The 144179-nt window shown below is 39.2% G+C and overlaps 6 protein-coding genes across 7 annotated transcripts; 5 read left to right on the forward strand and 1 right to left on the reverse strand.

Moving 5' to 3' along the window:
- Positions 1–2144: 2144 nt before the first annotated feature.
- On the forward strand, positions 2145–4322 carry LOC308395997 (uncharacterized protein; the record flags this gene model as incomplete). Its single annotated transcript, XM_080881057.1, has 5 exons — positions 2145–2216; positions 2499–2555; positions 3254–3295; positions 3513–3601; positions 3692–4322. The coding sequence occupies 5 exons, from the start codon at positions 2145–2147 to the stop codon at positions 4320–4322; spliced, it is 891 nt and encodes a 296-aa protein (XP_080737183.1).
- Positions 4323–14461: 10139 nt separating this feature from the next.
- Positions 14462–60250, forward strand: rbm20 (RNA binding motif protein 20). 2 transcript variants are annotated; one of them, XM_080879997.1, is made up of 14 exons: positions 14462–14983; positions 43377–44421; positions 44812–44876; positions 45203–45312; positions 46782–46882; positions 51618–51764; positions 52608–52739; positions 52823–52902; positions 52999–53695; positions 53776–53862; positions 53955–54543; positions 54869–54934; positions 57906–58027; positions 59449–60250. In XM_080879997.1, exons 1-14 carry the CDS (start codon positions 14862–14864, stop codon positions 59515–59517), a joined length of 3432 nt encoding a protein of 1143 aa, XP_080736123.1. In that variant the 5' UTR covers positions 14462–14861; the 3' UTR covers positions 59518–60250. The 2 variants fall into 2 exon arrangements, with proteins under 2 accessions (XP_080736123.1, XP_080736124.1); XM_080879998.1 differs by lacking the exon at positions 14462–14983 and adding an exon at positions 36886–37065.
- A 4040-nt stretch (positions 60251–64290) lies between these two features.
- On the forward strand, positions 64291–73608 carry pdcd4b (programmed cell death 4b). Its single transcript, XM_080879873.1, has 12 exons — positions 64291–64395; positions 64855–64960; positions 65221–65538; positions 67372–67466; positions 67637–67750; positions 67909–68130; positions 69258–69355; positions 71000–71114; positions 71899–72006; positions 72190–72300; positions 72393–72532; positions 72627–73608. Exons 2-12 carry the CDS (start codon positions 64918–64920, stop codon positions 72685–72687), a joined length of 1425 nt encoding a protein of 474 aa, XP_080735999.1. The 5' UTR covers positions 64291–64395; positions 64855–64917; the 3' UTR covers positions 72688–73608.
- bbip1 (BBSome interacting protein 1) lies at positions 73226–74921 on the reverse strand. Its single transcript, XM_080879874.1, has 3 exons — positions 74839–74921; positions 74430–74494; positions 73226–73872 (listed from the first exon to the last, which is right to left on the reverse strand). The coding sequence occupies exons 2-3, from the start codon at positions 74473–74475 to the stop codon at positions 73715–73717; spliced, it is 204 nt and encodes a 67-aa protein (XP_080736000.1). The 5' UTR covers positions 74476–74494; positions 74839–74921; the 3' UTR covers positions 73226–73714.
- Positions 74922–77350: 2429 nt separating this feature from the next.
- Positions 77351–93705, forward strand: shoc2 (SHOC2 leucine rich repeat scaffold protein). The gene is made up of 9 exons (XM_080879755.1): positions 77351–77426; positions 86565–87607; positions 88115–88252; positions 88354–88484; positions 88637–88825; positions 89578–89700; positions 90013–90150; positions 90592–90709; positions 91718–93705. Exons 2-9 carry the CDS (start codon positions 86941–86943, stop codon positions 91924–91926), a joined length of 1713 nt encoding a protein of 570 aa, XP_080735881.1. The 5' UTR covers positions 77351–77426; positions 86565–86940; the 3' UTR covers positions 91927–93705.
- Positions 93706–101460: 7755 nt separating this feature from the next.
- adra2a (adrenoceptor alpha 2A) lies at positions 101461–102747 on the forward strand (the record flags this gene model as incomplete). Its single annotated transcript, XM_080881113.1, has 1 exon — positions 101461–102747. One exon carries the CDS (start codon positions 101461–101463, stop codon positions 102745–102747), a length of 1287 nt encoding a protein of 428 aa, XP_080737239.1.
- Positions 102748–144179: the final 41432 nt, after the last annotated feature.

The following is a 144179-nucleotide window of genomic DNA, read 5'->3' on the forward strand; positions in this document are numbered from 1 at the left end:
TGTGTTTTAGTAGTATTAAAAATGTGATTTTGTACCTGATGGATACCTTGAAGCTACAGCTGTGTCATAAACCTTAGATTAGATCTTGGTCTAATAAATGTGATAAGCACTGTATACTGGCAATGTAAACTGATAGATTTGATCTTAAAACATCTTTGAAAAGCTACATTCATGAAAGAAGAGAGATGTATTTACAAAAAGAAAAGCCCGTGTATATTCTCACACCCGATTGTGTTCCGTCACAACACTTGTCTGTGTCTAATCCTTAATTTCAACACCAAATTAATCTAATTTGAGAAGGAAACCTAATCCACGGCCGCTGTAGATTCAGACACAGGGCACAGTAGACATGTGGTCAGCAACTGTAGCAACAAGGTCGGTGTCTGGCACACATTACACAGCCCTTACACCTGTGTTATATTTTCTTTTTGATAGCAATGATCCTGAATTACTTTGTGCCAGGGGAGCTCCCGCATGTCACCCATGCATGGCTGCCATTCCAGTGTAACATCACCTTGCTCTGGCAGCGCATTTAAAAGGTTGTGACCTCTTGAGATCAAGTCTTAGATCCCTCTTGTAATACTGCAGACCTCCAGAGCATCTCGGTCCACGGCGTTCGCCAGCACTCGCGTGGTATCTTACGTCAGAGTGCTTTCCCCTTTGAAAGCAGAGCACCAGGAGCTTTGTCCTCCACTTCATGACTCCACTTCTGTTGTTAGTCGTGATCTAAAACAGAAATATATTTCTGGCCTGAAGTTGGTGTGTGGGGGTGACTGCTAAGAGAAATCAAACAGGAATAAATTTTGACTTTCTCCAGCCATGACAGGTTTTCTGTATTTAAGAGCCAGTGCCTCTAAATCTAATTCACACTCTTGGCATAAACAATTGGAAAATAACAACCATTTATCCCACCTCATCCAGAACAGTTATTCCCTCTTAAATGTCCACAGCTGTAATAAAAACACCTGCTTATACCTCACCTCATTGTCAGCACAGCTCATCCGCCTGTCCCCCCTCACCCCGTGGATGCAGATGTGTCACATATTAACAACTCTGCATGCTCTCTGTCACCACGTCAGCTGACATACGTCAAAAAGCGTCACACGTACCTACCCACACTGACGTTCTCATTCCACCAATAGAAAAGCATGATCTGCTCTCCTCTCACACAGGTGTAAACAGCAAAGACAGCAAGTAAAATTCAAATCCATCCCATCCTCATTAAGCTTTACTTGGTTTATTTGCAGGATTCTCTCACGCCACTCTGGGTCAGGGACGAGAGCCTGCCCCAAGTGGAGGAGTTTAAGTATCTCGGGGAGTGGTTCATGAGTGATGGGAGAAGGGAGCGGGAGATCGACAGACGGATTGGTGCAGCGGCTGCAGTGATGCGGAGCCTGGTGAAGAGAGAGCTGAATGTAAAAGTAAAGCTCTCAATTTACCGGTCAGTCTACGCCCCCATCCTCACCTATGGTCACGAGCTGTGGGTAGTGACCAAAAGAACGAGATCGCGAATACAAGCGATGGAAATGGGTTTCCTCCAAAGGGCGGCCTCTCCCTTAGTGATAGGGTGAGAAGTTCGGCCATCCGGGAGGGGCTCAGAGTAGAGCCGCTGCTCCTCCACATTGAAAGGAGCCAGTTGAGGTGGTTCGATCGGGCATCTGACAAGGATGCCTCCTGGGCGCCTCCTGGGCGAGGTTTTCCAGGCATGTCCAACCGGGAGGAGGCCCCGGGGCAGACCCAGGACACGCTGGAGAGATTATATCTCTTGGCTGGCCTGGGAACGCCTTGGTGTTCCCCCGGATAAGCTGGCGGAGGTGGCTGGGGAGAGGGAGGTCTGGGCTTCTCTGCTTGGGCTGCTGCCCAAGAAAATGCTGCGGAAGAAAATGGATGGTTGGATTAATAAATGAGCCAGCATGAATAGCCAGATGCATGAATCTGCTGATGTCAACTTTATTCATATAAAATACTGACATGTTTATAAGCCAAAAACTTTGTGCAGCTTTGAATTTCATTTTTAATTAACAGATTAATCATCAGACCAGCACCACCTCTCGCCCGGCATCAAGCTTCTTCTCATAGTCAAACAATAAACACCATATCCTTTCAAGCCATCTGCTCACCCCTCTGCTCCCTGCTATCAAAATATGGAGTACAGTAATAGACAGATAATACCAGCTCCCATAATCAAGCTCCTTATCATAGAAAAGGCTGTCCGGGTATTTTTTCAGTCAAGTTAATTTGTTGTGTAACAGGTGCTTATTAACTGCAGTGGAGAGAGGAGGAGGAGGGAACCATGTGAAAAGATTGGCTCTGTCCTTGCACTTCATGGTGGTCCATCTGCCATGTAGGCCCAACACTCTGACTGCTTATTCCTCCCGGCCGCTCCAAAGTCATCCGTCTGTTTTAAGCGCCTGTCAGCTAATCAGTCAGTCTGTCATCTGTCTATTTGTCTCACTGTTTTTCCCATCACAGACATGTGATTGTGGTCTGTGTTAAAGGTCCTACATAAACATGTAACTGATCCAAAGCCTGACCTGAAGCCCCTGGACGTTGTGGTGAGAGATGAATTGCAGAAGGATTAGAGACTTTTGCTCTCCGAAGGAGAAAAGAAAACTAATTTATTAGATCCCAGTAAGCACAGTGAGTATATCCTGCTACAAATTGTAAAAATAAATCTGGCTTTGTGTACATTCACAAAATCCTAAGTTATGGAAGTCCTGGACCAACATTTGTAATGCGGTAACTCTGCAAATGGATTTTTTGGATGGATCTTGGGATAAAGTGCAGATAATATAGCTACCAGCTACAACACCTCATTTGGCACATTGAGTTAATTAAATATCTCTGAGTAAGTTTACAAGTTTAGAATAAATAAAACACAAATACTAGTGAAATCTCCTACATACCTTTCTAATATATGTATGTATTAGATAGGTATGTAAACATGCTATAATTCTAAGGAGCTACTATGCAAACCCAAATTTCCCAATTTTCCTAATGTTGTAAATGCAGCCACATCCAACTTTTTTTTATATTTTATTTTATAAATTTACTAAATGTACTGTTTCTTCTTTTTTTCAAAACATTTAATTTTTTTTATTTTATTAATATTTTTTTATGTTAGCTGATGATTTGAAATGGGTAGCTGACTTTCTTGATCTTAACCACGGGTAACTTATGCTGATTTTTGTTCTGCAATCAACTTGAACAGCTACTCAGCAAGCAGGGACGGATCTGATGGACTTTCACACAGGTGTGCGCATGCGCCTCTACCTGTTTCTCTGCAAACGAGAAGGTAAGGAGAAAAAGAGCTTATGTTCAGGCCCATATAGTCGTTTGAACAACTAACCTAACACTGTATCAGGCTTTAGTTTCATGCCTGTAACTTTGCGCATGTGTGCTACATGACTAATTAGCTACATGGCTAATGGTTAATGTATTGTTACAGGTGCAGCCACACCTCGAAAACCCCAAAGGTTTGTACTTATACTCTGGATAACTTTGCTTTTCAGGTGTGGGGAGGAGGGAGAAAGGGAGCTGTAGCTGTATTCATCAGTGGACCTGTACCGCCGGTCAGAGGAGGAGACGAGAGATTCAGCAGGTTGTTTACACTGAATAAATGGCTTATATCAGCATGTGCTGACCACTCAGTGCACTTTATCGACAACTTTAATATTTTTTGGGAATGCAGGCATCTGTTCAAAGCAAATGGATTTAATTTTAACAAGTCAGGGGTGAAACTGTTCACCTCCAACTTGTTTTATTCCATACGTCATCCATCCGTGCTTGGTGCCAAGGCTGAGATAAACGAGGAGTTATCTCATAAAGAGGAACAAACAGTACTCCAAGAACAGACAAAGCCCAGCAGAAACCTTGAGGAGGAGCTCCATTTGCCCCCACCCGGGAAGAGCCTCAGAAAGGAGAGACATCCATGGCATCTGAGGAAGAGCCTCAGAAAGGAGAGACATCTAAGGCAAGAAGAGGGGTCCCTATTTGCCTCCAACTCTCTCAACAACACCAACGACCAGGACAAGGGACCACGACCTTCCCCCCAAACCCCTGACAGACCATCACCCTCCTCCCCCTCCCTTTCTCCCTCCTCCCCACACCTGAAATTCACTGAGGAGATGATGGAGCGGGTCAATGCTGGGCTCAGATCTACCCCCCGTCCCAATCCCTTTTTGTCCCCCATAAACCCCCCACCAGAGCGGCCAAAGGTTCGCCATCGAGCCCCACCCTCAACAGAGCAATCGAAGTCACATTGCCCAGCCTCGCCCCCCTTAGTTCCTCTTCATGCCCTGTCTCCGCAGTCTGATGCGTGATGTGTGAAGGGTCCGGGCTGTGAGGATTATGGCAGTGATGACTTTTCCCAGGAGAAGCTGGGACCCTGTTTACTAGAAGGTTTTAAAATTTCTGTACTTTTAGGTGACAGGAGACATGTGGCCTGGTCAAAACACAGAGAGCTGCACTCTAAAAGATCTTTAAACATAGTAAACATACCTTGTGTGCCACAGACTGCTCCCAAACACGAGGGGACAAGTAATACCTCTAAAACACTTAAGTTGGCTTTATTAAACATTAGATCTCTAGCTGGGAAAACATTTTAATTAATGATTTAATCACTGAGCACAGCCTTGATTTTATGTTTTTAACTGAAACTTGGTTGGACCAAAGTAACAGTGGAGCTGTTCTCATCGAGACGACCCCTCCTAACTACAGTTTTATCAGTGAGGTCAGGGCGAGCAGGAGAGGAGGAGGGGTCGCTGTCTTATTTAATGAATCATTTCAATGTAAGCAGCTATCTCCTGGAAGTTTTCAGTCTTTTGAATATGTGGCTTTACAGCTGAAGGCCCCATCCAAAGTTGTGTTTCTTAATGTTTACAGGCCTCCCAAATACTGCACAGACTTTTTTAATGACCTTAGTGAACTGCTGTCTGTGATCTGTGTTGATTTTGACTGTGTAATTATTGCTGGGGATTTTAACATCCATGTGGACAACCCTCAGGACAAAGGGACTAAAGACCTGAGTAACATTCTGGGCAACTTTGGGCTGACTCAGCATGTAACAGAGGCCACACATAATAGAGGACACACTCTTGACCTACTGATCTCCAAAGGCCTGAGCATTTCAAAGGTTACTGTGTCTGATGTGGGCCTGTCTGATCATTACTGTGTTTTCTTTGAAAGTAAAATCTCAGCCCACACAAATATATCAACAACAGTGATCACAAAACGGTGTATAACTGAACACAGTAGTGCAATTTTTAACCAGGTCTTCCCATTAACACCTGACCTGCCCAGAGGGTCAGTCAATGAGCTCGTCAATAGCTTCAATGCTAACATGTTAAATGTAATGGACACTATTGCTCCCATTAAGGTGAAGGTTATCTCTGGAAGGAAAAAGTCTCCATGGAGAAACTCCACACTGGTGAAAAATGAAAAAAGAGAGTGTAGGAAAGCTGAGCGCAGATGGAGAAAAACAAACCTCCAGGTTCATTATGACATTTATAAAGAGAAACTTCACAATTATAATTTACAACTGAGGAATGCAAGGAGGTCCTACTTCTCTGACATCATCACTAAAAACAGCCATAATGCTCAGGTCTTATTTTCTACAGTTGACAGGCTAACAAACCCTCCTGTGTCAGTGGCAGCTGAACTTCATTCGACCATGGCCTGCAATGACTTTGCCAAATTCTTCACTGAAAAAATCCAAAAAATTAGACAAGCAATTGGTACATCAACAGCAGATCCAGGATATGTACTGTGTCCACCAAAAAACTGTTTAAACACCATGAAACAGTTTCAACCTATTAACAGCAAAGACCTGGAGGACATCTTAGGTCAACTGAACTCCTCCTCCTGCTGTTTAGATGTCCTGCCAACAAGTTTTTTCAAAAAGGTCTCAAAGACTTTAGAGTCAGACCTGTTACAGATCGTCAACTTTTCTTTAATATCAGGCGTGTTTCCAGAATCACTAAAAACTGCTGTAATCAAACCTATACTGAAAAAGGACAATCTTGACAAGACACAAATGAACAACTACAGGCCGATCTCAAATCTCCCGTTTTTAAGTAAGATCATTGAAAAAGCAGTTTCTCAACAGCTCAGTTACTTCTTAAAACAGAATAATTGCTACGATGCCTTCCAGTCAGGTTTTAGACAGAACCACAGCACTGAAACCGCTCTGACCAAAGTGTTTAATGACATATGTCTGAATACAGACAGTGGAAAAATGTCAGTCCTAGTTTTACTGGATCTCAGTGCAGCATTTGATACAGTTGACCACAACATATTACTCAAACGACTGGAGAACTGGACAGGTCTTTCAGGAACTGTACTAAACTGGTTCAAAACATACGTAGAAAACAGGAAATACTTTGTATCAATAGGTAACTTCACATCTGAGCAGACAAGTATCACATGTGGAGTTCCCCAAGGTTCCATCTTGGGACCCCTTCTGTTTAACATCTACATGCTCCCACTGGCACAGATTATAAACAACAACAAAATAAACTATCACAGCTATGCAGATGACACACAAATATATATCACAATGTCACCAGGAGACCGAGGCCCTGTACAGGCTCTTGGTAAATGCATTGAGGAAATCAATGACTGGTTGTGCCACAATTTTCTCCAGCTAAACAAAAACAAAACTGAGGTAATAGTCTTTGGCGCCAAAGAAAAACGATTACAGGTCACCAGAGAACTTCAATCTATACATCTAAAAACCACAAACCAGGCGAGAAATTTGGGTGTAGTGATGGATGCAGACCTAAACTTAGAGAAACACATTAAGACAATAACAAAGTCAGCTTACTATCACCTCAAGAATATTTCAAGGATAAAAGATCTGATGTCTCAACAGGACCTGGAAAAACTAGTCCATGCATTCATCTTTAGTAGGCTTGATTACTGTAACAGCATCTTTACAGGTCTACCTAAAAAATCAGTCAGACAACTACAGCTCATTCAGAACTCTGCTGCTCGAGTCCTCACTAAGACCAAAAAAGTGGACCACATCAGTCCAGCTCTGAGGTCCTTACACTGGCTGCCTGTCCGTCAGAGGATAGACTTTAAAGTTCTGATGCTGGCCTATAAAGCTCTGAATGGTTTAGGACCAAAATACATCAATGACCTCCTGACCCAGTATGAACCATCCAGATCCCTCAGGTCATCTGGATCCGGTCTTTTATCAGTTCCCAGAGTCAGAACCAGACACGGAGAAGCTGCATTCAGCTTTTATGCTCCTTATATCTGGAACAAACTCCCAGAAAGCCTCAGATCAGCTGAAACACTCAGTTTATTTAAATCCAGGTTGAAGACTCACCTGTTCTCAGCTGCATTTGAATAAAGCACCAAATCCACACTTTAAGCTTAAATTTCAAAACTTACATTAACTACTGATTTTATCTACTGTTCTGATTTTATCTGTTTTGATTTTATATACTGTTGTTTGTTTGTTTGTTAATTAGTTAGTTAGTTTATTTGCTTGTTTTAATCAATTTTAAATCATGCTTTTTATTTGTTCTTGTTTCTAATGTCTCTGTAAAGCACTTTGAATCACCTTGTTGTTGAATTGTGCTATACAAATAAACTTGCCTTGCCTTGCCTTGCCTTGCCTTTTGAACATTTTGGCCAAGATTATAATTAGACTGGCACTTGTTATATAAAGTCACAGGTTTGCCGTATAAGGTTGGTGGTGGGGTTAACAGGGTAACCTGGGATCTGCCCCTGATGTTAACTGAAGCGAATAAACAAAGCACACTGTTGGCAAAATGTGAAATCCTAAACGCGGGATAATATATCTCTCACTCAGCAATAACAAAAAAAAGAGAGATGGTTTTGTTAGTGACAAGGCAGCTTTAGATTTTTTAAGTCATCAGACAACAGCTGCCACTCACTCAAAGGATGGGATGTTGAGCCAGCAAAGGAATTTAAATGGTGACTGCTGCTACATGTCCAGCGGTGCCTCAAGTGGGTTGCACAAGGAAAATAACTGCATAACAGTATTAATTTTAAAAAGTCAAATCTGTTTAAGTACAAGTATATTCTAAACATTCAATGAATTATTAAATGATTATATTTATCAGTTTTTCAATATAATTTAATCATTTTCATCCAATTAAAATGAACATTGATACATTATTTGTAATTCCAAAGCCAGTGTGAGACATTGACCATCTGCCTAATCAGTAACTCTTCCACCTGTTGCCTTCATCAGTAAGAAAGCTGTAGTACTGATGTAATACTCTGGTTCAGATGAATTTAACAGTCTTCACAGCCTGCAACATAATGCATCCTGATGCAAAATATGGTAAAAAGAACAAAGCTTCTAGGAAACTAAAATCTTTGGCTTTTGAAGGGATTATGGTTGCAGAGCTGAAACTTAAAGAAAGTGCAGATCATAAGCTTGTGTTGATTTAGAAAAACTTGTACTGTTGGAGGAGGCAGGTGGTTCAGTGTGCAGTGCTATGTGGAGGAACACCTGTTAAATATTGTCTAATCAGCCTCCCCTATTTATGTAGTAGCAGAGTGGGAGCAGAGAGGAGAAGTGGTGAGTGAGGCTGGTGAGAGGACAGTGCGCAGAGCACTGTGAAAAATGCATAAAAGCACATTGCGCACTGCACAACCGTGTCTGCATCTGATGTTGACTCCCATGGCGGTTCTCACCAACTCGTTTCCGCATTACCAGGCAAAAGATAATAACTGCTAGTTAGGACCCTGAACCCAATTACCCTCAATTAGACTAAATCAGTTGTGGCTTTAAAAGTGCTTAAAAAAACCTAGATTGCATTAGGTAGTAACTAAGTTACTAGTTAGCAAAACCTGTTACACCTGACCAAATCACCAGCTTGAATAAAGTAATTCTTTTGACTTTTCTTTGACTTTTGAAGATTTTTCAGATTTCTTAGCATTTTGTCAAAATCTGCGTGAGTCTTTACTTCAGTTATGTTTGAATATACAAGTAATAATTATGGATACAAATACCGAGAGGTTTTTCCTGTCAGGGTTTTTCTTGGAGTGTGTTTATTTACATGGCACCAGTTGGCCTGGCAGGCAGTCAGACAGACCTTTACCCCTGCTGGCTTGCTGCTGGATGCCCACACTAAGACTCTGTGGAACCAAATTTCACCAAAGTGACCTATGATCCTACCCGAAGGTCAGGCGTGTAGCATGCTTCAGATGGATGAATGCTGTTTTAATAGATTGCTGTGATCAGCACAACTTTTCAGTCTTTAGCTTAACCTGAATTGCTGACAAATCAGGAGCGGTCTCTTGTAGTAATTTGAAAGATTCAGGTATTCATTTTTGCTAAATATTCAGCATTATTTTGCGTTTCCTTTCCCAGAGATCGCTTATAAATACAACATGGGGAACATTTTTCATGACTTTAATGTTATGGCCTGATCTATGCCTTTTCAGTTGTGGCTAGCTGCTTGTGCCTGCTATGAGGTTGACAGACTCCTGAAGGTCAAATTCTCATGATTCATTAAGTGTATGAAGAAATTTTGCATTTTGCTGATTAATATTCAGAATTACTACCGTTACTAATGATGCTCGTTCAGTTTATTAGTAAAGATGATGAAAGGTGTTATTCATATTTCTGGTGGTACGTGTGCGTATCCAAATCAATTTTCACTTGGACAGAATTTGGAAAAGTACACTTAGCACATAGGTGCAAGTTAAGTGCAGTTTTAGTCAGTTTGTATTTACTTTGTATTTGCTTGTACAATTACAATAAGCGGCACCATTTAATTAAGTCAAGGCTTGACACTTACTCACTGCCAGGCACTTTAGGGGCTCCTCAGGTCTATAAAATGTTCACAAACACTCTCTGGATCACAGCTGTTTAAAGCTTCTCAGGTTTAGACCTCAGACCCCATGCAGCTTCCACCAATGGTGTTAGTGTCATTCAGGTCTATAAAACATTAAGCTGTTTATAAACTTGCCTCTGCTTTTGGCTATTTAAAAGACATCTTTTTATGTCCCGTACATACCAGTAACACTGAGAGATAGTGATCGTGCTGTTGTGTGTCACAGTATAAATTTAGTTCAACAATAAAATAATGCAAGCGCCGTCCTGCCACGAACAAAGGAATTTACAAGCTGTTGTCAGTGATCGTTGCAGGCTCATTCCTTTTTTAAGCTCGTTTTATGAGGTCATATGTTCTTTGGGTCTCCGGCCAAATGTTGATGACTGATTATAACTTCTAGCCACAAGGGCACCAGCATCTAAACTGTGAGTTCATCCCTTTTTGAAGTCTTTTTAGATGAAAGTGCCTGTAGTCTCTTAACATTTTTGTGTGCATGTGTTTATGAATGACCTGGATTTGTAAGCTGAGCAGCTTCAGTGCTTAAAAAACTCTCCTGCTATACCTTTATGACCTTTAATTAGGCAGCAACTGTTCTTCACTTGGGAAAAATACAAAGCCTTCCGTGGCTGTGTGAGTTGGGGGGAAAAATTGGGGGGAAAACGTTAATCCGTTGAATCCCAGATAGTCACAAATAATTTAAAAAGATATCTTAAACAGCTTCAGTCCAAACCACGATTAGCACTAATGCCCTCTGTGTTTGTGTTTGCTATTTGTGCTAGCTGGGGTGCACACAGTCAAAGAGATCTGCTGAAATAGATACGTTCTTCTCATGCAACGGCTGTAAGCACATTGGACCTTCAGTGTGCATGTGTGTGTGCCACATGTGGCAGCGAATGAATTTGTGAGCGCTTACTTGTTGCATACTATAGCCGGCTCACATCTGAGTGCAGAGGTCTCGCTGTAATGAGGTCAAAGGTAGAGCAACAGAATGAATTTAATTAAGAGTCTAAGTCTACTTAATGGCTTCACACATGTCGTCTTAAATCCTCTGCAAAATAAGCATTCCCGTCTTTACGGGAATGCTCGGCTCCACAGAGACATTCTCAGCTGCACTGGGAGAATTTTCTGAAAACTGATCGCTTGGAAAGGGAGTTGCTTCTTACTTAGCACAGTATTACTTGGGTATTTCCCAAATGGTATGGATGCATATGGTTGTCTTTGTTTCACTACATTATTGTGTCACAAAACTTAATGGTGATATTGATACGGAGAAGTTGTGGTGCCATTACATTTTCCATCCAGGGAGATTTCTACAAAGGCTAAACCACATGCCTGTTCCATTTATCCCTGTAAAACTAGAGACGCTCTTAGTTTTCTCATGACTGCATGCATGATTAAATATACTGCTCTGGTTTCAAATCTGCACGTAGAAGTTTGGGGACACATGCTGAAAGGTTAACCTCAGAGTTGTCCCTCATGTCTTAAACTCTGGTGCCTCAAGTGTGTTGAGGCACCCAGTCATTTCTTTACATTTTGCTAGGAAAATGAGAAATAGGTGCAGTGATTTATTGAAATGTATAGATATACACTATAAAAAAAAAGTTTGCACAATTCTCACAAGCTTGAAAGTCAGTGTTTGGCCACTTTTATTCTTCAACACAGTCTGAACTCTCTTAGGCAAGAGTTCTTACTTCAGAAACAGTTCTCCAGGTTTCTTGAAGCTCTTCTTTGGATGTTGGCTGTCTTTTGTTTTTTCCGTTTTCTGTCAAAATGATCCAACACTGCTTCATTGACTAATCCATGACTGATAGTGTTCCACTGAGTGTTATTACTTCATGGACAGTGTTTTTGTGGACAAAGTCATATACTGAAAAATATCATTGCTGGTCAGATTACACGGTGGATTTAACTCTGACAGTACTTTTCCGTGTTCCTAATTCCATCAATTTTGACAAGATCCCCAAAGCCAGCGACTGAAATACGGCCCCAAACCATGACAGTGCCTCAGTCATCTTTCACAGATGGCTGTAGATACTCATCATTGTACCTCTCTGGTTTCATCACTCCATAAGACGTGCTGCCACTGATTTTCAGTTCGGTTCATGTGTTATTTTGCGTAGCTGGATATATTGTGACTATATATAATAGCTCTTTGTAAATCACATTGGTGTAGCATTGAGGATTATTTTGTAGATTCAACTAAAGAAACTGAAACAAATTGTATGTCTTTGTGACAGGCTGCTAGTAACAAAGCTAAATTGTCTGCTGTGTGTAGATAGACACTGGTTGATCCCTTGAGTTAGGTGCTTTTTTATGTTTGAATGACTGACAGGTCAGTAGGTCAAAGTGGTGTAACAGATATAAACACTTTAGTCTGAAAATGATCAGGTACAAGGACCGGACTGAAAATGATTGAAGACGGAAAAAGATTGTAATTATCTGAATATACAAAAACTGGGAACATGTAAAAAACATTTAATAAGTAACAAATGTGTCCAGAGACAGTTTGGCTTCCTTAACCGCTCTGACTGGTTGGTCATATATCGCTGTCCATTTGCCATTTTTACCCTGTAAGTGCTGTGACGTTGTGACTTGGACAGCACTTTGTCACTGATTAGGTCTTTGCGAGGCCTCTTGTTGTCACTCATTATCATCAAAAACCACTTTTCATCACTCGGCTTTCCAACCACAGCTGGCTACATTGAATATGACAGATCACTTTTCACTGTCGTCTCAGTTCACATGACGGTGCTAAAGTTAGCTCCTGTATTGGTGAATTGTGGGAAATGTGGTTTTATGCCACACATTTAGATGGATATATTCTGATTCCTTTCACCTCACATAGTCATTAAAACCAGAGTGCATTTTTGTATAAACAGTACACAGAGACTCAGATGGATAAAAGTGAAGTACTTTCACATGTAGGCGAAAAGTGATAAGCTATCAGCCGTATGTAGGTATTAGTTTTATAAACAGCATTCCCTAAACTGCTCCAGCTGCAGTTTAGTGGCTCTTTGGGTGTAAGTTAAAGTGCCCAACTTAATGTTTTAATGTGACTACATGTAAAACAAAGTCATAGCAATTAGCCTTTATTTTTTCTGTATTTCTAATATTGTTGTTCTGTTGTGTATAATTCTCTTGAGATAAAATTGCCTTGATGTATCACAACTGGAATAAATAAGAGAAAAAAGGAACAAAAATATGTTCATTAATCATTTTGTAATGAAAATAAAACTGGCTGTCAAGTCTTTGTTATTGTTTTGTTTTGTTTTTTGAAAGATTCAATACAGAATCAATACAGTTTAAATGTATTTCACCTCTCTTAACTGCCACGCTTATCATTGAGCCATCCAGGCACACACCATTATAGAAACCACTTCATGCTACAGTGGTATCTGCTTTCTCACAGCGCCAAAAATAAGTGTGGGGGATTGTTATGTAGAGTTGTCACATGCATATATACACTCACGCTTGCTTGCACACACGCAACGCATAGCGATAGTTTCCTGGCGGTTGTCGGCAAGGTGTGTCAGATATTTTCCAATTTTGCCATTCATCATTCAAGCAGTCAGTGCGAAGATGGAGAGAATGTGGCATCTCGTGGATGATTAGGAATTGCCTCCTGCTTTTCTGTGACTTGAATTTGATTGCTTGACTGTTTCTGTGCACTACAATTATTTACCATAAACGGCTGATCAGTCAGGAGCAGCTTCCTTGAACAACCACGAGTGTAGCGGGTCTGTTTACATTTTAGAGTAACAGCTTAGCCGCAAGCTCCAGCTCCTTATTTTTTTCCTCCAGTCTTCATTGTGTACAAGTAGATTTATTAGGGCAAATCCAGATGAGCTATGAAACTCTAATCCACTTGTAAAAGCATATTGTGAAAGTTTTTCAATTATTTTATAAATTTAGGTTTCAAGACTTTGCTGAAAATCTTTGTTTCGTGATCAATCAGATAAAATAGCAGCTATATCTAGATGATATGTTTGTCTATGGGGAGACATGGTTTAGGTTTCTTTAAACAAACATCATCTCTCAGATTCTCTGACTCGTTTCTTGGAAACTTTTTTCTAGGTTTGTCTTCATAACTTAAATCCCCCTGCAAAATTACACTTTCCTTTGCAATCTAAATAAATACCCAAAAATCCAACCGTGCAGCACGTACAAGACCCGGAGGATTGATGTGTTGTCACTCTGTATGAGCCTTTTCTTAATGGTGATTTATTATCAAGCACACCCTACTTTTTGGCTGACAGATGTGAAACCTCAGCCTGTCTGACCATTGCAAAATGTTAATAATCTGACACTGTGTTCCAGGCCTAGAGACTGGATCTCTCCAATGATTCAGCAGCTAAATTGATCCCGACACCTACTGAGTGACTGATGGCATTCCCAGAACCGCAGTGCATGCCTTCATCAGCCAGACTATGCAAGCGTGCGTGTGTCTGTGTTTCTGTGTCAGTGTAGAGGTGATAATCAGCGGTGGCTGGAGAGACCTTCTCGTCCCTGTTGTTGTACTGCATGGAGCTGTCCTGGGCAGGGACTCCCTTTTAGTCTATTTAACTCACACCCCCCTTATGCGGTCCCCTGAGCCCACCTCTTCTGTTATTCCCTCTTTAACTTCACTCAGTCATCCTCCTGTTTCTCTTTGAACAGGCGCTACACTGATTTCCCCATCTCTTGCCCCTGGAGAGAATACAGGAAGTGAAGGGAAGTCTTGGAAGTGTATGTAGCATAGTTTATAGGGAAAGACAGTTGGATAGCCAAGGGTAAAGGGGGCTTTGCTGCCTTTGCTGCTGTCGATCAGGAGTAGCTGAGCAGCAGAGACCCCGCTGAAGTGCTCAGCCCCCAGTCTCTTCCTGCCTGTTGGTATTTCTGTGGCCGTTCAGTGAAGAGAAAGAAAAAAAAAGACAAAGAAAAGCAGGCTGGAGAAAGTTGCCCTATCAAGATCTGGTGTCTTTGGTCTGAGGTGGTTACTTCTGAGGGGGGTGACTGGAAGGGTGTAAAGGCTGGGGGTGGTGCTAGGGAGTTTGTTTTGCCATGCAGAACGTTTGGGATCGGACAAGCAGCGTTGACAGTGACAAAACAGGTCATATAATAATGCTGGGAAAAGGACAAAGCAGTGGATACCCCCCTGAGACAACAAGCAACACCTTACAGAGGTAAGCGCAAAATCTGTAAACCGCAGAATCAGGATACAGTACAAACACATGCCAGGTGCTCACGTGGCTCTATGAAAAAAAGTCCACAGCACGTTTTTGCAGTGGTATCATGAATATCCTGAAAAAAAAGTTGTGATGTTGGAAAAATGTCTGCATCTGTCCTGTAAGGTCTTCTTGCATGAAATTGAATTTGATAACCTTAAATACGGCTATTTATAATGTGTCTTAGTGAATATTACTACAGTACTGAGGATTTTATACTCACCATATATATAAAAAAAAAACCAATATGCAACAATATAACAAAGTGCTTATTAAAATTTATTTAAAAAATATCTGCACTTTAAAGAGGCTCTAAGGTTCTTTTTTTGGAAAAAGCAATATAAAATTAAATAAAAGGGAAATTGTACAGTCAGCAGGTTTATCTGAATATACTGAGCTAACACATTTTCCCCTTTAAACATATCCAGGATTCATATTAAAAAGCAGAAATGCTGACTGAAAATAAACTATCGGCCTTGCTGTGATTTTTTTTTCCGCTGCTCATTCAAATCTGTGGTTGTCTTGTTCAAAATATTAGATGTGTTGAAAACAATCCCACTGTTTTTAACGTCACACGTTTGCTGCTGCTTCTTAAATTGGAATAAATTATATTTTGTAAACTACTTAACCTTTTAAAACCAAAACAATTAATTTAGGAAAATTTGCTGTTTTCAACATGTACTTTGTACCTAAGATCACTAAATTCAGTTGATAAACATATCCATTAAATTTAGAAAATTAGATGTAATTTGTAAGCCAAACAATGTGAAGTCACTGAAAGGTCTTATATTAAATTTGTCAGCAACACAGTATCACTGAGCTCAAGCTCTGCAACCCTACAATAAAACTGTAAAACGTATGTGATCATTTCTGTAACAAATCTTGATTATATTGATTATATTTTGTATTTATTGATGATTTTTCTTTGAATTACTGTACAGTGTGTGAGGAGACAACTGAGCAATTTGTCTTTAAATATTAATATGAATTGGTGGAAACGTTTATTGGGCAGAGAGTTTCTACTGAATGAATACATGAAAATTGTTGTGTGTGATAGTATCAGTAGCTACATTTTATTTGGTTAATTGCAAATCAGCAAAGTAAAAGAGTTCGATAGCACTTTAATGGACTTCCATTCTGCTGTTTATTTAAGATCGTCATTCAGTTAAGGATTTGTCGCCCTGCTTGCTGCCATCATCAAAACAAACAAAAACCCAACATGTAGTCAGACTGTGCAGCCTTAGAACGACTTTTTCTCGAGACTTATTAGTTACCTAAAAAGTATTGTTGGATAACCTGGAGAATCAAGAGCTGAGATAAATTATTAAAGGAAAAGTGTTTAAGGGAAATAAAGTCTAAATATTCCAAAACCAGAAACAAGCAACGGTAGGATTGTACAAATGTTCAAATTTAATAGATCATTATGCGCTTTCTTAAACATCGACCCGAGTGTTTTCAGTTACACTGTGACACGCTGAGGTCTTCTTGTCTTAAGTGCTATAAACATTTTCTTAATTCTCAAATATTCAGCCCAGGCATGGATATCATTCATTTAAACATGTCAGAAAAAATCTTTCAGATGTAATAATCTGAATTTTGTTAGTTATGAGGAATTTGTACATTTGTACATAAGGCAAACTTTTAGCTCAGATATTTTTTCAGACTAAAATAAAATACACGATTTTTTACTTTTAGCTCTGGAAATGTCTGAACATGTAAAATAATAATAATTTTTTATTTTTTTTTAATGGAGCAAATAGATTTTCCAGCGCTTAGTGAGTCTATGTGCAGGGTTTTCTCACTTGCAGTGACTGTTACGCATTCGAACTGCTGTGCAAACCTCTGCCAAACAAGAAAAGTTAGGGCTCAACAAAAACAAAAAAAATTCTGCCAGACTTTCTATGTTTCTGCATCACACGAATAAAGCTGTACAAAAAATAAACATGAAAAAAGCAACAATAGGAATGTACAATTATGTACTAAGATCATTATAATGCAGCAAATAAATATGTGCAGTAAGAAAAAGTATCTGCTCTTTGGGTAGTAGACTGTAACAAGATTGGTGAGACTTTTTGTTGTTGTTGTTGTTAAAAGCTGTCACCCCTTTAAGAAAAGAGCCATTTTAGCTGCTTTCTTAAACACCTACCAGGGTCTTTTCAGTTGTAATGTGACAGATTATCCCAGATATAAGACAGATATAAGGAATTAGTTCCATCAGGAAGCTTTTTCTTTTTCATATCACCACAGGCTACAATAAAATAAATGGATTTTCCAGAGCCTAACATGTCCACGTATGCAGTTTTCTGACTTGCCGTGAATGTATACGGACCACTGTGCAAACATCTGCACAATTAATAAGGAAACTGTAAAGTTGTAACATGTCGTTACAAAAACATTCAGCCAGAATTTAGGACAGGACCGAAGGATCCGGGTGACCAGACTGCATGTTTGTGGTGGTTTAGTGGTGAGTAGCCTGTGACGGATTGTCCTGTAACAGATCAGTTGAGCATGCTTGACATGCTTTGTCACACCATCTATGCATTAGCATTCATACCTTCCCTTATTTTGCCATTTCACTTTCCTCATCTTATGACTCTTTCCCACCTGCCACGGCTCTATATCACTGTGACAGCGCGTCACAGAGGGGAAAGTTCAGTGTCTGAGCGAATTTTACCTTGTACCACAGACCGTGCGGCTCCGCATCGGAAGTTGATATGTGAAAATGCAGCAGGAAAGGTAAAAGCCGGTGTTCTTCTATCGATGTGCTGATACTTTTCTTCAGTGCTGTGAAAGCCACATTTCAGAACAAAACAGAACAAAACTCAAAGGCATTACATGTTGTAATACGTTACGGTCTAAAACTCAGCTTTGTAAAGAACAACTTTGTCTTTAATGAAGTAGTGACTATATTGCATTTGATTTTTGGGTTAGTTGTAAAAGCATTTGCGTTTGGGAGTATCCATGGATTTATAAATAAAGCTATAATCATGTACTTATATTTATATAATATTTATTTGTTTGTTCACTGTAAATCAAAACAGCAATGATATAGTTTATTTTATGCTCCTCTTCTATTTAACGTTACATCGGTACATAGTTAAGCTCATCAGGACAGAGAATGTTCTGCATTGATAAACATGTACAATTATAATATTTATGTGTTTTGTTTTATTCGTCGACTGATCTGTGATCTTTTTTTGCCTGTCTAAATGTCTGTGTTCTCAAAACTTTTAATGTAATAAATAGCTTTCAGTGGAGGCAGTGTAAGTGTAAGAGGGGAGCCAATTGAGTTGAAGGACCATTTTGCCATGTGTAACCACGCTCGAGCCTTAGGGAAAGTATATAGCCACAGCTGTCGAAAGCAAAATATTGAAAATAACTATGTTGTGGTTCAGGGAAACAGAAGCATCCTCCAAAAATCCTCTGGAGATCTAGTTTTTGAAAATGAAGTTTCACAGATATTTACTCTTTCGGGCTGTCCCCCTCTGGTGACGTGTTGTTAACATCCTTTTTCTGTTGTTTAAATCTCATAGATTTTAAGCCATTAAACACAGATGTCTGAAAATTGACAACAATAGAAAACTATTGATGTGTTTTATCAAAGCAAATTCACATCCTTTAGTTTGCTGCCAAGTGTGTCATGTTTAAAAGCGCTCTTTGCACCGAGTCGTTAACTTGAAGTTTCAATCATCCCTGCAATCCCCTGCAAGGTCATTAACGGGAGCTAATTTAGACTTTCGCACACTTTAAATGGATCTGGCCAAATGGCCGTCTGGACAGAGAAGTGTTGAGTGATTGGTGTGGTCGCTTTGCAGATCTGTGATTGTGCGGGATCCCTTTGAAACCCGTGATGTTGGTTGGCACAAGGCTGAGCAAATAAAAAATACAGAGTAGTTAATTTTTTTTTTATGTTTTAAAATAACATTTGATACTAAAATACAGTCATCACTGTCCCCTCCAATAGATCTTGTCTCTCCTTAAGAAGACAGAAAAGTTGACAAAACAGATTAATTACGCTCGTCCTTCATTTTTTACCAGGAAGATTTGTCCTTTCTGTTGCTTACAGAAAATCTTAATTTCTAGTGTCACCTATTTGTGTCACGGGACCATCTACCTCCCCCACCAACACCTCAAGCATGTGTTCACTGCCTTGTTGACACGTGGCAGCAACTGTGGCTAATCCTGATGTTAAATGGTTGACAGTTGCACCGGAGAAAGTCTTCGTAGGTACAACGGCCGCGCTGGTGTCCACTTTCAGCCAAGTGTAGGTGCATCCTGTAATTGGATCATTAAATTAGGCTGAGGATGTTACCACAAAATGCACCATTAATATCAGCCCACGGCACAACAAAGAAGTTTCATTCTCTATAACTTTAACATAGCCTTTGTGACTTGTACATAAAGATCAGTGTCTCTAATGCAGAGTAATAAAGCATAACAGTAAAAACAAACACGTAACAGTTTATTTGGCTGGGCTTTACCTAATTTAAATGATTTTTAAGCTTGAGTACACCTTTTCTAAAGCTCTGCAATATTTCACTTAATTCGGCACACATTCTCTTACAGCACAAGCCATTGCCAAAACTATTAAATGCATATTCTTCAAGCTAACAGTCTGTGAAAAGGCCTTAGAAAAACATTGTTACAAGCAGGATTTGTGACATGCCACAATGGTGAAAGAAAGTTTAGGTGGTGGCAGACTCCAGCAGTATGCTGTAGCTTTAATGGCTGAACCAAACAGTAGATCCAAAGGCTAAATAAAAGACTCACAGAGCAAAAATCCAAAAATTCAGACAAGGAAGATTTACAGGAAATTTCGAAACAAGTCACAAGAAAATACTGGAAATTGCTGAGATAGTCTGACAGGAAACAGATGGCAGCATGGCTGTATAAAGAGTAATTAAGTCAAGGGAAACAGGTGTTGGGGGCAAACAGAAACCAAAGGAACACGTACAATAAACTGGTAGAAAGTTTCAAAATAAAACAGGAAATGATCATACGGAGTCTGTGCTGGTTGTGACAGTAAATTCATGTCTGTGGTTCTTCTCCTGCAGCACATGGGGTTATGTCCTGGTGGGAAAGGGTTTATAGGCGTTGAGTTGGTAGACTTAGCAAGGCTAACTATTTGGAACAATGGGAGTGGTCAGAGTTAAAGGGGTTTAAATGTCTTTACAAATGGTATCCACATTAAAAGACAGCAATGATAAAAGAGCATTGTCAAATATCTGCATCTGTATATATTTACCAATGAGATTTGCACGCAACTTAGACGGGCTTGAGAGGGATACACCACTTAATCCCGAAATCATCACAGTTTCAGTTTGGTTCTGGTGTCTCTATAAATGAAGCGGTAATATGACGCCGATGCTGTGATGGTCTTCTTAGCTGATGCAGAAAAAAATCACAGACGCAGCTCGAACAATATTAATAAAATGAGAGGCGGTAATTGTTTGTGACGTTTGATTGCAGTTGCTTGGATTCATCAGTAACACAGTATCAGCTGCACATTACTGAGAATCACACAGACTTTTGCTCTTTCAATGGATGGACTGTAATTCTAGCACCATGAGCACAAAACTGAGAAAGATTAGCAGGATTGCTCAGAGAGACAGTCATACTGTTAGGATGGTTACAGTTTGTTCAGCGTAGAGCTTAAAGTATCCAGTAGCTGTTTGAGATTTTTACTTTTTTTTTTTTAATTTGTGACTATTTCTTCTTGAAAATTATTTAGTTACAGTTACATAGCATAGCATGAACCTTTTGAGCAGTTGATCCTAGCTCTAATTACAAGAGGCAATCAGTTGTCTTTGGGATCAGCTCTTCATCACTACCTTTCCAGCTCTTAATGCTTAAATATATGAGCTGGCAGAGTTTAAAGGTCTCGATGTGAACACAATCTAAATTTAAAGGGTTGTTCATTTGAAACGGATGAAGTGTACTTCCCAGCGGGGGCTGCAACATTCTTTTTTTCGGATAAATTCTTCAACGTGTTTGTAAGATTTGCTCCGTGCATGTGAACAGTGACTGTTCACTATCCTAATATAAATAAGCCTTTGTCCATTTCCAAAAAACAAAAATGGGAAGATTATGTGAAAAGTTTAGTAAGGACACATTCTCGTCATGATCCACTGGCAGCTCATCAAACACTAAACTGGGCACTTTTTATTTAACGCTGACTATATGGCTTGTTTTCCATCTTTATGAGTCCTTGCATAATCACTGTTATTAAATAAACTATGCATTTTTTTATCAAACCATCTGCTGCTGGACTAGACATTCCTCCTTGTTATAACAAATTATGTTGGGACAACAGCTCTGCTGCTCTTCTGCAGATGTGGGGGTTGCATCATCAAAGTATTGAATACATTTTTTGTATCTTATGTCCGTGACAGTAATCAAATAACTTTAGTTTTTCATAATTTTGTATTTTGTTGTTCAGGTAGCGCGTAGGTAGTGTGCTGCATGTAAGCTTGGGTACGTGGGCACTTTGCTTGAATTGAACATAATTAAACCCCACATTGGATTCAATGAGTCATAAATGAGTCAGATACTGTTTTAAGGTTTTGTCAATACTGCTGCTGCTGTGCTATTTTCTTCTGACAAGGCTAACGCGAGTAGGAGGCCTCTGCTGCTTGTTGTCAATCAGTCGTTTAGTGGTATTTGTTCAAGATATAGTAAAGTGAGGGAAGAGGGAGGATTAAAGGCTAATGCCACAAGCATAGTTCATTTTTTGACGCTCTATGTAGTGTATAAAAACTCGACTGACAAATTTGCTGCTATCCAAAACCAGCAGTCAGAAAGTTTAATACCGAATGTGAAAGTTTTTCACAAAGTTAGACGATTTTACTATTAATGCTGAGCACAATATTGATTTGTTTTCAACTTTTCTCACATGTAGGGCCTTGACGGATAAAGAAGTCCCTGTCAAGTTAGCAGAGAGCTTTTCTGTTTGCAGAGGCATGCATGATTGGTGCTTACAGTAACCTGTTTTGCAGGTGGCAAAATTAATATTTTGGCTTTAGTAGTTAAAATGAACATTTACAGGATTTGTCAGCCAGTTATAGCACTGTTCAGAAAAGCCTTCACTGCAAAATATTCGAAATGTCTAAAATCTTGGGAATTAAAATGAATAAGTTTGTCTTTCTCAGCCTTTAAAGCTGTAGTTTAACCTGGGAGTAAACTATTTTTCGAACCAGGAAAGGTCTGAATAGACTGGCTCTTCTGATTGTCCTAATTAATATAAATAAATGTCACCCTGCAGTGCAGCTACTGTATGTCAGACTTCAGTGCAAGGTCACACATTGCACACACACAGTTAGAGGAAGCAGCTCAGTTCTGAATTGGGAGAATGTACTGAATGCATGTTGCCCTACAGGTTTAACAGAAGGAGAGTACGGGTGTTTAAGTGACACATAAACCCACACAGTATCACACAGCCACTCTGCTTTGCTCTGTTAGGCCGGCATCAACAGCTGAGGCCAGTGGAGATTGTAGCACGTGTGCTCACCCCAAAGGCATCTTCCTTTCATCCACATAGTGAGCAGGCCAGAATCCAGGAAATCAAATTCTCTGTATACTTGTCATGCACAGGCAATACCTGCAGATAAGAACTTTATTTGTTGATTTATCTTTGTTCTATATGAGGACAGTTTTTTTTAAACGTTATGTCACATGTGCACACCAAGATTATGTCACTATGTCGTCCGTGGGTTTGCCAAGACAATCTAATCCTTTGTGAAGTGTACTTTAAAGACATACATACATTTAATCTCCATTTCATATATTTTAAAGACATTTTATATCATATTTTGCTTGTTACAATCCCAGATATATCAATTTGTTTAGGTGTTGTTTATCTGTTTCGTTGTGTCTACGCACTTGGTGTGTGGGTGTATTTTTGTTATTTTATGTGTTAGCGTGCTTTTGCTTATGCTGTGTGACTATGTACTACTGTAGCTCATTATATACTTGTCATTATAGAGCAAAGTAATCTGGCACAACATATTACCAGCAATGGATTTGTTATTGCATGGTGCTAATGTCTGCTAATGCAGTCTCTTTGTATCGTGAAAAAGAGCACCGCTGAAAGATAAATAGGCGGCATTGGGCGTAGACTGTTCTGTTATGTTAAGGATTTAGCCTAACCTTGTGCTTACGATTTAAAATTAGTTGGTTATGTAAATTAAAAGAGCTAGTCTATTACTGGTTGTTGAATTTGGACTTGAATTCTGTCAGTATCTGGGTAGGGATAAGCAAGTGGCCCCCGTCCCATTACCCGGGGTTTGGCTATGTATAGGTCCTTAATAGCAGAAATACCACACTCAGCTTCTCTGCGTTAAAAGAAGGGCTGCTCAGTAGGGAACACCATGGCAAGCAGAAGGAAGGCAAAAGGTGATAAATACCTTTGTATAATTATTTATAATCACCATATAAATGAACTGCGTGTGAAATTGGATTCATTCATCTTGACCGTCACAGGCAGTGGAGCGGTGCCTGATTGTTTTTGCTGGCTTTTTTTTCCATCCAGGGACATGTTTACATGTCTGGCTGACCACAGAAAGTCCCCACAGAAAGTCAGGTGGTCTAGGCTTAAGTGGTTTTTAATGGTTAATATGATCCAAAGCGTACTAATAACTTTGTCAGGTTTTGGTTATGTATATAGTGAAGATGCTCTGTGTTTATAAGGTTATATGTCTCCCTAATTTCTAAACCAGTGATAGATATTTGGAAATAAATCTATTCAGTACTGATTTTAATGATTAATAGACAAAAACACTCAGTTGGTCTGCAGATATAGCAATATAACTGCTTTTTGAAGAAAGCCATCTGTTTGTGATTAGCTGGTATTCATGCTGGAGGTTTCTTCCTGCTAAAGGGGAGTTTTTCCTTCCCACTGTCGCCAAAGTGCTTGCTCACAGGGGGTCATATGATTGTTGGGTTTTACTCTGTATGTATTATTGAAGGGTCTACCTTACAATATAAAGCACCTTGAGGCGACTGTTTTTGTTATTTGGCGCTGTATACATAAAATTGAATTGAATTGAATTGAAGTTTAAAAACTGTAAAAGCTGATATGTTATCAAACCTCATTTGACCAAATTCAGGATTTTATATCAAAATTTAGCTTTTTCTTTTGTAACTAGTAGTTTGAACTAGTTCATGACCAACGTACTTTGGAAGCTACAGCTCAAAGTCTTTTCAGCATTTCTGACTATCACCATGTTTCCTTGAACTGTTGACATATTTTCTAATAGTGAAAAGCATTCAAACTAATGGAAGTCTGGAAACTATAACTCAGTTCAATTCAGTTTTATTTATATAGTGAAAAATCAGAAGTCACAAGGTCCTTTTTGCTGTAAGGTACAAAAAGGAGTGCAGTATTTCATTCATAGAGACATGTTTGGACATTAGACCTGTTTACCTGTCTTTATGTTTATATATCTGCCCTTGTTTGCTGAATTTCACACAGAAGTTTTGGTGTAGGCAATTTGTGGCTCTTTGTATTGCCTTTACATCTCCAACTGAACATTTTAGTGTATTCAGATAAAGTTCTCTGAACATTTTTGATTATTAATGTCACTACTAATCTAGTTCCGTTCTCAAAAGTCCAGAAAATACAAAACAAACTTGTACAAAAAAACTTTCTCATTACAATTCACTCTATCTTTGTATTTTACCATGTGTTTTACCAAATGACAGGACTTTCATCTGTAAGGCAGCTCAACACTGTTCACACTCTTTTGACTATATGTGGAAATGAGTGACAGCCTGAAGAAGCTTGATGATTTGTGGTGGAATTAAGATAGAGTTGGACATTTAATAGGGTTGGCTCATGTTGCTTTTTGACCCATTTCTATTTGTTTCACCCTCACGAGGGGCGCGAGAAAGTTGGGCTGAGGGAGTAGATGACAGAAGCTGTTCTCAGTGTGGCATGTTCAGACCCTGGGATATGTGGAGGACACCAGGTGGGCAATATATAAATTATCAGACATGCCAGGAGAGAGGACTCTTATAGTTAGAGCTAATATACAACTTTACAACTCAGCAATTGTAATTGTAGATACAGTCTGCACAAATGTTAATGGGGAAATGCCTGATATCCACTCTGGAGTTTGGCATAGCAGGTGAACAGAACAGCTGATAGAGTATATATGTTGAGAACAGGTTGCTGTGTCAAGAAAAATGATGAATGCTCTTGTGTGGAAATGGAGGCAAATGAAAGATATCTTACAATAAATACAGGACTTTGCTTATAACCCGTTTGGGAGAATAATGAAGTTTAGTGGAGTAGTTGTAAAATGGAGCCCTGATGATGATATAAGGATTAAATAAATTTAACTCATTTGGACAAAAGCCATATTCAAATTTAAATAATTAAACAGTGTTTGATAAACTCTCCATCACAGAATAGCTTACTGTTTGAGTTTGTGTGTGGCTGAACTGCAGCCAACAAACAGGCCTCCAATGTTTCTGTGAGAGAGTGAGTAAGCACACGTTATCTGTTTATTATTATCTGTTTAGTAACATCATTACATAAATATTGTGTAGTACTATTAGATTATCTATAATATTGTCACAATTTAATTTAATGGGTAGATCTTTTATTTCATTATGACATAATGTTCAGTAAACATTCAATTCTTTTCTGTTAAAGATGTCTATGAATGATTTAATAAAAACATAACTAACTAAAGAAAAGTGTCCCTAATCCTATAGTTGTAATCAGATCACTTTTAACACATAAACCTTTACATTAAACCCAACATCACAGCTAGTTTGGAGTAGTTCTGGAGTACTTAGTATTACATATACTCAGTACTTATATGTATAAATATTAAGCAGTGGAGTTCTACAAAAAAAGTATTTTTTTGACTTTATAAGAGGCCAGTAAAGACTATAAAGTTTCTGTGACCACTTTTAATATTTAAGCTCCTCACAACTTTATTAATTATTGTCTTTCATCTTAAAATTAAAGGCTACACATGTTTAATGGGTTAACTTGACAACATCAGCACTCTAATTTATCCTTTTTTCAATTATTTTTTATTTTCCTGGAGATTAAAGTCACTTTTTGCCTCCCTTAACTTTAAATAGTGAAATTTCAACAATAAATCAAGATGCCTGAGCTACATTTACGCATTAAAATAACCCCACTTAAGTCACTTGGTAATTTGTCTACATATTGGAATGGGAGTGTTTCCCATGAGACCACATTACTACTAGTGAGAACCACTTTATCTGCCATCTAGCCCCCTTTGTGTTATCTTTCATGTAAGCATCAGAAGCATGGCACTTTGCCAGACTCTCAGCACCAGACCAGTAAATAAATATTACTTAAACATTTTATACAATTTAAAAACTCAAAGAAGAAGTATATGTATACTATTATCCTAAATATAAAACCATCCAAGCTTTTGGACAAAATTGAAAAAATCTGAAAAATTGTTTCTACACTCTGTAAAATAACATCGGAAATAACATTATGTATGCTACCAAGAAATGCTGAAGTCTTTCAGGCCCTTACACCAAGCTTTGAAAAGTTTTTGTCTTGAAGTGAAGTGGAAATGATGGCACTGCTGAGGGGACAGTACAAGTAATGATGTGTTCACACCAAATGTGAAGAGAAGTTTTGCCTTAGTTTATTCCCATGAGTACAGCTGCATGACTTGAAGTTTTTGAAACAAGAAATAATCACCCCTAAAAGCCAACGAGGAGTACCACTGAAAGCTAGAACCAAGTGGGACGATCGTGGCTCAAGAGTCGACAGTTTGTCTTGTAATTGGAAGGTTGCCGGTTCGAGCCCCGGCTTGGTCAGTCTCGGTTGTTGTGTCCTTGGGCAAGACACTTCACCCGTTACCTACTGGTGGTGGTCAGAGGGCCCGGTAGCGCCAGCGTCCGGCAGCCTCTCCTCTGTCAGTGCCCCTCAGGGCAGCTGTGGCTACAATGTAGCTTGCCATCACCAGTGTGTGAATGGGTGGATGACTGAATGTAGTGTAAAGCGCTTTGGGGTCCTTAGGGACTAAGTAAAGCGCTATACAAATACAGGCCGTTTACCAAGTTGCAGTAACATATTTTCAGAAGTTACCATAACTTCCTGCAATTTTGCCCATATTACTCCAGGCACCATACTTGAGCTCAGTGTGTGATTGTGTATGAGGAAACTCCAATCCGATGGTTTTTCACATATTAACTATTTTAACTATCTTAACTACTTGCACTGGCCGGCACAGTTGAATAGTGTTTGCATGTAATCACACCACAAGACAAGGTACCTTCATGTTTGTTGTAAATGCACAATACATCTGCTAACTGTTAAGGATAAGTGTCTTGCTTAAGAGCATCCAAGTGGGGTAGTAAGCAACGGTATTTCTTTTATGTTACCACATACATTTTATACTGCAGGACTATATATCATCACATAAACTTTAAAATCTGTGTATATAAATTTATGAGGAGGAGAATGCCAGTTCAGAAGCATTATATGGTAAGCTTTAACAATGTGATGCAGAAGCATGAATGACCATCATCCAGATGACCTCTTTTTAGGGGAAGACTTTGCTTATTTAAGCAAGATAGTACCGTCATAACAAAAAAAAAAAACAAAACAAAACAAAACAAAAAAACAAAAAAAAACAAAAGCTTAGCTGTGGAATCGGTAAATCAGAATGCTAAACTGGCCTGAAGTTCATTTCTGACATGCATCAGCGCATTATGTTGCAAAAAATGCATGAGGCCCAAACTGTGGAGCAGATCCTTAATCAGTCACCCAAGAAAGGGAAAACATGTTGAAAACTACTGCAGCTGTGCTCCTCAGGTTCAAAATGCATACAGTGTGTTTGAACAAGGCTTAATCTTTCACCAGGATAAATGGCTCCTTTTCCAACTGTTGAAAATATGCTCCTGGCATCAAATTCAATATTAGGATAAATTTCCTCATCGTACATGTTTTTGCACTGTGTTCAGACAGATATAGAGTATACCATCCATACCACTCAATGCGAGGATTATGGCACGGCTGCTCCACATTTTTGGTAATTACCGACGTTTTTTATTCGTTTTTTATTCATTTTTTAATATTGCTGTCATGGTTTATCCACCAGTATTTGCATGCTTTCTCAAATGATATAAAAATGTGCATAAAAGTGGGAATTTAGCTCTGATTTTCAAGGGCTGTAGTTTAAATTATTTGCCTGTCATTAATTTTGCTCTTTTGTATTTTCAACAGAATCTTTTTTGGTATTGAGGTTTTACCTCTACTTTATAATTCTCTCTTAATTGTAAGAGTTTGATCAATTATAAAACTTCAGCCTTCTCTTCAAGTTAAGTCCTACTGATTGTCCCAAAGTGTGGAGCAGCAGGCATTCAGGACTCACAGTATTTTTGGTGTAGTGTTGAGTCACGGAGAGGTTTTGGGGCCTGGAATGAGTCACTGCCCTGTCTATCCGCACAGACCTTACATAACACTAAAACAGTCTTTTTTTTAAATACTCAACTTGGCAAACTAGGTCAGGTCATCGTCATTGTGTTGATGTAACATCTAACTTTTCTTCTTTTTTTTATCGGTGTGGGTAGCATTATTAAAAGGCTTTGAGCTCTTTAGCTTTAATAAGATGCTACTTTGTAGTTCATCTGTCGTTATAATATGTAGGTTAATGACAAATGAGTAGCTGAAAGCAAAAAGATCATCTTCATTTTGTCATTACACTTGACTCATCACTGCTATGTAACTCTTTGTACACATTCTTTTGTGCCATCATCTTATCACCTTTTTAGAAGCACATTTGTGTGTATGTAGATTGACTCACCCACACTAGGTTTAATTACAGCATAGATCTTTGATAACGCCTCTTCTTTACCCTCATCTGAAAGGTTGGCATAATGTTTTTGTATGTTTTCATTTCTTTAGCTTTGCTCTTGGTTTGAAACTTTGTTTGAGGGTGGTGTAAGATGGAGTCTTATTCCAGTCCACTCAACTCTGTGTAAGACCGATGGCTGTCATTGTGGGCGTTAGAGAAGACAGGGTATGATCGAGTGGTGATGGTGAGGTAGAATTGCAGCTTGGGTTTTTAATTTCTTTATCTTATTTCCTTTAAAATCAAAAATAATTAACCACATTCACAGTTTTAACACAGACAAAGTTTGTGGCTCTTCCTAGAAAATTTGCTAACTCCTTTTTGTGTAATGGCAACTTTGCTTTCAGGTGTTTACAATGTCCAACAATTACTCCACAGTGCTGTGTCCAAGGCAGAAACAATCATACGTCAGGCTGCTATTTCTGGCGTCTGCTATCATCCGCTCTCCATCCCCTATCACCGACTGACAGACAGGGATGATAAAGAGATGTCTGTGTGGATGTCTGGGATGGGGGAGGGAGGTGGCAGTGGTGGTGATGGGAGGTAAACAGTGGCTAAAGCACAGAACAGCCCCAAACAGGAAGAAATAATGAGATGGGGGTGTAGCTACATAGCAAGCAGGAGTTTGAGGAAGGGATTAGAAATCAAGCATGCTAATGGGCAGCCTAAAATATCCAGTGTCATAAGGGGGAGGTGACCTGGAAGATTTTTGCTTGTCACCACAAGGTCAGCATCCATGCCAAAGAGCTTCCTGCCAATTAACTTCCCAGCTAATCAATTGCACCACAGGGAGGTGGGAGAGGTGGTGGGTTGACATAATATTGGCACTTCTCCTTTTAATTTGTTCTCTCTGTTTTTCATTTGTCTGAGAAACACGGACTGTCAGCGCAGTGCACGAGGAAAAAAAAAAAAGTTACTCTGGTGTTTTTGTGTGTGGGTCTGGAACAGCTCAGACACAGCTGTCAGTGACTCATCAGTGTGAAGATAGCAGGGCAGTAACCTTCCTGACTCCCTGTGGTGTGTGTGGATTTGCCTGTTCCCCTTCGCAGGCGGTAAACTGAAGACAAAACTCCCTCAGTCCGCTGAGGCGTTGTGTTCTCAGTAAAAACCTCTCTGGTTTATATGTATCTTTGTGTGTGTATGTTACACATAATTTCTAACTGCAGTGTGCTGCAATGCAGGCATGCTTTTTCATGTATATTTCTATGAGGGTTCTCTTGAAATGATGGTAACATTTTTTTTAAGTTGAAAACACACAGAGAGAAAGCTCCTAGTAGGGCTTAACAGCATATGGTACATTTATTTAAAATTGACCTGCTGTTTTTGTATTTATCACATATTTATCCCTGGAATTGAGCTGCAGGTTGGTGGAGCCTCTTACGTAATCATGTGTCTGAGCCAAGCGGTTTCAGCTACTCTTGCTTTAAGGACGCCTTTTTTCAGTTTTCAGATTGACTGCCATTCGTAAACAAAAATGTTTTGTGAACTATATTCCGGGCACAACCATATTAAAGAGACGGGCTTTGATATTGTACCGATCCAAGAGCATTATTTGAAACTTTGGTAATGTGAAATATTACAGAAAATAAGGAAAAGCATTAAAAATTTAATTTGAAGTTTCTGAAAGTTATTGTATATTGTGGCAAAACAATGTTTGCACGAACCCAGTAGACATTTCATAGTAATTTTTTTCATTAGTCCTCCCAGAGCTGTTTCTACCAGACTAAGTTTACAGTAGTTTTTGTAGCCTCGTGGCATCTCAGATTGTTTTTGCATTGCAGTTATCGTACCGTATGGTGCTAACCACACACAGACTACCTCAATAACTGCTGCTGATCGAGGCGCATCATCAGCCTTATGCTATCAGATCGTTTTGCATTCAAAAATACAGAGATGCGACTTTCTGTACATGCAACTGTATATTGTGCAAATCTGTGAACATATTAAGTCAGTCTTTGTAATATGACTATAATTCTCTGCTCCATGACTAATGTGTCAGTTTGTAAACACAATTTTTTGTTATTCAATATATGTGTAGACATATGTGTGTGTGTGCGCATAGCAGTTTTTTCAGAATTTCACACTGAAGCTTGTCACAGATGCTGTGTGGATTTTTTTGTCTTTGACTTTGATTTAGTTTATGCAACTGAAAGGAAAGACGTGTCTCAGCGCTGTGTATTTGTAGCTATAAAATGATAAAGTACAAGATGAGTAGTCTTAGTTTATCGCTTGAGTTTTATTAGTATGTATTACTCCAATGACTAAGCTCTGCAGAGAAATCCCTCGATGGTCATTACTCCAGGGCATAGCCAACCCATTCTGTCCACTGGCTTTGAGGGGGATTTCTCACTTACACTGGGACGACTGTCTCTTCTTTCCCCTTCGGTTCGTTTGTCGTTTTAGGGTTTCTGCAGAGCAGCTGTTGGAAAAGGTGGTAAAATCGCTTGCTTTCCCTGTTTAGGCTAATTTCTACTAATGGTTCTTTGAGCAGCCTGAGATGCCAGCAGTTTCCTGAGATGAGATATATTGAGCCATATGGCAGCAATGGCCTCTCTATCACTGTCAGCTTTGTGTTATGTCCACCGCTGTTTTACTTTTAGGGTAAAACAGTATGACTGGCTGTTTTATCCTTCTGTCGTCTTCACTTTAACTCTCATTTTTATTGCTGTGCCATGTGGTTTGTGTCTTGACCGTATTTCAATATCACAATGAGACAACCGTGTTAAGCCAATTTTATTGGTAAAATAAAAGGTGACTGAACCATTACTCAACATGCAGTTTAGACTATATGAGCTACAAATAGCTAATAAATTACTATTAATAAAACATGAAATTCATAGCAGATTATCCCTCTTTTTGCATGAGACCAATATTTCCAGTGAAAGAGAGAAAACAAGAAAAATGTCTATGTGTGCAATCACTTTCAATGTCTTTTGTTGAATTCGACTCCCAACCCACCCATAGCAAGTGAAGCTATTGAATTACCTTGTATTTAAAATACTAGTAAATGCCCATACTGTTGGAAAAATGATATATTTAATCACACTGTGAGAAGTAAAAGTGGTAGTAGATGTTTAATTGCTTAAATTTTGGGCAGTTTTAGCCCATTTGTAGGTAGTTTGTAGGCATTTATCATTCAAATTGGACATAAATGAGATGCTAATGTAGTGATCTTAAAGTAGTGGGTGCTTTAAAAGCATTCATTTTAGCCAATTGCTATGTTCTTGTCAGGCAACACAATGAATTCATTTTATAGTACGTTTAATTCCACATTTATGGATGTAAATTATAGATGTTGTTGCTACCAAGTAAAAATGATACGAAGCTTTTATAATGTGTTATTGGTGCATGAGTGCTAAAACAGGTTTCTTTAGTCTGTTGCTAGGCAGTTGCAACAGTTTCTGATACAGATAAGAATCTTCAGGGATTGTAGCTCATCCTTTGTACCAAGTTTAGTTGTTGAACTCCTGATTGTGTATGAGGACTGTCGCAGACAGACAGAGATTTTGCATATTGCAATACGATCAATACTCGTAGCTCTCCCACCCATTTTATTTGTGGGCGATTGTGGCTCAAGAGTTGGGAGTTCGCCTTGTAATCGGAAGGTTGCCGGTTCGAGCCCCGGCTTGGACAGTCTCGGTCGTTGTGTCCTTGGGCAAGACACTTCACCCGTTGCCTACTGGTGGTGGTCAGAGGGCCCGGTGGCGCCAGTGTCCGGCAGCCTCGCCTCTGTCAGTGCGCCCCAGGGTGGCTGTGGCTACAATGTAGCTTGCTATCGCCAGTGTGTGAATGGGTGGATGACTGGATATGTAAAGCGCTTTGGGGTCCTTAGGGACTAGTAAAGCGCTATATAAATACAGGCCATTTATTTGATCTTTGTCCAGTTTTGTGCAGTCACCTTCCTGCAGGGAATCCTGTGCATGCTTCACTTGGTTTGCAGTGGTTTTACTGAATTACATTGCTGGTTGGACTATTTATCGGCTCTAAAGGAATTTATTGAATCATTAATGGTGCATTTCAGCTTAGTTTGAAAAGATGCAATTTTATAATGTAGGTCAGGAAACACTGTGGCTTGCATTAGTGCTACTCAGGGGTAGATGGAGTAATTTTAAAAGATGATGGGAGGTGAGAAAGGAGCTGCACTGCCATTGGCTGAGAGGTCAGAGACTGGGATGACACAGCTGGGTGCAATTGATATTTGTGAGGCTGGCAGAAGTGACAGATGGCAAAATGCAATGCTGGCTTTGGAAGGAGATGGAGGAGAGTGGGAGTGAGGTAAGACCGTGGAGAGAGGGTGAAAGGAAGGAAAGAGAGAAGGAATGAAGGAGGGGTTGTAGGAATCATCGCTACATCACGTTGCGCACCAATATAGCTCTGATGTTGCTGACCACAGTCAGGAACGACTAAACTTACGTGTTCCTTACTGTACCCCGCAGTTACACATCAACAGAAGTAATCAGTAAGCTTGTGGACATGTTAAGCTTTATTTTGATGTTTACACTGGGAATTTCACAAAGAAACATGAATGTGGTACGGCACAGCAGCTTCCAGTGAAAAGTAAATTTACTGTCTACACCCAGACAGCAGCTATAAATAACTATTTCAGAGCAGCAGAAAAAATGGCTGGTAAAGCTCAGCTGTCAAAGCCAACACACACCCCCATTCCTCATATTACTTCACCTCTGAGTCTTGTGACAGTTCCTGTGCTTGAATTCCCACATTACAAATATTTTACTAATCCAGTTTAGACAGGATTAACTCGCCAAGAAGAAAAAAAATACTATTTGGGCTGACTGTATTTCTTACATAGTATATATCTTTATTTTAATTAAGGGAAATGGATCATTTTTTGTCTAACTGGTGCTAGTTTATGGAGTTTAGACTTTCCCTATGAGGTTGCCTTCCTTCTTTTCGCCAGCAGCAGCTCTGACAGCCAGCTGGATCGCTGATGTCACTCTGTCCAAAGCTGACTCACCTGGCCCTCAGCACTCAGCACCCAGTTTGACACTCAGTGTTAGCAGATCCCAGGTAACCGAAGGGCTTTTCTTAGCTCTTGTCAGCACTGCTGAATCAAAACTAACCACAGAACATCCGATAGACTAGAAAAAATGGACAAGTGTTGATAAAGGTTTGGCATTACAATTCATGGGTTACTTGTCATAGGTTTTTTTTTGTAAATTTAGTGAATAGCGAGCACATTTTTTGTCATCAGTTGGCTAGTAAAAAATTTTTTGCATTCGCTTTAAGCAGGTGTCCCTTTAAAGTCCTTAAGTGGGCACCATGCCATGGGGGCTTTGACAACTAATTGCGGATTTCCTGCTAGGAAACATATTTTTTGGAGGGCTCTTAAAAGTCCACAGTTGGGAGACAGCTGTCAAGTAAGACTTTTGACCTGCATGTTTCTCCACGACTCCAGTATCCTACCAGCCTATGCTTGAAACAAGATCACCTTCAGCTACCGTGTGCATGTGAGAACTAACTCTCTTAACGTGTAGTTGCATATCTCCTGTTCACTTTTGGTGTAAGTCATTGATTTAAAGGTTTGTTTGTTGCTGATTATCCTGGGCGGGGTGCATGCGATTGAAGTTGCCCCACAAACTTTAGTTTACATTTTAATATGACTTCATAAAACCCTGTGACTGATCCCCTGCATAAATCTTACCATTTTACAAGCATCACCAGAGAAACATGGTATGGATCAAAGTGATGCCTTTGAGTGGATGTATCAGCTTTACGGGGGTTGCGATGGGCCAGACCCTATGTCTCTGTGGCCGAGATACCTCACCCGTCGCTAGAAACCTATAAATCAGGAACTACCGTCTGTGCCAAATGTGGATGAAAGCAAGCTGACCCCGCTTCCTAGCACATATCTCACCATGTGACCGTCTTTCGTTGCTTGATAGGCTGCAGCTATGTGTCTCATTTGTTGAAAAGTTAAATTAAGGTTCTGGAGTGTCAGTAACGATTTTTGCCCTATTAGGAAGAGCAGAGGTTACACGTGCTCCTCTTGATTAGTGTCTTGAGTCATGCATTCAGCAGTATCCACGTATACGCATCTCTCCACATTCTGTCTGCATGTCACATCTGTGCAAGGGATTGGAAAGCCTTTGTTTCCCATTCCAAGGCTACCATACCACCATCATGGCATTTCATTATGAGGCACACTTTCTAAATCGCTGCCTGCAAATGTAAACACTGTATGTCATATTCTAGGAACCTGGTAAGGACCTGTTAATTAAAATGAAAAGAGTGCCCTCATATGGCAAAATGATGAATCCTTATCAGACCACCTGGGGCTACATATGTTGATATGTGGCACCACCTAGTGGACAGCAGAAATAGTTTTTTGTAAGGAACCTACCTTGTAGGTCTTTTTACTAACAGTGTATGGACAAAAATAATGTCTCTTTTTAGTCAAAATGTTGTAAATTATTACATTTTATGGTAAAGATTGTGTGTAAGTGGAATTAGGCAAAAAAGATGACAACCCTGTCGGTTGGTACAGTCATCAGGAAATTAATACAAGTCAGTGAAGCAGTAGAGACATGATTTAATGTGGATCTAATCCTAAACTGCTAAAGAAATTTCTAATCAGTAAAACAAAAAAATAGAAGTGACAAAAAACATAATTAACGTTTTGATAATATGCAGAATAAACATTACTTTTGCATTTTAATGGAATTAAAATCGTCTGTGAATAGAGGAATAACATAAATACCATTCACAACCTTTTGTGTGATACTTCAGGCTTTTCCGTGTACTTTCAGCTACAGTTTTTAAAAAGTCTGATTTTCTAAGTTGTACCACACTTTAAGAAAACAGCATTACAAGACATTGCAGCTGCAAGTACTTACAGAAAACGTTCTGAAGCTAAATCAAAAACTAAAGGAGACAAAATAAAATCTATGTTTAGTATAATTATCAGTTTGCTTTCTTTCTTCACTAACACACAATTTGTTTTTGCATTAGTCTGCTGGATCCAGTCAGAAAATGCAGTTGATTTAAATGTGTTAGAAAACAGTACTTGAAAGATATTCTGCAACTTTATTTTGGTGAATTTTAATAATAATAATAATACGTTTACTACTACCGGTATTAAAAAAATAATTGTTTTTTTTTTCTTCTTGATAGTCATAAAGTATGGCAGTCAAACAAGCAGCTTGTTCTCTCCCTGCCATCTGGTTGTGACGCTAACAGATGGAGTGACTATAAATCTCTCAAACTGAAGGCTCCTTGGGAGTTGAATGCATGTATGCTTAAGTAAAGATTTTATTTGCAGCTGTAAAAAAAATGTACTGACAGCACTTTACATAAAACCCCAATAAAAAAAAAGTAGGCTTACATATATTATGTATGTATGTATTATATATGTATTTTAATGTATATGTTTTTTGTGGTTGCCGTGAGTTTCACGCATACTTCACTTGTTTTCCTGGTATCTTTTGGAGAAAGCAGAAATTAGAGACAAGTCTTTTCCAATGAGGTGTTTTTTAGGCAAAACTAATTTTTCGTATGTGCACATTATGCCTTGATCCTTCCCCATATTTCAAGAAGCTAATGTTTTTTATTGTTAAAATCACACCATATGCATACCCTTCAGATTGGAGGTATTTGAATATGCATCTTTTTTGATTTATCAAATGTTTTGTTTGGGGGTTTTTTGGGGTTTTTTACATCCGTGTTTTGCGTCGCAAAACTTCCTGATTGTGGGTTTGCTGGTGCGAAACACGTACGAGGTAGTTGGTTGGTAGTCTTGTGACAGCTTTTACTGTTTTTTGTGACTTTGAACCTGACACTTGACTCCACACCAAACTTTACAGCTGCTATTGTGGAGGCAACAGATTCAGGATTGCACTGCATTACCCAAATGCCTTCTCTGTAAATACTTTCTCCTCCTGTGTGCTGGTCTGCCCCGTCCTCACACACACATGCCAACCACTTGTGACTTTTCATCACACGCGTCTCTGCCTCTGCCTGTCCCGTTAACACAGGGAAGCAGCGTCACTCACGCTGGGGTAAAGACCTCTAGCAGTGATGTTATGTTAGTGTACATGTGCTAGCATTAGTCAACATGTTAGTGGACAAAGATGCCGTCTCAGCTGCTGGGCAAAGGTCAGATTATTAAGAAGCAGTGCAGAATTTAGCATCAGAGGTGTAACTCGGACCTTCACTGCCTAACTTTTCAAGGTTTGTGCATTTCTTCCAATACGTCAAGGTTTGCTTGTCAGTTTTGGCTCGTTGGGTGTATAGCATCAAGTGTTGTCAGCTGCACGGAAGCAGGATTTATAGCTAATCGTGAAGATGCAACTGTTTTGGACAATGTTGCATTTTGCTGGATGTTTTACTGGACTCAGCGGATGACTATTCTTGAACCAAACTGGACCTGAACCCTTCCTCTAATTTGTTACTTCCTCCGATGAGGCTTTGTAGACAGACCAGATCAACGCTCAAGTTTTTGACTATGATGCTGTCTTGCGAGTTTTGCAGAGAGAATGTGGTTGTTGTAGTTTGACATGTCCCCCAAACGACTGTGTTATTATTGTTTTTAAAATAGAACAGGAAGCAACTATCAGTCAAAGTTGCTTGGCAGCTGTTTTTGGCTGATTTTTATGAATCTGCTGCTTTACGTATGCTTCTCATAATACAGTATGCACGAATGAAGTTTTAACTGGACATTAGGATGTGGTCTTGTATTTGTATAATGCTTTGTTGAGCTGAATTTAAAAGGAATCAGCGCTCCAGGTGCAGAATAGAGCTTATCTGACTGCTCTCTGAATAAGGAAATAGATGGGTGTTTTCTCTTTTAACATTCATATGAATTTTTCACTGAAATAATTAGATATATTGGCATTTTATATTGGTTTATGTTATTAGAAACATCATATTTTCTGTTGTTAAGGAATGTATTTTCATTTGATTTTAAAATATGCTGATGACACTCAGCCTTTAACCTCTTTTTATTGTCCTTTTTTTTCTTTAGCAAAAAGGTCACTATGAGTCTTTATTATGTTTTTGTGACAGCTTATGGTTCCCTATCAGAAAAAAATGAATAAGTGAGCATGCATAGTTAGCAGCAAATTAACTTGTAAATGATGCCATATGAGAAAGTAGACATTCTTGTTTGATACCATCTGCCATCACTTTGCTCCGTAAGTTTATAAACAGCCGTAATTCTGATGTATATTCTCTCTAATTATGTATTTTTAAAATTAAACCTTGTGGGACGAAATAGAAACCTGTACATGTATTTATGTAGCTAAGAACACATGAAGCTATTCTGAAGACTGAGCTAATGCTGTCTGCTATGAATCTGTACTGCGACTCTGACTGTGAGAGGCTGTTTTCAGCGCGTCACTCAGAGCAGGGAACTGTAACAAATACACACCAAAAAACACACTGGCACACCACCTGAAACAAAATAAGAACACATCACGGCAGATGATTCAAATATATTCTATATTTGAATATTCAAATATAGAATAGAAAAGAATAGAATAGCCCTTTATTTTCAAAATAAAAATAAAACAAATTGTGGGACTGGGGGCGCTGTGCAGCTGCATACGTGCCGCCATCTTACATTTATATAATGTATAATATCAATATTATATTTGTATTTCATACACGTGTGATGTTTTTATATATGATTTGCAACTGTTTTCTCTTTTGGATACTATAGTACCAGAGTGTGTTAGGATTGAAAATTGCACAGGCATGTTTCAAATCTAAGCTCTCTAGTCCATTTGAAAAGTTCGATAAATTGGTTATTTTAAACAGAAATGCATGTTTTTGTTTGTTTTTCTGTTTTGAATGATTTGTCTTCAGATTAGATTTGTTTGTCACTTTATAACTTCCTATTTACGTTTCCTGTCCATTCCTGTAGTTATTAAATATTCTTGATATTCTTTTCCACTTTTCAATTAAATATAGAAAGTCACATTGAATGTTTATTCTATCTATCTATCTATCTATCTATCTATCTATCTATCTATCTATCTATCTATCTATCTATCTATCTATCTATCTATCTATCTATCTATCTATCTATCTATCTATCTATCTATCTATCTATCTATCTATCTATCTATCTATGAATGAGAAAGCTACAGAAACATATATGTAGACATACATAGTGTTAAACCCTTCCCTTCCACAACTGGTTGAGGTTATTTTGACACCTATATTCCCTATCGTCATAACAAGACTAGTTTGAAGTGTCTGGCACACTGTGCCAGGAGCCCAAGAGTCCATATTAGCCTATTAAGGACACTGTGTATCATGATGGCAGAGGGCAACTCTAGTATTTATAGCTTTGAGTCATAAGCTGGAATGGTGTAAGTGTATCTCTCCATCAGCATGCTTGTTCACTTAAGAAGAACTGGGAGCTGTGAATTGTCCAGGATGAGCAAAATATCATACGCACAGGTATTATAACTCCACAGACTGTACTGGATTACTTTGCTTTGTATATGTTGCAAATACATAAATTATTTATTAACAAAGTTCCAAAGAGCTTTACAGACAAAGAACAATAAAAACTGTTGACTAAATTAGGGTAATAAGCCAAAACACTGAGTATGACCAATTATTGGAAACAGAAAGTTCTGCTGATGAACTAACTCATTGTGATGTACCACTTTGGACACATAATAAGTTAAATGAATGCTTTATTATCAGATTTGATTGAACTAGTATTTTTTTTATGATTTGATGGTGTTATACATCAGCCATTACTCTTATACTGTAGAAAATATACAACCTTTAATACAATATTTCAATACAAAGTGTACTACAATATTCTCAAAGTCCAAAACAAACTCACGATGTTTCATTTGGAGAGGTGGGATTTTAGGACCACAGTATATACAGCAAGATGATTTATGGCTCACTTGAAGTGTGAGTGATGGATATGATATGACAAGTTTATGATGTGGCGATGTAGTCACAAGACCATATCACAACTGAAGAAGCCAACAGGATGACAGACATGAAGGTGATAATCCTCTGCAAGATTCTGTTTCTTAAATTAATATTTGAAAATGCCTTTTGACTTTTGTTTGTTTAGAACAACCAAAATCCATTTTATAATCTCTCACTTCTTAGGCACAGTACTACCTTTTATGAAAAAATTGCAAATAATCCAGATTCAAATGCTTCATAATTGCTGTGAACAAAGATTTATGGCTGTCGCTTATTTGTCTCTGACAGAGTATTTGCACAAATATTGAAGCAGTGGCCAGGCAGGCCGGTGTCAAGGGCTTAACATAGATAATGTGATGAATAGTCAAGTCGACTAAGTTTAGCTCTCGTGTAAGAGCATTCATCAGAAACTGAAAAGGCTGGCCAGTGAAACAGGGTCATGGCACCTGTGGGTTGTGTTGTTCTATTACAACAGTTTGTGTTGTGTTGTTGTGTCTGTAAATAAATAGCTCAGGTGCTAACTTTCCAACATCTTTGTCAAAATTAAATGGAATTTATGTTTTACATGGATGAATAATGTTAAATCAAATATTAATATGCAAATATTACGATTAAAAATCATACAGGACTTAATTTTCCTACAGCTCATTTCAGTGTTTGTGTTTTGTACTTGCGTTTGAACTCTGGCTATCCAAACTTTGATTTTTCTTGCTTTTCCCAGTGCTTTTTCTTTGCATTGTGATGCTATAATATCAGGAGGTGGAACATCATTTACATAAGTAATCAGCTGATTGAGGTCTACAAAGCCACACTGCAAGATCCCAAATCCTCAATGAGTTAAAGATAATACCCTGTGAATGCAAGGCTGCGGCCAAGATGGAGAGTAAGATCTAGAAAGTCTAATCTCTTTCTTCAGTTTATTTCTTATAGCAGACAAAATTGAGATGATAGCTGCACTGACTAAGACCCAGAGGGACATTGGGATTGTAGGATCACGTGCTTTACTGAGATAGTTTTGCAGGAAAATCTTCCAAACTCATACTCAGCAGTTTTCAGATCTAACAGGCACACAGAGGCAGACTGGCAAGAGGAAATGTGTGAGGATTGCAGTACTTGTGATGTAGGATTAACAGATGATGTTATTCTAGACATGTTAATGTGAACTGCTTGCTGCGAGGCTCCAATCGTGTGATTGGTTGAGGGAGTTCACATGTGTTGCTGCTGCTTACATCCCGTTTGGGGCAGATTGAGAATGTGAACGCATAAGTTGTATTCAAACGGACAATACCTAACTTCTTTAGGAGACACTCATGATACACACTGAGCTCGCTTCATATGCTGTGAGTAGGATATCACAGGTTGCTAATGGAGGTCTGCAGAGACCTTTTAAGGGTTTTTCTGTGTTCTGTGAGCATGAACATGAAATGAGCTCCCAGGTTAACTGCAAAATGGAGCAAACTGACTTATGTGGGGACAACACAATCAGTACCAAGACAGTGTGATTTTTAGACTTTATCAGCTCTTTATCACCTGTAAAAGCTGCTAAATATGAAGAATTGAGCCTTCAGAAATTGACAAAGAGACATGACAGGGAGATTTTCAGGAGATGTGCAGATGTGTCAGTACACGTGGCCATCGTCATGGGAATACCTCAGTGGATTGTCTTCTTACCTTTCTGTTTCATCCTTGCACCTTGGACTTAATTAAAGAATACATGACATTTCCTGTGCTGTCAACAATGGACTGGAGATGTGTTAGTATTGACCATACTGGATCAAATATATGCTGCTTTAGATGGATATAACATTGCTTTAATTATGCTAGTATATGTGCCATAGAGATGTAATAAACTTTCAAAAGGTTTCAAAATTAAATTGATGAACAGGTCTTAACAGGTTAAAACATAGTGTCTGTGTCCATATGCACACTGATTAGCCACAATGTTTATACTGTGTAGGTCCTGAAAAACAACTGTGACCCGTTGGGGTATGGAAATGAACCTGGCAGGAGACCTGATAGTTTTAGGTTGGGACCTTTGGGAATTATGTTTGATTTAAGACATTGTTTCAATGCATAAGCAGATGGGAATCTGCTTATCAGAAGCAAAATGCTGTGTAATTACATTGTTTGGTTTGCCATAATCCCAGCAGCAATGACAACAGGCTAATGGCAGTGCTAAACTCTCATTTTCTGGTTTATTGCTTGTGAGATTTTCCATGTGTGCAGATATTAGCTGTGGGGCACTTAAGTGTGTAAAAATTTAAAGCTGAAACTTTGAAACTTTAAATCAGCCAATATCAGCAAGAAAAGGAAAACTGTGAAGTATCTGATAAATCTTTCTTTGTAATACCAGCGATATATGGTATTAGTTAGTGTAATGAAAGCTAATCAGAAATTAGCTGCCGGTGGGCATTAAGCCAAGCACAATATCAGTGCTTATTAAGCTGTTGCAAAGGACTGTGCAAACTGTGCAAAATGTGTCATTATTTGGTATCAGTACACAACATTTGCAAATCAAATTTTTAAAAAAATGCTCTGTACACAAGACCCTGTGTGATGCAAACTGTAGAGAATTGGTTGTTACTTATATATAGGTGTGGGAAACAATATGTGTACACATATCAATCCAGGCTCAGGGGGTTGGGAAGCGCATCTGTAACCGGAAGGTCGCTGGTTCGATCCTCGTACTCTCTGCCCTGGTCGTTGTGTCCTTGGGCAAGACACTTCACCTACCGCCTACTGGTGTGGGCCAGAGAGGCCGATGGCGCGATATGGCAGCCTCGCTTCTGTCAGTCTGCCCCAGGGCAGCTGTGGCTACAACCGTAGCTTGCCTCCACCAGTGTGTGAATGTGAGAGTGAATGAATAGTGGCATTGTAAAGCGCTTTGGGTGCCTTGAAAAGCGCTATATAAATCCAATCCATTATTATTATTATTATTATTATTATTATTATTATTATTATTATCATTATATTGAGCCAGTATTGTTATCAGAGTAATACTAGCAAGATTGAATCGATGGTTTAGTGAAAGCTGTGTTTTATTTTGTGAACTAAATATTCTGGAAAGTAAAAAATGCTTTAGTGATATTTAAAATGTGTTCAGAATTTGCAAACTGGTGATGATTGATGTCATAAATCATGACACAGCTCTCTGCTCTACATAAGCTGCTTTTTAAGTTAAAAGTATATATATTGGTTTTTGGTATTAGCAAAACTCACTGTGTCTTTACTTGGTATTGGTACTGTGTCTTTACCAAACCTTGCAGTATTGCAAATCACTAGTAAATAATTATGAAGCTATAAAAGAAAATGGTCTGAAAATATCATACAAATCACAGTATTGGCCACATATTTTATTAGAAATGAAAAACATGTGTAATGTGTAATTGACACTTTACAGACAGTTGTAGACTAAATCCACCATTTTTAATGAAGAACAGAGCAAAGATCTGTTCTGTAGCCTATAAGTATCAGTTAAATTTGCCCAAATCTTCAGAAACAGGCTTAGAATCATAGGCAAGGTTAATAGATTAGATCTTTGAGGTTCCTGAAAAACATCTGTGATCTTTTGTACCCTGCAGCATCACTTCGGGACCTTTGGACGGTGTTGACAATAAGGGTCTCCAGTTGGGTGTCCAGCTCCCAGGCAGTTCGCAGACAGGTCCTCAGCAGCAAAACCAGCAGCTCCTCTTGACTCCAGCCAGCCTCCAACTCGCTCAGCTCCAGGCCCAGCTTACCCTCCATCGCCTGAAACTGGCTCAGGAAGGCAACACAGCTGCTGCGGCCACTGTTCTCAATCAGGTTCTCTCCAATATCAACATGTCTCAGCCCTTGTTTAATCAGTTACGGACTTCAACTATGGTTGGAAGTCAACAGAGTGCCTTCCCCACAGGAGTGCTAGGTTTCCCCTCTTCAAATTCAGCCTTGGGAGCCTTGGTCAGTGGGGGATTCAACCAAAATTCAGGCACTGTTAGGCTGAACCATCCTTGTGGAGGAGACGCGATGGGTCAACAGGGCAATGAGTATGGGAAAAAGTCTGGGTCGACTTACCCCTCTGACACAGACAGACGACTTCAGTACAACTTATCTGGAGGGACATCTGCAGCATCAGCCACTGCTGGTAACGGGCTGTCCACAGTTATCAATACTCAGGCAAATAACATGACCAATGTTGGTCTTCAGCGAGATTTCTATAGACAGGATATGCAAGTACAACAAGCTGGGTTTAGTGAGCAGAAAATGAACATTTTTAACTCAATGGGACATAAAGAGCAATGGCAAGGTCAAACCAACTTGTCTCACACCGGTATGGTGGATGTGGGTTCTAATCCTCCCCCTGCGTGGACACCAGCTGGACAGCCGGCTCGGCCTAGGACTGAACTATATAACCCAGAGGAGCCAACCCATGATACGAAGTTAAACTGCAATAGTGCAGCAGTTTCCTCTTTTGGTTCAAGTGGCATGCAGGCTTTAGGACTCTACCAGCACCTGCATGGAAAAGAGGAAGCTTTATCGTCAGGTACCAGGACACTTCAGCCTTATCAAGTCAATGATTACCATGCTGTTACACCCACTCAGCTGCCACACCAGTGTAGCATTTGTGACAAGAAGGTCTACAACCTAAAGGTGAGCAAATTGATGAGTGTAAATCTTAGCACGTGACCATTATATGAATCTATGCATTTGTATATTTGAAACAGGAACAGAACAAAGTTAGTTTTCTTGAACTAAAACACAAGTTTGTGCGTTGCTTGAAGGATTTTACAAAATTTAAACAAGTCCTGACTTTCTGAATGAGCATTAAGCAGATATTAAGAATAGCTAATATACAGTAGTTAAGTATTTTTGTTCGATGGCCTCTAAGTCCATGATGGTGTCTCTTTAATTGGTTTCAGCCATGAGGTTATACAAGGGGTAGCTAAGAGCCACTAAGGGAGGGCAAGTATTGGGCTTCCTGTGTCTAAGCTGTTTGAGTCTACATGTTCAGACAGTGTTTATGTGTGTACGTGTGTTTAGGACTGGGAACAGCACGTGAAGGGAAAGCTACACCTCCAGAATCGAATGTTGTATGCAAATGACAGGTGAGTCATTTACAACTCCAAAAATTCACTGCACACAGTCTAAATTAGACTATCATTGATGACTGAGGACGTTCAGTAAGCCTCTGTGTTGATGTGATTTGTTGTGGTTTTTGTTTTGCTGAGTTTCAGACTTTTTACACAGCTTTAAAACGATGTCGATCAATTCAGAGCAAACCTCTTTTAGCAGTTGGAAATATGTTAGTTTCCTTTTCCTTACTTCTTATGCAGCTGTCTTAATCTTTCTCTGAATATGAGCTCTGTCATAAGATATGAGCGAGCAAGGCAGGGGAGAGGCAGCTAAAATCAGCCGTCTCTGATTGTTGCAGTTCAGCGGTGGTATCAGCTGGAGCTACTCACTATGCTGTCAGCAGGCCTTCTGATGGAGGTCTGAACCCCGCAGGAACGAACCACATAGTCTGTTCTGCTGCGAGTCAAGGTAGGATAACCCACCACCAACACCACCAGCTGTGTATCTCCTTACATTAGCACAAAGTGTAAAACATCAGTCTTAACTCCTGCTGTAAGAGTGATATTTTACTCATCACTTGATTATGAGAAACGGGGTATTTTTAGGACATGAGGCAGCATGTTTTTATAGTTGAACACTTCTTATTTTAACACATTGAAGTGCTGCGTGCAGTTAGCGTGAAGTGTTTTGAAGTCCTAAAACAGTGCTGCACCGTGCCAAGTCATCTTTTTTTGTACATGCTGGAGGAGTAGCAGTAAACACAACAAAGCCGAAGACTTCTACGCGCTGCTTTTCTGACAAACTCTCTTGATCCTATTATATATGCTTCATGCATTCACTTATGTATAATTACTAACTACAAACTGCCAACAAGCCCATACAGCATTAATATATATTAATTACCTAACACAATTTTTACTGGATGAGTAATCTGTTAGAAGATCTCTGTCTCAGTATTGTATTCCCATTGCTTGGAAGGGTGGTGAAGAAATGTCTTTAAATAAAATGGAAACAATGTGTTTTGAGCTACCCAAGACTGGGTAGCTGTTTGAACTATGCTAGTACTGTGTGCCAATTTCCAATAGTTCTGAGGTCATTCCATCATAGTTACAGCTCCTATGGCACATTCAACCGATTTTAAATTTAGACAATCTTCTCTTTAGGGTTTAAATAAATCTGAAGCTAACATTTGGATATCTATTGTGGAGGCACTCTGCACTTAAGATTAAACCATCTGGTTTAAATAGTTTTGGAGCTAAAATCCAAGTGATTGGATGGTCCCTTATGAGCAAGTATTTACACAACAATGGGAAGGAAGAGCTCTCGTGTAGCAAAAAGAGGCCTCTGGCAGAACCAGGCTCAGGGAAGTTCAGCCATCTGCTGCAACTGGCTCAAGCATGAGGGGAAAGAGACAAGAAAACATAATCACCACGAGTTAGCTAGGACTAATGCCTGCACGATTCTCACATCGGCCAAAATGGCAGAAATCTGCTTAATCAGACACCATGTGAATGTTGTGGTGCAGAGAAAACTGCAGAATGAAGACTCCAATCTGACTCATCAAACATTTTCATTCTCAGCTGCATCTCCATCTGTAATATCTATAAAGCTACAGGGCTTGTGTGAAAATGGGTTATGCAAATGAAACTGCAACTACATCTGCATCACAGTGGAGCATCATTACTGTTTCCCAGATGTTTCTCAAGAGTGACGTGTTTAGCAAAGCCTTTTCTTCCAGCTAGGTGCTGGTTGGGGCAAAAAAAGACTTTGAACAAAGAGGAAATTAAGAAAAAGCAACAATAAAAAAATATATTAAACATTTTGAACAAAATATTTAACAGTTTGAAAATGTACTTTACTAAAGCAAAGTTCTTCCCTCGCACTGGGTTTACTGTTTCAGGACAGTTGTAAGTTCCCATATCAAATTGTTTCCACAGATGTATCCTCAGGAGCCAGTATGTCATACTTGCCAGCTACAGCCATGAAGACTTACACCACGCCAGACACAGGATTTGCCTCACACCAGCCAGAGTCAAAGGTCAGACAAATGTTTGGGTTTTTTGGATTGGATACATGGTTCTTTGTTAGAGCTTGCCCAGAGCACATAAATCAAATTTTAAGATAAGTTGGAAAAAATGCTAGTGACAAAGAAGCAGCTGAAATTCTTGATTTTTCACTCCCTATAAAAAAAAAAAAAATAATTCAAATTTGATTTTTTAAATTACATTTGAACATCCAACAGTATGTTCAAAGGGCTCTTATACCTTTGACATGATCTCTTCATTTAGTTTTTCTGAGCATTTATTCTGCTACACTTCTTTCATGTGACATTTAAACATCAAGAAAGAGTGAATAAGTAAGAATCAACACCAAATGTGTGCTGCTTATTGAATGGACTCAGTTCACCTTGTTGACAGACGCTCAGGCCCAACACCAAGTTTCATGTTAGCGCTCTTCCACTGAACTTTAATAGTTAGAAGACTACTTCCAAATCTATCAAGCGCATGAATTACGAAAGCCCTAGGTTTAAAAAAGAGCACAACAGCAATAAATACAAATACATACATAGGAACATTTATCCAGATTTATTCAAGAATACATTTATATTTTAAGAATAAGAGATTTTTTGTAATTGCTTGAACACTTTTTCTTTTACTTCTGTTTTCTGGTTATGCACCCTAATATGTAAAGACACTTAGATTTAACCTCCTGATGACACTGAAGGATTCAAACATAATTAATATTAGCAATGTAGAGGGTTACCAAATGGGTTGCAAAAGCAAAAACTAATCCTAACACTGATTTTAAAGTATTTCTAAGAGTATAGATGAAGGATAGTTGTCCTAACTGTGGTCCTGCAGTGAGTTTGCCTGAGTTAAAGAGCCTGTGTTTGACTGGGGTTAAAAAAACAGCAGCTGTTGATAGGCGTCCATCATGAAGACAGGTCTCTTGAAAAGCACAGTGCAGATGATGAGTGAAGAGAAAGGACACCAAAATTAGACCCAGCAAACGTTCGGGAAGCCTACACTTATGACTAGCATGCAGCTTTCAACAGTCTGCGGGCATCAACACACACCCAGTGCATGGATATGTATTAATATGGTTACACAAACACACTATACAGACTCGTGTGCTCTATACTTTATTTTAGCTTCAGTTTTTTATAATGCATAAAGCATGGCATTCAACTTGTTAGATTATATTTTCTCACTTTCTATAATTTCCCTTAAATTTTGAAGTTAAATTTGTAACTTTAAATTAAAGTTAATTTGTGACAAATTCAAAGTCAAATTCAAAGACAAGACAGGCCGATCCAGAGATGGATGCCTTAATGTTTAAACTAGATTCCTTCGCCGCTAAAGCCGCTGTTTGTTCTTTGTTGCCAGGGTAACTGTATAACAGAATGCTGAAGTAAGTGATGGAAAAAGCCGTGTGCGTCTTTGGTTGGTTTTTGACAAAGGATTTGATTTTATTAGCGTGGAAGTATTTATAGGGTGTGCTACATGAGCTAATGTTGGTTGCAATAAACACACACCTGTCCAAGCCTAACATGTGAGGTTTTATTGTTTTTAAAGCCCTGCGAGATCCCAGGGATCACACAAATGCACACACGCATACAAGTTTTGATATTCTGTGTTATTTTTAGTGTAACAGCAATTTAGTTGTTAGATATGCACAGAAAAAAATTAAAAAGTTACATAAATTGTTTTCATTAATTTCACTTAACTAAATAAAAAAAATTGTGGTTGCAGTTAACTGAAATAAAAAATAAAAACTACACTTTAGTAAGTGAATAAAAATTTTGAAAAGCGCTTTTCACAGGCAAGAGTCACAAAACCAAAATGCAAAAGTGCACCATTTTACCATATTAAGGCAAAAACTACAATAAAAACTAAGCATTTAGAAGTAACACAAATTAAGCTGATATGGTCGCTTTAAAAGCAAACGGGAATTAAACTGAAATGTGAGTAAAGTTTAATTAAAACTAAAAAATAAAAACTACAGTAACTCAGATACAAACCAGACTAAAAGGAAAAAAAATTACCAGTATAAAGATGAAAGCTATTTTCAGCTGCTCTATATTCAAAAGGGGATTTAGGTACCACCAAATGTTGGATCTGACACTTTTTCACCAAAGTCCCTCCAGACACAGCCCCATCCAAGGCTCAAACCAGGGATCTTTTGCTTGTGAGGGAATTTGTAAACCACTACACTGTGAAGATACCACAACATATAATAATGTGGGTTCATACATACATTAGAAGCATGCACAACTTTTGTTCTTCTGCACTGCAGTGTCAGCTGTCCAGCCTGACGTAACACAGTAGCTTCTTTCGACAGAACTCGAACAGAGATAAACACAGGATTACAGCTAACCGCTGCATGGAGCACAGACCTAAAGACCCTAGGGCCACACCCCCCAGGCAGCAGTGTTAAGTTTCAGACTGGTGAGAGACTGGTAAAGTGATCTGAGGAATCGGCTTGTGAGCACTCTGCGTAGGAACGTGGGGAGAAACTGTGAAACCAAACTGACCGTCTTGCAGCATGAACCCTGATTTGTAAAAAAAAGCAGACGTATCCTCAGAAGAGATTCCACTGCAATTTACTGAACACATTGCAAAGCTATATTTTTAGGACTGTTTCCTTTCGCTGAATTGTAAGAAACTGTAAGAAACTCGCAAGGGTTTAATTAAACAATTTCAGTCAGGGTTGATTGCCAGTTCAGTTAAAAGATTATTTGAAGTCCTTCCATTCCTGTTCTTTATGTATTTGTGCATTTTAATTGTTGATAATTAAGTTTTAGTGAACACTGAACATTACCAAAGGTCTTCTGTCATTTATTCAAATTATTTTTTTTAAATAAATAAACCACATTAAGGAGGTCCAGGCTGTGTGTAAAGTGTCTCCTTGTGAGTAGTCAACGACACGGCATAACTCTGCACTTCTGGTTTGCGGACCACGGAAACGGCTACTGTTCAAAGCCTGAGCCAACCTTGAAAGTGATCTTAATGCTGTGGTCAAACTGTCTGGCCTATCAGACACAGGCCTGACTTTTACAGGTCACACATTTGTGACTAAAGCAAGCAGCGACTGAGCCTCTTGTTCTCACTAATATCCCAGGGACATAAACAGCCTATTCCTGGATCTGTTTATTGAGCCCATCCTGAACTGACCTTTATGTGTTCTGGTGGTGGAACTGGCATGTGGCTGTTAATAGAATTATCATAATTGCATCTGAAGTTGTTAATGTCACTGTGCTGGCCAGAAACTATTAAGTTATAATATCTTTTTTTTTTTTTTTTTAATAGCATTATCAAATGTTTTTTTTGTTGTTGTCTAAAATATAGTCACATGGCACATGTTGTGTTTGGGCTGTTTGTGTATGCACAGAATATGCACCAAACTGACATGTAAATTTTAAAGGTTACTTTTTACGAAGACTTATATACACTCTAGATTCAAGCAAAGTAAAGTCTTTGTTATTGTTGGGCTTTTCTTGGACAAAATTAAAAATGCTCCGGGTCGAATCGAGACCCCGGTCTGGCTAACACATGGAACTGTCGGTCAGGTTTGTCAACCAGAGACACAGAAAGAAGAGGAGGGGTGCTGGAAAAGTTGCAGTTGCAGCACAATGGTTGCAGAATTAAGACTCTGTGATATAACAAGTTGAATTTATAACTGCTTTCTGCAGTGATGTCAAAGGAACATGACGGCATGTCACCAGCTACTCTGATGGTGAATATAGCGCTTCGTATTTGCAAGATGCAATACGCAGGATTCACTCTTCTCCGTCACAGTAAAGAAGGTGCATAAGAGTTGCAGGTATCTGTATTATCAATTACAATATATCTTATGTGGTTTTAATACTAAAGTTTTACGTGTTATAAAACTCTATTTGATGGGTTTATCAAACTCTAAGTATGTGAGAATTACTAAAGGAAGCACTTTAGCTTCCACTTGTCTTCCTTCTCCAGCTTTATACCGGAGAGAGCACGTTCTAGTGTTTTTCCATAACAAAAGAGGGTATTGTGCCTCTGTATTACCCCCTCTCAGGTCAGATTTAAAAAAGGAATTACAAGTGGGTGCTGAGCAGTGCAGGTCACAATACTTGACAGCCTGGAGAGATGTGTGTGTCTGGGCCTAGTAAACTGACATGTCTCTAATGCCAAAAAATAACAAAATGTAATTTTTACTGCTGGATGGCTCCCAAGGATCTATTAATAAATGCGCTAAGGTGGGTTGTATGAAGGAGGGAAATTTACACATTGTTTGTTTGTTAGTGTCTTAGCAGTCTTAGACTCATTTTACACAGTATGCATGATTTTCATATACTGCAGAGATTGACACAGAGTTTTGAAGATATGTTTTTTGTTATCAGCCAAAATTAGATGATAGGATCGATAACAATTCCTACGCCTAGCTTCACATAATTCCGGAAGGAAGGAAAAAAAACTTCTTGCTAAGATTTGTCAAAGGGGAAATTAAAGCTATGAAATGTCATGTGATATCTTTTATATTTACCTTTGAGACGCTGGGTAACTGAATTCCATGGCTGACACCTGTCTTCAGTGTCTGCATTCTGTATTTGGGAAGTCGTGTGCTCATTGTGGGACACACTAAAATTGACACATAAACACAGCTCTCTGTATCCTGGTCATGGTTACAAGTGCTGCAAATAGAATAAAGCTATTTTAAAGTTTGACGATCTAAATAAAGATCAGATAAAGTATTTAAAGTTGCTCAAAGATTGCATTTTTGTTTCATATTTGCAGCCATTTCCGATCAGAAACACCTCCGTCGGTCGAGTCGTCCACATATGCAACCTCCCTGAGGGCAGCTGCACAGAGACTGATGTCATCAACCTGGGAATACCCTTTGGCAAAGTTACCAATTACATTCTCATGCGATCTACACATCAGGTAAAACAAAATGATTATTTATCAGTGAATAGTAACTTGTTGTTCATGTTTATCAGAAACTGTTTAGGTCTCAATTACATGTCTATATAAAAAGAAAACTATACTTTTGGCCATTGCTCATTCAGATCAGTACATTCTTTGTTACATTAGTATAAAAAGGTAACTTCTGTGCTTAAAATGTGCACCATGCAGGACACATGGTTACAGTTTTCTTTATTTTAGCATTTATTGATTGATTGCAGCTGCTTGTCATACATACAGTTGACCGCTGGGGTTTTAATACCTGTGGCAGGGTGTTTAATTATACCCCGAACTTAACTTTAAAATATATGAAGCATCTTGCTATGTTTGCACAGATTTCTTTAGTGGTTACCGCCAGAAAAGTTGCGGATTGGATGATTACCTTTATATGGAGCACATGTGTAAAATTTCAATGATCTTTTTTTTTCTTTTTTATTATCTGCATCTTCTTTTCTGCCACGGCTGTTATATGATACCAAACACTTAGTCATAACTTACTGGCTGTTTAACTACCAGTACTTGACAGCTCACTTAGGCTCCAGGGTTTCGTTTAACAGACCTGCAGCATTCATATCACCCCTATCAAATTTAAAGCATTCACTCTAAAATCACTGTATTAGTTGCAAAGATTAAAGAAAATGTTTCAGTGAATTATTACGTTAATGAAATACGATACTGGAGGATGATGATGTTCAGCTTTTCTTCCATCTACTCTGTCATCTGAAACGTATATATGTTTGAGAAGATTAGCCCTGAAAAAAGAACCTCTCGTAACAGGGTTCATGTTTATTGCAACTTTCTAACATTGTATTCCTCCATCAGGCCTTTCTAGAAATGGCATATGTGGAGGCAGCTCATGCCATGGTTCAGTACTACCAACTTACTCCAGCTATGATTAACAACCAAAAACTTCTAATACGAATGTCTAAGAGGTACAAGGAGCTGCAACTCAAGGTAAAACTAAAGAGAAACATTTTCAAAAATCAGTTATACACTCTGTTGGGCATTTACTAAACCCATAAGTCTTTTTAATTTAGAAACCAGGTAAAGATGTTCAATCAATCATCCAGGATATTACCTCACAGCGGGAAAGGGATGAGATGCAACAACATGAACAGTAAGAAAACTCAAATGTTTGTTTTCATGCAGCAGGCTTCTTTGAGTTGCTAATGGGGAAAATGCAATCTCAAAAACGTGCATCTTCTCTTCCTAGCTTTGTACCAGAGCGAGCACGTTCTCGCAGCCCTATCAGCCACTCTCTAAGTCCTCATTCCCACAGCCCCAGTTTTACATCATGCAGCTCAGCCCACAGCCCCCAAGGGCCACCATGCAGGGGTCCGGAGAGAGGCTCAGACGGTATGGGCCCCCACCGGGGCTCATGGGAGTGGTCGTCACACTTAAGAAGGGGTGAGGATGAAAGGGAGAGGGATGATCCGTGGAGGAATGGGGGCAGCGTGGATGATGATCGACCTAATGGTGGACGGGCGCCTGACCGTCGAAAGACCTACCAAAAATCCTTAGATCATCTTAGTTTCAGATCTACAGATGAGCGAGGAGGTGGAGGAGAAGGGATGAGGGGCAGAGACTGGCACCCACGAGGAAGCCCTCAAGGCTCATCCTATAATTCGTACAGGAACATCGAAGAGGATTTCTACAAGGAACAAGTGTACAAATCAGACAAGCCGCTCAGACCTCCATACCAGCGACATGACACAAAGCCAAAGAGGAGGGATGGTGATGACTACCACTCTAGGTCCAGGCATTCAGAATTTGAGATGGCTGATCAGACACTTTGCAGAACACCTGAAAATAAGAGGCAGAGTTCACCAGGCAGGGGCAGGAGTAAGAAAACAAGCAGGAGGTACACGGCTGCGGAGAAAAAAGAGAAAGAAAATGCTACTGAAAATACTGTGAGTAACTTCTGTAAATGTACATTGTTTATTTACATCTGCCAAATATTTCTTGTAACTAAAGAGATTGAATTTTTCAGGACCGCGAGTCAAAAGAAAAATCAGTTTCACCTCAGCGAATCAGTAAGACAAAAGAAACTAATGAAGGTGGTAAAGACAGGGACGCTGTAAGTAAACATGATGTTTATGACACCTTATAAGCTCTGGTTCCAGCTGGAAGTAGGGTATTAAAAACAATTTTCTTGACCCGTTTTCTTAGGAGAAGGATCGGGAAAGTTGTGACGACACAGATGAAGAGTGTTGGTATCCTAAGAACATGGAGGAACTGGTCACTGTAGATGAAGTGGGAGGAGAAGATGATTCCATTATTGAGCCAGACCTTTCTGAGCTGGAAGAGTTTGCATCCTGCCCCAAAGACTCAGCAGGGGAGCCATCAGTAGAGGAGTCTATATTGCCGTCTTCCTCATCCTTGGAGGTGCAGCCAACATCTAATGAGAAATCTCCAGAGACTGAAAAGTCTTGTGGGGATGCTGGAGACCAGGCAGCAACAACTGTAACTGAGAAACAAGAGACTGTTACGACTTCAGCCAAACCAGAAGAACAGAAAACGAATCCAGTGACTTCTGAGTTACCAGTTGCTAACCTTAGTGAATTCCCCAGTGAGGAGTTTAAAGCTGCATTGAAGGAGACATGCTTTGAAGGTAGTGAAATAGCCAACAACGGGCCACCAGGAGAGACTATGGAAAATCACATCTGTGTATTAGAGGACAGCAAGACCCCAGAAGTAGGACAGGTCATGGAAGTAGTCAATAATGGAGTGCAACACCAGGATGATGTTCATAAAAAAGGTACTGCTTACAAGAGAACATTAATGTTCATTAAAAAAACAAACAAGTGTAGCTGTTAAGCTTATTTTGTTAAACTTATACAGTTTTGTTAATCATTTGTTGGACAAAAGCATCTAGCTAGTGTGAGACCTGTAAAATTATTCCTCTTTCTGTACCTCATTAGAATAAGTCACCAATATGGTTATAAATATAATTAGAGCTACGTGATGGGTAACCTGAGAAGATTTTTTCTACAAGTGTTTTATTTAGTTGTCTTAACCCAGATACAAAAAACAAAACAAGAAGTAAGTACGTTTCTTTCTCATAACTCATATGCCTTTCATAGACTTTGAGGCCCGCTCACCATCTCGTGAACAAGATAGAGCTGTCAGTGAACACGGCATTCCTTTGGGTAAGCATAACACAGTTTTGTTACCATGTTACTGTTACTGTTGAACTGATAAAATCACTGAAAGCGAGCGGTTCTCATTCTAAAGTTTTTCCAATAATTCGGAATAAAGTCCACAACCTAAAAAAGTCACCAGTAGAAGACTGGATGTCTGGGTAGATAACCCACTAAGTTACAGCAGTATCAAATGAAAAGTAACACCTTTTTTCTAATCTAGTCTAGACTTCTTACGTGTGACATTCTGATTAAATTAAAAAAAAAAAAAAATCTGCTGCTCAGATAAAACACACAACAGGGTATGGTCAGCTTCAAATGCATTTGCACTACTGGAAATACTTTAGGTTTAGGTGAGGGAGCCTGCACAGAGCACGCAGGAGAAAGGATTTTGTACTACTGAGCTGGCAATTTAAAAATTGTTTACCATCAGATTTCATTGCATTAGAAATTCACAAGCTCACACACACCTCCTCTGCTCCTAACGAGTTTGTTAATAATTAACAACCTCATTCTGATCAACTGCACAATTGTTTGTAAAAGATTTACATTTAATTTAACCTGGTTGTATGTTAGAGGCCAGTTAACACCCGTTGCTGTTAAAAAAATGTATATCCTGATGGTCAGAGAATAAGGTTTGAAACAGAAGTCTCAGCGTGCATCCTCATGCTTTTGTCTGCTCTCAGTTCTGAAAATTCTTTAGTCCATATATTTCAAAGCAGTGTGCTTAAAACCTGCTTATCACAGCTATATTTATTCATTATCGTGGACAAAAGCTGCGGGAGTCTTGAGCCCATAATCTTAGTCCCAAAGATAAAGTATTATCTTTTTCACCATTAGTAAGGGCACTGACAATCTGTTGCATTAGCACTCTAATTGCCTGGAACTGCTTGGCTACTTGCTGACCTATTTCTGTGAGCAGGTTGTGAAATGCACCCCTGAGGGATCAGTATTTATATCATCATTAGAGCTAGAATGACGCAGCCAAAGCACATGGCCAGTTTTCAGCCTGCGGTGCAGAGACTTACTGTACAAAAGCCCTGGAGTGGCACAACAACAACAGAGCTCAGTGCACAGTGCACACACACAAGCATTGTGCAGCTATTTCTGTTGCATGTGTGTCCAGAAAAAAACCGTGTGCATAAACACCAATGGAATACTGATAAGTCTTCTGATTGTTTCCATCTTGTTCGTTTTTTACCAGCCTGAAAGTGAAAATAGGTGTGTGTGGTGGATGTGTTTTCAATTCAGCTTGGCTCCTGTTAGTTTCCAGCTTTTAAATTTAGTTTTTTTTTTAGCCTTTTTCTTATTTGTAATAAATGTGGATCATTGTGGGACCCAGTCAGAAACAAATTTACAAAGGTTTCTGAGTCACTGAGTCAATATGTAACAAAGCCTCAAACAACCATTTAGAACATTCTTAATACATTTAGCTTTTAGTTATTTAAGAGCACATTATCATTGCGCTTATGTTTTATATATGTCCAGCAATCATTTTATTCCCGCTAACTAAAAGTGTTGTTGTTGTTTTTTTTAGTTGTTTTGGTTATAAATAATTCTTAAGAGCTTGAAAAGAAGGCGACTGGACTTCTTTTAAAGTCCAGAACTGAAGAAGCCTCATGGATGAGAGGTGAAACATCTTCAAAAAACTTAAAGGAGTCTAGTCACCTTCTCTGCAAGCTCTTAAGATTACAGATGACTGAGAACCTATACAGTTATGTTATACATAATTAATCCTGGTATTAAAAATAGGGCTTTGCCGTGTCTTTGAGTCTGAAATGAATGCAGTGGGCAGACTATAAGAACTCACTGCCAGCAGGGTATGATCGCTTTTATTGTTAGATAATATAATCCCATTCTTTCAATTGAATTTAACCGCACAAAATCAGATTGTGATTTTATTACATTACCCTTTGGAAATCTATCATCGAATGTCCAGTAGAGTTATATTGGACATTAAACAGCTGTTGCCTTGCCAGCTCCATTCAGTCTGCGTGATGTCTGATTGTGCCCATGTGCAAATAGCTCAGATAATTGCCCGATGGAGTCAGAACAAATGATTAGATGTCACGTGTCCTGCTCCATACACTTGATCCAGGTTCTCCCTCGGCTAAATCAAACAAATTGATTCCCCTGACATTGTTCATGACGGAAAACTACTTTAGTTTCTGGGTTTTGTTTATTATAAGACATTTTGCAATGAGAGTGTAAAGTTCCTTAATCCCACTGAATTCATAGTTGTTTACAACTGACATACAGAATATTCAAGCAACTGTTAAGGTCTCCACGTACCCCATCACTCCCAGTGTGCTTTATTCAGTGCTCATTGGTCCAACCATGTTTAATTTTTAACCAAGCCTCTGTTTACCTTCAGCTACAACCCATCTGGTGCCCTTAAATCTGTTACTATAACCTATGCAGACGGGGGGAAATAGAACAAATATTAGAAAGCAGAAAAAAACAAAACACGTCTGGACAAGATACATTTGGATTAAAAGACAATAAATTTTAAAACCTTGTGATGTTTGTTAGAATAAAGAATACTATGTATTTTCTATGGAGAAAAAGAAAAGAAAGGATGATGGAGACTATGAGTTGAAAGAAGTCAGTACAGGAAAAAAACATTTACAATTAAAGTTAGTTCAAAGTTAATTTGGTATCAGGGCACCCGGGGGAGAGAGAAGAAAATGTGTAATCTGAGACCAGCAGCATGATGGTTTCAGTCAGCCGCAAAACCCACGAGCCAGTCCCAGTAGAGTAGTTAATTTACGTTTGATAACTGACCTTCTATAATTGTTTTTTTTTTAATTATCTAGAAAAAATGTATGCAAATTTGTAGAATGACTCAAATTAGTGGGATGAGGCTTGACTGTGGTTCTGGATCAAAATCCTTCTAAAAAAGGTTTCATTATTAAATACCATGCGAGTCTCGTCTTTTGACAAGGATTAAATTGTAATTCTTGTTTTCGCTCTCTCATAGGAGTGGAGTTTGTTGTGCCAAGAACCGGCTTCTACTGTAAACTCTGCGGACTTTTCTACACCAGTGAGGAAACTGCAAAGACCACTCACTGCCGCAGCACCGTCCATTACAGGAACCTACAGGTACAAACTGCGAGACGGCACACACCTCCATTCTTTTATCCAGTCTTTGAGAAATTAATTATATGAACACATCAAGCCTTTATGGCGGGAGATAGTGTATCTGACATAAACCCGTGTGTGCTGGCATTCCCGCATGCCCATATAAAGTCGATCTGTGTGACACACACTCCTTACTGAGGGATTCATTAGGCCACATCAACTGTGGCCTTAACGAAAGATTACACCAGCTGTTTTCAGCCTAGAGAGTGATCTCTTTGTTCTACAGTCAGCACGTGCATATTATATTAATTTGCCTTGCTTTTGTCACATGAGGATAAAACTTATTTTTCTTTTCTTTTTTTATTAAGTAGGATTCTGTTCTCCAAACAGGATTGCAATGATAAAAATGACTTATCTTTATATTTTAATTCAGCACTAACCCCACTGCAGAGGCTGTGTTACCTATCAATGCATGGAGCAAATGATTCATTCAGACTCCATTGCTCTCAGAAAGATGTTCTTCACAAAATTTCGTTTGGAAGACATAACAGATATTAAATGATCAGATAGCACAAAGACACTTTTGGCAATAAATAACTCTTTTGTCTCTTTTGTTTTCTTTTGTTATTGTTTACTGAGAGAAAATTTGCTAATTCGAGTTCCTGAAATGTGAGGATTTACTTTTCTAATGGGCGTTTGTGGCTTGACAAATCGTTGAACCCATTTTCTAAGTCTTTCTAAGTTTCTAAGTTCATTTCATAACAGCTCAAATTTAAATGACAAAAAAAAGTTTTTAACAAAATCAATGGATCGTAATCGTAAATTGAAATCGAACATAAATATACAGCTTGCTGTCACGTCCTAACGCGCACATATACGCACGAACATAGGCATCGCATGTAAACTTGCGACTGTATTAGGTTTCCCGTTATTGGCCAGTCAGCACCGACCCATCTTACATTTCCCTCGTCCTTTGCAGCACAGCTGAAGCGAGGTCGGGGAGCGTGTTTCCTTCACATTTGATGCATTACATTCCAAGGAGGAAAAAAACAGTTTTAAACAGTTGTGCTGTCTGTCAAAGCTCTGTGTGTTTAGCAGTTTGTTTTGTTTGATTTTGTTTTGATTCTTGTTTTACTCTTCTCATCTCGAGACAGTACAAAATAAATGATTTAAGCCATCGTGCTGACACTTCTCAGAATGAGGCTGGATTTTTATATCAGCATTTAGATTACTTTAATTTTACTGAGTATAATGTGTCTCTTCCTGGGATTATATCGATCAATTGTGAAGTGCTTTCCTGTGAAGGGTGTCTGAAGAAAAACCAAAGCATGGATGGGTTTTAGGGTGCTGAGGGATGTTCTGGAGCAAGACCGACTTATGAGACGGCTAGCACACAACTTGCAGGTATTAAGCAGGTATCTGCTTTGATTTCTTTTTAACAGAAATACCTTTCCCAGCTGGCAGAGGTCAGTCTATCGAGCATGCTGACCGAACCTCCAGCTGCACAGTGACGATACTTCGACCTCTCACCTACTCCAAAACGAACATCAGAGGAAGGATTTTCTAAACGATCCTAAAGCACGGATAATGCCATACATGGAACATGCGGACAAATACAAGAATGCTGATGTTTATGGGAGAGCAATGTTTGAATGGCGCAGGCAATAGAGGCTTTCAGGTTTGTACATACATGAAGTGAAATGTATAGTAAGGTTTTAAAATTTAACTTCAATTTTATCATTTTTCTTACAGTTTACTTTAATGGTTTGTGTGAAATGAAATTAAGTTATATTGTTGGAATAAAAGTGCATTTACATTTATCTTAAATTATCTAGAAAAAAGTCTTTTACAGTTTGTGTTTTGAATTTTGTCTCGTCATCACTGAAACAACTGGGACAGACTTAGGTCTGCTAAATTACTTGAATATGTTGGGTATTAAGTTTATGATTTTTTTTTGTTACAGAGCCTGAGAGCTATGTGTATTTAAGAAAACTGGACAATAACAACAAAAAAACCCAAAAAGCATTTGTGGCATTCGTTTTTTTCACTTGTGACATCATCAGTGAGGATGTTTTCTTCATCTGCTTGTGTTTTATCTTCTCGTACGTCTTTGTGACGTGAGCTCTCAGGGCCACTGTGTTTTTCCCCCCCCTCGGTTTAAAAACTGAGGCAGATTCTCAGGTTTATTGTTCTTGTTAAACAAATTTCACTGTATAAATAATAAAATTAACATTTTTATTTATATCTAAGGCTGTTTTTGTTTTGTTTTTTCCCTTTCCCCCCCACATGCGATTGTGAACTTCAGTATCCGTCAGGGAAAACTATTTTTATTTTATTTAACCTTTATTTAACCAGGAATGTCCCGTTGAGATCAAAGACCTCTTTTTCAAGGGAGTCCTGGCCAAGAGGCAGCACATTTCAAGACAAATACATACGAACAAACAAAGTTAAAATTACACAAAACAATTACACATTATTGAGGCAGCCTGTAGGCCTTTGAGTTTAGTTTTAAAAACATTTAAAGACAACAATTCAGTTAGTTTCCAGTCTTTCTGTAACATGTTCCATGAAAAAGGCGCAGAGTGGACAAAGGCTTTCTTACCCAGCTCTGTGCGGACAAGGGGAACAGACAACAGCAGCTGATCATTTGAGCGCAAGGAGTAAGAACCACTATTTGTCCTTGTGACCAAAGTACAAATATAAGGAGGCAGCAATCCAAGCATAGCTTTGTAAATAAAAGTGTACCAATGCCCCTGTCTTCTAATGGCCAAAGAAGGCCATTTTACTCTTAAGTACAAATCACAGTGATGGGTCAGGTATTTACAATTGGTAATAAACCTCAAGGAAGCATGATACATCGTGTCCAACATTAGAAGACATGAAGAAGAAGCGTTCATATACAGAATGTCACCATAATCTAACACAGATAAAAAGGTTGCAGTGACAAGACGTTTTTTTACTGCAAAAGAAAAGCACTGTTTATTACGGAAGAAAAAACGAAGTTTAAGTCTCAGTTTCTTTACTAGTCTCTCTATATGTGGTTTAAAGGTGAAGGAGTCATCAATCCAGACACCAAGGTATTTATATTCATGAACTATCTCTATGACATTTCCTTCAAGGGTGGACACCACTGGAATAGGCTCCGGGACCTTCTTTGACTTGGAAAACAACATTAGCTTAGTCTTGTCAGCATTGAGAACTAATTTTAGCTGAATAAGTGAATGCTGGAAAGCAACAAAGGCTTTCTGTAAAGTTTCAATGGCCTGAGCAAGAGATGATCCATAACAGTAAATAACTGTGTCGTCAGCATAAAAATGCAAATTTGTGTCTGAGACATTTTGACCCAAGTCATTGATATATAAAAGGAACAGAAGGGGACCCAAAACTGAGCCCTGTGGCACCCCCTTGTGGACAGCAACAAATTTAGAACAAAGACCTTCAAGTTTAATGCACTGGGTTCTATTTTTCAGATAATTTGAGAACCACGCTAATGCATGTTCTGACAATCCAAGGCTGAGCAGTCTGTTTTTTAGGACTGCATGATCAACAGTGTCAAAAGCTTTTGAGAGGTCAATAAAGAGTGACGCACAGTACAATTTCTTATCAAGTGCCACAATAATATCATTTATCACTTTCATAGTGGCAGTGTTAGTACTGTGTTTTTTCCTGAAGCCTGACTGAAATTTGGAGACAATATCATTAGAGTACAAAAACTCTTTCAACTGGTCACAAACTAGAGATTCCAGGATTTTGGATAAAACACACAAATTTGATATTGGCCTATAATTAGTCAACACCGATGGATCACCTCCTTTCAACTATACGACTATACGTCCTTTAGATTAATAATGTTTCAGTGATACAAAAGATCTTTATTTTCTCTTTTATGTTGAATGTAATTCATAGGACAATCCCAGTCATATTTGCCAAGACATGTAATGCCTTAGATATGAAACTTCAACTGGACCATGTGTTTAACTTAAACATGAACTGTTTCATGTTACGACAATTTGTTACGGAGGGATTATCAAGCTCACACTCTGTTTTTGTATACTGTGAATACTGATCCTGTGACTTCAGCAATATAGTATTATTTTTCTTTGACAGACTTCTTGACTTTTTGATGGAAAACACTTGAATAAACCATGTGAATGTCTCAAATTAGCCATCTTCCTTTCTTGAACAAAAAACAGATTCGATCATTTTGCTTTAGCAGCTTTTTTGTGTGTAATAACCTTGAAAGGCAGCGCTGTGAAAGAGCTCCACCAAGTGTTGAGGCAAAAAAAACCCCCACTACATCCATGTAATTCTGCAATAAATCTACTGCTGTAAACAGAAATGTAAAACCCAGAGAAAGTTTTTAAATGCAGATGCGTGTTTTTTATTTCATCATTATTTGTTTACTGTGATAAATTTGAATCTGCTGGTTACTCACAATATGCAAAAATCCGGATCGCACTACAAAAACTGGAAATGCTGTCAATTGCAAAAATCCTTTTGAGTGACCTTATAATGAAAATGTTGTAATGATAATTTAAGTTTGTTCATACATGAGGTTTTCAGAATTTTAGTTATTCACTTAAAATACCAATTTTAAAAATGGAAGATTGGCCATGTACCCCACTTTTCAACTACATGTATTTTTTTTATAACGTTTAGTGAAATTATCATTACATTAAATTAAGTATAATATTGCCATGGTGGAAAAAAATCAGTTTTTAATATCAATTAAACATCAGTTGTCCCAATGTAACTGGTGTTAACATACAAAACGTTTTTGTTAAAGTAATGCATCATCCCTTTATATCAATAGGTCTGGAACTAGAAACTGGAAGTGAGATATACAGTACGTAATAAATTTATTAGACCACCTGACATGAAAAAAAAACCAACAATAAAAAACATAACACATTTTTTGAAAGCTGTCACAGTCTTGTTTAAAACTAAAAATTATATTGGTATTTATTAGCCATATAAAATGAATTCATGTTTCTACACTCAAATCTTAGCCAGAACAAGTATAACATTCAATCACTTAAACCAATTTTTATGTTCAGAAATGAAAGTAAGGAATTATAAATGTGAATTATAAAGTCTGGTGGCCACATTTTGCAGACTCTCCAATACTGACTGTAACTTGGATAGCCTCCTCCTTTCTGAAGCCTCTGTCAGACAGTCAAGCTCCACACCCACAACGGTACTGGCATTCGGATTAGTGTACTGAATCTGTTATTTTTCCACCACACTCAGTGTAATGCCCTAGCACACAACAGCAAAGAGCATGGTACTGTCCAGCACAAACTCATAAAAGATCCTGAACAGCTGTAAAAGGAGCTCAGTCATCTCTGAAAATAGAAACAGAGGCCTTCTGTGTTTTTGATGAAGTCCAGTTTATTGTCATGAACACCAAAGTATTTGTAATCATCTACTTTCTCCACACAGACCCAGTGGATGAAAAGAAGGGTCACTGGTGTTCGTGGCTACCTCATCCACAACCACTTTTTAGTGTTTAGTGTTTGCCACATTAAGATGCAGATGGTTTTACTCACTCCTTGTGACCAAGTTGTCCACCACAGCCTTATGCTCTTTTTCATCACTCTCTGTGATACATAGAGAGGTTGATGAGGAAGAAGGGCCATTTAATGGTAGAGAATTTATGCATATTTTGCATTACAAACTGTCAAAAATAAAAAATTAAGGAGGTTGGTGGGGAAGGTGCAGTGGATGAATGAATAAAGGAATGCTTTTGATTTGATTGAAGATATGTGGCAGCTATTTTGTTAAAATTGCCCTTGTATGTCATACTTTACACATGCCTACATGCTGGTTTAGCAATTAGTGATGGAATAAGCAAAAGTTTTAGCACTAGCATCTCAATATTCTTCCTCCATTATTGATTTTAGACGATTTTGGTGAAAATAAAAGACATTTATATAAATTTAGACATATACTTTAATCTTTATTTAAAAAAAAATACAAATATAAATGTATAAAGTACCACACAAATAGTTTATATTTTAATAATGTCTTATCCTAGGCTATCGATAATGTAACGTCAATAAGACCATAGCTTTATTATTATTATTTTTGGAAACCTGCATGTTGCAGCTGCCAGTACATGCCATTTTTGCCAATAAATGACTTCTATGTATAGAAAGTGCAGCTCCGCGACATCGCCGACAGAGGGCAGCACTTAATAAAGCACACGGGCCTCACAGAAATTGCGAGAAGGAAATCCGTGTTGCATGCTGATTGGCTCTTTCTTTAAAAAACCTTTCCCCCAGCCAATGAGCAAAGGAAAAACATTGGCCTAAGTGCCAGCGTTACCTGTCAGTAAAACAAAAACAACAGTGTTCGTGTCACAGTTTGGAGCTTGGACACAGCAGACGGTCGGAGATTTTTCTGTTGTTGTTTTTTTTTTTTTCCTTTCCTCCAATGCTGTGATTTATATGACAGCGTATATAAAGATATTAGGATTTTATAGATGTATTTCAAGATGGAGAACGAGCTCGCGACTTTGCAATTTGACATTATGTTTAATTGGCGTTCGGGCTTCGAGAAGAAGAGCTAGATAACCGTTAGCGACGCATAAAACGCCTACAAAAGTGCGGATATTGGACGGTGTGGGCGTTTTATTCGTTGATACGCGCACGGAGATAGATTTTTAAAGCAGTTACATCTCCTAGCAGTGAATATTTAAGCTAATGTAGCGTTAGGCATTGTTTATCAACAGTGCGACTTTGAATGAACAGGGGGAGGGGGGAGGCGTGGTGTTACTGAATCTTGTCTGGGCTTGTTATCGACGCACGTCCACACATAAGGTGACAGTTTCTTGTTCGTTATTGCAGGTATCGCTTGAAATTCTGTTTTTGCGCCGTTCTGTCGCAAAAGCTTCTTTTCTACTGTAAATCATGGCAGCTGACTGCGAGGCCTGGCTGAACGCAAACCCCGTGGGTAAGTGTGAGCATTTAGAGCCATTTAAGTATTGTGCTTCATCAGCTGGATAGGATGTGGGGCAGTGGGGGTTTTTTTTCATGCGGAAGTGGGTGAAAGTATGTTATCTTGCACTGTGTACAGATTCGGTTACTTTTTTTACGCCCCCTCAGCTGTAGTCTGTGTTTAAGTGCAGATAGAAATTAACTGCATGCATGCATATTGTCAATCAAATCAAACCAAACACGAACTCACCACAATTTTCTCTTGTAAACCAACAGAGATTGGAGACCTGAGTGACTCTTTTGTATCTGGGGAGGAAGACAATGGAGGTTTCATTATCGCTAATAAAAATATTAACAACGAGATCAATGGCAACTGGGTGGCCTCCTCTAGCAACAGCATCCATGAGGCACGTCTGAAGGCCAAGGCCAAGCGGAGGCTGAGGAAGAACTCCTCCAGGGACTCTGGCAGGGGGGACTCGCTCAGCGATAATGGAGATGTGGTTAGGGGAACTTCAGTGGCACCCACAAGTCCCAAGAGCAAGCTGTTAGACAGAAAGTCCCGGCTCGGGAAGGGCAGAGGCCTCCCAAAGAAAGGTAAGAGCATATTATTAAATGAAGAACGTAGCACAGTTGTAACCAAAGCACGGTCGTTATCAAAGGCATGTGAATGTTTATCAAAGAGCCATTTGTATTTCAGATTCCCGGACTTCAAAGGGAAGGTGCTACATCCACACATTCATGTAGTGCTGTCATCCATTCTTGTTGTTGTTGTCGTCGTTGTTGTTTTTATTTTATGGAAGCCATAAACCAATTAACAAGTAAACAAATGGCTCCGACTCACTTGTATCCTTTTTTTCCCCTTGTCATCTGCTCAGCCAAGCCTTTCTGGAAATTTCCAGGCTTCTTTGCAGAATGGTGAATGCCCCCCTTCCCCAAAAATAGCATTGTAACATAATCGTTCGTTGTAACTAGTTTTGTTAATAGGAGGTCTAATTTATTTATTTTTTTTTGTTGTGAGAAGGTTAAAATAAAAACAATCCTGGTACCATTTTGTGTATAATGTACCACTAACTGCTTTCGTTGTTGATATTAATGCACAGGATGTGACATGAATAGTCCATCTTTAAGATAACTATTGGATGCACAGGTGCTGTTTAAAGTTACAGTCACAAGGCTTATAGAGCATCTGATTTCCCGTGTTTTTGTTGTCTATCTATTTGGGTGTAAAGCAACATTAACGCTATAGATAATTATGCTATTGAAAATATAATTTTTTCAATCAGCTGGAAATGTTGCATAATGGCTTCTCTGACCTGCCAACGTTTTGCCTCTTGTATAGGTTGTATAGATAACTGTTGATCTATAAGTAGATGAGAGTTTAGCAAAGTGTCAGCATTTTCCAATCCTTCGGCCACCTCTCGCTGCAGATCTTCAGTGATGTCAGCATACAGTTCTCGGTTACAGTATGTGTCCCTGCAGACTGCAGTACAGTTCAGGCACTTGACTCTCCCCATGGGCATGTCTAGTTTCTCCCTGCGCAGAGCCTGCCCTCTTTTGTTTCTCTTTCTTTTTTTTCCTCGATTGCGTAACAGAACTGCCACACTATCAGAGCCTGGCAATTTGAGCTTGTAGCTTTCCTGCATGAAAATTTTATGCATTTAAGGTTTGGAAAAAGTGTAATGTTTAAATGCTAAAGCTTGGCGGTTTTCACAACCAAGGTGGACTCTGCTAAATATAGTGACATGTCGTATGCCACATACTGGGTGGGAGACTAATGGAGGTTTTAAGGGATGTCTCACAAGCTGCTTTGGCATTCAGCTTCTTAAACCGTCTGCAATCTGCCAGTGCTGACCTCAGAACTGGCAGATGTTTGCTGCTTGTGTCTACACAGAAAATGTAGCCTGGGAAGCATGTTGGCAGCAGCTTCAGTTCTCTGCATGTATCTGCATAGGGAGTATTTAGCGAGTAGACCCCCATATACCAACACAGTGATGCATGTAACATACAGGAACTTGACTGGAGTGAAGTGATTTTTGGATTGGTACAAATTATGCAGACAGATTGATTAAATTTAGACTAAATGCTAATGGAAAAACAAGAGTATTTTTCCCTTTTTTTTATGACTAGAAGCCCATTTCTTAAAGGAAGTTTGTACTCTATGACCAAAGCAAGTCAGGATATTCAGGAAACATGCAGTAAATGAAGTATCAGTAGCTGTTTTAGTTCAAAGTAGAGCACCAAATGCATTTCACATTTTAAGCTTATGACTAAATTCAGTCCTGTTGTCAAACCTGTTTGTACACTTGATAATGAAACAATAAGATTTGCCACTACATGTGGGGCACTAAAGCTTTTAAAAGAGAAAAAGAAAGCACTTTGACAATGTCACGCATCACAATTCATATTGTCACTGCCCTTTGTCTCCAGGTGGGGCTGGAGGAAAAGGTGTATGGGGCAGATCTGGTGAAGTTTATGAACCAGAGGCAGTAGATGAAAGAGACCCCAACTATGATGAAGATCAGGTAATTGTTGTGCTGACATCACCTGGATTATTATTATTATTATTATTATTATTATTATTATTATTATTATTATTATTATTATTAACACAGGCTCTTCTACAAATGTAAAAAAAAAAAAGGATACATGTTCCACAAACAAGTGTGACTGAAGTGCGATTCTGCTTTGTCAGGAAAACTGTGTGTATGAGACGGTGGTCCCCCCGTTGGATGAAAGGGACTTCGAGAAGACTGTTACCCCCATAGTGCAAGAGTATTTTGAACATGGAGACACAAATGAAGTAGCGGTGAGTGTTACCAAGTTAATGTAGATGCATACTGGCAGTTGAGGTGAGCTACTCTATTACAGAAGCTGAGATCAACACACAATAAAAAAAAAAAAAAAAAACTGATATTAACACAACCATGAATTCTAAGACAAGTTGGTGTCCTTTTCCTTTTCCAGGAGCTGCTTGCAGAGCTGAACCTGGGGCCTATGCGGAGCGTGGTGCCCTCACTGGCTGTAGCACTGGCCCTGGAGGCCAAAGCCAGCCACCGAGAGCTCACCTCCAGGCTGCTGGCTGACCTTTGTGGGCCTGTTTTATCCCACGGCGACATGGAAAAGTCATTTGACAAACTCCTCAGAGAGTTGCCTGATTTGGTACTAGACACACCTGGGGCTGCTCAGGTGAGTGTTTGGAGACAAATGTGTGTATACTTAGTCCCCAGATAGCAACTTATTCTGTTTGTGTGTTTTCTAGTTACTTGTTTCTTGAGGATATGAGTCCAAACTAGGTCTTTGCAGTTAAACAAAAGAACTTCAGTTATAATTCTGGCTTTCAGCGATAATTGGAGCAAGATAATCGAGATAAAACAAGTGGTAAAGGACATTTAACAAACTGACTTCCTGAAGAATAATTATTTCAAGTCAGTCCCTTTAAAGAAGATAACAGTTTTAACACTCGTCAGCTAGAAGTATGCTTTTTGTTTGAAGTGTTAACATAGCTTGTGGTTGAGCACAGGGGAACAACGCTGTGGGGTTTTTCTTTTCTTTTTTTTTTCTTGTGTGTTGGTGTGCGAGAGAGAGCCGGTGTGTTTTTTAGAGCTCTTTCCCTTTCGGCCTGCACAGACATGAGATCTGTGGCTATTGTCTAACTGTGCTCGCAAAAAGCAAGCTCAGCAAAGGACGCTAAAAGGGTTATTCTGCGTACTTCCCCCCCGCACCCCTCCTCTCGCCATCTCATTGGGTCTCGCTGGTCATGTCTGTCCCACTCTCCAAATTCTCAGTGGGTTTAAAGGGACATTATGATAGCGCCCTGCCCCCACTTCCTTCCCTTCGCGCTTTCGCTCTCTCAGTTTCACACACAAGCCCGCACACGCCCCCTTACTCCTCATTTGCCTGTCGGTCTAGACACAGCAGTGGGTCAGCTGAGATGTAGCTGCCTCTTGTCTGTACAGGAACAATGAGCAACAGTGAGCCCAGGCTTTGTGGAGGCCAGAAGAGCAAAGGCAGCTCTTTCATTTTCCTCATACACGTGCTCACACTACTGTAAACAAAGAGACACGTGCAAGTGAAGCAACAGTCAGTCATCTGTCCAGTCAGTGTTTTTGTGGGGCCTCCAAACTGAAGCTTGTAAACTACGAATAATCTTATTGTTGCAGGCTGTGGAAAGCCGACTTTATTTATGCCGAAAATAAATGACCAGCCAATCATATCTCCTGATTTAGTGGGTTAGCAGCTCTAAGAAACAGGAACATGGTGCAAGAGTGTTTAAAATTATTTGCTTTTTTCCCATCTTTGTATCTCTCTTTTAGTTGGTGGGTCAATTCATTGCACGAGCTGTAAGTGACCAAATATTATCAAAGACCTACATCGAAGGCTACAAAGGAAAAGTTGACTGTGAATATGCAAGGTATGTCATTCTTGGACTCCACCACAATAGCTTAGCATGATGAAACAAGGAGTTTTATTCTTTCTCCCTTTAAATAATCTCTTCTAATTTGCTAGCCTTAGCAAACAGAAGGTTTGTGGCAGTAGGTGGGGAGCTGTTGGCCTGGTATTACCACATTAGGAACATTTCTCTGCCGTCAGAAACAGAGCAATTAATCTGGCGAGTCTGAAGCTTTTGGCTCACAGGGATTACTTGTTCATACACTGACCTCATTATTTTAAACGTTGACCATGTTAAATATGAGCACCTAACTATAAATAATAATGAGCGTAATAATTTCTGTTGAAAGGATCAGGGTACATGTTAAGTTTGTATTTTAGCTATACCATATGTAATTCTATACGAAAAACTGTATACAAAATCTGTATTTCAGATTTTGGGTTAGATCAAAGTTTGCTAAATAAATAGGCAGTAAATATTTTACAAAAATTTTCTTTGGGTTTTACTCTGGAGCTCGAATAAAATGATAGCAAAAATGTTTTTGTTTTTTTTTTCTGTCTCAGAAAATAAATTTGTATAAATCTCTTGAAACTCATAATATTTGCCAGCTGTAGCCTATGTGGGGTAATAGTTAGGATGGACGGTTGAAAATTTTGTTTTTTATTATTGTTTTTTTAAATGGCACAAAGATGTCCAAATCATTAACTTTGTTTTTAAAAAGTTCATGGAGTCAAAAAGGAATAAGTTTGTTTTGTGTTTTTTCACAGAAATTAAAAATGTCTTCATATATAGCCAGATCTTTTAGCAATAAACTGATTTCAAACCCACAATAGGTTGCTTTTATTATATTGCTTTAATGGTTAGTTACATGTTTGTCTGCACCATTTGCATTTTGAGAGATCAGGGTAATTATAGCTGTTGGAATAATGCAATAAGTCAATGTGATTCATGAGAAAAGAGGATTTAGTTTAGCCTTGTGATCAGCTGTTCTTGTTGTCCTCTAATTGGAGAGCAGCAGGTTAACACGAACAGTATTGTTTAAAACGTTTTTGCCAGTGATGTGAGGATGCTTTCAAAAATATTGCCATTTATATTGTTTATCTAGAAACTGAATAAAAGTGTGCATTTATAAAAAAGGACAACAAAACAATATCTAATAAAAATAAAATGTTGGGATCATGATTTGCTTTTGAAACTGCACCAGTTCTCACAGTGTACAAGGTGTTTGGGGCAGGTTGGTTGAATGAAGACTGCCTCAGTGCCCATGTTTTTATGTAATCCCAGACTGACTCTTGTTTTTTGTGATCAGGGCTCTGTTAGGACCAGACCATCTGTTGCAGGACTCTTCTTCTTTTTTTTTTTTTTTTCTTTTTTTTCTTTTTTTTCCTTCTTCTTGTTAAGAGTTTGTACTACATGTTGCCTGTCTAATTTGTATCTAAGAATGCAAATGTCCAATTTTCCTTGCTAGCTTGCTATTTGGAGAAATGTAGATTGAGGGTAGAGGATTTAAAGTTCCCAATGAGGAAGTGTGCATCATGTGTGTTGACTCCAGCACGCTCTACTCAGGCACCACCTCTTTTAAACATTACAAGCAACTCTCCAAAACAAGGAGAGAGAGTTTAGGTTAAAGTTTTATAAACCTTGTGTGTATCGCTTTCTTCTCAGGGCGGCTCTGGACCGAGCAGCTGTGCTACTGAAGATGAGTATGGGTGGGCTTCGCATAGATAGCCAATGGGGGACAGGTGGAGGCCAGCAACCAGTCATACAGCTCATCAAAGAGGTAGGTTATATGAAGCAGAATCAAGTACACTCTGAAATGAAAGCAGTTTTTCTGAATTGTAATTGGTTCTTATTATAAAGCTCGAATAAAATTGAAGCAGCACTGTACAGTCTTCATCATGTATTTGGGGGGTTGTAGAACTTCTTCCTAAAATGCAAACCGTGCCATGTTGATGAACCGGTCCTGCCTGGTCTCGTTGTTGTTTTCAAAATAGCAGTCATATGTGGGAGAAACGTTAAGAGGTCTGAAAGCGAGGAATTGGTGAAGTAAAAGTATCCCAAAAAAACTTTTCACAACTTTTGAGCAGTTGTGTGTAAAATGGGCACATGGGCGATCGTGGCTCAAGAGTTGGGAGTTCGCCTTGTAATCGGAAGGTTGCCGGTTCGAGCCCCGGCTCGGACAGTCTCGGTCGTTGTGTCCTTGGGGCAAGACACTTCACCTGTTGCCTACTGGTGGCCGTCAGAGGGCCCGGTGGCGCCAGTGTCCGGCAGCCTCGCCTCTGTCAGTGCGCCCCAGGGTGGCTGTGGCTACAATGTAGCTTGCCATCACCAGTGTGTGAATGGGTGGATGACTGGTTGTGTAAAGTGCTTTGGGGTCCTTAGGGACTAGTAAAGCGCTATACAAATACAGGCCATTTACCATAAAATGTCTGTTTTCATCACTTTCAAGTGAAATTGGAAAGCAGATGGCAGCAGACTTGCGTTTTGTTTTTCTTTGTGTAGCTCTTTGTTACTGTATGGATATTGCCATAACAAAAATTCTCATTTGTATTCTGTCATGCCAGATGAACCTTCTTCTGAAGGAGTACATCCTATCTGGTGACAGCAAGGAGGCTGAGCGATGCCTCAGAGATCTTGAGGTTCCCCATTTCCATCACGAGTTTGCCTATGAGGTAAATTCATGGCTACATTTGATGTAGCAGCAGACACATTAAATGCAGTCTAAATGTAAAATGTTATAAAACTACTGAAACATTTTATCTGTTTTGAGGGGATTTCTTTAGCTTTACACCCTTAATGTTGCATTGTGTGGTCTTCAGTTAAATTAAACACAGGATTGTGAATGTTTCTCGCAGGCGATAGTGATGGTGTTGGAGTCTAATGGAGAGAAAACTTTCAAAATGGTTCTGCAGCTACTCAAGTCACTCTCTGTGTCCTCCGTGATTACTGTGGACCAAATGAGAAGGGTATGGTGCCACCTGGTGTGTGAATTATGCACTGCTTTTTTTTTTTTTCTTTTTTTTTGTAGCCCTGTAAAATGGTTGTCTTTTTCTTGTAGGGCTACCAAAGAGTTTACATGGACATCGCTGAGATCAACATTGATGTCCCTCGTGCATACTTTATCTTGGAGCAGTTTGTTGACAAGAGCTTCAGCATGGGAATCATTGATGTAAAGTTGAGGGATCTCTGTCCCTGTCGGTAAGCACGCTGGTTTTCACACACATCTGACACTCGTCTCCAGAGATGTGCTTCTGTTTTTGTTAATCATGTTGTTGCTCTCATCTTCTCTCAGGGGCCGTAAGAGGTATGTCAGCGAGGGAGACGGTGGTGTTGTCAAACTTGAAAGCTACTGAGAAGACTTTGTGTGCCATATTACCCCAAAAAACATAAAGCTACTTTTTTACTTGCATATTTTTCAAAGTACCTGAAAAATGTTTTTTCTCCTTTCTAATGGTCAAAAGAAGGTACATTTCCAAAATTGAGGTAAGGGTAATTTAAACAAAAATGCACTTGTGATTGAAACTAAAGTAGATCACTCTCTCCAAGGTGTTTCAATATAAACATTTACATAAGCTAGCTCTTAAAGTGCCACACCTCTCCGTGTCAGTCATTCCACATTGTTTTGTACAGTATTTTCTTGTTTTCACTGCCACTCCTTTTGTGTTTTCTAGAAAGCAGTGTTTGTATTGACATGACTGGTTTGTGTCAAGAGCTTTATAAAAATGTATTAAAAAAAAATAAAATAAAAGAGAGTTTGTTGGTTCAATGCAATACTGGCTTCCAAACTAGCTACTGTTTCTATGCTGTGCTAGGTTTTCAGTCTTTAATCACACATCCGTGGCACGAGTTCTGTGCAAAAACGAATACCAATCAGGTAACTTCACAAAGTGGTGTGTTAAGAGTGTTTATTTTTATATTTGGGGAATAAGGAGTGTGAGAGACACCCTGACGTTCCTTGATTGTTGATTAAATCACTATGAAATCATTTCATCTGTTTTTGTCTGTTTAACACACAGTACTAACTGCATACTGCAACTTAAATAAGCAGTTATCTGAAATATATAATAATAATAATAATGATAATATAACACTTTAAAGTAGTACCTAAGTAGCTCACTACCCCTACTGGCAAGTAACAGATATAATCTTTGCTAATTCCATGCTATAGATCATTCAACAATAACCACAGAACAGCAAGACTTTCATAAGGGACAAAGAGGGATTAAACACTTTTTTTTTTTTTTTAACTCTGTAACGCCAGATTCCCTCCAAGTCCATACAAATACATTCCAGTGCTTGGAATCAGTGTGTTTGCTTGATCCATCTGAAGGACTTTTGCCAGTTTAGGCATTTGTTTTTTTCCAATCCTTCACTGGGTATCTACTGTAGTTGCTCCTTCATTGCCAGTTCCTGTTGTTTAACAGCCTCTTGAGCCTCCATTTGCATTTTCTCCAGTTTCTCAAGGGTGACTGATTTGAGTGGGAGCAGCTTTGGCTTACACAAAACCATAGTAGGGACATCTTCCATGGAGAGCTGTCCTGTGAGGTGCATTCAAACAATCCACAAATGATTAAATTTTAATTTAAGCATAAATGAAAATATTATGTAAAAACCTAGCATGTCTGCTATTTCTCATAAAAGTCTGCAGCACATTAGCTGTGAGAAATGTTCTCTTTACACTTTAACCTTTATAGTACTGCAAACAGAGCTACTGTTCTATTTAAAGGAGTTTCAAATATACGATGCTACATCTATAAACTTATATCTTTTCAACCACTCCGGAAGAATTCAACAATATTTTTGATATCTGGTCAACTAGTTACCAATCTGGCATCTTACACATCTGATTGTGAGCCACTGAACAGCTTGTTCTTACTAACAACCCGTACACCTTTAACTAAAGAAAAGCAATATTGTCCCAAATGTTGACCCGAATTATATTTTTAAGCCAGAAAAGACTTTCAGGAGAGACCACAGAGCATATCTTGATTAAATCTCCAAGCTATTGTGAAATTTCAGTTCACTTCACGTGTTGTCTTGAGAGACACAAACAACCTTTTGTAACTACTGCTGTCCACATAGCTTTGGTACAAACCTTGTTTAGGCAGAACTTCTCTGAATATTGATTTGATCTCTGGCATGGTGTCCTCTGAGTGCTCGCTGAAAGGTAAGCATATTTGGACATTTCACGACTTTTTGACACATATTCATAAATTCCGAATAGTTTTTGCATCATTAAATGCTCTCCGCTCGAGAGGGAATGCAAAATTCAAGGAGCCTGTTAAGTTTTATAGTGGGTATTACATAGTTTATAATAAACTGGTCAGAAGGTTAGCCACAGGTCAGTACACAGTGCTAGCTAGCTAGCTACACTAACGATAGCTTTGCTTTTAGCGAACGCTCTCTAATCCAAAGACACAATGTCTCACCAATGCACAACAGTATAAACAAATCAATACTATTCACCCACTCGGGCATGTGTAAAATGGAAATCTTTTTCTCACCTTCAGCACCAGGTAAAGATTACAGTTGTCAAGCCAACGCGTCCGCAAGAATCACGTGATTTTCTTCTGTTGTCTATTTAATTTGAACAGTGTTTTACTGGCACCTATAGGCAGCTAGCAGAATAGCAAAACTCAATAACTTGAATAATGTTTGACGCTATGAAGCAGGCTTTACAGGGTCATTGAGCGTCTTTTTGTACTTTTATTTTTGGACAGAACATGTGTATGGATGAGAGAGACACATGTGTGACAGTGTAGCTGTAAGGAGCAGAGGTAGATGAGTTTAAGCATATTGGAGACAAAGTTATAGAGACAAGACTGCTGCCAGGCAGGAGTAAAGAAAAGAAGACCAGAAGATTTGTTGATGTAGTGAAGGAGGACATAGTTGGTGTGACAGAAGAGGATGCTAGGCGTAGGATGTGATGGAGGCAGATGATCCACTATGGTGAACCATAAAGGGACCAGCCAGAGAAGGAAAATAATTATGTGCACTTATTGCACTGATATAGGTTGGTAATGTTTCTGTATATGCAGAGAGATGGCTTCTGGTTGGCTTGAAAATAGCTAAGGGGTGTGTCGAGTACTCACATTTTTAAACAAAAAATATTAGATCTGTCAGGGGAAATTACTGCAGATGAAAAGCATTATTTCACCTTCAGAGTTTTGTATATATTTCAAGTATTTTATATATGTTTCAGTGGGATATAAAAAATGAGTACCTTAAAATACAATTTTGAATGAATACTTGACAGCGTTATTAGTTTGTAGTATAACCACTCTCAAGTACGGATGTCATGGTTGCAACAAATATATAGATGATTTTGTCTGTGCATAATCTCTTTCTTCTTATTTTTTATTGCCACAATAAACATGAAGTGAAAATATGTTCTAGAATGATCTACTCTCACTTAGGATCTATATGAAACTAAAAATATTTTTAGAGCTAGACAAGTTGTTTGATATATACAACACAAAAACTCAACACAACGATGGGTTTTGGATCTTTTATAAACTGCTCAAAAAAATAAAGGGAACACTTAAACAACACAATGTAAATTAGGGCCCGACATCCACAGGTGTTAGCACATTCAACTTTGTAAAAAAAAAAAAGTATTTAATAAGAATATTTCATTCATTCTGATCTGGGATGTCTTATTTTTGTGTTCCCTTTATTTTTTTATTTTATTTTTTTGAGCAGTGTATTTCCACTGTCATCTGTAAATTGTATTCACTGTAAATTAAATGTGTAAAGATAACAAACTGTATATAAAACATGGACATGACCACTGGTTTTTGTGTTCCCCATTATGAAAGCTAACATAAGCATTTTGTCTGCTGCCATGTTATTGTTTTTGAAGCCAGAAGTTATCATATAGAATGAAAGGGTGGCATTATCAGTCCCATCCATAACTGTGTGGCCTCTGCCCCCTCGCATCACTAGTAAGTTATTGCAGTAACAATCACACTCATGTTAATTATTTGGTTAACAGTAGCTCCGTAGTGGATCTACAGCAATTGCACTAGAAATGGTTTTGTGGGGCATGGGCTTATGCAATTCGGAATGTTTGGATTAACCCCCATATGTCTAAATTAGACTAAAAAAGAGGCAATTTTTTAGCTTGTGCAACAAGGTTTAAAAGCATGAGCTCAGTCAAAGATTGCAAAACAAACTGCAGCCTTTATATATTCTGGATTCACAAGTATCCTAGTGTTTGGTGAGTTCATTAACCCATTTCTGCAGAGAAAGTCTCTCATATATTGTGCACTAAGCCATAACTACAGATATTTTTGCACCTTTATAGCTCTGACTATATTTCTCTGTGATTGTACCATGCTTGTATTGTTTATTATGCAGATGGGTTCATGATGTGGTTTAAATTAGATTGCTGATGCTTGAATCTGTCTTGTATTTGTAAAGGTGGTCCAGTGTATAGGTTATAATTATAGAATTGCCTGTTGTAGTACTGTTTTAAATGTACATTGAACAATTTTATTTATTCATTGGATTTTATTTTGCATCTATTTTGCAAGTCTACACATTTTGCTGTGTGTATTTTAACATGGGAGCGAATAACTTTTGGACACAGCCCCAAGTGGTTGCAGGTTTTGTTTTTTTTTTTTACACTTATGAGGGGGCGTTTTCAGGAGGGGGCGTTTTCAGGAGCTGAAAACTCAGAAAACTTTCATAAGTGTAAAAAAAGAAGAAGAGACATGACATAAATTAGAAAACAAATCCGCTTGCTTTTTTAAGGACATTCATCTCTTTTTAGTTGTAGAATGTATTTGCACAGTTTTACAGTTAATAAAAGTCAGAGATTTGTATGAGTTCGTTTTCTTTTTTAATTTTCTTTTCAATACATTGTTTTAATGCTCCGGTTTGTAATCAATCATTATTATTGTCTCAGATTGATTTTCACAGATAAATGTTTGTAAAATAATGGACGTTTGATTGCATTTCAAAGTCTCGTGATAACATTGGTTAGGCGTGTGAATGACGCAGTTTGGTGACCGGGGGAGGGAGGGGAGCAGAGCAGCAGTGTAGGAAAAGAGGAGGAAGCAGCAAGGATGGCGGAGTCACACCTCTGAAGGTAAAGCAGTTATTTTAGTACATTAACATTGGACGTTTTTATCCCCACAGCACGGTAACGCATTGCTCTAGATGTAACGTACTTGTCAGCCTCTCGTTAAGGCGTGTGTAACAGCGATGTGTCATTTTGCGGTGGCGAGTACGAACGCACTCTTTTGTTCAGCTTCGGAATGGCCGCTGTTTTTCACTGTTTTCTTTTTTCTCGGCTCATATTCACAACGGGAACGGCGCTTAGATTCAGCGTTACAGGTTGTCGGCTCTTCTGTGGCCTTGCGTGGCTGCTCGGGTCGGGATATCAGCTGCCTTCACGCCTTCACAGGATGTTCTCTTTGGGTATCTGCTACCCGTATGCACTCAGCTGGCTACAGCAGAGATTTCCCCCCCTTCGGTCGGGTCGGTCTACGTCCGACAGCCGCTCCGCTCGGGCCTGCGTTACACACACACACACACACACACACACACACACACACACACACACACACACACACACACACACACACACACACCTCTGCTAATGATTAAGCTAAGCGCTGGGTGTGAGTATTAAGGGCAAATCTCGACACCCTCTCTGCACGGTCTAGCAAACACCCACCAATGGTCCTTTATTTCATTATGTGCTAATGACAGCTGTTTTGATTTTCCTTGTTTGGGAAAAAAAAAAGTACCGTTAGCTTGTAAGCTAAGTTGCTCGCTAGCTGACGGTAGCAATTTAGCAGTCTGGTATAACTGACGTTTGCCGTGCCGTTGACGCTCAGCTTAGCTGTTTTTATTTCCTGCCTTGTTGTCAGTCGTCTTAGCAGGTTGCAGTTTCTCCCAGTTTAGAAAAGACTTTGAGACGTGTATTATATGTCTTAGTTTTATAAGTGGCTTAGCTAACAGAAGACATTTTAGCTTACTCGAGTTGGTTTACGACAAATAGTTGTCTAGCTTGTGCAGTTAGGTTAACAGTCACAACGTAGCATTATTAGCGTCAAGGTGTTACACTCACATTACTGATAATACACTGTCATACCCATATTAGGTGTTCATATCATGGAAATTGGGTGATATTGAAATGCGACTTCTCGACCTGGTAGCTACCGTTTCTGTCGGTAGTCTGTTTCCAGGGGTTTGCCATTTGCACACGTAGCCTACATGACCCCCCTCAACCTAGTGGGGTCATGTGGAGTTCTGTTTAGTGGCAACAGCGATAGCTGCCACCTCACCCCTGTTGTGCAATTTTGCGTCCTTCTATCATACGGAGATTCTATATTGACAGGCCTCAACTTACTGTGAAGTACCAGCAAGCAGATGACTGAATATTTCTTGAATCTGACTCTGAAACATTTCTTTGCTTCGGACGTGCTTTATTGCATTCTCTAATTAGCTGATATATCGGCACATGTATCATCTGATCCTAAAGGGATTATAATGGACAAACAAGGGAGAACAGTTCCACTCATGCCTGAATGTACTGACATTAGCAGATGGGCCCAAGATATCCTTAATGGATAACTTCATTAGTCTATGTGGGAAGTTCAAATAGCACTTTATGGTGGTGTTGTGGTTGTGTTGATGGACAAATGCATTAGCTTTTTCTGCAAAACCTTGCTTGAGTTCAGCCTCATATTTACATTGGCTAAACAAGTAGTTTCAGCTTACACACAGTCACACATGAGCATATCAGTCAGTTGTGAAGGGTGATCTAAAGGCTCATCCATAATTTACCGTTCTGGTCAAACAGGTTTGGCTGAGTAGTTGCATAATTTCACATGAGTTATGTCCTTTGTTGACTTATTAGGTTTTCCAGTCATACGTATCTAGTTAAAATTGTCTTTCTTTTGTGGATTTTGTAGGGTTTAGCTAAGTAGTTGAACGATTGCTTAGATGGGGTTGTAGGCTTACTGCAATGTTAACACCCACTGGGCCATGTTTGCGTAGCAGGAGCAAGTCGGTTTGAGTTTATCCTTGGTACACTAGACTTTCTTGGTCTGACTAAGCACACCCAATACCACAGCATTAACAGTAACCTAGTTCTGACAACCGACCAAACCTTTTCCGTATGTGTGTGGTGTCTTCAGGTTGAACAGTCCCCCAAGAATTATGTTGTCATTTTACATGTTCTATGGCTTTTTCTTAGACTTCAGTATGTGTACAACATGTTTAGAATGAGGTGTAAAATAATAACAATAATCTCTGTGTATACTAGAGCCTTGGGGCTTACAGATGAGCCAAGTAAGGTTTCACTATGAGGATTAAGCCTGGGATATAGAACCTTTTGGTTACACATAACTCAGACCACATAACAACATATTAATTGCTAACCTGGTTATGATTTGTCTGTTTTCAGTGTCTGCTTCCTGAATATAAATGCACTTTTTTTTTCCTGTTGTTTAAGAACAAATGAACCCTTATCCAAGTCTTTTTAGAAAGAGATTGTCTGCTGTAATGTGTTTATATTAACACAAAGGTACTATAGTGAGCCATGGGGTAACAGATGCTAAAAAAAACTAGCTAGCTTATTGCTAACTGCTGACTGGGAAATTATGGCTCAGCAGGAAATCTGCTCTGTAGCTACATCATAACCACAAACCCTTCTGAAACTCTACACCATAACCTGACGTGTACCTTCCTAGAAATGTAACTACACTTTGCGTCGATGCAGCAATATCTCTTGTGCATTTCTGGCTACTTTTTCACCGCAGGTTTTATATTTATCATTGAGAGAATAACAATCATTGTCTCAGTAATAAAAAATAATAAGCATAACATCAATATAAGGAGTCACAGATTTCAGCAAATTGCTGGATGTAGATTACTGAAACTATCAGAACTGATGTGAGGGAATGTTCAAAGTGCAAAATTAGAGTGATGCACATAGAGAAGAAAAGTTACACTGATCATTCTACATGGTGTCTGAGTTTCTTTACTTTTAGGAGCACCTTGGGGGACCTGTTGTTGTGACTTAGCATTATTTAAATACAATTAGGTTGACTTGGATAGGATAGGACATTGTCTTACATGCTAAACCAGCTGAAGACCTACTCTGATATTAGTTTACAGTGGAGTGTTTTAATTTATGTAATATTTATTGTAATAAGCCTTAATAATATGTATATAATTTCTTCTGAGAGATGAGTTTAAATGTTATTTGTTGAGAAAGTTTATGTTGAAAATTTTTTTTCAAGTAACAGCAGTTTTCTCTAGATATCACTGATCTTTTTTTCATTCAATAAGATGACCTTATTTGATAAGTTATTTTTCTTTTTGGTGCAAAATGAGATTTCAGGCATATCAACACTGCCAGAAATGTTATCTTAAGGTGGAGTCAGTTTGCTATCAGTGTGTGATTCAAATGGTTCAAGTTGGCAATTGCATGCAATCTTTTTTATGCTAATACAACAATTAACTGTGATAAATGGTCAAAAATCAAATATCTATTGCTATCACATATTTGTATCATTTATCAGAAATTCATATTGAACTGCTACATTTACACTCAACAACTTTCCTAATAAAAAGGATTATAACCAGAATACATCCAGCTCAAAGCCAGCTGAGTCGAGTCTCCTGGAAACGCATTCAGACTGGTGGTAACATATTGGCAATGTGTCTGCATTTATAGCTTAGAAATTATTTGCAAACCTTTAGCAGTCTCACTTGAGTGATTGCAGTAAGTCTAAGTAAGACTGTGACTGTTTGCAGAAAGGTTGCCTCCTATCTGGCCACCTGTGCAGTTGCCTTGCGATCAAAAGTGGTTGTGATTGTGAAACACTCTCAAAATCTGAGCAACCATTCAGACACTACAGTATGCAAAAAAAAATTGATGCCATCACCAATTTTAGTAGATGCAGTGAGGTTGCTATCCTATTTTTACTTGTGAGTGAGCTGTTAGCTTGTTCTGAATTAGGAGGTAGCTTTGTCAAGCTGAGTGTGTTCAGATTTGTTTCCTTGTAGTTTCCTTGTAACAAAATGTAATATTGTTGGGCTAAAATTATCTCAGGATTGGTGGTGCACAAGAGTATTTTAATTTCTGTAATACATTATTGATATTTGGTGTCCCTGTATCGATAGGGTATTGGCAGTCGAAATATCAAAATCTCTCATATTTGTGTCAGTTTTTCTCCCACCCGTATTGGCTATAGCATATCCCCACTTGAAAGGTTGGTGTCACATATTGTCAGTCTTTAGTATTTGAATATATGTATTGCTGTTAGATTCTATTTATCATCATTTATCATTGTGCAGGAACCTAGCCAAGTGAGGGGCTTTTGAATGCTGCCTGCTAGAGCCAATGTTAAAATGATCCAAATTGAGCAGGACTCCAGTATTTATAGCCAACCATTACATTCATGCAAATAGGGACTTGCCTTAACCTAGTGGCTGAATATCTTGAATCTGTGGTTGTTCAACAGCGCTCTTACCTGTTGGTGCTTCTTCTTAATGTGTTCTGTTATTATCCTTCTGAAGTGATAATGTATTTGCTCATTTAAATATTAAGCCACTTAGTGATTTTTACAGAAACCACTGCATTTATTTGACACATACAAATCATAATACCCTTGTTTTGCTTAGGGAAATGTTTTACTGTCATTGCTACTGACAATGATGATACGATAATCACAAATTCAGGGTTTATCCTGCATACAAAGAATTTTGGTCCCACCAGAGAGGTTTTGGTCACTCCCAAAGGAAATGCTCCAGGATTTGAATAAAAATATTTTTGACTGTTTCATTCATTAAAGCATAAAATGCATTCTAGTTGATCAGATTGCCATAAATGAGACACAGTCTTTGCTTTATCTATGAGGCAACTGTTCTTTGGTGCTTAGTCCCAAGGACAAATTAAGCAGAATACCTATGAAATAAAAGTATATTTCTCCTTAGTTGACTGTATTCAGGTAAAATCAAGTGGAGCAAAGCTCAAAGGGAGGGGACAACATTGCTTTTCTCTCTTGGCTTCATTTTCGTTTTCTTTTACTTTTGTATGTAGCCTAAATGTTGGTCTTATGGAGCCAGGAGTTGCCCTAATCTCTTTCTTGTGCTTCAACTATATCAGCAAGAGACCAGCCAGTGCCTCGGACACGACTAACTCCACTATCAGCAGCAGAGCTTGTGGCATTCTGACCTTTGTCATCATATTCAGGATTGTTTTGGCAGCTGTCTTCCAAAAATTTGGGGTTGATATTGGTTCATTTTTGGATTAAGGAGCATCCACAGTTGTACTGGAATTTCATTTCCAGTAATGTGACAAGTTACCTTAAACTCTTTTTTTTATCGGCACACACATGGTGAACCAAAAAAAGCAAAGGAGTGGAGAAAAATCAGAGAAAGTTTTCTCCATTCATTTGGATGTAGCAGGAGAAATGTTTTGTTACACATTCACGTGACTTCTTCAGTCTCAGTTCACTGTAGGTTTCCCTAACCTTATAAACAGTACTTTCGCATAATGACGAAAACTAGCACCACTGACTAACAGTGAGCCATGAGCTCAGTTTCACGATCATTACTATGCAAATAGTCGTGACCACTGATCAATGCTCATGTCTACCATTCACAGAGACGAGAGAAACAGATGAAATGAAAGCAGAATGCATTGGACTCTTAACTGCACTGATTTGAAATCAGTGTGCATATTGTGTGCATAACATACAACAACTCTTATAAGTCTATAACTGCATTCAAATCTATACAGATGATTTTTTTTTTTACTTGCAGTTTGTTATAGCCATAAAGAAGTAAAAGGACAGGTACGGAGAGTACAACCATAAAAGGAAGTTGCTTGCACAGTTTGGTTTACATTGCTCTAGGAGTTGGACTGGCCTGGGTATTCTCATTTTCTTTAAATATGTAGTACACAGGTATGCCTGTTAGAGACAGTATTAGCTGTTTAACTTATTTATGACAGGGAAAAAGAGCAGTGGATACATCATTTTATTATTTACAGAAACACACTACAAGGCTTTCTCTCATGTAAGGGGTGCTACTATTGACCAAACATTTCTTTTACCCAAAAGGTCATATGACCTGTTGTTGTGGGAACTTCATGCTTTGAAAACCACTTCTAAAGATTACTCTCAGCAGTCCTAACCTTTTCACTTGGCTCTGATCCTGAGCCAAACCTGCCTCTCTTTTTGCTGCAGCTTAGCCTGTACTAGTGCTGGAGAGCTTACACAGTCATCAAGGTGCACCAGCAAGAGGCTAAACAGAGACGGCTGCCAGAGAGAGGCTGTCTTAGTTTGTCACATAAAGATCCAAAGGACTGTGTTTTGTCTGGGAGTATTTGAGACAAGTACCACACATATATATTCTTTAACATCCGTTCTTGTTTGCTCTGGACATCTAGGGCATAAGTATTGCCTCAGGAGTCAATATGATCATTTCGTTGTAAATTTTGTATGGGGTGGTTAAGTGGGGTGTTAGACTTAGAACAATGCAATGTTTGTTTTGTAGTTGGTGTGAGGTTATGCTTGAGTGAATTAAACAGATTTCTTGATCTGGCAGAGCACACTCAATATCTTAATTATAATGACAGCATATGAAACCTGTTTTTTTTAAGGAAGAATATTGTCAGTGTATCTTGTTTAAATGCCAGTGAAACACAATAAGAGAAACATGTTCCGGCAGTTTTCTAGCAATGTCGCATGTTCAGTACAACAATGAGTCTACTATAAGTAGTTAACTTAAGTGGGTAGATATCAGCTGAACAGCTAAAACGGTATAAAGTCAACCTTTGCTGACTCTTGACTTGTTAACCGTAGAGCTGTAGTAGCATCCATCATCCTCCCCCCCTTGAATAAAACATTTCACCTATCTTACCCATCTTGCCTGACCTCTATTCCATACCCTTCTCACACAGCTGAGTTTTTCCACTGACAGAAAAACCAGATGAAGAAAAAAGTCACAGCTCCAATCACATAAGTTGAGAGACTGGTCTGCAATCTCCCGGTAACCAGTTATGTCTGATAAAAGATACAGAGGAGGTGGGTGGAGGGTTGCTCAACCGGTTTTGACTGGTTGCGTGAGGTTTCTGTGAAATTGACTAAGTATTCCTTACCATTGGCAAGTGGTTTCAGGAGGCTGCTTGCTGCTATCGCCAAGTGAAATTGGTTCCAAAGAGCTATACGGTGCTGCACTGAAACCCTCTGTGCAATTGCTTTGGTCAGTAGGTTGCTGTGGTCACTTGTAGTTTGTATGAAATACACAAATATGTCTGAAAACATTTGCTGACCTTCAAGCGGTTGTGAAAGTGTGATACAAACTCGAAATGGACAGTTTTTTTCATTTAAAATAAAAGTCCTTAACACTAGGGCTGCCACAAACGATTATTTTGATAGTCGACTAGTCACCGATTATTTTTGCGATTAGTCGACTAATCAGATCATCATCCATTGAACGTAAAAGTACAGCTTATTGCACCAGCAGCATCTGCTCTTATATAACTATCATTAGCTTACAGCTTTAAGTGTTTAAGGTCTGTGCTAACTAAAAATAAAGACAAGATGATAGTTAATTGAATTCTAATTAAATGTGCAGATTGTTTCGGTGGAGTTTAATAAACTCAGCCGATTTACTCAGGAACAAATAAAATACTGAAAAAAGCCAAACAATAACATTTTTAAGTTATCTAAGTGACTTGTATATGTTTAACCTGAGTAGGGCGGTGGGTTTGAAAACGATCTGCCGGGAGTCCGGTGCTCTCATGGCCCCCGGCTAGCTATCGAGCTAGTGGGTAACAGACGCCTCCGAAAACGTCGGAGCGCTTTTGAAAATATGTGGTGTCTTGATAAACTGAGCAGATATTTGAGGTTTACACAGCTACATTCTCGCCTGAAAATATGTTAAACGTTTATTTTGTGACCCAGAAAGAATAATAAGAGTAATATTAAAACTAACTAGCTGCCGCCATTGTTGACAACTGCGCTGGGCCGCGCTATGAATTCTGGGACACAGTTTCTTCTTCTTCGGGGTTTAACGGCAGCTGGCATCCTTGTACATGCAGTGCTGCCATCTTCTGTTTCAGTCCGTTATTACACTCTTAAATCCTGCTACTTATTCCTGCTTTTGTGATCTTACAAAGCTTCAAATGACGCGTCGACTATTAAATCAGTCGTCGACGATTTTGATAGTCGACGTAATCGTGACTAGTCGACTAATCGTGGCAGCCCTACTTAACACTCAAACCACCATGTTTCAAAAATTGCAACTTTTTACTTTGAGGGTGAGTGGTCTGAATTTCCTATTTGTATTACACTCGTTAACAGCAGCAACCTGCTAGTGATCAAATCAATCACCCTCTTTTCAGTTCTTGCAAATTCACACACTGGCAGCCAGCAGCCTGTTGTCAGACGGTCTGGGAATACACGCTTCTCCCTAGCAGCCAGATGTTTTCAGGGGATCACTGCCTGGTTTCTAGACCTAGATGACTAAGGCCTAATGAGATAAGATAGAAGAGCATCTCAGTAGTCACATTAAGCTCTAATTCAAAAATCAGTACGGCGGTCAGAAATATCCTCCTGTTTTCTGTCAGTAGATGATGATGGTTCGCTACAGCTGCTTCACTCACATTAATTTCGTGCCTTTGCAAACCCAGACATCTCTGTGTTGCATGTGTTGATTCTATGGAGAAATGATAGTGAAGGCAGATCCAATTTATTAAACTTTCATAATGATGATAATGGTAATAATGATTTAATGCATTAAAGAGGAAATGCAATAAAAATTACCTATGCTATCGCCGCTCATTTTTACAATCTTTGATCTCGACATTGTCATATATCAGCACAACTCTAAGGAGCATGTTTACATTTTATTCTCTTTTTTTCTCAGTTTTCATATACACATATTCTGATCTTTGCCCACTACAAGAGGACTAAAGATTTATTTTAAATGGTAATGAGAACTGCATTCTTTTAGTAGGAAACACTTTTAAGATTCATCATCAGAGTAGAAAATATTTCTAAACATTTTGTTCTTAGAAGTTCTTTCAAAAAGGGGTATTTCTTTTTGTCAGAACTGCCAGGAAAGAGTTAAAAGAAACAAAAATTGTGTGAGAAAGTGACTGACAGCTAGTTAAAATTTACTGTCAAAATCCAAAGTGTTATATTTGTAAAGTGTAAAAATTGCCAATTTAAACAAAATTTCTGTTTTTCTCCCACAGCAAACGTCGAAGGAATTTTAAAAGAAAAAAACAAACCTTCATTAACCTTTGCAACGGGAAAGAGCTTCCATCCGAAGGTCCTGGGATCGTGTGCTGTTCAAACACTTAAGCATGTGGCCTATGGATGCCACAATCCAGCTACTTCAAAGGATTTTTTCTCCCATGGCATTTTAACAAAGGGACAAAGTATCATAAGTATCCAAAAAGTCTTTGGATCCAAAGGCCTTTATTCCAAGGGTAATTGTAAATGTGTGGGCCTGCACAGGAATGTGTTTTTTAAAAGCCTCTTTGGCTGTCTGTCCTGTTTTTTTGGAATAAGTGACCTGACAAGAGAGACTCCCATGAGCAATCTTGTAGGTTCCCCGATAACGTCGACATGAGTAGTACTTTAGGTAAAGATAAAGAAACGAAAGAAAAGGACCCCAAAGGTGGTCCGGCCGGCTTAGTGAAGGATGGGGGCAAAGACCCGAAGACCAAAGGGAAAGATGCCAAAGAAGGAAAGAAGGACACCAGCAGCTCAACACCAGGTGTTGCCTTCTCCGTTGACAATACGATAAAGCGGCCAAACCCAGCAACAGGTACACGCAAGAAGTCCAGTAACGCAGAGGTGATCAAAGAGCTTAACAAATGTCGGGAGGAGAATTCGACGAGACTGGATTTGTCCAAGCGGTCCATTCACACTCTGCCCACTTCCATTAAGGAGTTGACACAGTTGACTGAACTCTACCTATACAGCAATAAGCTGCAGAGCCTGCCAGCTGAGGTGGGTTGCCTATCAGGCCTGGTCACTTTGGCCCTCAGTGAGAACTCCCTGACCAGTTTGCCTGACTCCCTGGACTCCCTGAAGAAGCTTCGAATGCTTGACCTCCGACATAACAAGCTAAGAGAGATACCACCAGTCGTCTATCGCTTGACATCTTTGACCACGCTGTACTTGCGCTTCAATCGCATTACAACAGTGGAGAAGGACATCCGAAACCTATCCAAACTCACCATGCTCAGCATTCGTGAGAACAAGATCAAACAGCTACCCGCTGAGATAGGTGAGTAAAATGGAAATGAATTTTTCAGGTGAAGGAAGGACAAAAGACAGCCTTTTTTCACTGACTGTAAGAAGATTCCAGTGTAAGGGAGTGATTGACCATGGATTTGAAATATTTAGCTGTATTAATTTTCAATCAGGGTGTACGTTGTGATGGCCATTTTTTTAATGTATATGATTCTACAACACCCCTATACACAGTCTCCTTCAGCTCCAGCAGTACTACATAGACCATTACTAAATTCCAAAATCCCAAACTGACAATTACAACGCTGTTATTAATGTTCTCTCTAACGTACTGTAGTGCATTTAAAAATTGTTGCTGTTAACTTGGCTGTTCCAATTCGGGGGGAAAAAAATCTGTTCTGCACATTTAAATCTGTATTTTAATTCTCTTTATGTGGAATGAGACAAAAGGCTTAGAAGTTGTCAGTGAGGCCAGTGTATAATATTGAAAACACCCTTGTTGAATTAGTAGTTTTTGTATTTTGTATGCATCTTCTTGCAGGGGAGCTATGCAGCCTCATTACTCTGGACGTTGCCCATAACCAGTTGGAACACCTACCGAGGGAGATTGGAAATTGCACACAGATAACTAACCTCGACTTGCAGCACAATGAGCTCTTGGACCTCCCAGAGACTATAGGTAATATAACTACATCATTTGTATTCATCAGTTTGTGAATCCAGCTACATTTAATAATGATACAAAAAGACTGCAAAAAATGTTTTTGGTTACTATTTCAGGAAACTTGTCAAGCATAAATCGCTTAGGTCTGAGGTACAATAGATTGTCAGCTATTCCCAGATCTTTAGCGCTATGTCGAGAACTGGAGGAGCTAAATCTTGAAAACAACAACATTTCAGTGTTGCCAGAGGTAAGTAGACCATGGATTTTTATCACAAATGTAATATGATATGTTTGTGGTCTACTTGTGAATATATCCAGTGTAAAACCCAACCGCATATACCAACAGCCTTGTCCTGCTCATATGATTCCTGCCATGCTACTGTTTCTGTATTTGGCCAGGGTCTGCTGTCAAGTTTGGTCAATCTGACGAGTTTAACACTGGCAAGAAACTGCTTCCAGTCGTACCCTGTGGGTGGGCCATCCCAGTTCTCAACCATTTACTCTCTCAACATGGAGCACAACCGTATCAACAAGATACCCTTTGGCATCTTTTCCAGGGCAAAAGTGTTAAGCAAGCTTAACATGAAGGTATAGTTATACGCTTGTAATACAATATACAATTAATATCTTTTGGTTAAATTATCTCCATTTTATCTGCTGTTGTTTTATTTTTGCCAAAGTCTGGTGGTAGTAAGGTATCACAAGAGGATAAAACGGGTGAATATTAAGCCTGGTTTTTACCGCAGACATATTTGACTTGTCGTAAAAAGAAAGGTCCAGGTGGACAATGGCTCTGTTATTGTCAAGTGTTCCAGTAAGCTGTGACTGTGAGCTAGCATGAGCAATACTAGGAGGCTGAAACTGAGGGAGCTAAATTGAATTTGAACATTATTGAATCTGTGCTGTGACATGTTAAAATATCTTCAGAGAAGAAAAACCACAGGAACATCAGGTATTGAACTGAAGCTTTGTTATACCTGAGCAATATGGAGTCACATACAAAAAGTTATGCACTCCTGTGAATTCATAGAAAATTTTGATATTTAACAAAGCAACAAATCAACATTCTGCACTTTTGGAAAGTTTGCTTTTACAGTAGTTCTAATAAAAGTGAGGTAGAACGATAAAAGTTCATGGAATCATTAAATATATCGAAGTCAAATATCTGTTACGTGGAAAAAAAACACACGGTGAGTACTCTTAAAGTGTCATTTCAAAAGAATATGTTTTATTGTAAGAAGCATATCTAATGTAATCCATCAGTCTGCTCACCCTATTTTGTTGACTCACTGAATAGTCAGTTATATTGCTAATAACGCTTTTCCTTTGTCTTCGCTCAGGACAACCAGTTAACAGCACTGCCTTTGGATTTTGGTACATGGACTAGCATGGTTGAACTTAACCTGGCCACCAATCAGCTGACTAAGATCCCAGAGGATATCTGTGGTCTTGCTTCTCTGGAGGTGAGTCTTTCATACATAAATGTTGGGTGATTTTTTTTTTTTTTTTTTTTTGATTTTTTTTTAGTATCTCAGCACAATATCTAAGAGATGATATTTGGTACAGATTTATAATAAATTATGAACATTGGGAACTTATCTTTGAGGCTAGTGATTTATTAAATAAACTCATATCAGCCGCTGTTGCTTTTTCTGGGTTTATTTTTTGGTTTAATTGTGATGTTTAATTGTTTAATTCTGTGAATCATTATATTTAATAGTGCCAAGCTGTCTGATTGTTCCTTATTAAAAAAAAAACCCTCATTGTCTTCACAGGTGTTAATTTTGTCCAATAATCTTCTCAAGAAGTTACCACATGGTATTGGGAATTTGAGAAAGTTAAGGGAGCTTGACTTGGAGGAAAACAAGTTGGAATGTCTACCTAATGAAATCGCTTATCTGAAAGATTTACAGGTAAGCCTACCATTGCTAAAATTGTCTGGTTGCTCTGATTTCTGTTGTAAATCAGAATCAGAATACTTTATTGATCCCTGGGGGAAATTATTTTTTGTTACAGTGCTCCATTTTAAACCAACATTAAGACAAGACAGACAATACGCTAACTAAGAATAGTACAATATATACATATATATACATACATACATACATACATACATACATACATAAGTCACATAAGTATATGAATCAGAATCAGTTGTTTTAACAATCTTAAAAACTGAGATCCTAATCCTTTATCATAGAAATCACTTTAGTTTTAAGGAGCAGATACAGCACAGCCTGTCTACACATTAGATAATCATCCACAGTTGGTCTCCAGCTGGTAAATGCTGTGGCATACAGTGGAATCAGAAGCCTTTTTACAGTTTCATTGTGCTGTCTCTACCTTCGTTTCAGAAACTGGTGTTGACAAATAATCAGCTGACTATGTTACCCAGAGGAATCGGCCACCTCCTCAACCTGACTCATCTGGGTTTGGGGGAGAACCAGCTGCAACACCTTCCGGAGGAGATTGGTCAGTACTCCTCTTATACCCATTCTGAAAATCTCCTTTATGACAAAGAAAATACATGTAACCATTATTTTTTTCCATAAAGGCTAAGCGTAACCATTAGAGTTCAAGAGCTTAACAGTCCACAGTATGTGCCACCTCTGACCCTTCCTCCCAGTGACTGGACCAATCTGGATAGCTTTGTTAGTGTTGCGTTAAGCCAGAGATTAAAATGAGTGGGGAAAGAAGATAAGGTTAGTGTATTTTTAGAGTGTTTAGGCAGAGAGAAGTAGGTTATAGATGTGGTATAGAGGTATTTGGATTTTCTTTTGAAGCAGTAACAGTGCAACATTTATAGTTTGTAAGACTTAAAATTTGTATAGCTAATGAAGATTGGAGGTTTTGCCCTTACCATCTTAATGGCCATTAATGATTTTTTTTCTGAGCTTGGTTTAATTTGGCCTTTCTAATATGAATGAATTATGTTGTTGCCCTTCATATTCACTAACATGTGAAGCCTTTCAAAAGGACACTAACTGGCAGTTTGTATTATTACTAGTTGCAGCATTAGGTATCATGATCAGTAAAGTTTATTGCAAAACATTACAAGGAAACCTCTTGCAATATAAATAAAATACTTTTATTCTTGACGTGGTAGTTACTACAGCAGCTTTGCACAGTTTCATTCTTAATAATCCTGGATTATCTTTAACTGCACTTAGGTGCCCTGCTTTTAGCCCAAGTTTATTCTCATTGGCTGTCTCTTTGAACAATAGATTGGTGATGCTGTTTTGCTCAGAGCCAGGGGTGTCTAGCGGAGATGACCAGAACCTAATCTGACCTGAGCTTTTGGCGCGCTGGAATTAATTGCACTTATGCGTACCTCATTTGCTATTTCATGAGTGCTTAAAGTGCATCAAATCTAATATACTAAATAAAGGAGCTGTCATTGAAAAAAAATTATTTTATTGACACAGTTTCCCTGGATGACAGTATACGCTTCAACTAACACTGCATAATGTCTGTCCTCAGGCACACTGGAGAACTTGGAGGAACTGTACCTCAACGACAACCCCAACCTGCACAGCCTTCCATTTGAGCTGGCCCTCTGCAGTAAACTGTCCATCATGAGCATAGAGAACTGTCCCCTCACCCATCTGCCACCCCAGATTGTCGCAGGAGGCCCTTCCTTCATCATTCAGTTCCTCAAGATGCAGGGACCATACCGTGCCATGGTCTGAGCCAAGAGCAGCTCAATGCCAGTCCTGATTAACTGCAAACCCTCCACTTGCTCTGCACCCTTTTGCCTGCCCACCCTCATTATGTGTATCATACACTGTAAAGAAAACACACTCGTCACAACAGGTGTCGGTGGGGCAAATAAAAAGAGGATACTGAGGAGGAAAATGTTTCTTTTTATCATCCTTGGGCAGAAGCAAAGCAAACCTTTGGAGACTTGACTTCTGTGTTTCTCCAGTTTATCACGGTCATTTTAGGACGCCAGTCCATCACCCGTAACTCGTCTTTCATTCCGAATCATACAAGAGGAATTATTTCCATCTATTTGCCAAAACTGAAGATATATAAAGTTATATATATTGAGTAACTGTGAGCTAAGTGGCAAGTCTTTCAACCATATAAACCATGCTCCCATTGCCAATGTATTTACGGTAATTACAAGCATCTATTATGTGAGCAAGGATACAATTGTATGCAAAAACAAACAAAAAGTCTTTGGAACTTTTAATTTACTGCTGCTGCCGTGATTTTTAACGTCATCTTGTTATATATTCTTTTGACTCTCCCATTTTTAAAACATTTTTTTTAAACCTCATCTTCCCTTGACATAAATTGTGTTAATTGCTTCTTGACTATAGAGAACAAAGGTCTAATGATGGTGTTCTTTTTTTTTTTTTTTTTTGGCATTTTGTTTTGTTTTGTTTTTTTAACCTTTTAATTTTTTTTTAAATGTGCCTATGTCTAGAGTGAACCAGTGGTTTATTTCTAAACACGGTTGACCACAAGAGTACAAAGACATAAATTATTTCGGTAACTTTTTTTTTTTTTTTTAAATTACTGCTGTTACTTTTTGTTTTTACTTTTTTAGGGTCTTTTTTAAAAATAAATAGCAGCAGGAGATAGTAAATGCATACATAGAGAAATGCCAATCACACATGCTTGAAAAACAGAAGCAACTTGGACTTTTCTCCAAAGCAGGCAGTGCTGTGGGCCCTGTCTATATTGATTTTATGTGACAAAAAGGTATTGAGAAACATCAGCGCATACATAGGTGATGGGATAAATGATGTTTTTATATATTAATACAAATACTGGTTGTTGCCTTGAGTGCAATTTTTAGTTATGTTTACTTGTTTGATATTATCTTCAGTGTTGGGTTGCATAGCTGTCATCCAGTTGATCATTGACCAACATATCAAGCGTTTTTAAAAGACGTTTTGAGCTTCTGGAGCAAGTGGTGAGTGTATGAGAGTTTAAAAAAAAAAAAAGAAGAAAAACATTTATAATAAAACATTGGCCGGTAACTTCTTGAAAGTTCTTTCTTTTTTCTTTTTAAAAGATGTCTTTAATTTTCTGTAGTTTGTTTTCACAGGGTCGAGTTAAGAATCTTAATAGCATCATGCAAACTATTCCCTTGATTTGTATTGATTTGTAACTTAATTTTTTTTAAAGATATCTTTGTTGTCCCACACTGTCCCAGCAATGCTGCTGCTTGTATGCACTTTTTATTTGCATTCTCTATATTAAGACAAAAAAAAAAATCAGTAGTCTCTCATTGATTATTTTTGAATGGGGGCATTTTGTTTCAGAAGTATTTTATTTGTTAAACGGTTGTAAATTTGTATCAATTAAATATAAATGCTGAGTTTCACTGGCTCAAAATAAATGGTAACTTTCTTTGGGGAAGGTTTTCCTTTCAGTCGCAAAGGAACCTGCTCTCTTGAACTGTAAAAAAAAAAAAAAAAAAAAAAGGTCTCTGGGTGTGAGACAGTTTTAATATTCACATATCCTGCTTTCTCTGTTGCAAGCATAACAGCTAACTGCAGTTCAAATGAGCCCAGTTTATTTTAAATCAATTTGTTTTGGGGTTTTTTTTGTTTGTTTGTTTTTTTTCAAAATGATAAAATGTGCTTTCAGTTAGTATTATCTCCTGTGACTGTCCATTTTAAGAATCCAACAAAAGGAAATCAAACCAAACCTTTTTTGTTTCCTTAAGATGTTTTGCATCCCAATTCTATATTCAATCATGGATCTTTTTTTGTATTGACATGTGTGGGCCTACTTTCTCTGCAGCAGCTTGGTGTGTTTTAGTGGGTTGTGTTGGCCACTCTTCTCAACAGGTGACGTGACGTGAGCACCACAGCTCACGTTGGAGTTGGGTCGGGTCAGGGTTGGGGGAACAATGAAACGCTGCTTCTAATTTACCAGCAGAACCTGTTGCTGCTTTTCATGGACTTAAACATATGCTGTTCCGAGACAGAGGGAGCCGAGTAGGGCAGGAGAAGGGAAAACGATCCACTCCCAAGAACGATAGAGACTTCACTCGAAAACCTGACAAGGGACAAATCCACTGACCTTTTCGGTTAAGCATCAGGCCCGGTGGTTTTCACACAGATCAAATCGTTCGGACACAACGATGAGACAACACAAGGTGCATATTTGAGCTTAACGCAGTTACAGTACAAGACTGTTGGAAAAAGACAAAAAAAATTGTAAAAAGGGCTTTCTGTGTTCACGCTCAACAACACACCGGAGGCATTGCATTCCTGGGTTTTATATAAAAGCTTTGGAAGTTTCTTTTGTTTTGTGTGTGTATTTACTTTTAGCTGTAAACAATTGTGTGAAAAATGCCTTCAACGAGTACTCAAAAGTGAGATGTGCATTAGGTATGCAGCGTGAGCGCTGTGACCCATTTTTACATTCAGTCTCTCTGTTTTACTTTATTCATGTGCCATTTTGCAAGGCTGAGAATGCCAGGGTATGAAGAGACGAGATGACGGGAGGTGAGGCACGAACTGAGCGGGGCTGATCGAGTGGAGAGCATTTATCAGATCGTGGAATGTAGTTTTAATGTTCTGAGGAGGAGATGGAGATCACCGACCTGTCCATTCAGTTCCAGGTGCTGACTTGTTGCTGCAGGTGGTGATGATGTATTGCGTACTGGTGCATCCAAAATAATTGGAGTATTTTGTTTATTTTTCTATCGTTTGTGATTTTAGGCCATCGAGAGCATCACAGAATCAGTCATTTTGCTCCTTTTGCTTTTTTGTTTCTGGATCATGAGTCATCATTTTCTTGCCTTGTTATTTTGTACAGGAAACAAGCATGTTGAACACATTTGACATGATTTGTCTGGGTCAGAATCGGGCGTTTTTGCATAGAAGATTTCGATTTAGTGGCTATTTGGTGTATCTGCAAATGCTCCCTTTTTGTATATTGCAAAGGGTGTCGAAGCATTGTGTGGCAATGCTTATCCTACTTAATCTACATTGACAAGCAGCCTTAATGGTCTTTTTTTATGTGTTTGTTTGGCTATTCCTTGTGTCTATGGCCACTGACTGTACTTGATGACAAGCAACTGGTTGTTACAATGTAAATTTGGGTCTAGTTTCTTCTGTCTTATTTTTCCTTTTACTCTGTACAGTAATCTGACGTTATGGTAGGCTCAGTATTACAAAATCTGTAATGTGATGAGTTTTTCAAGAAAACAGAGAGCGCAATGGAAGATGATGCCATTATGCTACCAAGTGGATGTGCATTAGCTTACGTCTCCCTTGTCTTTGGCATTAAAAGGGAATTCCACCAACACTGACTTGCATTGTTATTTTGCGAAAGAACAACGTATTTATTTTTTTAATATCTTATCTCTGCAGTTATATCAGGTTTAATTCAGGAGTTTTGCAGAGAGACTAAACTTAATTTCTTAAAAATAAATCTATACTGAGATTAGGTAGTTTTGGACATGTTTTCAGAAACACAACAAAAAAATTCCAGGTTTGTTTCCACATGAGGGAACATGGATTCATAATTACTCATCTTTTTTGTATATAAACCGAGTCAGCTTTGGTGGAATGGCCCTTTAATGTGAAGCTGTCCAATCTTTCCCAGTGCATACTTATCTGAATCGCACCCAGCCACTGACACATCCTCCTGTAGTATCTCCATACATTTACTTGACTGCCTTATGTGCACCAAGCAAAACCTTTATGACCGCTTGATTTAATCCACAAAAACAGTCATTTTTTCTTTTATTTCCTTTTTACGCCAGTAAAGAGATGCGGGTCCTTGGATATAACAGATTTTGGATGAGTTGTTTCTTGACTGGACGAGCAGACGCAGACATGACTACCTCTATGTGAGTCTTCATTGCTAACCAGTGACCAAGATCCAGTCTGAGGTGTTTCCACCTGTGTACAGCTGTGTGTTTGAAACAGGAAATCTGGACCAGCAATTAAACAACAGTCTGTTTTACTAAGCACCCCCACCCCCCTCCGATGTTTTATTTGTTTGGATATATATGCCTTTATTAAGCATTATTTGGCAATTGGAAAAGAAGAGAAATACACCGACTCTTGTGCTTGGTTGTAAATGACAAACTTAATCAATGCCGCCCCATTGTAAGAAAATTATTCTGATACCAACTAGCTGCAGAGTACTACTTTGCAAATGAGTGAAAATGACCATGTTTGGTGATGTTCTGTATGTACATACATCTTTTTAACTGTAATAAACTGATAAATATTTACAAATTCATGTGCTTGTATTTAAATTTCACATTTTTTAGAGTCAGGATCCCCCCCCCCCCCCCCAATTTTTCTATCGTTTTGTTTCCATTTTGTATTCCAGACAGACATCACAGCATGGGAATATTAAGTTAATATTAACGTTTCCCTAATGTTAAAGGGTAACAGTAATCAGAAGTTAAAAGAGACTTGAAATTAATAAGCTGTTTTTTTCCCCACCATGATGAAAAAACATGAGAGCAAATCCAAAACATCCACATGATTTATTAAAGGAAAGTGCAAGTAAAAACTCATCGTGCTTAATCGTCATCAATCATCATGCTCTGAAAATCAAAACTTACTATAGGCTACTCACCTTTAAAACACAACATCAATAATTTCTAAAATAGCAGAAACCAACCAACCAAATAAACACACACAAATTTTTTTTTATGTAACCACAGTGGCAATTTTAAGAGGTGGTTGTGCTGTTAAAATGTGGCAACAGCAAGCAGCTGTACAGAGAAACAGTTCCAGTTAGTGGGACATGCACTGGGGCTTCATCACTGGTGGTGTGGGACTTTGCCTTGATAAGAAACTTTTGTAAGAGCTAGTAGTTTCTTCAATAACAAATCATTAAGATTTATCGTAGCCCAAAATGCAATCCGTCTAAAAATACAAAGAAAGAAAAATCTATTTATTAATTTGTAATAAAAGTACACTCTTCTAATGTTCTAAATGAAATAAACAAATGTTTTTCCACTGGTTCCACTTAAGCAGTGGAAGCAGTCTTTGTGTGTCACCCCCGGGGACGATTTCAGCACTCACTGCACAACACGTTTCCTGTTTGTTTTGCATCGCTGCTGACCTGTGCCAGAGCTGAGTCTGTTCTCATTCACAGCTCATCTTGGAAGTGCTGATGTGATTCATTATTCACCTGTGCAGAGAATACAGCTGCAAACGCCACTGATGATAACGGAAAGAAACAGGTTGCTCTAATCTTAAGTATTGCCCGCGGTTTGTCTGCATCCAGCATTTCTCACTTGTCAGGTTGATGACATGCAGCATTGCCACAGATGTTCTCACCATATATCTATAATTCACTTTCAGACTGGCTATTTTCACCTTGCCTTTGAGGTTAATACGGTTTCATTTATGCTACATAATGTGTAACGAAAGATGGTAAAAGAGCAGCAGGTGCATTTTACACAATGTTTGTTTGTTTGTTTGTTTGTTTGTTAAGTAATCACAGTCTCTCTAACGGCCTGAAGCTGTATCGGTGTCATCAGTCCAGTGCAACACCGCCCCCTGCTGGGGAGATGAAATTGTTTTCTAACTTAAGCTCGAAACGGGGTTTTCTTATTTTTTCTTGTCTTCATTTCATCTTTTTAAATAAATCTATAATAATACTCACATGATGTCACCATGGAGCTACCAACACCATCTGAAAATCAACCCGATCAACCGAGTTCATCGTCTCGTCTTGTTACGCTCAAGTATGTACTGTGGGAGAGTGCTGTCTCCCACATATCTGTCTTTAGCAAAGGAAATCATAAACTTGGGGGAAAAAACACTGAACTCATTGACCTCCTCCACTTCCTCATCGTCTGTGTTGTCCATAAATATCTTTTTTCCCACGGAGCTGGTTCCCGAAGCTGGGAGGCTCTTGCTGGAGACGACAGGTGTCACTGTATCCTTGCGCTTTGTGCGCGCCCTCATGCATCAACCGGCGCCACGAGACAATGTTTACCCAAAAACAGTCAGCCAGTTCCCTGTACGGCTGCTATCATTTCACCAGCCAGGACAGATAAGAGTTGGATTGTCAGGCTTTTTTGTGGGTCCTGCCTGTGAGCAGCGATTCGCAGGTGGGCACTTTGAATATTCACTGACTTCCCGTTAAAAGCTTTCCGCACATTTATCGGATAGTTTGTGGTTTATGGCTTCAACAGAAGACACTCACAGAGCAACCAAAATTTCTAATAATCCATTAAGCTATTGGGTTACATGTTTCTGACTAAAATCATGTCAATTTTCTCTTCCACATCTTGTTGCTCCTGCTTTGGAGTGAACAGGGTCAAAGACACACTTCTGTTTCCGTGATCCAAATCATCAAATTAACGGTGAATAGAAAATAAAAGATCCCCGGAAAAAACATCAGAAAATTTGACACTACATGTAAGCACGTGACTGTAAAAATCAGTGTATTATTAGCTAAAATTACAAACTAAAATATGGTTGGTTCATAATTAGAGCTGTAGTTTTAGCCGCTCCACAGCATAGACACCAACAGGGTGTTAAACCCACTGAAGTCGCCATTAACTGTTGCAGCTTTAGTTTGTTTGTGAGAGACGAGCACAACTGAAGTCAAGATTATCACAACACTTTTTTCAGTGTGTCTGCTGACTCCTGCATTCTGAGCGCGCCCGGCACACACTGATGATAAGCAGCGTACTCTGTGTCCTCTCTTCGAGATTTCCCTCCTTCGAGTCACCCTGCTGGAGCGATTTTTTTTAGTGGAACACAAACAATGCATTCAGCACAGTTTCTGTGGTAAGAAAGACTTTCTGAGAAGAGTCTGGGAGTTTGGACCATAATGAATCCCCCAGTGGATGAAATCTAAAGAAATGCTAAAAGTGTCCAAACCAAACAAAAGCGCAGGCTTCTCCAGCTATAAATTGTATACATAAAAAGAGGGGATTAGCATTTGTGGGGTTTGCGAAGTCTTGTGAGATTTTTGATCTAATGTCAGAGGAATACTGCCCACACTGTATGTGTCAGATTTAGGAAAATAACTACTTTCTAGTTGACTTAAGTAATACTTAAAACTGACTCTTTATTACTCTCTTTTTAAATGTTCCCTTGCTGTCTTAGATTTATGAAAAACATTTTCCGGCTTCGGCGCACTGTTGGTTTATTTTAAAGTTCAGTAAAGATCCAGTCTTTATCCTTTTTTCATACTGATAAATATGTTTTTAGTGTTAAATTGTTGCAGCTGTTGTGTGATTACCTGGCACATCCTTAGTCTATGGACGCAATGCATCATATGACAGGTAAATATAGTCTAAGTAAACTGGACTGGGCAGAGTAATGCAAGCATCAGGTGAAGTTAAATATTTGAATTCAAACATCAGGTGAACTACTGAACAGAGTTCATGACATGTAAAGAGACAAAGGGTTTCTATTCATAGTTATAGTCAAATTTCTGCGTGTTTGGGTGTGACTCACAGGACACATTAGAAAATAAATGTGTCCTAGAAAATAAATAGAAAGGCAAAAATATGTTTGATATTTATTTAATTTGAACCATTTTAATTTAATTTTTAGCTTTATCCTCATTATCCACTTTTAATGCCCTATAAGTCAGCAGCCACCATGAGATTACACTGAAGAAGAAAACCACCTGCATGTTTGAAGAAAAATATTACTTGGCAGCAATCTGTTTATATCACGAGATACTGATAAGATCGTCTGTGCCAATAAAAAAAAAGTTCTGCTAATCACTGAATTTGCTTCAATAAGTGGCCACAGAGAAACACACACACAGAGAGGACTCCTTATAGAACAGGTTGTATTTTTTTTAGATTCTGTTGGGAATACAGAGCTAATACTCTACATCTGCCTGAGCCTCTGCTACCATTGGCCACTTTGTTATATGTATCCTTCAGGCAAACAGGTCTGTGAGTCAGTCGGAGGTCCGCTCTCGAAAAAGTTTGGGGACTCCCTTGTGTGTTCTACATGGAGTGTGAAAGGTGGCCAAATAAATTAGGTTTGGTGGGTAATAAAATGCTTCTCTGATATCCACATGGTGTGTCCATGGCAGCTGCTTAGCAACAGAGTCTAGCAGCTGCACTGCAAAAAATATCTGTCCCAACACGGCCTGTACTTTACGCTTTCAATAGTCTCTTTTTGAACTGCAAAATGTGGCTTCTTACTCAGTGACCTGAATTAAAACCTCCATAACTTTGCCACAAAAAAGCGTTCTTTCTCTTGCAGTAATTCTGCCTTTAGTATCTATTTACTCTGGCTGTTTATTCGTTTTAAAAATCAGGATCACGAGGCGTCGTGTCAAACACCTGGAGCAGTAATTCTTGAAGGGGAACAAATTAAATTAAACAAAAATGTAACAACATCGCATGATCCAGATATACCTGTTATTTCGTTCAGAAGTTGCACAAGTTTTCTTTTCTTTTCATTTCTTTTCTTTTCCATCTCCGCCTCCCCGTTGCACTAAGCTTGCAGACCGTATTTTGTGTGCGATATGTTGCCAGGTAAACATGGCATGGCAAAACGCCAGTGTTGACACTCCGCGGAAGCACAGTGGCCCGGTGATGGGGACACTTTTTGCAGCGTGCGGAATATAAAGAGAGGGAGTGGCGCACTGGTTAACACTGAGGAGAGAAACTCCACACGCAGACAGAAGCACGGCAGCGCCCGGGATAACGTGATTAGCGCTCTATTAGGTCCGCTACTGAGCACAACTAGATGCAGCACAGAGATCATTGTGTGAGGAGAGAGAGAGGAGACGCAGAGGAAACGCTTCATCTGCCTCATGGAGCCTCTTTTCTTTCAAACGGTCTGCCTGAAGAAGTTACCCACTGACAGTTTTTTAATGCCTGTGCCTCTCATGCACTGGACACGTTGTGCCACTGCCCTTCATCTCAGGTAAGGCTGCTCCGCTCTTTTTTACGCTCTTTTCTCAGTGTTACTCCCTAATGTCTCAGACAGGTGAAATTAGTACATAAGTCATGTCATAGTTAAGCGAGAACAGAATTGTTAGCACTGAAGGATCTGATGTTTGTTTCTTTGTGTTGCCTCATATTTTCAGATGAACTGTCAGCCTTATAAATAATAAGGGCTAATTCTTGGAGGAGGCAGTGCACAATGAAAGAGAAAAAGCTGAGGAAAGCCCCAGAGGAGTGATTCATTTGCTTCCTTTCCTCATCCCTGCTGTGAGCTACAAGCTCTGTCCTTCCTGGTGGATGATATTTGTTAACCTCAGGTGAACTCAGATAGGCAGTGGGTCAACCTGCTCCAATGGAGTGTGCTATGGAGACCAACCAGACAGACATGAAAGTTTACACCCTCCAGATTGCCCTGCCACTCACAGTGCTGGTGGCGATCATGATCCTGTTGATAGTGTTTGGTAATGTCCTGGTGGTCATAGCTGTGTTTACAAGCCGGGCCCTGCGGGCTCCCCAGAACTTATTCTTGGTGTCTCTGGCATCAGCAGACATTTTAGTGGCTACCCTTGTGATGCCTTTCTCCTTGGCCAATGAGCTCATGGGATACTGGTACTTCGGTGGAGTGTGGTGTGAGATCTATCTTGCACTTGATGTTCTCTTCTGCACTGCCTCCATTGCCCACCTTTGTGCTATCAGCTTAGACCGCTACTGGTCCATCACCCAGGCCATCGAGTACAACCTGAAAAGGACACCGCGTCGCATCAAATGCATCATCTTCATTGTGTGGGTTATTGCAGCAGTTATATCCTTCCCACCTCTAATCACCATGAAGAAAGACAAGAATACTGAAAATGATTATAACAATAATAACAGTTTTACTAATGTTACTAAACCTTCGTGTAGGATCAATGATGAGAAATGGTATGTCATCTCCTCCTGCATCGGGTCTTTCTTCCTCCCTTGCATCATCATGGTTCTGGTCTATATTCGGATCTACCAGATTGCCAAAAAGAGGACACGAGCACCACCCGGAGACAGAAAGCGAAAGGATCTGCCAAAGGCTGCCACCGTCGCTGCTTCCAACCAGAAGCAGAACGGCATGGGGGATGATGAGGATCACGACAAGCTGAATGGCGAACAGGTCATCAAACTGAAGGAGGAAGTGAAACGAGGCGATGGTGCAGAGGATGAGAAAGGTGAGGCCAACGGGGTGGACATTGAGGACTCATCCTCCTCTGATCATCATATGCACAATCCATGCTCAATTAAAAAAAAATCGACCAAGGGGAAACCCAGACTGAGTCAAATCAAACCAGGGGAAGATGATGTCAGAAAGCGCGAGCCGAGCACCAAAGGCAGCCGCTGGAAAGGCCGTCAGAACCGAGAGAAACGCTTCACTTTTGTCCTGGCAGTGGTCATTGGAGCATTTGTGATCTGCTGGTTTCCCTTTTTCTTTACATACATGCTGAAGACACTGTGTCTGTCCTGCTGTGTCCCTGAAAAACTGTTCAAGTTTTTCTTCTGGTTCGGCTATTGCAACAGTGCACTGAACCCCATCATTTACACCATCTTCAACAACGACTTCCGGAGGTCATTCAAAAAGATTCTGTGCAGGAGGGACACTAGGAGATATGTATGATGGACTTGATCTTGTACATATATTCTTTTTTGCCATCCTGTACATAAATTGTAAAAGACATTGATCTTTGTGCATGGATCACCAGTTTGCTCTAGGTGTTACTGCTTGGAAAAGCTTTGCCAGGATGAGCTTCCTGTGCACTAGTGGGAAAAGTTTGCCTTTAGAACTTTCTGGCAGAAAATCTCGTTTTCTTTTATGCTTTTCTAGGTTTGAGCAACACAAATATTTGGTAAGATTTCAGAAAGATTGTTGTTTGGGTTAAGAAACATTCTATGAAATACAACAGAAAGAACTGAAGGCTAACTTCTCTCATGTCTTGCAGCATCTTTTCGAAACGTCTGCCACCCACAGCCTCAACATTGACCAAGTTCTCACAAAAAAGAGGCTTAAAGTACCGAACACCACAGCGAGAACATGTTTTATTGTAACTGCTCTTTGTATTTTTATAAAAGAAACAAACACAGTGAAGTCCATGATATGTATTGTATTTTATGAACGTGTATTGTACAAAATGATCTGTCTGAATATTTGTCTCTATTTTTGTTGTTATGGATACAGTATTCTGCATTTTTTTATGATATGATGTTGATGACGATGACGGTTAAGATAATGATGATGATGATGGCGGTGTGGGAAAAAATGCAGACCCTTTTAAAGAGTAAATAAAGGCCATTTCCTGAAGCAGTCTCAAGGAGCCATATAAAACGTCAGACTGGTGATGACATGTTATAATTTACAGTATGTTACTGTGTGTTTACTTCACACAAACCACACTAGAGGCGTGTAATAAAATGGCACAAAGGCAGCACGAACAAAAGAAAACTGAATTTGTTCTCAGAAAATGATCACAGGTTAAAGAGTTCCCAAAGGAGAAAATAAAGCGGTCCTACGTGCCACCCGTGCAAGGGTGTGAAAACCTTCTTGTACAGTGAATTGGATACTCCAACAGAAAAGTGCAAATACGCAGGTTTGTTGAATCTGACCTTTGCAAGAGATTAACAAAGAGCTTAGCTCTTAATGAGCCTGAACAGAACATGTGCAAATGTTCTTTTGCGCTTTGAATTAACAAAGATTGTGATAAGATGCTCGACTTTTTTCTTTTTGGGAAGATGTCAAATTAAATTACCCTTCTAATCTTTTTTTCCCATCCCAAGTCTGTCTTGTGGAGCTTTAGATTTCAGAGTTCGTTTTGGATGATAAGAAGTAACGGTTCATTTGCTGTCTTGTGCTACCACAGTATGCGTCATTAAATAAAGACACGCAGCCTGTCAAACCAGATCCTGATTGACTGGTTCATCTCTCTTTTGCTCTCTCTCTGTCTTTTCACTGTCTTCCCTCCATCAGACTTCGAAGAGCAGGTGAAAAAAAAACAATTGAGTAACTATAATCTGTGCATCGAAAACAGAGAGCATAGCTTTTCCCCGCAGAGGAGGAGTATGTAAATGGATTCCTTTTGACTGTCAGGAAGGCAGTTGAGCAGCACAGTCCTCAGAAAGCTAAATGGTCTTTTGGGAGTTTTTCTAACTGTGTATCCACCTTATCCAACACAGCCTGATGTACACTTATATTTAGCCGGGGGAGTGTTTCTCTGCACGTTTACAACATGTATAAGTGTGGTGAGTCTGTGAGAAAAAGGCAGTGCATGTGTGTGAGAATGTGCAAGTGTATTTGCAGCACATATAAACACAGGGGGTGAGCTCCCACTGGACAGACATGTTTGCAGTCGTGCTGATACTCCATGCTCATTTTGAATGTGAGGAGAAATTTTCTGGGAGATTTTGTTATGTTGTAGAAAAGAAAAGAAAACTTTACCAGAGAGATGGGTGTCAATAAAGGTTACAGAACTAAGGCTACGTTCACACTGCAGGTCTTAATGCTCAATTCCGATTTTTTGATCAAATCCGATTTTTTTTGTCTGCGTGTTCACACTACAAATAAAATGCGACAGCAAAGGCGCTCTAGTGTGAACGCTCAAAGCGGCCCGCATGCGCAAAAGAAGACTTCACACACAACGCGCTCTGTTTAGACCCAGAGCAAACAGTATTGTTTGACAGATGGCCCTTAATATAAAGACTTCGGACTTCACGTTTCCCAATTTTTGCTTTGAGTTATTTTGTTATTTACATAATAATGTAGATAACCTAATAATGATCCTTATTGCTGTTTTAGAGAGGAGCGGTGCTTCAAAGGATAGTTGCAGATTTCTGTCAGAATCTGCAGATTATACAGTACAAATAAAATGTTCACGTTTCTCCAACGTTGTCTTCCCAACAGTTTCACTGACATCTACACGGGATGGCCAGGAAGCGTTCGCGATGTCTTATCGGGCGCTGATAATTGGCTTCTGTCTTGTGTTGGTGACGTAAAAGACGGATTTAATGCGACATGACCGTTCAAACAGCAGTCGCTTTCTAAAACATCGGATATGTATCGGATTCAGTACCACATACGAAAGTGACCCAGATCGGATTTGAAAATATCGGATTTGCGCCGTTCACACTGTCATAGCATGATCGGATATGGGTCGCATAGGGTCAGAAAAATCGGATTTGATGCGCTTTCGCCTGCAGTGTGAACGTAGCCTATTACATCAAAGTCAAGTCTTCTCAAATTCTGGTCACTTGTTTAGAAATGGACAGGAAAGCCAAGCTTTTGCTGTCAGTCTATTTGTAATAAATTCTCTTGCAGTGCTGTGTCCTAATTAATGCCAGTCACAAACTATGACCTAAATCAACATGTTTGTTGTTACTTTTTTACAATACCCAGAGCAGAGAGTTTTTCATTGATTCCCCAGAGCCTGATTTAAGTCCTTCTACTTCCTGTGAGGTTGCAGGTTGAGAACATAAGCTCTTCATATGTTTTTGCTGGAGAATTCTCATAACAGAAAGATACACATTGATATTTGTTGTGAAATATCCATTGTCAAGAAAGAGTAGCCAACTCATAAGATTAAACATCAAGTTAAAACTAAACTGAACTTATTTAGGAAGTTTAGATGTTTTGTATCCTTACAAAAGTATCACTACTTACTTTTTGAAGTATTTCATGATGAAATACTCATATTCACAGAACTTTACAGTACATTGACAGAGTTCCTGGTTAGATCTAAAAAATTTACCATCTCATTCCTCCTCTCGGCCCCAACTAGTCCCAGCAGATGGCCGCCCCTCCCTGTGCCTGGTTCTGGTTTCTTCCTGTCAAAAGTGAGTTTTTCCTTCCCACTATCTCCAAGTGCTTACTCATAGGGGGTTGTTTGATTGTTGGGGTTTTCTCTATATTGTATTGTTGAGTCTCTACCTTGCAGTATAAAGCACCTATTATTGTGATTTGGCCCTATATAAATAAAATTGAATTAAATTGAACTGAACCATGCTATTTTTTTTTTTGCTTCTTCTTATAATTACCATAATATTGATTTTTATAAATACTGCATACTGTTGCTGGTGTATATGGACAGTGTGCACACTGCTATAGTAACATATATACAGTATATATACACTGATGTGGTGTGACCAGCATGCTGGTATGAGCTAATATTAATAGATACACAATCCTGTGTAACTAAAGTCATTTTGCTTAACATAAACATTAATTAAATTTCTAAACTGGGAATTACTGACATTAATAAGTGGGAAGGTCAAAACAAAACCAACATATTGCCCTGTAAATTGATATGGCAACCCTTTTAGTTGCTTATTTATGCAAACGGAAGCTGTGTGACAGGAACATGATTCAACTGAAGCTGGGTTGCGGAACAGCTGATGAACATAATCCAATATTTACTGTCGTTTTTGCTCTGTTTTTGGATTCTAGCTAACTCCTGAGAGAAATATCACTAGTTACAGTATCCATCTGCTTTTTGGCGCTGAGCAGATTGCAGTGCTTTCGTATTGTCACTTTATAGATTAGTGCTATATCAATTATAGCTGATTTAAATGTATGTGTCGTCGTGATATCCTCTTCCTTTGAGACAGAGCTGAAATATTGCACAGCAGGTCACAGGGGTTTGTGAATGGATACTAACTAATATATATGTGTTGTGTGTTTACCTCGTCTCGTCCTCCTGTTCCTCTCTGTCTCTCCCGCTGCACCTTTCACATCAACAAGCAGTAGTGATATCATTAGGCGGATGTACTCGCTGACTGCCTATTGGAGGAAGCCAGCTGTCGAAGTCAGCAGACCCTCTACACACATACACACACACAGACATAGACACACACAAACATTTAGCCTCTGGGAATCAGGGCATGGATCATCAGGTTAGAGTGCACATCCGTCTCTAAAGGCAAAGTGTGGTTCAGTGCAGCTACCACTAAAAATGACAGGAACAAAATGTCAGTATGCTTCGAAAATCCTACAGGACAAATAATCAGTGATAGATGGAGGATGCATGTGGGGATAAAGTTGCATTTTACTTGGCTGCTTTGTTTTGAGATGAGTGCTTATAAGTGGCCGTGGGAGGATGGGTGTGTCTGTGTGTTGTGCACATATGCTGTAGGTGGCCGGGGTGAAAAGGTCATGATGACAGCGAATGTTGGCTGAGGCACCCACGTACTACAACCTGTACAGCTTTTTTTCAGAGTGACATCCGCCTATTTGAGGTGGCTTTAATATACATGATTATTCACAGTGTTACTGATGACTCACTGTGTTTTTTTCCTCCTCCTACTTTGATTTGCCTGCTTTCCTTTTTGCGATTTCACAGGAGGCCTGTACTTGTCATCTTAACTACGATTTACACCACGAACAAACGACTAGAGAAGGATCATATTTTCTAGCAGTCTTAGCCGGCTGTCAGCTCCTCTTTGAGGAAAGAGAGAATTTCACAGGTGTCATCTAAAATGAAATTCCAGTCTCATTAACGACAAGCTGATTATCTGTCAGACTGGAGAAACAAAACAACGCAGGGCAATGGATATTTCCCTTGAAGAATAATTTGTCGCGACAAATCTATTTTCCAGGAACTCATTATGATTGAGTGCAATCAGCTCCCATCGTCCCAGAGACCACACAGCATTATGCAACGTGGTTATTAAACTTGTGAGGTACTTTGGTCTGCATTGGAGAAAGGATAGCATGCAGGATTTAGTGTTCTAGTCATGCACATAAAAATGTTGGCACAGCAGATCAGTTTTCATGTGTCTAAAATATCTTTGAACAAAGTGGACTGGAAATATGCAGTCAAGGAAAGAAAAGCACAAAAGCAGTCTTAAAACATTTATACATTTAAGCTTCTACCATTTAAGAATCATACTGAGCCAGAGTGCACAAGTGTGCACATGCATCATCTCACTTTTAACAGCTGTGTGGATTTTGGCAGCAATTTTTAGCAACAGAATCAAAACATGTGTTTCTATTTTTTGCCAGTCAAACCCAGTTTTAGTAACAGTGAAATACAGCATGTAGAAAACCCCTCCTCATCAAAACAAAACAACAACAAAAAACAAACAAACAGAAAAATCATCCAATATGTAAATATATTTATTTATTATATAATTATCTTGAATACACAACATACCATGCAGTTAAATGCTCTCTGATACAAACTAATATCATCTTACACTTTGTTTTTTAAATTAAATTAAATTAAATCTTTGTTTGTTTGTTTTTTACTTTTGTAACACATTAAATTTGATATTTTGTTATGATGTGCACCCTGTATATTCATTTCATCTCACCTGACTAGAGCCTAAACATAGACAGAGATGTTGTATTGTGATGCACACAAGTACAAGAGTTTTATTAACATAAATCAAGTTGCTTTACTTTGGTTTTAAAGTAAATAGTATAACAAATAATTAATGAATTAAAAATTATAATTGAGACAGAATAAATCGCCACAAGTAACAGAACATATGTCAGAGATGCATCATTACATCAGGGATGAAACTAGTTAAAAAAATCCACACATGTTCTTATTCATATAAATGCAATACAAGTAGTAGTAGATATTAGGCATGTATATGTTTATATACATTTATATTATATTCTATATTTCTTTTAGCAAGGTTTTTAAGTTGTGCAGTTCAACTTCCTCATCTCTGGAAAGGAAATTTCATTCTGTAAGTATCCAGTTGTGCTGCTATGCCACATACACTATTACAACGGTGTATGTTCATGTTAAACATAGCCAAAACGTTAAATAATTAGGTTGAGGCTTCAGACTGCTCGAAACACTCGATTTCTGGAATTTCTTTCTACTCATGGATCTGTGTGACCTGTGAACACCCCCCCCCCCCCCCCCCCCCCCCCCCCCACATTACATTAAAAACATCCTTAACATCCTAACAGCCAAATGTGTCATGATTGTGTGGAGCAAAGAGTGGTGAGGACCCAAAAGCAGACGCAGGGAGCCAAGCGAGTCGTTTTATTGTGGCTGAGTAAAGATGCAAATACAAGGGAAAAGGAGACCAATGCACTGCTAACAAACAAGGTGAAACTAAACATAAGAAACATGAAAAACCTGAGACTCAGAACGTACAGGATGACAAACCAACAAAAGTGGAAACACATGGGTACACAGCTGCAACAAATAGACATAACTGGGGAAGCAAAACTGAACACGCTGAACACACGACTGTTAAAATAAAACAGGAAACACATCGAGGGGGAGACTAAGACACACAAGCTTGACACTGGGACTGAGGGAGAAACAGAAAAGACACAAGACAGAAAAGGAACACCAAACATGGAGACAAGAGATAAAACATGAAGTCAAGAGTCACTAAACATGAAGTGTGGAACACAGGGGAGGCATGATAACAGAAACCAAATACAAACTAGAATAAAAAAAAAAAAAAAAAAAAAAAAAAAGTGGAAACACATGGGTACCGTGGCTCAGGGGGTTGGGAATCGCATCTGTAACCGGAAGGTCACCAGTTCGATCCCTGGGCTCTCTGTCCTGGTCGTTGTGTCCTTGGGCAAGACACTTTACCCTACCGCCTGCTGGTGTTGGCCAGATATGGCAGCCTCGCTTCTATCAGTCTGCCCCAGGGTAGCTGTGGCTACAACAGTAGCTGCCTCCACCAGTGTATGCATGTGAGAGTGACTGAATAGTGGTATTGTAAAGTGCCTTGAAAAGCGCTAAACAAATCCAATCCATTATTATTATTAAAATAAACCAGAATCCAAAGAGTCAAAGCCCCCAAAACACAAAAAGATTGTGTTAAGGACCCAAGACCACGAGAAAATGAAACAAGTAGCTGTTAAATTTGATATTTCTGTATTTGTAATTGATTTCCTGTGTAATCCATTCAGCACTCTCTGCGCAGTCTCTGTCCGTGTGCATGTGTATACTGTCTGTCCAAGCAGAGCTTCCTGTTGAAGAGCTATTTAACCTGATGGACACACCACACGCACCTGTCACACATCAATCACAAGAGAACCAGCTGATAAGCGAGAGTAGCATTTTGAAGAAATGATGGCTGAAAAAGCTTCATGAAAGAATGTTTAACAGGGGTGGAAGATTAAAAAAACAACCAATACTTTTCCAGCCCCGCGCGAACTGTGCGGCCCGCTAATTATCACAGACAAAAGCAACAAATGGCTGATCTCTCTCTCACAATTATTTAAGGTCTTTGTGCTGGAAATTCCCATCTCTCCATGAGTGATTGACAGCCGAGAAGAATATCTGTACGGTGACACGGGAACAGCAGAGTGAATGGGAGGCAGAGAGGGCATTTGAAGTAGGTTGCTGTAGTGTCTATAATGACTGTCTAGTGTGTCCTGATGGACAGGCCGGTGGGCGTTTGAAGGAGATTATACCTGAGCACTCTGCTGTTTCATTGCTGCAGGCCTTAATAACGATGACTTAATGAAAGCAGTCGGTTCATGAATAGCAGCTTTTTATGTGCGGTATAAATTTGGACATGTTTGATCTTTTTTTTTCATGGTACCATGATTGTAAGTTAATAGCATGTGTTTTAGGCAGCTTTTATAATCACAATAACTGGAAAGGAAACATGGATGAACATTTTCTTATTTTGAAATTACAGCAGAATTACTTTATAGTGTTGATGAAAGAAGTTCAGGTTGCAAATGCAGTCACTCTTTTTAGCTTGTTCTCACTCTGAGGGTAACAAATGTTGTCACTTAACTGTTTTATAGTAAGCATTTGAACCTTTGTATGTTAAAGTAAAAAATAGCTACAAAAGTGCTTTAGAGAAGTATCAATAAAAAACAAATTGTCCAAGGACAAAGTGAATGCACATGAACCACACACACACACACACACACACACACACACACACACACACACACACACACACACACACACACACACACACCTACCTCTGAACAGATGACTTTTAAGCTATTTTTTTAAGGTGTGAAGAGAGGGTGGTAAGCTGTTCTGTAGTTTTGGAGCCAAGTCACATGATTATTTTACTATTTCCTTAGAAAGATACAGTTTAAACATAGATTGGATATAAATGTAGGTGCTGAGAAGTCACACATTGGTTTCTGGACTCCAGCAGATTGTGCAACACACAGACGCGAAGAGCTGCCAGTTAGTACAGGTTAGTAAAATAACAGAATTTCGCTGATCAGAACCAAACATAGAGTTCCTGGATGGGCTTCTGACTGCAAGTTGTAATATTTGAGAGTTTATGATACCTTCAAGCTTGCTTCATTTTGCAACAGGGCTGTAAACTGTACCCATGGGTTTCTTTGAACCCAGTATCTATGATGTAGTTCAATTGAAATTTCAATTATTGAAGTTAAACATTTGGTAAATTTATGCAGCAAAGAGCATTTTTATTAAAAAGAGAAAACTAAATTAGTAGCCCCCCTACTGGTGCATCAACCTTTCTCTTTATCAATGAATGCTAGGGCTTCTAATACCAATTGGAGTTAAATCTGAATCACAACTTGCCTCATAAAGCAGTGTGAGAATAGTGACACAAGGAATAACGCAATGAACCTAAATCCGCAGCTTCCCTAAATCTCATTAGTTTTCAGATCCAGAAGGCAGCTATTTTCTCTGGACCTGCTCTAAAAGCCTTCTGTCCAGTAACGTCTTATTGCCACAAGGCTGAGAGACAAATTTGGCAACAAGACGTTGAGAAAAACTGGAAGGTTTATCAGTGTAAAACCCAGATATCTCCCTTAGAAGTTGGTAGAGACCAAAAACTCAGCGTAAATGGGACATTCAGACAGAAACATGTCTTTAAGTCAGTGACACATGACTCACATCCAACATGTACTGCATGTTATTTATTATTGTTTTATTGAACAGATAGTGTTAGTTAATGTGGTTTTATCATAACTGACTGACATAAAGAGACAGTCCTGCCACTATAATAAAGTTTTTATGCAAAAGTGGCAAAATCCATCCATCCATCCATTTTCTTCTGCTTATTCACTCTTTCACAGCATGTCTCTGTCCTTTCTCAATCCACTCACCCCCAACCCGTCATGGCAAATACCCGTCCATCCGTGAGATTGGTTCCCCTGGAAGTGTCACGGGGCCGAGTGGCCTGTACTGAACAGGACTCAGGTGCAGAGACAGCAGATGATGTAACAATTTATTAGGCTAAAGTGCAAAAAAGAAAACGTAGCAAAGACAAAAAAAACAATAAGACGTGGAGTTTGACGAGGCGTGGCCTGGGAAACATGGCTAGGGCGAGGGAATGAGGCCTGAGATGCGGAGTGGAGCTGAGCAGGGAACAGTCACACTGAAGAGAGAAGATAGAGGAGTTAGGGAGGTAGTGGAGGCAGCTCTGAAGTGGCCAGTTGTAAGAGTAGCAATTCTTACTTGCAGTAGGGGACATGGAGTGTTGAGAGGGGGGTGATGAGAATCCAGGGGAGGCTGAGTGCCGTGGAAAGGCTGGCCTGAGATCCGGGGCTTCAGATGGAGTGTGATGGCAGGAGGGCAGGCAGGTGAGGCACAGAGAGATTTTCAGAAGGATTGCTTGGTATCCTGAGATCAGAGGTGGAGTGTGAGCCAAGGTGAATACAGCAACTGCAGCACAAGAGAGTCGTGTTAACAAGATAGATCACAGCAAGAACTTGAAGTATAAGGCCTGTTACCAACATGTGTCGATGACAAACTGGCAGTGAATGAACATCAACGTGTGGTTTAAATCCCTCTGCTTTGATTGCCTGCAATAGGCTCCAGGTGTGCAGGAGCTGGAGTTGGCCCTGCCCAGGGGCGGATCACAGGTCAGTTCAGGAGCCTTATGGAAATTCCAGCCACCCACCGCAGACCATGACAGGAAGTTTCTTCCTGTTAAAAGGAAGTTTTTTTCTTTTCCACTCCCTGTATTATTGTAAGTTCTTTACCTCACAATACAAAGTGTGATGAAGCAACTGTTGTGCGCTATATAAATAAAATTGAATTGAACTCATCCTTTGACTCACCCATTCTTACCCACCTATGTCCATGCCTGTAAAACTCAAGCTGTGTTTCTCCATAAGTGCTTTCAGGAAATACAGTCCAGAGAATAGGAGCCATGCTACTGCGTGGTAATTATGAGTAATTCAGAAGCATGGCATTTTATGTGCGGTTTAAGCAGGAAGCTTGCAAATCCCAGAGAAAGAACCACATTATAGGCAATTATCAGAAAAAAGGGCTGTGCCAGTGAGCATGTATCCAAATGGTGTAGATGATCTGATATGTGGGTGTTACGACCTAGATCTCATTTGCTTCATGTGAGACAGGTGGAACAAATATAATGAGGAGAAGAAAAAAGACACAAGAGCAATAAAAGTGAGCAAGTAAACTCCCAAGATTATTTGAAATTATGAAAATAAACAGCTAACAGAGATCATTGCCAAAGTTTTACATGCAGCAGGTATATGTGTATTTAGGAAACTGGCAAAAGGGAGAGAAGTGAGTACACAGGGTACCTTGGTGGGAGTCCATCTCATCTACATGCCAAAACCTCCTGCTCCGTTTTGTACAAGACAATCTTCAGATCTCTACAATAAAAGCTCTGCCCTGGTTGCATTCTGCCCAAACTGTATTCAGGCTGCCATCTTCTCATACGACAGCCTTTTTTGGTCTAAGCAGATGTGATTCTGCCTCTTCCCATCAATGAGAATAATCCTATTTCCCTGAGACAAAAGGCTCATCTTTCGTATCAGTGCCAGTGGTAAATTAGTCTGCGGCTCAGGCATGGAAAATGGACATGATAGCCCATATTTATAGGTGAATTGGGTTATGTCACTGGCAAACACAGATGGAAGAAAACCACTGGTATTCTCTCTGGAACATTCCCAGCAAATGAGAAGGCTGAGACAAGCAGTGTATACATTAAACAGTGGATCAGTCAGGGAATATGGGTCTGGAACCCCTGGGACACGGTGCAAAATTGAAAAAGTCATGACATAAACAGCTGTATATTGAAACATCCCATAATAGAGCAGCAGCAAATCACACTGACTGATTGCCTTCATCTTTTCCCTTCAACCCAAACATAGTGAATCTCAGGCTGTGTCCTTTAAACCTTTAGAAAAAAAAAAAAGAGCATGGCTTCTTTCTGAGGGTGCTTGGCCTACTCACAAGCCAAGCTTTAAAGTCCCCCAGTAAATATTTGTTATGTGAAATATGAAACATAATTAGTCAAGAAAAATCATGTAAGAGATAAATATTCCTTTGTTGTATTAAGGTAAATGTGGCAACGGCTGGACTTTGCTACCATGTAGACATTGTTCCTTTAAATGAAGTGATAAGACAGGCTTGTTGCAGCACTTTAGATTGCGCTGTACACTTGAAATAACAGGCTATTATTTATCAAAGAGAACACAAGGGATTGCTCAGAAAACCTGATATATACACTGTACGTAGTGCTGCAGTAAAAGGAGACAGCTTTCAGTTACACAACAGTCTTTTAACCTCACAGAGAAAAACAACAATGACAAAACAAAATAAAACCACTGACGCAACTAAATTTCCGTAATTTTCCTCTATGATCGCTGCTAAGGTTGACTCACACCTGAAAGGCTTTTTAAACTGTGTCACTGAATTCATAGCCTCCTTTCCCAACAAAGGTCAGCCTTAAAATTGCTCCCCGAACAAATCAGCAGGGAGCCACATAGTAACCATTCACATTACCATTTGTAAGTCTGTCTGTCTGTTTGTTTGCCTGTATCATCATGGCAAAAGCTGGTCCTGGAGACATCTACTTTGCAGGATCTGTTATTCATAAGTACCAGATTAACATTTTGGGAAGAGATCAGTGTGATTGCAAAACAAATTTCAGTGGACCCAAAGTTATTTCTAGCTGGAAACAGTTGTAATAAACAAGAATTATAATGAATTAGCCTCAGTTTTTAAATGCCAAAAAGATAATCAAACTTTTAGAGAAAATTGCATAGCCCAAATGTAGTTCTCCAGATGGCGTCAAATCTTGAAATCCTGAGGCAAAAACCTGCTAGAAATTCTAAACTCCTGCTTCAAACCTAAGGCAACCAAAAATTACATTTTGTTTATATAGCACCAGTTTATGGCAATAGTGTCCTCCTTTCTGCTGTAAGTTAAATTTCCTACAGTATAATGGAGAAAATGGCAATAGTAAAAGTAGGGAGAAAGAACTCCCTTCTGACAGGAAGAGGGGAGCTCTGGCAGCACTAAGCCCATCTGTTGTGGCTGGTTGGGTTCTGAGCAGAAGAGAAGACAAAAAGAGAGATTGAGAGGCATCTCATCATTGAGAGACAAGGACAAAACTCAAACTGCTGGAGTAAGTAGACAAAAGAGGCATATAAACACATCAGCATTGAAAGGCAGTAAGTGTAGAAGAAACGCTCGGTGCACCCCCCAGCAGCCACAGCCAATGACAGCATAACTCAGAAATGGTTTAAGGTCAATACATCGAGCCCAAAGTATAATCTTTACCTAAAAGGAAAGAGTAACGTCTTACTTAAATAATGGAAATGTCTCCCAGACCTAAACTGGGAGCTGGTTCTGCAGGTGAAGGGCCTGAAAGTTAAAGGCTCTAACTCTCATTCAACTTTTAGAAACACCAGGAACCACAAGTAAGCCTGCACTAGCGAAGTGCTCAATTAGGATATTTATGAGTGTACTATGAGTTTTTTAAGAAATTCAATTGTGGCTTTAACAAGGAGCCAACGAAGAGAAGCCAGTAAGGGAGAAATGTGATTTTTCTTTCTGGTATTGAGTGCTCTGTTAGTACTCTTGCCACAGCATTTTGATGGCTTTCCGGGAGCTTTCAGAACAGCCTGATAATAATGAATTACAATTGTCCAGCCTAAAAGTAACAAGTGCATGCAAAAGGTTTTCAGCATCTCTCAAAATTTAGCAATATTGCACAGACGAAAACAAGATCTCCTAGAAATCTGTTTAATATCCATGCAAGTTTCCCTACAGTGTTTCTGGAAGCCTGCACAATGCCAGGAGGAATATGTATTTGATTAGACACCATGTTTCCATTTTTTATGACCAAATAAAATAAGCTTCACAAACATGTTTAACAGAAATAAAAGAAAAATATGTATATATGAACCTAAAATATTGCACAGAAAATAAGGTACATAACTCTTCCTACCAGACTGATGATGACTCGGCTTTTGTACTACAGCTTTTGAGATAAGTTGTTTCAGTCTATTTGTGCATTCATTCTTAGTTCTAAACTGCCTGCCTGATGGTGGGAGCTTGAACAAATGGTGTCCAGGGCCTATAGTGTCTTTAAAGATTTTCTTAGCACTCCTCACACAGCAGGTGCTGTAGAGATCTTCTGCAGTACTAGAGATCTGCTTTCCAGATCTGTTTTGAATCCTACTCATTGTATTTCCACTTTAACCTCTCATCCATCTTCCTCTTCCCTTCCCATCCCATGTGGATATGCTTTGAAGGAAACTGCAAAATGCCCAACAAAAACACATACAGTTTTCATGACAGACTTTCTGCTGCTTTCTGCTAATTTATTCCATTATTTAATTATTTAATTCATCAAACCTTTTAGGTGGGAGCTGGTGTAGAGCTCAAAAAGAGATGCAGAATATGAAAGATGAGACAAAAAAAATGGCTTCACGTGGCTAGCAGCGAGGTAGATAGCAGTAGGGATAGGGCCTGGCTGTGAATACTGATGGGATGATCAGTTGTTTCGATTGCACTAGTCAGCTAGTCAGCATTGGCTTGGAAAAGAAAAAAGAAAAAAGGGATGAGAGCTACGCTTTGGGGAAGATTACATCTGGCACAGGCTTGCACTCTTTCCTCATCACGTTTTTTTGGTTTTTGTTTGTTTCTGGGGGAATTACTCAAGCCGTGGGGGAGTTGTCTGAGGGAAATACAGACATCAATCTCCCATAACATGTAGGAGAAATAATAACACATCAAAGTCGTGCTCTCAGCATGCTGTTGGGAATTAGTCAAGAACAGCGAGTTTCGATGGTCAAAATGCATGTCTTCATATTTCGAATGCATGGGAAACAGTTCAGCACCTTTTGTCTCTGTTTCATAAAACATGTCAGGATCTCTCCAGGCTTCTCCTGAGAAGTCGATTGAGCTCAGTGAGCGGATGTTTACATTGTGGTTATCATTCACTGTAATGCATTATTAACATCTTGACAGATAGGAAGATCTATGTCTTATGACTTAATGTCTTACTAAAACTGCCACTAAACATGTTCATTTCAATCAATATCTCAGCTGTCAAAATGGACTTTGAATTAGCAGGGGGTGAGCTGCTGCGTAACAGTTCTCAGTCCTCATCACTTAGCACCCTGCTGAGTTATGACTGGAGCTGAACTTCTAGAATCTGCGTGTGTGTGTGTGTGTGCGTGCGTGCGTGTGTGTGGTGCCTCTTGCCCTCTCCACATGGAGTCTGTCCAGGGTTCCACAGTAGTCAGTTCTCACAAGATTTCACCCTTCCTGAGGGGATTAACGATAAACATCCAAGCTTATTCTGGAACTGCACACCCCCGCTCTACTGCCTCTTCTCTCGTTTTCCTTTTAACTTTTGGGGTTTTTTTTCCATTTCATTTCATTTCTTCCTTCTTCTGTCCCAGTTTTGGATTTTTTTTTACCCCACCTTCCCTCTTTACATTCCCATCCATTTCTGTTTTCTCTGCTGCCCCCCCCCCCCCCCCACTTTAAAAAAAAACCCCTGATCCTTCTTTTCTCCTTTCCTTTCCTTTTGTTCTTTTCTCTTCTATTCTCTTTTCTTCATCTTCATTATCTATTTTCCCCTTCCTGCACTCATTTATCCTTTTCCTGTCATTACTCATCCTCTCCATCTTCTCTCCTCCTCCTCCTTCTTCTCCCCCTCTTGTATCTGGTGACCTCTCCTCCCCTGTGACGATTTGACCAAGTGGGAACTTGTAGCACAAAAATGAAAACAACAACTCAGACGATAGGCAGGGTGGGGGGGTGGGGGGGGGGGGGGGGGGGGGGGGTTGGCAGGATAAGAGACAAAGCGCCAGAAACATTTTGGAGTCACTTCTCATCGTGCATATAAATATACATGCACAAACAGCAGGCAAGTAGTTGGTGCTGTTTTTGGTGGGCAGAAAGGGAAATTCAATGTGAAGGACATTGTGAGTAATTTCAGAGACCTCCCGAAGGCTTCCCATCCATTCTCCCATCACAAGGGGATGATGAACATTCTGATGCAACACTGGGGAGATGCAAACAGAAACATCCATGAGCTGCACAATATTATTGCAGCATTTTAGCGCACTAAATCTGATGAAGTGGAAAAATAACAACAGGCAATAGTGGGTTACACAGGATAGCTCCAAAAAGATGATAATTAAGCCTTTTATTGATATTTGGAGCAGCTGTGATGAGAAAAAAGTGGGTATCCAAAAAGCAAATAAAATTGGGCATAAGAGGATGTGGAGGAATCTTCTTCAGGGATGGCGTGCGGTGATGTTTGATTGAAAAAAAGATTGCGGTGTTTACTCGGAGGAAAGTCTGTCTGTCATAAAATAAACGGAACGAAGGACAGAAGCCAGGTCTCACTATTGTCAGCAACGGTACAATAGTGTGTTTTTATGAAGTCTTGATTGAGTTCATTGTGTTATTATGATGTGTGGGGAATGTTTTTGTTAGCGTGACTGAATGTGTTCCTATCTGTGTGGGTGCTAGTGTGCTTCATGACTGTGTCTCTGGTTCTGCTGTTCTTTAGATGCTCAACTAAATCATTTAATTATCTTGACTGCCTAAAAATAAAATATATTCTTTTAAGATAAACCCCTTTATATTATTGCCACATTTCACTCACTATTAATGGATGCCAGTGCTACCCTGGCTGTTACAGGCATACTTCAATATTTTTTGGTTACTAACTTCAGTCTACAGAGTGCTTTTGGAATAATTTTATTAGACCCTCTACAAAAAACAAAATAAATAATAAAGAATAAATCACAAAAGCACTAAACTGACCAAAATTTGCAAATTCCAAGCCAAATGGTGACATCTGCTCTGCTACCACTTAAAACCTATTTGGGTTTTTTCTAACAATATAGGGTGGCTGGTTGCATTTGTTTTGTAGTGTGCAAAAAACAACAGAAACCCAAAGCACTTGTGCTCATTACACATGTGAAACAGCGCATTCTTAGTCTTTAGAAGCTTCACCCTCCCCATCCACGTCTTTCAGAGTTTGGGTCCTTTGCCGAGAATCCCCAAACCACCGCAACTGTTGTACAGTAAATCTAATTTATTATAGCAATAAAACTGTAAATTTCCTAAGCCATTTTGAAATACTTTTATGTTCTATTAAAGGATGTTTACAGAAGCAGGAGATCTGTCCACAGTTAAAGCCAGGATAAAGTGCTGATTTTTGTAATGTGCCACCACATTACAAACACAAGCAAGTGAAATTGTCCCTGTCACCAAACCTCCGTAACTGTCTGTCAGCCAGGAGGTTTAAACTTTAACATGAAGATTCAACTGACTGGTTTTCTAATGGGTTAATACTTCTAAACTCAAATAACACCTTAGAAACTGCTCCAAAAACATCCATTATGAAGTGGTGCATCACGTAATTTCATTTAAATGTCCACGATCTGCTGATAAAATGTCTAAAACTCTAGATTTGCGACAACACTACATTCACCCCATGATATGTGTCTATAATATGATTACAGCAAGAGAGAAGGCAGAGCTATGTGTTCTGATTTATTCACAGTTGGATCCGGCGTGAACATGCTGTGCCAATGGTTAGCAGTCCAAACACGAAGAAAATGGAGTGTTTATTTTTATTAATGGCAGTAATTTGTTGGTTATGGCTACAGTGTTTCAGGTTACAAAAACACACAGTTTAGTGCGACCTAGACCCTGAGGTCTGGTCCGTATTTAGACATTATTACTGCCTGCACTGTGCTGTGAATCCACATTACATTCGCCCCAACCTATTTGCTGTCTCCTGGTTTTCTCCCAAAGATGAGTAAATATCTAATTTACAGAAATGGTTTCATCATATGATGCTTTGGCCTTTGCAATTTCCGCTTGCCACTTGATGCATTGTGTTCCATTCATCCCTCTGAATCGGTGATAATTCCTGGTTAGTGTTTGCTCCGGGCATTACAGCCCACCCTTTTCACTCAATCTCCTCAAAGTGTACAGAGGTGATACTAATAAAAATACTTGTTATGTAAAAAAAGCTACCGCCACACAAATCACTCAGAAGCTTTGCGCCTAAATGGAAAAGTTGTTATGACGCACAAAGGCTGAGAGAGAAAAAAGAGGGGACCAGTCCTCCCACAGATTTTCACAGCTTGGTGCATCTTTAAATGAAATAAGCCATCTTTTTTATCAATTTGTGGCACTTTTAGCTATCACTGAGAAATGAAAAATGAAACAGAGAGCAAAAGAAGCAATAACAAGACTTTTCACAAGTTGAATTCCTGGAGGAGCAACAAAGCATTATTTCCTTTGAATACAGGTTTTGCTGAATAGCTTAAAGAATGCACACGGTTTGATAGGCTATATATTGTAAGCAGATGTTAGGTTTGTGAAGGTGGAATTTATTGCTTCCTACTCTACCTATTCTCTGTATTTCAAAGCAGACGACTAAACATTACTTGCACATTCAAAGGCGTTTTTCTTCTATGACTCACAAACACATGTCAGACGTTGTTGCTGTTTGTGTATATACTGCCTGAGAGCACTTTGTTTAAACAGCCACATTAGCAAAGAACACGTAGTTATTGGAGCTGTAGCCCTGCGGTGGTAAATTCATACCCAACAGGTGTCCAGTACAAACAGTCTCACACTAAACATGACTGTTTTGAGTCGACTGTGTGGGAGGTGATCTGTGACGACCATGGAGAGGACATCGACAGCCTTACTACATGCATTACTGACTATATTAATTTCTGTGTGGATAACACCGTACCTACCAGGACTGTACGGTGTTTCTCCAACAACAAACCTTGGATTACCCCAGAAATTAAAGCTGTCCTCAAGCAGAAGAGGAGGGCCTTCAAATCCAAAGACAAAGAGGAGTTGAAAAGGGTGCAGAGAGAGTTGAGGGGACTGATAAGGAATGGGAAGGACAGCTACAGGCAGAAGTGTCACAGGCTGGGTCTCCGACCCAGCACTTTGAGTTTTCTTTGTATTGTTCTTATTTTTTGAGATGTTGTTAGTTTTGTGTTATTTCCTATTTGCCTTTAGTTTAGGCAGTTATTGCTCCTGGGTTTTCTGTTTGAGTTCTTGCATTATTCATCACGTATTTGGTATGTTAGGTTTGTATTGTCATGTCTAGTTTTAGTGTTTCCTGTTTTATTCTGACAGTGTCATGTGTTCTTTGGTCATTGTATTTAGTTTCACTCCTCCTGGTCCTGTCATTAGATTCATGTCAGTCAGCTGTTTCCTCATGTGTCGCCACTTCCCCTGATCACCTCATGTCTGTATTTAAGCCTTTTGTTTTCTTCATGCCATTGTCAGTTCGTCTGTTTATCTCACCAGGGTCACAGTGTTAGTCATGGTCTTAGCCTGTTTACCTCACCTCAGTCATAGTTCTAGTTTTCGTTTGTTATGTATTATTAGTCTTAGTCATGGTCTTTGTTTATTATTTTTCCACCACAGTCATAGTTTAGGTTTTGGTCTCAGTACCATTTAGTATTTTGTTTCTTAGTGGTTTTGCCTGTTTGTTTTTGGTCTCTTGGTTCATTTCCCTGCCGTCATCGCATTAAAGGTTCACCTTTCTGTTAATCATTACAATTCCTCGTCATCATCTGCTTTTGGGTCCTGTTTCCACACACATCGGCGCACCCCGCCGTGACAAGAAGATGGAGAACCAGCTTCAGCAAAACAACGTTGGTGAAGTCTGGAGAGGCCTCAGAACCATCTCAGGCCACAAACAGCAGAACTCTCTGCCTGGGAGGGATGTGAGGTGGGCAAATGAACTGAATCATTTCTTCAACAGATTTGATTCAACCATGAGACAGTCTACAACATCGGCTGCAGACTCACCCACCCCCACTGCTGCTGTTCCACCTCTGACACCTCAGACACTTCACACCTCCTCTATTCACCCTGCTCACTCCCCCCCCACCCCCAACAACAGCATCCAATACACACTCAACACAAGGCTCCAGCCTGTCTCTCTCAACCACCCAGGTTAGGAGGGAACTGAGGAGGATTAATGGCAAGAAGGCAGCGGGCCCAGATGGCATCAGCTCGAGGGTCGTCAGGTCCTGCGCGGACCAACTGTGTGGGGTGATGGAGCACCTCTTCAACCTGAGCCTGAGGTTGGGAAGAGTCCCACAGCTCTGGAAAACCTCCTGTGTTGTACCAGTGCCAAAGACTTCACGCCCCAAGGACCTCAACAGCTACAGGCCGGTGGCTCTGACATCCCACCTGATGAAGACCCTGGAGCGGTTGGTCCTGGCTCAGCTTCGGCGCCTAACAAGCTCATCACTGGACCCACTTCAGTTTGCCTACCAGCCTGGCATTGGCGCGGATGATGCCGTCATTCACCTCCTACATCGTTCCCTCGCTCACCTGGAGACCGCTGGAAGCACTGTGAGAATCATGTTCTTTGATTTCTCCAGTGCCTTCAACACTATTCTTCCCTCGGTTCTGAAGGACAAGCTGGAGAACTCTGGAGTGGACCATCACCTCACTACCTGGATCCTGGACTACCTCACCGACCGACCACAGTATGTGAGGACTCAGGGCTGTGTGTCGGACAGGGTCGTCTGCAGTACGGGGGCCCCACAGGGAACGGTTCTGGCTCCGTTCCTCTTCACCATCTACACTGCAGACTTCTCCCACAATTCCACCCAGTGCTTCCTGCAGAAGTTCTCTGATGACTCTGCAATAGCCATCATCACTGATGGGGACGACAAGGAGTACAGAGGACTGACTCAAGACTTTGTGGACTGGTGCCAGCTGAACTACCTCCAGATCAACGCCAGTAAAACCAAGGAGCTGGTGGTAGACTTCCGCAGGCACAAGCATTCTCCACTGCAACCACTGAACATCCAGGGTATGGACATTGAGGCTGTGGACAGCTACAGGTACCTTGGTGTTCATCTGAACAACAGACTGGACTGGACTCATAACTCAGACGCCCTCTACAGGAAAGGGCAGAGCAGGCTGTACCTGCTGCGGAGACTCAGGTCGTTTGGAGTGGAGGGCCCACTCCTGAAGACCTTCTATGACTCTGTGGTGGCTTCTGCTATCTTTTATGGTGTGGTCTGCTGGGGCGGCAGCATCTCTGCTGGGGACAGGAAGAGACTGAACAGGGTGATCCGAAGGGCCAGCTCTGTTCTAGGATGCCCTCTGGACCCAGTGGAGGTGGTGAGTGACAGGAGAATGGCGGCTAAGCTGTCATCCCTGTTGGACAACGTCTCCCACCCCATGCAGCAGACTGTGACAGCACTGAGCAGCTCCTTCAGTGGGAGACTGTGGCACCCACGGTGTGGGACGGAGAGATTTCGCAGGTCTTTCCTCCCCACTGCTGTCAGACTCCACAACAAAGACTTTAACTGAACAAACACACACATCCACACATGTGCAATAACACTAAGTGCAATAATCTTTTCTGGCATCGTTGTATTTTTACTCAGTTGTATATAGCATTCGTATTCTATTTTTATCTTATTGTATATTTTTATTCTATTTTATTCTACTGTATATAGTATATTATTTTATTCTATTCTGTACAGCTGTGTACTGTATTTATTCTTATTGTATTCTAATTTTTGCGTCATAACTTTTGCACTGTCCACTTCCTGCTGTGACAAAACAAATTTCCCACGTGTGGGACTAATAAAGGTTATCTTATCTTATCTACTAAGGTTTACCGTGCCGCTACAGTTACTGGCAGCATCACTCATCAGTGTGAAATTAGAAAGACGATATCGCAGGCTTGGTATCATGACATTGCACCTGTGTTTTCTTTGCATATTATTGCACACAGCATATATTTTGGTTCTCGTGTGCTCTTTCACACCTTATATGAACCTTAACCAATTTGTGTGTCAATTATGGTGGAAAATAACATAAAATAAGCTGAAAATGCACAGACACGATCACAAAATGTGCATGGTTGGTATTTATATGAAGTCCATCTATCCACTTTCTTAACAGCTTGGACTGGAACCTGTCTCAGCTGTCACAGGGAACAAGGGGCGGTATAACTTGGATAGTGTACCAGGGGTTTATTTGATATGCTTGAATTAAGGCTCTCGCGATATCAGATTACCACTGCACAATTGCTTTATATCACTATAAAAAGAGAAAATACTACTACTTCTACTACTACTACTACTACTAATAATAATGCTATTCAAAGTTACCTTTACCTTCTGATTTAATTGTTTGGGATCAGTGTTAAACCTGGAGACTCATGATCTGCTGTAACTTTGAATGTAAGCCAGAGGGTGTTGCACTAGTCTGTCACACATTGGTTAATGAAGTTCCATTTTGATGGCAATTGGTATTACAATGTGTTGCAATCAATTATTAATCTTCATCATGAGTTGAAGTGAAATGTTTTTTTTCAGTATTTTTTGTGTTATAATTGTGTGCCAAGCTTTTTGTGATACATCAAGAGTGAAAAGCAAAACAAAACACAAGCCCCCCCTAAACAGCCTCGGTTCTTTCTCCTGCCAGATGTATTTTAGGGAGTCAGACATCCTTCAAGGTGGCCCACTAAGTTGTATTTCCATATTACAGGCAGGAGGACTGAGAAACGAGTACACGAAACAGAAAAATAAAGTAGCTACATCTGGATCTGGAGGATAAACAGATGCTGAATAGAATTAATAAAAACTAAAAATTACAAAACTAATTAGAAAAAGCTTCTGAAATAGATCAATTTCAGCTACTGGAAAACCCATCTTTTGTTTTTTTGAATGCGAATGAATCTTTTTTTGAGTCATTCTTTTTCTTGTTTTAAAGATCCAGTGATGGCAGGATAACAATGGAAATGAACTGAGAACAGTGATTGTTTGCTGATGCTTGGCTGAGACACTCCAGATTTGCTTTTATGACTTACTGCTAACCGCACATCCATATTAGACTTTGGTCCGAAATGTACTATCTTTGTACAAACCAAAGCCATACAGGTGGAGGTGAGTAAATATACCACAGAGACAATAAACACAGCTGATATATCTGACTTGCACTAAATTGTATCAAAACATTTTTAAGGTTGTTCAGTTCTGTTTAGATTTTTGTGTTAAAAACAGAAGGAAAAAAGAAAAAAAATTATGTGTTTGTTGAGAAGTTTAAAAAAACAAACAATATGCAAACAGGTTGATGTAAATTCTACAGTAACTTCCTGGCAGCCAGTTACTATAAAAAATGCTCACATTAAATTTACAATAAACACTTTTTAAAACAAAAAATGATTCTGCTGCTAAGTGGAATTTACGGCAATTGCTAATCTTTTTATTTACAGTGAAGTTACTGTAAATGTATAATTACATTAATTAATTGCATTTAATGTACTTATTTTATGTATTTTACTTATGTATTTTTTATTTCATTGTATTGCATTTTAATTTACACTTTTATGCTAATCACTGCTTGTATCCATCCATCCGTCTGATCCATTCTCTTCCACTTATTGAATTCAGAGATGCAGGGTCAGCTACCATAAGGCGAGAGGCGGGGTACACCGACAGGTCATGAGCCTGTCACATGGCCAACACCCATTCACCCTCACCCCCACCTGGGTGGTGGGAGGAAGGAGTACCTGGAGAGAACCCATACAAACACGGAGAGAACATGCAACTCCACACAGAAAGGCGCCGGTCAGATGGTGGATTTGACCCCAGGACCTTCTTGGTGTGAGGCAACAGAGGAAATCCAGAAGATAATAAAAAGTAAATGTAGGATCCATACATAATAATTGACATTTATTCTATATTTTTGTGACTCTGCTTTGTTTGTCGACACTGAAATGTTTTACCATTTGGACACAATGGAAAATGTTGGGTAAAGGTTTTGTGGTTTAGTGAGGAATGGCTACTATTCCAAAGGGCAAGGAAAAGACTTTTTCCCATAATGTGTCAAATATTTGGTTAAAAAAAGGAGAAAACCCCCCACAAAAGTTCAAATGTCGAAGCAAAAAATTGAATTAAATCCTCATAAGGATCTTAGACTGCACCACTGCTATGAAACGCTTTTGGTTTATTCCCATATTTCTTGTCTTTGTATGACCTGAGGGCCAACAAACATATTATAGCTGACAAACGCAATCTTTTCCATCATCATTTTTAACCCTCTATTCCATGGAACAGCTGACAGATTTTCATGTTAGCAGCTGCATGTCAATACTACAGCCTGTGAATAGAAGACTTTAAATGTCACAATAAAACCTCAGCTTTTTGTCAATATAAGAACATGCAGGAGATGATAGGGTTTCACCAAACAGATGCATGTGGCCTGTCATACCTTGAGAATGAAGTAAAGCTAATACTGAGACATTATGTGTGCTGTATGTGCCTCACAGCTGAAAGTGAAGCTGCCTCCATGCCACTGAGGAGACATTTAAAAAGGGCTAAATCTAATAAAACCTGAGCTGTGAAGACTCCTATTTGTCAGATGTGGAGTATTTCATTACCACAGGATGCTTTATCTGCCCTCGGCATCACTCATATGCATGTGAACCAAACCTGCCAGAGGTCACGTGATCGGAGAAATGCAGATAAATGCTGAAAGAGCGCAAGAGGGAAAACCTTTTATTGGCACATCAAGTGGGTTTTTTGGAAACGACTTATTAAAAGATATATGTGAAGTCTATAATATTCCGCTCTGCAAGGTTTTATTGTATTTCAATAATGATATCTGAGACTGTCGGATAATTTGGAACAAATGAAAGCACTTTTTGACATAAAGAGAAATATGAAAAAGTGTGATGTCTCTCGTAATTAAAGAAAGTTGGCAAAATTTCTGATTTCACCTTTCACTTTAGTCATTCATCAGCAAGTCTAGATAAAACTGACTGACCTGTTTTGCATAAATATTCAAATGTTCTTCCGTTGTAAAACTTGCTAGGAAATTATGACACCTCAGGGTTCACCTGAATTTGTCTTCTGCTCAGACAAGCCTTTGTTGTAATCCTCTCTCTGCTCCACAGACCTGATAAATTCTGCGAGGCAGCCTCTTCCTTTGCCCATTGATTTTCTGCAGCAGCTTGTGGTCTAATTGCCCTTATCAAAATCATGACCTGCTAAATGATGGCCGCCTTTAATCGCCTGCACCCTTGCCAGCAGCTATCTGACATTTAGTACAATTAATTAACGCAAAGACAGCAGGGGGTTGGTAACTGGTCCATTTGGCTATGGTGGTAGCTTTCTTTGCATAAGAAGGTTAAGCAAGGCTTCAGAATGGGGTGAAATTATTAGCTGATATCTTACTTTCAGAAATACTGGTCTCACACAGAGAAGATGCTTAATCAATATCGGCTGGTTTGAGTGGAGGATAAAGCAAAGAGTTGTATAGGAGTAATGGTAGAGGCTGAGAAATGATCTCCAACTGAATGTTTCTCCAACCCCTCCAAATGTCATTTTTTAGAAGTAATTTATTTTAAATTGCCCAGTTGCTGACAGAAATATGAGGCACAATGGTATGCAATAAAAATAAAAGGCCTTTCATCTTAAATTACAGATGCCCAAACCCATTAAAGGCAGATGGAAGGAGGTAGGAAGGAGGTAGAAAGAAATCCAACAAAATAATCAAGTTAAAAAATGATAAAAGTATAAAATGGAAAAGGTAGAAATTTTGAAAACACAATAACAAGCTAGCAAAAACTGAGAGAAGAAACACACATGCCAGGAAGAAGTGATTATAAGGCACTGATATTAAAGAGGGTGGCAAAGAGTGAAAATACACAGGAAAACTAGTTTCAAAACAAAACTGGTAGTAACCAGAGGATAAAGTGAGTACAAATGATCTGGAACATATGGAAGCCCATTTCCACCACAAAAGAAAAAAAAGGATCCATCCATCCATCCATCCATCTTCATCCGCTTTGTCCGGGGCCGGGTCGCGGGGGCAGCAGCCTAAGCAAAGAGGCCCAGACCTCCCTCTCCCCAGCCACCTCCTCCAGCTTATCCGGGGGAAAAGGATCCATAATTTCAAAATTTCGAGTTATTTTCTCAAAATTTCGACGTATTAACTTGAAATTTTGACTTATTAACTCACAATTTTGAGAAAAATAACTCGAAATTTCGAGTTAGCGCTGCCAATCAGTAATCTACGTGAATGACGTCATTTCCTTGTTACCCAGAAGCTGAAGCCCTCAGGTACAAATGCTACAGCTAAGCTACCGGTATTACATCCAGTCATGAATGCACAGATTGCTGAGTATTTTCAGCGTGGCTTCAAAAATGATGAAATCCTTGCTGAATCACATGGCCTTACTATCAGCAAACGTACTCGCGAAAGCCCCAAAGTGTTGCGATCCGGTTTTGAGTGCGCGTTACTCTGCGCCATATGCTTCTGGGTAACAAGAAAGTGACCTCATTCATGTAGATTACTGATTGGCAGAGCTAACTCAAAATTTTGAGTTAATAACTCAAAATAATTTTGAGAAAAGTAACTCGAAATTTTGAGTTATGTTTCTCCAAATTTTATAGGAACATAGGAACAGGATTCCACCATCTTCAGCTAATGAACAATTAAACAGATGCATTGATGCATTACCTGCCGGTCGAATGCATTAACTTGTGCTGAACCAAGAATTGCTTCCAGCTGATAGCATGGAGACACTTTCTGAGTAATAAGAAAATAATGACATGACCTGCTTAGACCCTCAGCAGGTCAGCAGATCTTGTGCAGCACAAAGGCAAGGATTGCCAAGCAAGTTACTCTAGAAATATTATTTTTCATTTTATTTGTCATTTAAAAAATTGGAAGTTTGAAGCTTTTAAATGTGAAAGTGGATTTATACATGACGTATTTTTGAAGTTTGTTTTTTTTTCTTCATATTCTGTAAAGTGGAGTAAATTGGAGTGTAATAATTTTGTCTTGGAAAATAAATTAAATTCCAATCTCTAGCAGGTCAAAGGTAAGGCCACTGACTGTTGTGAACACCACATAAATCTCTTGTCTCTTGATGGACAGATTTGAGCTGCAGGTTAGGACCCGAAAGCATCACACACTTTCAGAATTCGAAACACAGGACAAAGTTTTATTATTGCTGGTAATCCAAAACAGAGAATAGCAGGAAACCCAGGGACGCATACAGTGCAACAGGCAGGTAGGGGAACAGCACAATGTGGCAATTCAGGCAAACTGAGGCTACGTATACACACGCAATGTAATGAGGGAAGTGGAGACATCTGGGCCAAATTAGCACAAGCGTAGATAATCAATACAATGAGGCAGGAGTGGAAATAGAACTGAATTAAATGTAGACGCTTACCAAAAAAAAAAAACAGGAAGTGAGAAGTAAAAACTAAACAGGAAAATGACACAGAATTAAACTTAAACAATAGGCAAAATGCGATTCACACAGAGGATATTAAACAATAAAGTGAGCTTGAAAGTCCAAGAACACAAAACACTGGGTCAACAAGGCAGGACCATTGCGGTTTCAGGAGGCAGGGAGTCAGCCCACAAATAAAGTCGCTAAAAACTTGTTGAATTTTCAGCCAGTTTTATTGTTATAGTGACTGCTCCTCACTTGTAGCAGTCCAAGGTCATCAGAGGATCTCATCTCACATCAGGCAGTGCAGCGAGTGTCATTGCTGTCACTTTGATCTGTGTTGCTTCATCGTTACTGGTGTAATGATCTGCGCCGAGTTCTTCAGAGCTCCAACTGTCGTTCATGTTCCCGTGGTACTGCTCAATTAATCATCCACGAGAATTATTACATTGTGAGTGATATTGGTTACGCAATTATTGACATTGTCATCACTGACATTTGTCTGATGACTCGATGCAAATGACAATATTTCTGTGAAAAGCTACTCACATGTTACTCTTGCGGGCATTGGACATGTGGTGGTGCATTAATTAGCAAATGTTATATTTGTCAGATAATAAATTATTCTGTTTCTTGCTACAAAGATTACTTAACCCCTTCATTCATTCATGCATTAATTATGACCACCAGAGGCTATTTTTGTGTGTGTATCTATACACAGTATATATCTATCTATGAAAATATCAACGTTTTAATACAGAAATTGTTTTTGAGAGATTTCAGTAAAAACCAACCCAAACTACAATGTGGAAACTTTGCACTTATAAATTGGTATAGCTTACAGAAAGAAACAGACAATGTCTCACTCTTAATGCACAATGCACAATAGTCTTAGCATTTCTTATAAACACATTTTACATTTGAATGGAAAGGATGGTGGTAATGCAAACTCTCAGCCCATCAGATGATTCAAACCTAAAACCTTCTTCCTGTGAGATGACATTGCAAAGGACAGCACCACTTATAAATTTCTCCCAAATAAATAACAGAGATAAATAACAGAGAATGAAGAGGAACTGAGAAAATATTACTATAGACAATCTCATGCCTGAGATTAACCACATGAGCAACAGTTAAAAGGCCACTGAAAACAAAACTAACCAGAGGGTAAAAACGAAGACAAATGAGATCGATTAGAGAGCGCAGTGCCCCCCGAAGGACAAAGGTTATACAAAAACTGATGTTTTGTGATGTTTTTATTACAACATACTGACGTCAACCTGCTTTTATTACATTACGCTGATGTCTAACCTTTGACCTACGACCTTTAAGTATTACATACCAAAAATTATACTAAAATGATTATCTTCATCCATGATTGCAGCAGAATTGGCTGAAATCTTTGGCTTATATAAGCTAAAGATATATTCATTCATCACTGTGATGCTGCAGAGTGTCGTATTGACAAAATAAAGAGTGTCTAGTACAGCTTTCTCTATGGCCTTTCATATGATATATCATAATCATTTTTTTTCTTTTTTTATGGTTAACTTTGACCTTAGGGGTTAACAATGAAGGTCAAGGGCAAAAGCTTAGTCAACCTAGTTACTCATGTCCCTCAAGGCCTAGTTGTGATTTTTCCATATAGAATTTTGATTAATAGAGTTTTTACTGATTTTGACATTTGGTGTGACCTTGACCTTGATCCACTTTTCACCCAAATTAAATCAGCTCGAGTTGTTATTGGTATCTACAATCACAAAAAATTCAAAATGGTACATTGAAATTCGTGGACACTGAGCTGCTAACAAACAAAAAAGCCCCCACAAAACTTGACACTTTACTGCCACACGCACAACCTCCAAACGTGAATTTTAATCCTCCGTAAAAGAAGACCATGCAAAGAGATTCACAGGTGAAGTTTAAATCAGGGGACATGGACTCAAACAAATATACCTTTAAATCTGTACTAAACTAAACAGCTCAGCTGAGCCAGAATATTTTTTTGAATAATGAATAAGAAGAATAGAATAGAATAGAATAATCCTTTAATTGTCCCACAAGGGGAAATTTGGCTGTAACAGCAGCCAGAAAGGCACATATACAACAAACACTACACAGGACACAGAACAGAAACATACACAATTTTTCTTACATATTTACATCAAGGACAATGGTTACTATAAACAGAGAACTGTACAGTTATTAAATAAAATAAAATTAACTACAGATAAGAGGCAAACCAGACTGTAGTGCGAATCGCTTGATTAAATTATTGCAGTTACAGCGCAGATGTAAACATCTATGATTGTTGGGAGCAGTTTTGATTGTACAGAGAAAACATAACTTGGTTGCTTATCACAAGGAAACTCCATGGGCCTCATTTGCATTTTATATTTAATTCTAATTAATTATTAATAATATTCACTCCAACGATTTTTACTGCACTGCTTCTCCTTTGCCTCGTGTCTAAGCATTATCACAGCTCTCAGCAACTATACATTTGAAACCTTTTTGAAGCATTAAGGGCGATTGTGGCTCAAGATTTGGGCGTTTGTCTTGTAATCGTAAGGTTGCCAGTTCGAGCCCCGGCTCCGACAGTCTCGGTCGTTGTGTCCTTGGGCAAGACACTTCACCAGTTGCCTACTGCCTACCAGTTGTCTGGCAGCCTCGCCTCTGTCAATGCCCCAGGGCGGCTGTGGCTACACTGTTTCTTGCCATCACCAGTGTGTGAATGGGTGGATGATTGTGTAAAGTGCTTTGGGGTCCTTAGGACGAAGTAAAGCGCTATACAAATACAGACCATTTACCATTTTCATTTAAACTGAGCTGAAAAATAAAATGCATCACAGACAGAAAAAGAAAACTTCTTCTTCTATCAAATAAATCTCCTCTGATGTCAAATTTCTGAGTAGAATGAAAGGCAAAACAAATAAAAAAGCCACAGAGCAAAATCAGTGACAGTACTTTTTTTAAAACCAAGATTTGTTTGGTTCATATTGGTTACATGAGAACTGATATGAGCTAATAGAAATGACGCACTGGGGAAATTAATATGACTGTTCCATCCTAATATTACAGTCCCAGGCTTGACACTGATGCGGTGCACACGTTTGTTCAGAAATCCAGGCATTTGAAAACTCTGCAAAATCTCATCAAATTTTTGTAGATTGTTGCAAACGTTGAACAGGTGTAAGTAGCAATTAATGCTTCATTAGTTGTGTGTTTGTTTCATCGTGTTCTGGCTCTGTCGGCTTCTGCTGCTCTCCATCTGTCATAAACAAACATATTTCCCCTCAGGTGTAAGTGGCCTCTTGAGTTATCTCTGTTTGTGGTATCTTCAGGTGCTACATTTATTCTGCTCAAATTTGTTCTTTTGATCTCTTTTTACTGTTTTTTCCACTGTTTGCTAGCTGCACGGCTTCATTATGCAGCAGTCTGTCCCACTCGCCCTCGCTGAGTGTTTAATTGGTCTTTTATATGAATCCCAACATGTTTCTCCAAAATGAAGAGAACATTTTACTCCTCAGGGCATGGCAGTTTGTTTTTTAATCTAGTAGCCCTTGTGCTTACAAGTTTTTAAGCATTAGCATTTGTATTACAATGAAAACAAATGCTAAATTCACATCTGATACTTGTCTGAAGACAGGTGCTGTGGCCAACACAAATGCATTGTCACAGCAGCTCGCGGCTACAAATTCAACACAGATGCTGGCATGGCTTGCCAAATTCAACACAGATGCTGTTAAAGTTTGATTGCCTGCTGAAAGATGTAATCATTCGCTACGTTGCATCTCGCTCCTCTCTGAGCAATTTTAGTCTTGCACTGCTAACCAAGGATGAAGCCAGTCCTACTCCCAATCTTTGTTTGAATGTTTCATAAAACTTTGATTTCTAAAATCCCTCATTGCACAAAAGAAATGGAAAAATAGTCCCCATTGTGCACAGTAATATTAGGGCAGGCATCAAGTTAAAAGCTGGAAAGAAATGGATAGTTACAGTGCACAGTTAAAATACAGCCAGGGAAAACCGTAAAAACAAACCACACCAATGCATATGACTGTAAGTAAAGTTGTGCCTTTTTTAAAAAAATAAATAAAGACAAAAACAACAAGCAAAAAAAGACCAAACTGAAAGCCAAGCTACTGCTCTGGAAGCTGAAGTGACTAGATTCGAGGACCATCTGCCAAACAAACAAAGGCATAAATCAGTGTTTTGACCAAAATGGAAATCTCTGGTCTCTTTAAGTCACCACTAAGTTAGTGGAGAAAAACAACATTAATGGATGATGGTGCTTGGTGAGTCTTTTAGCCTCTTTTACTATTTTTAACTCTTTTCATAACCTAATTGTTTTAGTCACTGATCATTGTTTTCATGTTTTCTGTGTCATTAAAGGAGTGGCAGATGCTCTCTGTGATAAACCACCCACCTTTTAAAGAAAATTATCCACATCGTTTGTCTAAAATCAGACAGGCAAATGCTGCTCAGTCTAAATGGCAATTTCGCTTTGCAATGTTGGCTTCAAACCTTTTTCTGTTGCTTTCAAGCTTGTTAACCAAATTAAGTAGAAACACATCAGAAAGTTTAGACTTTTCTGCTGAGAGTACATCATGTTGCCATTTGGCTGCAAGGGCTGGAAGTGGGAGATTTATTAATGCCACAGGAGCAACCAAAACCAATTGTTTATTGCCTGCATTGGGACCGAGCCTACATGAGTATACTAACAATGAGGAGACATGCTCATAATGCCACTGAAACAATTATTGTTTTCTCTTTAGCATGCAAAACTTCATGATGTTCAGTAGCTATTACCTGGGGAAACAGCACCCTAGTATTCAGAAATTTCTCTTGAATTTAAAATAATTTCAGTCAGTATTCAACTCCTTCAAAAGGATAACTGTTAATTTACACACAAGCTGAACGCATGTTCATGTGTCCCCTGTGCATGTGGCACAAATTTCCGTGCTCAGTTTGTTTTGAATTAGATTAATGGCTTTAGTGAAGCTCAATATGTCTAATATGGCCTTGCTGAGGATTGCTGGAAAAACAGAAGAGACATCCAAATGCCTTTTAATTATGTCAATATATTTGTCTTTGTGCTTTGGCAGGAACTTTGTCTCTTTTTCTTCATCAATTTTGTTGACTACCTTATGCCTCTTTTTCTGCCTCCCTGTATCTTTCTCTGTTTTAAAATTCAAATACTTGTAGAACATGAAATTTTGTTATTAAATGTTCAGCTTCAGTCACTAATCCTTTTTCACTTCACCTGCACATTTAGTGCAGTTTTACACATTTAAATTTAAAATAAATTTTTAAATTTTAATACTGGATAAAATGAGCATTTGCCCCATCAAAAAATATTCACAAACGTAATGATGACAGAAAAGTTTTCAGTAACGTGTGCAAATTTGTTAAAAATAGTGCTGTCAGCGTTAATCTCGTTAAAATGATGTTAACGCCATAACCGCATTAATGCCATTAACGTGTTAGCGAGTTATTGCGGATAGCCCCGTGCGTGGGGCTGGACGGCGCTAACGCATTAACGAGGGATGGCTGTAGCTCAGGAGGTAAAGCAGGTCATCCACTGATCACACATTCATCACACATTCACACATTCATAGTGGCTTCCTATGAATGTGTATGAATGGAAGGACTAAGAAACTTAGAGACATGCGGCATGTTGAATAGAGGACTTTGAGTACTCCGGGAGAGTAGAAAAGTGCTAGAATCAGTCCATTTACCATTTACGAGCTAACCACGCTGCGCTGACGCCGTGCAGCCCCATGCACGGGGCGATCTGCGATAACTCGCTAACGGAGATTTGCCTCGTTATGGCGTTAACGTCATTTTAACGAGATTAACAGCACTAGTTAAAAATCAAAACTGAAACACCTTATTAACAAAACGTTTAGACTCTACTCTAGATTCCTAGATGCATGCTCTTTGATTTGCTAATCACTTAAATGGACTGAATAAACTGGACAGAGTTTGGATGTCAGGATAAATCTTAAGGCATACATTTCAATTCTTTGCATTCTTTCCTCTGTGATGAAAATGTGGGAAGACACACATCAGAGAGAAAACTATTTCTAGAGCTTGATTTTTTTTTTCCTCAGGAGAACATCTGCCTTAATAATTGTGATATGGAAATAGTTCAGAACCAGAAATCTTCCTAAAGTGACTGATAACTGTCACTCTTTCCATGGCAGAAATTGAAGAAGCTGCCAGAAGGATAAGTGTCTCAACAAAATCAATCAAATCTTCATAGCAGGAAGAAGAAACTATAACTGAAAGGGACATGACAGCCTACTGGAAGTTAGCCAGACTTAACTATTTGTGCAGAACTCAGAGCATTTGCAGGCAGTAGCAGAATCAACTGTAGGTGCTCCTCAATGAAAAGAACCAAGAGACTGCTCAGAATCCAGGGGGAGATGTTACAAATGCAGCCAAACACAGAAAGATCTCTGAAAAAAACTCCAGATGAGTTGACGAGAGTCAGCTGCACAAAAGAGTAAGGTGGCACCTCAGGCAGAAGAGGTGGTGGGATACGCCCACACAGGCACCACTCTATGCAGTCCTGTGAAAAAGTAAAGACACATTACTGCTTCTATAAAAACAGGATCATCAATTCGCTGATCCGAGGCATTCATGTGTGCGTTAACACAATGCCAAAGTTGTCTAAGACATCAGCAGCGACCTTCGAGAAACAATTGTTGTCAGTCTGGGCAAAGTTGAAAGGCAGGCAAAAAAAAAAGAGATACATATCAGACTCTACAGGTCTCATCTAGTGTGGTAAATGTTAATCACAGTACAATTGTTCAAGACTGAAAAAACACAGCTTATTTGCAAGGGTTGACAGGAGAAAGTCTCTTCTTTTTGTAAACAAGGTGACAGAACTGCTTAGGTTTTTGAAAGTTACATCTAAATACACCACAAGACACCTGGAACAATGTTATTTGGACAGATGAGACCAAAGCAGGTTTTGGCCATAATAAGCAGTGGCATGTTTGGTGGAAACCAAACACAGTGTATCAGCACAAACACATCAGACCAATATATATTAATCCAATCTCATGAACTGACAGTATGAATGTAATGGATTGCCCACACCCAGCCAGTAAACTTACCCAGGGAGACTGGAAAATGGCTTCTTACAAAGTATTGATTAAAGGTCTGAATAGTCAGGCAAATGAGAAACCTCATCTTTTCATTTTCAATTTATTTATAGAAATTTCAAGAAATATGCTTCAGTATGATTTTATGGGCTACTGAGTGTGGATTGATGGGGAAAATTGTCTTTTGTGTTCATTGTCTGGAGAATTCATGGCATTATAAGTTGTGCAAAAAATGAAGGTACCTGAATACTTCTTGAAGCACTACAGGGAGCAGTAGACACTGCATGGCACAGTAGAGAGAAATACGACACTGTGAGTAAAAATCTTTTGCTTTAAAATCAATACAAGTCTTATAAAATGTATATAATGACAAGGGGCATAAAGTGCAGTTGTACTACTTCTAATCAGAACCCTGCAGTGGCCACTGACCAATGTGTACGTCAGCACCACAGGTCTAAAGAAAAAAGCTTTTTCCTAGAACGCCTCAAATCAATCTCAGAAGGGCGAGAGGGGAGGAGGAGGAGGAGGAGAGCAGTGGAGTGGGGGAATCACAGAGAAAGCAGGCGGGGCGGGAAAAATATGTTCACAATGGTTTCATAAACCCAGGTAGAAAGCAATCTTGAGAATGCTCCTCACATATCGAAAGGTGCCCCTGTTCTCACTCTGCCTGCTCTGTAAAGCACCAAATGGGCCGATTGCTGTCTTATAAGGTTGTTGTGGTCAGACAAGCTCTGTGCCTCACCGAGGTGAAGATCAGAAGAGAGGTACTTAAACAATACAGGCTTATTGTGAGCTGTGGGAACTTGTTACAGTGGAAGGTAAAAAGAACGTGTACGGACTAACGATAGTGCAGGTGAACCAATAGTTGTTTGGATCTCTGGAGAAAAAGAAGTGGCTCTCTCTAAGGAAGAGGAAGGTTCAGAAAACAATGCTGCTACTAATTATTTTCTATATCATTCGGCTTTTAGATTTAAAAGCCAAGAAGGGGGGTTTATGTTTATTCGCTTTGTAAGAGTCTGCTTTGAAGATGAAGATTACTATAGCTTATGTGTATTAAATAGATTACTAAAGTAGCTCATTAGCTCAGCTCAGCATAAAAACTAAGAGCTGTACTATCTTCTATGGGTACCTAAAAGGTACTACTTTTGACTTGGGAAGTGACGCCTGTCCTATTCAATTTATTTGACATGAGAAATTGGCAGCCAGGGGATCCTGGTGAGCAGGTGGGTTGGAGTCACAAGAGACTACAGCAATGGCGTGAGATTTAGCTAATTTAGTTAGTTGAGTCAGTTATGTGATTTATTTATTTAGTTATTGAATGGTTAGGCAATATTACACCCATGAACAAAGAGTTATATTATTAGATGCAGTTTTAAAGAAAGACCCATCAGATTTGAGCTAATTATTTATATCTACATGCATGAGTTTGTGTGCAGAATGGTGACCTTGTACTGGCCTCTGAGGTGTCAGCATACATATCTTTACCCTCTGTCAGTTCTTGTATTAGCTGTATAAATCTGTGTTGGTCACATCACTCAGAGAATAAGCTGTGGCACTGAAAGTGAGAGGTCATTAGTTTTAGTGGTAAATCTTTCTCGTTTCTTATTCTTGCCATGAGCTAGATTTGTGTTTGTTTGTTTCAATTCTTGTAATAGAAGTAATAGCCACACATTTTTGAATAAAAATGTCCAAATCAAGGATGCTGAGCAGACAGCAATGCAACACAAAGTCAGAACATATGCAAGGTTTTCATGGAACTACAAAGCAATCAAGCTGAGGCTTAGAGGAGCCTCCAGAGAAGACAGTCCACTGTTTTCTCTGAGACAATAAGTGTACAATTTAGTTTTTGGTCTTTCTGTTTTTTTGTCTGACTTTATTGTTAGTAACATTCAGGCGGCAGCTCTGAAGACAAGAAATGCATAGTACAATTACAAGATTCATAGTTTAGTCAATTCACAGATCAGAAAGAAAGAAATGAGACAGCAGAAACCAAACCTTTTACTTTTACAGACCTGCTGTTTTTTCACAATGTTGCCACTTACAAGCTCGGTAATGATCCAACAACAACAGCAACTTAACCGATGGTACAAGCAAGGACAGAAACCTCACCATCTGAAATGATGTTCATACAATAGCTTTTTTAGTGTAGGCTGATATTAGGGAAAACTCTCTTCTTACTATACCAAACTATTAACTATATATAAGTAACCATATAAACTTTCCTTAAAAGGCATTTATGGAAGTCCAGCTATAAACATGTGACTGTCGTAGCCTTCTTCCATTTTTGCAGATTTCATATTAAAGCACTGCATGATATCAGCTAAAGATATTACAAGAACCAACAATTAAAATATGTTCTGATGCCGAAAATATGAAAACATGTCATTGTATCTGTGAGCACCATGTGTACCAACACAAAAGTGGAACTGAAAGGACCAACACATGTCGACAAGTGTTCTAGTCTATTGCTACATGCTGAGGAAGAAGAAAAAGACTGCTCACAACTATAGGAAAAACTACATGTGGAAGAAGGTGACAAGTGCAGCTGCTGCAAAAGATCTTCCCCAACTTGTTAAACATCTGGCACCACCATGCACCTGATTTAAAACACTTTTTAAAAATAAAATAGGTTCAACTACAAATGATAATGTTGTTTTAGTATCAAATGGTACAGAGAGTTGTGTCATTCTACTATATTAGTAGTAACTACTAATGTGACTACTGACCGATGGTACTGTGGCATCCCTAATATCAGCTCACTCTGAGTATCAGCAGTGTTGAGATCATTTATTGTAGACTGTACATTTATTCTTTTGACATTATGAACCACATTAGCCTCAATTAGATATTGTGATAACGAGTATGGAAGACAGGAGAACATGCGACTGGAGATTTTAAACTGGTACATAAGTATCTTCTCCAAATTCAGCCCCAGGTGTAACTATCATAATTACTTAGTAACTACCATATTTACTTGGGCATAAAATTAGTAGCTATTTATTAAAACATCTCTCTATACTACAAGGCAACATTATTATAACGAATATAGGACTACAGATTTTTTTCTGTCTGTCCTTGGGCATCAAAAGCTGGGACACCTAAATGTAAAGAATGAATGATGTATTAAAAAAAGATTTAATAGGAAGAAATCTAATTCTCAAAAAGCAACATTTTGAATGACAGTAAAAACTTTTGCACATAAATATTATTTTATGGAAAAATTTTAGGGCATTTTTGACTTAACTTAAAAAAAGAATAGTAGCAGAACAGGAAATGTGCTGAATTTTGTCATATGAATCAGAAAGCCATCGCTATATCCATTTTCATGTATATTGATGCAGTGAGAAGGTGAGCCATAATTTAGCAGAGTGAGATTGCCTCTCATTGGCTGAAGTATATTAAAAAGCAGGATTCAAATCTGGGAACTTTCTATAGCCTCCAGAAGCTGAGAGGTGGGCTGCTTGGCTTTGCTGTCACGCCTTTGTGATTTTAAGAAAAATATTTTTCATGCAGAAAGAAAATAGATTATAGAACCCTGTTTGAGAATATGGTGAGAGATGATTTTGAATAAGATATTATTCACTCACTCCTCACATGGCTTCCACAACCTTTTCCTCTCTGCACATTTGCATAATGATATACAGATGCTAGATGATGTTGCATAAATTTTAAAAGCTCCTCTTTTGCTACAGTGTATTAATCCCAGACCAGTTCAGGATGGCACGATGATTGAGTAAAAACTATTTTACTGCTTTTTTGACAATGTGTCTCTGTCATCTCTTTCAGTTTTCAGAGCTACACCGAAACACTTTGTTTTCAGCTCATGAATGTTTTATTCACCCGTGGTCAGCTTCACTCAGGGGGAAATGTTGACTGAATTATTACGTGCACAAAAGCTGATCATCAGAACAGTTTTTTTTCTGGATCAACCTTGCGAAATTCACGACTTCATGTTCTCACTAAAATGAAGCAGTAATGAGTTACGTGGTAACACTGCGGATGCCATCTGTTTTCAACAGATGACACCATGGCGCTGCAGTCAATATTCAGATTTTACCTGAGGTCAGATGATTTTCAATTTATTTGCAAAGCATCAGTAAATCAGTGAAAAAAAAAACAGTTCCACTGTTTGCATAACACCCTTTTGATAACACGTTCTGTGTTTGGTGAATGGATTGATGAAGCAATACTAACTATTTAGCAAAACATAGTGAACATTATGACCGATGTGCAACATTGATGAAAGATTCTCTCTCATAAAGGCTGTAAAACTCAACTTTGCAGTCCTTGACGTCTTCGTCACTTTGCAATTTTGAAACCTTTCTAAACACAGCTGAATAGTTTTACTCTATTTTGATTTAATATAGTCAGCCAAAAGCTTGCATAATATTTCTTTATTGCAAATTTATTCTTAGGCATCAAAGTTTCCCATTCCTGTATAATCAAGGACCGCATTACTATGGGTGACATTTCATGATTCCTATTTATGAACCCAAAGAGATTTATAAAGACTGCAGCTTCACACAGTGTTATAAGGCATCTTTCAGCTCACAGCTGTGTTTTACAGCCCACAACTTTGCTGTTTACTTGCTGCCTCCAAGAGGCCAAAAGTTTTGCAAATGCTGCTTTAAATTATATAAAGCACTCTGAAAGTTTTCCACCTGTTTTAGGCACATATTTAAACAGTTTTAATTAACCTTCAATCAGGATCTGCGTCCATCATTGAAAGCTTTGATGACTGAATGCTGTTTAGTGTGCAAATATATAACTGAAGCCCACACAAAAAAAGAAAAAACACACATCAGCCACTTCAGGCTTTTGTGATGTGTCTTCTCAGAGGATGATGGTTTATGTTGGTAGTTGTAATTTATAACCATTATTCAAATTCAAATTCAAATTCAAATTTTATTTGTCACGTACACAGTCATACACAGTACGATATGTAGTGAAATGCTTGGACAACTGCTCGTGACCTAAAGAGAACAAAAAAGGAAAAGGCTATGAATAAGATAGGAAATAAATATGAAAAATTAAAAAGGGTAAATTTAACTAGGAAGGAATAAAATATAAATTAAGGTTAAAAATGAAATAACTGTACAACACAAATTAGAATGAAGGGTAAATTTAACTGGGAAGAATAAGATAAAGATAAATATATAAATTAAAGTTGAAAATAAAATAACTGTACAACAAAATACACAATACACAATATAGAACTATATAAGAATGTATGAAGGAATCTAAATATAAATAAATATATACACAATAGGGGTGGGTTTTTATAATCGATTCATCGATTAAAATCGATTCTGGCTTGGATAACGTAAAATCGATTCATTAAAATCCTGAATCGATTTTTTAATATAAATTTATTTTGTCCGAAATGCCAGAATCTCTGGTGACATCTCACAAAATTTCAAGAACCACCAAACAGTAAATGAGAGCAGGTACAGGGATTCTGCACATAGACTTAAACACACAGCGCAACCCGCGGATCAGAATCAGTTAGATGTCGCCTTTCTCACAGTCGGGGCTGAAAGCCGACAGCTCGCTGATCCGGGTCCGCGCTTTGTGTTCACGCCCTTTATGCGCTGATTCTAAAGCTGTTAGTTTGATCTCTCTCCAAACAATATTGACCGAACCAGCAGCTAAAGAAGATCCAAACGCTTCACATAAACATCGTCATGAATTCACTCTTTTACTGTTTTGCTTCCATTGCGATGCGCAGCTCTCTCTCTCTCCCTCCCCCTCTCCCCCCCCCCCCCCCTCTCTCGAACAGTTTCGCTTTCTTCATTATTCGCTTGCTTGTTACACAAGTCTACTGTTGTTTACAGCGCTGTCGGCCGCTGTTTTTTTCCCTTTTACATTCTTCCGAAAAGAAAACCTCATTTCTGCTGTTCAATACTGAACAAATTTAAACTTTTTAATATTATTCAAAATGCAAAATGCTTAGCCGTGTGTCTAATAAAACCGCTGTAACGTCAGAGGTAATGTTCATTAATTAATGGTTTTCTTTCGTTTTTGATGTACTGCAGAATATTTTTATAAAATCCCAGGCCAGGAAAACCTTCATGTTTTTCTGTGTTTTATCCTCAGCTACTTTGACACAAAGGCATCTGCTGTGATGCTCACACCTTGGATAAAGTCTTGCGAGTGTCAGCTTCCTTTTTATAGATACAAAAATATGTAAATGTTCTGATCTGAATTATACTTCTGACTGTCAAAATTTCCCAGATTTAAATCGAATCGAATCGAATTAAATCGAATCGTGGATCGAATCGATTTGGGACCTTATGAATCGGAATTGAATCGATTCTAGAAATCAGTGACGATACCCAGCCCTAATACACAATAACAGCAGCTGTACAAGTATTAACCGGAAATGAAGAATATAGTGACCAGTGTTGTGCAAAACCAAAGTCCAGAAAGTCCAGTGTGTGTGTAAGAACCATATGTGTGGGTCAGTACTGTGTGGTGGTGTGATTGAGAGACCGTATCGCCTGCGGGAAGAAGCTCCTCCTCAGTCTCTCTGTGTTGGTCTTCAGGGAGCGGAATCGCTTTCCTGACCTCAACAGAGAGAACAGTGAAACAGAATTAGTGAAATGATTTTCCTCAACACCAGATTTATCATTGTTAGGAAGATTTATCCCACCATCATGCCGAGAACAGATGAGCTGGACTCGAAGAGAAATGCTCCTCGCTGTCATCTGGCGTTGCTACACTATAGTATATATGAACATGCATCATGCATGTGGGCGGCACAAAATCTAGTCAGGGACCTGAGAACCCAGACTCTCTGTACACTGTGTATTAAATGCAGCCAAAGTTTGTGTTTGATTGTATTATATCATAAAGGCGTTTCTCAGTACCTGGTTTCCCCCAAACATGGTGGAGGCAATTGTGACCAAAAAGTTCAATTTGTGTTTCATCAGATGAGAAGTCTTCGCTTGTTATGTTCTGAGAGTCTTGAGCTGCCTATTGGCAAATTCCCAGCAGGCTGTCATGTTCCTTTTAGTGAGGAATAGCTCGTGTCTGGCCATTCTGCCATGAAGGCCTGATTTGTGGAGTGCTTCAGTAGTGGCTATCCTTCTGTAAGTATCTCCATATGCGAACTTTGGATCTCAGTCATCGTGACTTGTCTGACCACATCTTTGGAAAACTTTCAGTTTTGTGCCTTGACACACTCCTGTCACTGATGTACAGAGAAATCTCTTAGCTTCAGAGTTTCGTCGTGATGCATCCTCAATCATCCAGGTGTTCATCTGGACACAGCATCGAAAACACTACGTCCAGGCTTCAGAGCTTAGGTTGTACACAGCATACGCCATTGACAGTGCGGCCTTCTGCTGACAGGTTCATGTTTTTCCTTCATTCAGATTAATTCAGTAGTCACAGGTGGCCTCCATTTAAGGACCACTGATAAAAGTGGGAGCTGTAGCACAAGTGATCATGCGGAAAAAGTGAATCGAGTTGAAATTAAAATGAGTCTGAAAGAGACCTAAAAATCCAAATGTTCTGTAAACAT

Source organism: Rhamphochromis sp. 'chilingali', assembly GCF_963969265.1.
Source record: "Rhamphochromis sp. 'chilingali' genome assembly, chromosome: 4".
In the NCBI taxonomy this organism is placed as follows: domain Eukaryota; kingdom Metazoa; phylum Chordata; class Actinopteri; order Cichliformes; family Cichlidae; genus Rhamphochromis; species Rhamphochromis sp. 'chilingali'.

What these genes read in the sequence shown, in the direction of transcription:
- rbm20 (XM_080879997.1), top strand. Translation starts at nt 14,862, where the DNA reads ATGCAGAACGTTTGGGATCGGACAAGCAGCGTTGACAGTGACAAAACA. An exon ending in TCATGCGATCTACACATCAG is followed by an intron (nt 51,765 to 52,607) that starts GTAAAACAAAAT and finishes TTCCTCCATCAG; the next exon opens with GCCTTTCTAGAAATGGCATA. An exon ending in ACAAGGAGCTGCAACTCAAG is followed by an intron (nt 52,740 to 52,822) that starts GTAAAACTAAAG and finishes TTTTTAATTTAG; the next exon opens with AAACCAGGTAAAGATGTTCA.
- bbip1 (XM_080879874.1), bottom strand. Translation starts at nt 74,475, where the DNA reads ATGCCAGAGATCAAATCAATATTCAGAGAAGTTCTGCCTAAACAAG. An exon ending in AGAAGTTCTGCCTAAACAAG is followed by an intron (nt 73,873 to 74,429) that starts GTTTGTACCAAA and finishes TGCACCTCACAG; the next exon opens with GACAGCTCTCCATGGAAGAT.
- shoc2 (XM_080879755.1), top strand. Translation starts at nt 86,941, where the DNA reads ATGAGTAGTACTTTAGGTAAAGATAAAGAAACGAAAGAAAAGGACCCC. An exon ending in ACATTTCAGTGTTGCCAGAG is followed by an intron (nt 88,485 to 88,636) that starts GTAAGTAGACCA and finishes GTATTTGGCCAG; the next exon opens with GGTCTGCTGTCAAGTTTGGT. An exon ending in CTTATCTGAAAGATTTACAG is followed by an intron (nt 90,151 to 90,591) that starts GTAAGCCTACCA and finishes CCTTCGTTTCAG; the next exon opens with AAACTGGTGTTGACAAATAA.
- pdcd4b (XM_080879873.1), top strand. Translation starts at nt 64,918, where the DNA reads ATGGCAGCTGACTGCGAGGCCTGGCTGAACGCAAACCCCGTGG. An exon ending in GCTGAACGCAAACCCCGTGG is followed by an intron (nt 64,961 to 65,220) that starts GTAAGTGTGAGC and finishes GTAAACCAACAG; the next exon opens with AGATTGGAGACCTGAGTGAC. An exon ending in GTTGACTGTGAATATGCAAG is followed by an intron (nt 69,356 to 70,999) that starts GTATGTCATTCT and finishes CTTTCTTCTCAG; the next exon opens with GGCGGCTCTGGACCGAGCAG.